Source organism: Pelobates fuscus, chromosome 9 (genome assembly GCF_036172605.1).
Source record: "Pelobates fuscus isolate aPelFus1 chromosome 9, aPelFus1.pri, whole genome shotgun sequence".
Taxonomy (NCBI): domain Eukaryota; kingdom Metazoa; phylum Chordata; class Amphibia; order Anura; family Pelobatidae; genus Pelobates; species Pelobates fuscus.
The window spans coordinates 24,726,980-24,862,674 of NC_086325.1; the positions used below are offsets into that span (position 1 = coordinate 24,726,980).

The 135,695-nt window shown below is 42.3% G+C and overlaps 5 protein-coding genes across 7 annotated transcripts; 3 read left to right on the forward strand and 2 right to left on the reverse strand.

Moving 5' to 3' along the window:
* Positions 1–8,535: 8,535 nt before the first annotated feature.
* Positions 8,536–28,424, forward strand: TAPBP (TAP binding protein). The gene is made up of 8 exons (XM_063431570.1): positions 8,536–8,817; positions 21,219–21,416; positions 21,645–21,872; positions 22,582–22,923; positions 23,512–23,835; positions 25,234–25,323; positions 26,516–26,550; positions 27,886–28,424. Exons 1-8 carry the CDS (start codon positions 8,772–8,774, stop codon positions 27,898–27,900), a joined length of 1,278 nt encoding a protein of 425 aa, XP_063287640.1. The 5' UTR covers positions 8,536–8,771; the 3' UTR covers positions 27,901–28,424.
* A 9,131-nt stretch (positions 28,425–37,555) lies between these two features.
* Positions 37,556–65,017, forward strand: RGL2 (ral guanine nucleotide dissociation stimulator like 2). Of its 3 annotated transcripts, XM_063431578.1 has the most exons (19): positions 37,556–37,617; positions 44,415–44,817; positions 46,022–46,111; positions 52,285–52,362; positions 52,857–53,020; positions 55,335–55,388; positions 56,046–56,313; positions 57,007–57,225; positions 58,400–58,503; positions 58,865–58,949; positions 59,326–59,391; positions 59,857–59,931; positions 60,288–60,320; positions 60,869–60,990; positions 61,188–61,280; positions 63,287–63,377; positions 63,509–63,772; positions 63,855–63,963; positions 64,380–65,017. In XM_063431578.1, the coding sequence occupies exons 3-19, from the start codon at positions 46,037–46,039 to the stop codon at positions 64,571–64,573; spliced, it is 2,094 nt and encodes a 697-aa protein (XP_063287648.1). In that variant the 5' UTR covers positions 37,556–37,617; positions 44,415–44,817; positions 46,022–46,036; the 3' UTR covers positions 64,574–65,017. The 3 variants fall into 3 exon arrangements, with proteins under 3 accessions (XP_063287648.1, XP_063287649.1, XP_063287647.1); XM_063431579.1 differs by lacking the exon at positions 37,556–37,617 and having other exon boundaries at positions 44,076–44,817; XM_063431577.1 differs by lacking the exons at positions 37,556–37,617; positions 44,415–44,817; positions 46,022–46,111 and adding an exon at positions 49,925–50,327.
* A 574-nt stretch (positions 65,018–65,591) lies between these two features.
* On the reverse strand, positions 65,592–82,364 carry PFDN6 (prefoldin subunit 6). The gene is made up of 5 exons (XM_063433288.1): positions 82,258–82,364; positions 73,778–73,841; positions 71,191–71,261; positions 66,340–66,464; positions 65,592–65,948 (listed from the first exon to the last, which is right to left on the reverse strand). Exons 2-5 carry the CDS (start codon positions 73,839–73,841, stop codon positions 65,828–65,830), a joined length of 381 nt encoding a protein of 126 aa, XP_063289358.1. The 5' UTR covers positions 82,258–82,364; the 3' UTR covers positions 65,592–65,827.
* Positions 82,365–82,463: 99 nt separating this feature from the next.
* On the forward strand, positions 82,464–91,359 carry B3GALT4 (beta-1,3-galactosyltransferase 4). Its single transcript, XM_063433289.1, has 2 exons — positions 82,464–82,510; positions 88,936–91,359. Exon 2 carries the CDS (start codon positions 89,256–89,258, stop codon positions 90,273–90,275), a length of 1,020 nt encoding a protein of 339 aa, XP_063289359.1. The 5' UTR covers positions 82,464–82,510; positions 88,936–89,255; the 3' UTR covers positions 90,276–91,359.
* A 3,613-nt stretch (positions 91,360–94,972) lies between these two features.
* Positions 94,973–107,232, reverse strand: WDR46 (WD repeat domain 46). The gene is made up of 16 exons (XM_063431571.1): positions 107,155–107,232; positions 104,334–104,495; positions 104,145–104,225; positions 103,803–103,915; positions 102,809–102,896; positions 102,494–102,555; positions 101,912–102,016; positions 101,170–101,320; positions 100,163–100,298; positions 98,108–98,207; positions 97,682–97,835; positions 97,449–97,596; positions 97,237–97,331; positions 97,022–97,117; positions 96,768–96,881; positions 94,973–95,573 (listed from the first exon to the last, which is right to left on the reverse strand). Exons 1-16 carry the CDS (start codon positions 107,194–107,196, stop codon positions 95,466–95,468), a joined length of 1,755 nt encoding a protein of 584 aa, XP_063287641.1. The 5' UTR covers positions 107,197–107,232; the 3' UTR covers positions 94,973–95,465.
* Between the last annotated feature and the right edge of the window lie 28,463 nt (positions 107,233–135,695).

Below are 135,695 nucleotides of genomic sequence, written 5' to 3' on the forward strand. Positions count from 1 at the left end.
CTGGAATAAAAGGGAATTGTGACATGTCACACATGTCATGTGTCCTTAAGGGGTTAACATGAATTGGCATTAATCAAAAAAGCATGTAAATATCTTTCTCACGTTTCTCATAAACCCCCCCCCCCCCCCCAAAAAAAAAAAACACAATTCAACGATTTTACAGGTATGTTTAACTTTCTATTTCAAGCTGCCCGTTAATTGATTAATTAGGCAGACAGCAACAATAACACCTCTCTTAAAAGCCACCTTCTTTTTGTTAAGTCCGGCACCAGATGAACACGCATTATAATTTTAAAAAAGCCCCCCACCCCTAGCTTTTACAAGAAAGGTAGGGCTGCCAAAAAACTATCTTAGCCTTTTTGACCCATGACATACTGATAGTGACACTAGATTAATAGATGCATGGATGAACCATTTTATTCTTTAAAACTTATTTGAAGATGACAGATCCACGTCTTGAGCAGGGTGTTGCTGGGAGACACAGGAAGAACCAAAGTATATTGAGTAACATAGTTTCACCCCCCCCCCCCCCAAGCCTGTCAGGTGGTTTATCCATGAACATTGCTGTGTCACATGACTCAGGCCTGGTAAATCCAAATCGGTCAATCTGTATAAATTATAAATATGTCGTTAAAAATGAATTAAAAAAAATACATTCTGGTTTTACAGGTGACTGGCTTTTTGCAATGTCAATGATGCATTAGTCACTTTTCTTATTTAAATATGTGCAGACAAAGTACAGTATTACTTTAACCTCTCTTAGAAAATGTCAGGCTGAAAGTTTATATTATGGACCAGATTCCAGTGACATAATATTCCTCCGAATTATGGGCCTGGACCAAAGTGCTTTTAGACAAATGTACAGCCAATTGCACAGCCTTGGAAAAATAGAATTAATGTACATATTTGCAAGTGATTTGGCAATCACAGTAAACGTAACTGCCTTAACTATAAGGGATTGAATCATCCATACATTTGATTCATTTTAATGAGTGGCGACTCAGCTTCTTTCTGTCATCATATAAATATATATGGTTCCATGTAATCATTTTTTTTTTTTTTATGTAAAAGTGTTTTAGGTTTATGGGCCCCCATTTTTATTTTAAAAGTAAAAAAAACAAAAACCATACATAATTCAGCTTACCATTATTTTAGCTTCGTGACAGGCTCCTCACTGCAGCCCAATCCTTCTACTGTGATGTCATCAAACTTGATGACGTTTGTCCTATGAAGAGCTTTTCATAAAGAAGAATTGTGGCCATACGGTACATGCGCAGCAAGCGTCCCAACCTGCCATTCTACTACTTCCCATAGAAAGGCATTGGGCACACCCCCAGCATCCTGGTGTTGACATACTTTGCCTGTTGACGTTGGACTTAAAATAAATTTAAATTATTGCAAAATGAAAACACTGTTATTTCTCATAAACAGCACTGTTTTCAGCTGTATAGCTTCAGAGCTGTGACCGTGCCCCATAATTATGATTTAATGCTTGGACTGTCCCTTTAATAATATGTGCAAATGCATACAAGATCCTGAGTTATGTTATCTATACACGTCTATATATTTACACACATTCACAATAGCCTTGTACACATACACTATATATATATATACTTAGTGCTGTATATGACACATTCTGATACTTAGAAGATAGTTGTAGATGTGCTTATTTGAGAATATGTATATATTTTTCATACATATTTGTATATAAACAGTGTCTAGCGTAGGCACAGTTATTTATAGGTTTATGATGGCCATATCATAAGCTCTATACAGTGCCCTAATATGTATACAGGCAGGCAATGTCAGGTGTGTGCGTGTGTTTGTGTGTATATGTGAATTCAGTATACAGTATACCTGTCTTCACACTGGGGGCAGCAAGCATCCATTTAAAATGCCTGGACATGATACATTGTAGGTAAGTGGAAATCAATCCGTTTAAAAGTTTTTCAGCTGAGCACTGCTCCTATATAAAACACTTCAATGTCTTCACATAGGAAGGTTTGAGGAAAACAAAAGGTAAGGAAATATCGTGCTGAACAGGTAAGTAAAATATGTAAAGAAAGTGAATATCTGGACAGTGAGCACCAAAATGGCCGCCACTTGTTTACAAATTTCATAGGTTACATGATATGGAAAAATTAATGAAAGGACACACTGTAATCAGTTACATTTTAAAGCAAGTCAATGCTGCATAATGTTTATATTAAATGTAATATAGCCAGTTGTCACAGTTTATTTCCAAGCAAGGTTCGGTAAGTTGGTAACAGTAACATCTAGAGCCAAGGGTGTAGCTTGTGAAGTCATGTTTGCGGGGGTCCACTCAGAGTAAGTCAAGTAATATAGACAGAGAGGACCACTCAGCCTTCTACTATACAAGGGCTTCAGGCTAGTTACTTTGGGCTATCTTCAGACAAAAGCGTACTCGGCCATACACATCACAATGCTATTTACATCATTCTGCTGTGTTCACCTTCTGTGTTTATTTGTATATATATATATTTTTTTTCTTTTTTTACTATGGTTTCCTTCACATGGTTTGATAGACCTAGTCAAGCTGTTAAAAATGAATAAACACTATAGAACGTTCAAAAAATGTATTGAAACTCAATAGGTAGTAGTCTAAGGAAGGAGTCAGCGTGTAGTGTCACTAATTGTCCTTAGAGGGCCACGTTTCCTAGTGACTCAAGGACAATACCCAGGTTTACAGTTTAGCATTTCACACACACAAAAAACAACACTGCCTAAAACACAGGAGCTCAGTGGGTTAAACACGGGCTCCTCAGGAACTCTTGATTGTTCTGACTGTAGGTTACTGTACTTACATTTCAACAATAGTTCAAAGACTATTGTTGGTGTAAATATTTGTAATGGAAGATAATAAAACCAATACTTAACTGTTACGGTATAGCCATTTGTTGTATGTATGAGTATTTTGTCACAGGTTTATCTATAAATGCATATATGTGTGTGTGTGTGTGGGGGGGTATAGATAGCATGAATATAGACTGCTGGTTCTTCGAAGACTGACATAAAGACTTGGGCAATATATGCAGACCTGCCTTTATAGGATATCTGTACACGTGTGTATATGGCATATATAATACACACACTTCCCCATCTTTTCTATGCTATAATTTATTGTAGTTGGAGGGCATGACCCTCGTTACGGTAACTAATTACTGTTGGCTCGTTAGAATAAAGTATGTTTTACCGGAAGGTTTGTGCGTTTCTGTAAAAATAAGAATTTGTAGAGATTTTTCATTTTCCGTTTAAACAGAATATGCACCACAACACAGTCCATGACCTTCTCAGCATTGTGTTATGTCTGTGTGCAGACATTGTGTACTTACACTGACAATGTGCCGTGTACAGCTTCCACCAACAATCTTGTATTATTCATTCTACAGCGAAGTAAAGAATTCTGGACGAAACATGTTTGATGTTCAGGAACAAGTGATGAGTCCTCCTGCTAAGAAGGCATGACAGTCTGGAACTGTTTTGAGTTCAGATTCATAACAAGCCATTATAAAATTCCATTTATTCAGGATATAGAGCCAGTACCTTGTGGGCTGCAGGTATTGTCCATTCGTCACTTGATGCCATGCAAATAGTGATATGGGGAAATTGCTATAGCTATACATGGGGTGTTTTTTTTTTTTTTTGCCGGTGGTGAGAGGGCACTGTTAAGTATAAAGAAATGAAAAGTGGAAAAGGAATTGTGTTTCAGACGGCTTCACAGCCCTATACTACAAAACATTACTTCGTTCTACTTCCCCATCTATGTGATGTATTTAATGCAACCCTGCAGAGCACTACATTACCCTTTGATATGCTATCTGCTAACATTTGCCTTATTCCCAAACCAGACAAGGGTCACGACAACCCAGGTAATTATCGTCTTATCCCCTTATTAAATGTGGACATAACATTAATGACCAAAGTACTAGTGAACAGATTAAATCCCTTTTGAGGCACCTTGATCCATGCGTACCAAGTAGGCTTTATCCCTGGGCACCAAGCAGCTGACATTACTAGACAATGCATCAACCTTATTTGGTTTGCTTTACACAAACACCTTTCTTCCTTGATGCAGAAAAGGTTTGCTGATCATTGTCCAAGAGCAGTTTGGCTTCCCCCGCAACTTTTTACACTTCTTCATAGCCCCATATAACATTCACCCACCCTTCTTTACTATAGCAAATGGCACCAGGCAGGGTTGCCCACTATCCCCTTAATTATTTGTCCTTTTCATGGACTGCCTTTAATAGATGATCCGGCTTAGCCAGAGAGTGCAAAGCATGAAGATATGGGGTTCGGAATTCATAGTTGCAGCGTATGCTGATGATGTTCTTTTAATGATCAGAAATCCTGACTCCTTTGAAGAGGCCCTCTCAGATATCCTATAGCAATACACTAACATATCCGACTACAAACTTAATCTCTCTAAGTCTGAAAAACTCCCTGTTAACATCATCGGGGACTCTCTCCCTTTCAGATGGCAGATTCCCATATCAAATAATTAGGGATTAATATCCCCATAGCTCTCTTCTTTTTACGACATCAACTACACTTCTCTTCTACAAGCAGCACACTGTGATATTCTCCAGTGGAGAAAGCTAGGGGTGTCCTGATTGGGATTGGTCATCTCAGTTAAGATTAACCTGCTTCCTAAGGTTCTTTTATGCCTTTCAGACACTCCCAATCCCTGTCAAACATTCGGATTTCAAACTGCCATAGATCATCTGGAGCTACAAACAACCTTGAATACACAGATCTACATTATATGTGCCCAAGTCGCATGGTGGACTTGGGTTACCGAATGTTAAACATTACTACCCAGCAGCTCAGTTGGCAGTCATTCAACAGTGGCATGTGCCACCAGGACAGAGGAGATGGGTAGGTTTAGAACACCACATTTTTGGCAAAGATCCCCCCTCTCTCTATATGTGGATACCGAAATATCATCGACTGCTGCCTCCCACCTCCCTTGCGATCACTCACTCTCTCGATATATAGGATAAAACAAAAGACAAATTCGAACTCACGTCCTTTATTTCCCCACTAACACCTATTTTAGGGAACAAAATAACCCCAAAGCTCTCTGCCTGTTTTGAAGACAACGATATTGTGCAATTCTGTCATCTTTATTCACTGTCTGCAATAATTCCTTACAAAGACTTACCTAACTCCTCCCGCTTATGACATTTGACTAATTTAGATATATTCAATTACGTAACCTGGCCTCTCTCCCAGCTGTCAAAGAAGTAGCTAATCCTACCCTGACCATCTTATGGAGGCACCGATCCTGAAAGGCCATGTGTCCACATTATACACAGCATTAGTGGCACTTTCCACGCAAATCACATTGCCCTATATTAACGCTTGGGATAGAGATTTAGGACCTTCGGAGGAGTCTAGCTATCAGATATATGGGAAGCTACATCTTCCATCACGGTATATGTTGGCCATAAAGAGCAAGCATGTAAGATGCTCTTCTGCTGGTATGTTACTCATCTCCCTACGAACCTGTGCTGGAAGGGCTGTGGGATCCTTTCTGCACTGCTGGTGGACATGCCCTAAACCAAGCATCAGTGAGTGTGGGTGTGTCTGTCCGTTTGTGTCTGTGAGTGTGTGTGTTGGTCAGTGTTGCATTGGCTGCGACTGGACAGTGGCGTACCTGGAGGTGCATGGAGGCACCCAACGCCACGTCACATATTCTGACGTGACATCAACATGCTCCACCTTCACAGGGTTTCAAGAAGTAACGGGAGGATCAGATTTGGCACAGGGTGCGGACGGCGCCATTTAGGGTATCCCAGAGGCCGGACTCTGGAGTTGCATACTGGCAGCAGCAATGTGAGTGGAGTCTGCTTGTTGGCTAGAAGAGGGTTTTAGTATATGGGGCAGGACTGGGATTTAGTATATGGGGGGACTGGGATTTAGTATATGGGCGGGACTGGGATTTAGTATATGGGCGGGACTGGGATTTAGTATATGGGGGGGACTGGGATTTAGTATATGGGGGGACTGGGATTTAGTATATGGGGGGACTGGGATTTAGTATATGGGGGGACTGGGATTTAGTATATGGGGGGGACTGGGATTTAGTAGAGGAGGGGACTGGGATTTAGTATATGGGGGGACTGGGATTTAGTAGAGGAGGGGACTGGGATTTAGTATAGGGGGGTTCTGTGGTTTAGTAGAGGAGGGGACTGGGATTTAGTATATGGGGGGGACTGGGATTTAGTATATGGGGGGACTGGGATTTAATATATGGGGGGACTGGGATTTAGTATATGGGGGGACTGGGATTTAGTAGAGGAGGGGACTGGGATTTAGTATATGGGGGGACTGGGATTTAGTAGAGGAGGGGACTGGGATTTAGTATAGGGGGGTTCTGTGGTTTAGTAGAGGAGGGGACTGGGATTTAGTATATGGGGGGACTGGGATTTAGTATATGGGGGGACTGGGATTTAGTAGAGGAGGGGACTGGGATTTAGTATATGGGGGGGACTGGGATTTAGTAGAGGTGGGGACTGGGATTTAGTATAGGGGGGTTCTGTGGTTTAGTAGAGGAGGGGACTGGGATTTAGTATATGGGGGGATTGGGATTTAGTATATGGGGGACTGGGATTTAGTATATGGGGGGACTGGGATTTAGTGTATGGGGGGATTGGGATTAAATGTATGGGGGGATTGGGATTTAGTAGAGGAGGGGACTGGGATTTAGTATAGGGGGGTTCTGTGGTTTAGTAGAGGAGGGGACTGGGATGTGGTATAGGGGGGTTCTGTGGTTTAGTAGAGGGGGATGCTGTTTTTTTTAATACTGTAATTTTCAAAATAAACCTATGTTTCTATGAAAATCTAAGGTTTGTTTTTTTTTGCGGCCCACATAAAGTTAAACCTTGTTTTGTGGCCCGTGCTAGACTTTGAGCTTGACATGCTTGCCCTAAACACACTCATTTGCCTCAACAATTTTGTATTCTTAGAACTATAGTTTCCCTTTAAACTGCAATAAATGTGTTTAGAAATCAGTCTGTGTAAATAAGATACATTGTCTTTGTTCTAAATTACATTTTAGTTGCATAAATTGCTATTAGTAAGTCACCTAAAAACTTCTCAGAACAGCCCCTCCCCTAAAATTAGTGCCCCTCTCTGTTTATTATGAAATACGCAAAAGTGATGTCACCGTGACAAAGCCGGTTTTAAAGGCATTTTCTGTGTATGTGCAGCATTTCATAGTGAAAAACTGCACATACAGACTCCAAGTACAATAACCACTTCAAAACACTGAAGTGGTGATGGTGTTTGGCGAAACCATTTAAATTCCAGGAATCAATATAGTGAGTATAACTGCACTGATAAAAACTGATCACAAAAAATATCACTTGCAAAAAATTGTGCGTTAAAAGAACACATTTCTATAAGGGTTATTTACTAAACACTGAATTTTAACCTAAACTGAAATATTCAGAATTAACTATCCATGCAGACTATACATTGTGTCCAAATATGTCAGCAGTTAATGGAACACACTCTGTGATTAAAGAAGCCATCCAGAAGGTAGCCCAAAAAAAAGGGGACACTATAGTCACCCAGACCACTTCAGCTCAATAAAGTGGTCTGAGTGCAATGTCCCTCACCAACTGCTATGTTTACATTTGGGGTTAATCCAGCCTCTAGTGGCTGTCTTCCGGACAGCCACTAGAGGCACATCTGCGACGCTGGATGCGAATTTCGCATCCATCGCGCAGAACGTCCATAGGAAAGCATTAAGAAATGCTTTCCTATGGACACTTTGAATGCGCGCGCGGCACTTGCGCATACGCATTCCGCTCCAGTAACGTCGGACAGGGGAGCTGACGTCGGCGGGGGAGGAGAAGTCACCAGCGCCGAGGGAGCCCGCCGCTGGATTAAAGTAAGTAACTGAAGGGGCACCCTCAGGGCACTATAGTGTCAGGAAAACCGCTTTGTTTTTCTGACACTATAGTGATCCTTTAATACTTCGCTTTTATTTAAACCAAATAAAAGCTCATTAACAGGAACAATCCATTGTAGTAGCTGTGACGTTAACCCTCTATAGTTTTTGCGTATTTTGCGATATCATCGCTTGGTGTATAACAGTCTGGAGATGTAGTGCAGGTGAGATATACTTACCTGATGCTGTCTCGCGGAGGAGCCCCGATCTTCTTTCATCAGCTACTGATGTTTCGTCTGCTAGGAGCCCACGTCAGTGCTGTACTCTCGCACATGCACCCTACCCACATAAGCTTACCATCTAAAAGATTATGCAGTTATGAAATGTGCTGACAGATTGCTATAGAATAATAAATTACTTCTTGTGCTAAATGCAAATAATCGTGTTATAGTTATAGTTAGTTTAATCGTGTAAGCATCTACTGAATTTTTGCCCCTTAGAGTACAATCCATTGTCTGTGTCCTCTTTAAATGTTTTCTTTTTATAAAGTTTAGAGCGTCTTGTAATCTGAAACAGACTGTCCTACATTGGCCAGATCTGAAATCCAGTAACACAAATGATCGTTAAGTAAATGCCCTCGAATCCTATCCAGTAGAACGAGACACATTGTCAGCCAGCTTTCTCTGAGCATGTCTGGGACAAAGTGAAAGTGAAAGAAGAACGTTGAGATCAGAGGAAGAAAAATAGAAAAAGAGTAAAGGACCAGACTCTGCAGTAATAAACAACACAACCCTCTAACAATCGAAGAAAGGACATTCTGCTGTCCGGAACCCTCGCACACCTTGCAATGCTGCCCTCCACTATTTATAAACTGCTTCTACTGACTCTCTTTGGTAAGTGCTCCCAGGGTATCTGTCCCGGGGTCTGCCACATGTCAATGTATAAACCTGTCTCTTGCTCTCTCCGAAATGGCCACACTCCACTCTCACCTCCAGTTCTGCTACTTCCCCACCTTGTTTGGTTGCTGTCCCCTCCGATGCCCTTCTCATTGTGTTTGTTATACCCCACCTCCTCTAGACTGCCAGCTCGTTTGAGCAGGGTCCTCATCAACCTATTGTTCCTGTAACATTTTGTAATTGTCTCATTTATTAATTGTTAAATTCCGCGCATTGTGGAATAAATTGGCGCTATAAAAATACCAATAATACTATTACTATTTAACCCCTTAAGGACCAAACTTCTGGAATAAAAGTGAATCATGACATGTCACACATGTCATGTGTCCTTAAGGGGTTAATCTAAACAATGACCCTCTCTTATGTCTGCACCCCAAGTTTCTGTCTTTAACCAATCTCCTGCTTTAACCCCTTAAAGACCATTACTATTTGATGCCGCCATCACAATCTGGTCTATGCAGACACTGCCAGTATACGATATCCTGGGTAGTTAGTGTTTGCTCCTATATACAGGCCTCCCTCGTTTTAAATGAGCACAATATTGTATTTTGCTATAACACCTTTTGGCTGGCTTGTTATGATGGAATTATGTCCTCGATTCTAAATTGCTCAACTTGGGTGATCAAACTGCTGATTATATCAAGGTGTTTTTAAAAAAAAATCCATAGTTCAGGGCTATGATGTGTCAATAATAATATAAATAATAATATATCAGCTTCTCATTTTGTTGTCACCCGGTCTGTATCATTTCACTGTATCAGTGACTGTATGTGTTCCAGAATTCAAGGTGTTAATGAACAGTCACTCGAGAGCTCGGGGGTTACTTGCAGATCAGGGCAGACTGGTACCAGGATTTAATTAGCAATGCACAGACCGTGGCGGCAATGTTTGTAATATGTTTCTGTGCAAATCTAAATTTAGCAGACTGGTAAAGCCGTTATAACAGGCATTCAAAGCCCATAAATACAGAACCTCAGCAGACTTTCACTACCATCAGGGAGTTATTAACTAAACTGTGAATTGACATTGTAAATGTAAGGCCAAAGTAGCAGAACTAGAATAATTCTCCTACTTAGCAGCTATGTTTTCAGCTCTGATATTTTGGCCTTAAGTTTGGAATTAATTTGTCAATTCCTGAATATTCACAGTTTAGTGAGTAAGCTTGTTTGGAATTACTAGCCATACTTACAATTTCACTAGCTAGCCAAAAAAAAAATCATCATTCATACTCCACTATACAACTGTGTTACTTGCCCCCTGGCTATTGGGCTAGTGGATATTCGCAGTTCTATGTGAATAGATATTTGTTTGTGCGTTTCTATGCATGGTGCACGATTGAACGTTAAACCATATCACTGAGAATTAATCTTACGGAGTTTAGGGACTTTCCTTTGCCCTGACTTTCATTTTCAGGTTTCTAGAATGTATCTTTCTGAGCTGAGCAGTTTATTTTCAGAACAAGGTTCGATCCCAGTAATCGTTGCCAAACCAAGGGAAGCTGAATTTATTTTTTTATCGTTTTATGATTAAAACATATAATAAATAAAACTGTTTATTCATAAAAAATATAAATGCCACCAAGCGAAAAAGGGGTGTCTGGGGGAGGCAAGGATTATGTTTCTCAGTTAATCCCATAAAATCAGGAAGTATTGCAACCGCGCACACAATACCTCCAGGGCCTGCGCCCTTAATAATAAACGACACGAGAGATATACATTAAAGGGGCGTTGTCATTCACAAGGTTATGAGAAGATCAGGTTCAGGCAGATATTGAAGAACAATACATACACAGTGCTGACAGAGCCTGGTGTATAGATTAAAAGATAGAGTGGCCATGTTATTAATTATGCCTTCAACAAAATGGTGGTTGGCCTATAGGATACAAAGAACAGCCACAGACGTGCTACTAAAACCAGATTTTAGCTAATTTAGCGAACACAACTTGATACATTAACTTGATGGGAGGTTAAAATGTAACTAGTTGGGGGGCGGAGCCAACGGCGCACCGAGGCAGTCGCCATTTCTGAGCGCTCTGCACAACGGGCATTAAAGACCCCAAAAAAACAAGCATACCCGACACCCATCGACCCAAACCACCGACGGGCACAGCATCTGGGCATCCTGCTGATCACGCAGATGCCTTTTTTTCAGCCGTCGGGCACGAAACGCCGGAGCAAGGGGCAAGGGGCCTATCGCACACGCGACCAGTACCTCACCAGGGAGCTGACAACGTGGCTTGAACAAAGCCCGCAACCCACAGAGGTAAACTCCCCGACAGCTGCTGACATGGGACGGAGGTCCAACAAACTGACAGCAAGCACCCCCACATCTAACAGGGACAGCAGCAGCATACTGCAGCATCATCCACCCGCACAGGCCCAGGCTCCCAAGGCAACCTCACCTAAAAGGTCTGACGATGAGGACTCCATTCACAGCGCTACTGAGACCACTGCAGGCACCTCAGATGCACAAGCCCATAGTGCAATAACCCCAGCGACAAAAATGGACATCCAGGCCATGTTACTGGGACTCCAAAGTAACCTGCAAATCATGTGGCAAGCAGACCTGAAGGGGCTGGCAGCAGAGGTACAGACACTGTCGACCCGAACACAGACCACGGAAAAAGAAGTAAAAGACCTGAGCCAAGCCCTGAACTCACTGACAGACAAAGTGGCCCAGTTACAAACATCACAAGCCTCTGTCGTCAGACAGGTAAACATCCTCGATGATAGGGGTAGGAGGAAAAATATTAAGATCAGGGGGGTCCCAGAGTCCATACCCTTGGACGAACTGCCTCACTTTGTAAGACGTTTGGTGGCCTCGCTCATCCCTAACAAGCAGGCGAAGCATTTTACGTTTGACGGGGTGTACCGCATTGCTAAACCCCAAAAGGCACCCAAGTCAGCCTCTCGGGACATAATCCTCCGCTGCCAATCCGTCACAGATAAAATAGCCCTAATAACGGCCATAAAAGGGAAAACGCCATATGACTTTGAGACTCATCAAATCACGTTTTTTCAGGACTTATGCAGAGATACACTTTCATGGCGTAAGAGTTTGCAGACCATAACCACCACTCTGCGCACAGCGGGCTTGCCTTACAGATGGGCAACCCCCAGAACGCTTTGGGTGACCAAAGGAGAGCAACACTACAGAATCACTAACGGGGAAGAAGGGCAGGCCTTGCTGCACACGCTGGGACTCTACAACAACACTACCGGTGACGACGACTCGTGCCCAGAACCAATTACCTGAAACATGAACTGCTCAAAGACCAGGCCTTCAGTTCCTGTTAATGTTCAAGTTTTTCTATGCTCTACTCTCCTGTTTAATGCACCACACTGAGTTATGTTTAACCTGTATACTGTCAGCTCCCTTTCTCTAACGACGTTAGGTTGTAACTGACCGGGTGCCCGTAAGGCAACGCGGCAGCGGATTGCCGTCGACCCCCCCCCCCTAATGTCTCAGGGTTAAGAGGCGTAGCGACCGTTGTAACACATTACGCCTGAATGGTACAAGCTTCCACTCACACAGACCTCCATTGCCATCTTCGAGAACCCCTCCTCAACACGGCTCAAACACAAATATCTTGGGTTATAGACAACCCACACATAGACGATACTTAAACTCCTAGTTCCTACACTAGTATATTCACCTATGCCTCTCCACGACTGAAGGGGACAGGTGTCTTCATAGCGCAACCCCCGTACCAGTACCATCTCGTTATAGGTGCAACACCCTAATTTCACACTAGACATGCTGCGCGTAGTTTACACTGGTACTGAGACCATGTCGTTATAACTGTTTAGTCATGTATGAAAAAATGTGCACGAACACTCTAGCCCCAATGGCAATATATATTGATTGTTGACACGTTCTGTAAGACTGCTGTTGTGGCATATTTCAAACTTGTAATATTGAACCGGCACTGAAAAATAAAGATTTACAAAAAAAAAAATGTAACTAGTTATGGTGCTCGGAATGTACCTTGCTTTCATTTTACTCCTGCAGAGTGTGAATGCTACATACTGCCAGTAACCCTTTTTACGCACAGGCCCACAGCATTGCCAATATCCGTTTTATCCAAAATGGATTGTAATGATTGGTTGATTAGCGGGTTAGCACAGCGCAGACCAGATTGGACAGAATTGGCACTGACGAAGGATACATTTTGCGTTATCCATGAGGCTAAAGAAGAGACACTCTAAAAAATATAATTACAGCACTAAGCCATAATAATACTTCAAGCTGTAATAATAATCTGAACAGTTATAATATACCGAGCCATAATAATACTCCAAGCTGTAATAATAACATAAACAGTAATAATATACTGAACCATAATAATACTACGAGCTATAATAATAATCCAAACCGTAATAATATACCGAGCCATACTAATACTACGATGAGCTATAATAATAATCCAAACTGTAATAATATACCAAGCCATAATAATAATCCGAACCGTAATAATATACCGAGCCATAATAATACTACGAACTATAATAATAATCCAAACTGTAATAATATACTGAGCCATAATAATACTCCGAGCTGTAATAATAATCCAAACCATAATAATAAACTGAGCCATAATACTCCGAGCTGTGATAATAATCCAAACCGTAATAATATGCTGAGCCATAATAATACTCCGAGCTGTGATAATAATTCAAACTATAATAAAATACCGAGCTGTGATAATAATCCAAACCGTAATAATATACCGAGCTGTAATAATAATAATCTGAAGTGTAATAATATACCGAGCTATAATAATATTCTGAGCTGTGATAATAATCCAAACCATAATAATATACCAAGCTGTAATAATACTCCGAGTCTCCGAGCTGTAATAATAATCTGAACTGGAATAATATACCGCATTATAATAATACTTTGATCTGTAAATATATTTTTAACTATAATATACCGAGCCATAATAATACTCCGAGCTGTCATAACGATCCAAACCGTAATAATATATCAAGACTTAATAATACTCCAAATTGTAATAATGCATCGCCATCAAGCCATAATAATAATCTGAGCTGCAATAATAATGCTAACCATAAAAATACACCGAGTCATAATACTACTTGAAACCTTAATAATACATCGAGCCATGATAAAACTTTTTTTTTTTTTTTTGCAGTGCATAGAAATGGTACATGAAGGCTCGAAGTGCCCCAAAAGCATTCCTCAAGCATTTCCCTCGCGTAACATGCGGGGCATTTGATTATCAGGCACAATTTTATAATAACATAAGCAGGTTTAACAGTGTAGCTTCGACTGTAAGTATGTATTTATGCTGTGAACAAGCTTGGTCAGAGCGTGGGTTAAGTTAGTAGCTCATGGTTAATACAGGTATACATTGCTAGTGTCATGCCTTAACTATGGTATCCTCTTACTTCCTGGTTCCACGGAGTTTAGCCACACCCCTTTATGACACGGTCTCCCTATTTAATCCGACCGCACCAGCTGATCGACGCTGGATTATTGAACTACGTTCCGTACTCACGAACCGGCTACAACATCGTTGTGAAAGCCCTCTGTTACCGGACCGGACTAGAAGACTTCAAGTTCCCTTCACCTCTCCTCTTCCACGACTAAAGCTGAACTCTCTCCTTCCAGGATAACCGCCTCTGAGGAGATCTCGGGAACCAGTGTTCTATGTGCCGGAAGCTAAGTAAAACCTCTGTGATAAGCGTTGCATTTCAAAGCTGTTATTTCTTCAAAGTCCTTCGATAAAACAAAACCGCTACAGCTAACTTCAACTCCTACTTTATCTCAGTTAGCTGCATCTGTATCGCTTCAGTTAAAGTCTATGGAACAGCTATTGTAACTTCTTATCACCTAATTCATTAATACTACTAAGAGACTCTTTCTGATTCAGTGTCTGCTAATTACTACCGTTTACTACTTAAAGCTACAGTGCCTGTAATTGTGGACTTCAGTTATCGTTTACTACTTAAAGCTACAGTGCCTGTAATTGTGGACTTCAGTTATCGTTTACTACTTAAAGCTACAGTGCCTGTAATTGTGGACTTCAGTTATCGTTTATTAATTAAAGCTACAGTACCTGTAATTGGACTTAAAGTCAATACCTTTTACTTTTGATAATAAATATTCAAACTATAAGAAATCTGCAGTTGTGTTCCTTCATAACAAATGTTTAGACGTGACAGAATAATCCAGCCATTGTAATGGATCCAGCAGATTTCGATTCTACGATAACTACGCTGAATCAAAGAGTTAATACACTAGCCCAAGGCAGTGGTGTATCCTGGTTTTGTGCTGCCCTAGGCAGGACAAAACTCAGGCGCCCCCCCTCCCCCCGCGCCACCCCCACCCAACCTTTCCCCCCGCCCCGCATTCTAAATACACACACATTCACTGACAGATACGCATACACTAGCTAACAGAAACACACACACACTAAGACTCACTCACACTCAGTAACAGACAAACACACTCACTAGCAGACACACACTCACTAACATACACACACACTCACAGGCAAACACACACTAACAGACACACACACACTAACAGACACAAACACTAACAGACACACACACTGGCACACACACTAACAGACACAAACACTAGCAGACACACACACTGAAACACACACACTAACATACACAAACACTAACAGACACACACACTGACACACACACACTAACAGACACACACACACTAACAGACACACACACTAACAGACACAGACACACACTCACCCACATTAACACATTTTTTTTAATTTATTTTTAACACATTTGTTTTTTTTTTTTTTAACACGTTTTTTTTTATTTATAACACATTTTTTTAAATTTATTTTTAACACATTTTTAACACATTTTTTTAAATTTATTTTTAACACATTTTTTTTTACCACTTTTTTTTATTTATTTAACACCCCCCCCCCCCCCCCCCAGCCTCCTTACCTTTGGGAATGCTGGGGAGGGGGGGGGGTCTCTTCCTCCCTGGTGGTCCAGTGGCTGCTGGGTGATCGGGTGGCCGGCTGGCGAGGGAGCACTTCCCCTGAGCTGTCTGCTCAGCTCCCTCGCGCGCCTCAGAGTGAGGCTGGGAGCCGGAATATGACGTCATATTCCGGCTCCGCCTCCCAGCCTCACTCTGCGGCGCGCGAGGGAGCTGAGCAGACAGCTCAGGGGAAGTGCTCCCTCGCCAGCCGGCCGGCCGGCCGCCCGCCCGCCAGGCAGTGCCGCCCAGCAGCCCATCAATCCATCCGGCATGTCTGTTAGCCGCAAGGCTAACAAGACATTTGCCTTGGGCATTTGGGGGGCGGCTTTTTTTGCCGCCCCCTGGAAAATGCCGCCCAAGGCAAATGCCTTGTTTGCCTCGCGGCTAATACGTCCCTGGCCCAAGGTGTGCAAGACCTGCAAGTTACTAACGAAAGAATTCTCACTTATGTCAAAGACTTACAGACACATCCTCCTCATACTGTTCTGCACTCACTTAGCGATCCTGCTGTATGTAACCCTGAAAAATTCTATGGTGATCGTTCCAAATATAAGGAGTTTTTTTATTCCTGCAAATTATTGATTGCTTTAAAACCTAGATCTTATCCTACAGAAAGATCTAAGGTTTATTCAGTTATCTCATTTCTTAGAGGTGAACCTATGTCCTGGGCCCATTCCTTCTTGGACAATGATGACCCCATCTTAGATTCACTGGAGGAATTCCTTAAAGCCATGTCTCTTCTCTATGAAGATCCATACAAACAAAATACAGCTGATTTAACAATCAGAACACTACAGCAAAGAAATAGACCCGTTGAAGATTACATTGCTGAATTTAAAAGATGGGCTATAGAAACGCAATGGAATGACATCACATTGCGCAACCAGTTTCGAATCGGCTTATCTGAAGCTGTTAAAGATGAACTATCCAGAATAGAACTCCCTACTACTTTGAATGCTCTGATTCATCTATCGATCAGCATTGACAGAAGGCTTAGAGAAAGAAAGACCGAAAAGGCTCTCTCAACTTCTACTGGGAAAAAATCATTTCATCCTCCAAAGCCTCCTGACAACCCATCTGAACCAATCGAACCTATGGAAATAGGGATAATAAGAAGTCCCCTCACTCCTGAAGAGAAAAATCGAAGACGTATATTAAACCTCTGCATGTATTGTGCCTCTCAAGTTCATTTAGTCTCTGATTGTCCTTTATTGAAACGGATAAAAGGCAGTAGGCAGTCTCATGCCTCTTCCATCCTAAGTGTACTTCCCTCTACAGCAAATACTCAAATGTCCCCTATCGTTCTTGTATTACAGTGGGACAATAAAAGAATTATAACCAAGGCTGTTATCGATTCCGGTGCAAATGGAGTATTCATCGACTCAGCCTTTGTAACAAAGAATAAAATTCCTTGTGTTCGTAAAAGAACTTCTGTGCCTGTTAAAGTGATTGACGGGTCCCTCATTTCATCGGGACCAATACTTCATGAATCCATCCCTCTAAAAGTAACCATCAATCCTACTCATACTGAAAGTCTTATATTTGATGTTATCTCATCACCATTTTTTCCTATTATATTAGGGATCAACTGGTTAAGGAACCACAACCCTCAAATTTCTTGGTCTCCTTTCTCTCTCACCTTTAACTCACATTATTGTAAAGAAACATGTTTACAGCAAATTCCAATTCTTCAGTCTACTAAAGAACCAGCTAAAACCTCATGTTGTTCTGACACCGAACTGGAGTTTCCTCCTCCTACAGTCATTGGAATCTTATCTTCTCTTATTGACGACATTAAAGATCTCAGTGAAGATGCTCTTGAACTTCCTAAATCAATGAAATTATCCAAGAAAAACGGTCTCTACTATTTTAAAGACCGGATTTATGTATCTCCCTCTTTCAGAATTAAAGTACTTGAATGTATTCATGATTCTCCTCTGGCAGGTCATCCAGGTATGAAAAAGACCCTTGAATTGTCTAAGAGATACTATTGGTGGCCTCGTCAAGACCGAACTATTGAATCTTATGTCAAATCTTGTTCTGTATGCCAAAGATCCAATCATATGTCCTCTTTATTCAAGAAATTACATGAAAATCTAGAATTGGCCTCCTCCAATCAAAAGAAGTTTTTTGATACAAAAAGACAACCTTCACCCTCTTATAAAATCGGTGATCTTGTCTGGCTTTCCTCAAAGAACATCTCTACAAACCGTCCATCAAAGAAGTTAAGTTCCCTTTTTCTTGGTCCTTTTCCAATACTATCGGTTATCAACCGTAATGTTGTTAAATTGAAACTTCCACCTACTTTAAAGCTACATCCTGTTTTTCATGTGTCCTTACTAAAGCCTCATCATCCTGACCCTTTCCAAAGAAATGTCACTACTTCTCCTGATCCCATATTGGTCCAGGGCGAAGAAGAATACGAAATTCAAAGTATACTGGATTCAAGGATCCGTCGTGGCTCTTTACAATACCTCATCAGATGGAAAGGATATGGAATTGATGAAGATACTTGGGAATACTCCTCTGTCGTTCATGCTGACAAATTGATTTCCAATTTCCACAAGCGTTACCCTTCTAAACCAAGTCAATAGCACCCAGAGGTTGCTCATTAAGGAGGGGGTACTGTCATGCCTTAACTATGGTATCCTCTTACTTCCTGGTTCCACGGAGTTTAGCCACACCCCTTTATGACACGGTCTCCCTATTTAATCCAACCGCACCAGCTGATCGACGCTGGATTATTGAACTACGTTCCGTACTCACGAACCGGCTACAACATCGTTGTGAAAGCCCTCTGTTACCGGACCGGACTAGAAGACTTCAAGTTCCCTTCACCTCTCCTCTTCCACGACTAAAGCTGAACTCTCTCCTTCCAGGATAACCGCCTCTGAGGAGATCTCGGGAACCAGTGTTCTATGTGCCGGAAGCTAAGTAAAACCTCTGTGATAAGCGTTGCATTTCAAAGCTGTTATTTCTTCAAAGTCCTTCGATAAAACAAAACCGTTACAGCTAACTTCAACTCATACTTTATCTCAGTTAGCTGCATCTGTATCGCTTCAGTTAAAGTCTATGGAACAGCTATTGTAACTTCTTATCACCTAATTCATTAATACTACTAAGAGACTCTTTCTGATTCAGTGTCTGCTAATTACTACCGTTTACAACTTAAAGCTACAGTGCCTGTAATTGTGGACTTCAGTTATCGTTTACTACTTAAAGCTACAGTGCCTGTAATTGTGGACTTCAGTTATCGTTTACTACTTAAAGCTACAGTGCCTGTAATTGTGGACTTCAGTTATCGTTTATTAATTAAAGCTACAGTACCTGTAATTGGACTTAAAGTCAATACCTTTTACTTTTGATAATAAATATTCAAACTATAAGAAATCTGCAGTTGTGTTCCTTCATAACAAATGTTTAGACGTGACAGCTAGGCAGGTAGATTTTGCACATTTTTATGGTTAATATGCTCGGCTAGTGTGATGTGGTGATACTCATATTAGACACTGAAGTGTAGGATCTACATATAACAAGCTGGTGGAGCGTCAGCGTGTATGATAAGATTAACTCACAGTCCCGAGCTATAGAAGAGAGAATTTTCGTTGCTAGCTATAGTGTGAGTAAGCCTCTGTGTACAACGGGCTAGTTACATTTAGCAGTGTCCATGTGGGGTTGTCAGGGCTCAGACCGTTGTCAGGCTTCAGGAGGTGGGCTGATGAATGTGTTGTCCGCCTTCCTCAGCCTATGCCCCGTGCTTACCTCAGTGGAGAGTCTGTTTCCAGGTCTGTTTTACCAGTGCCTCTTTCCGGTATGCGGGAACGTGGGTTGCCCTGCTCGCGTTGCAATCGCTGTGTGCAGCATGACAGGTCTCTGTCTCTTCGGCTCCGGGCTTTGTAGGGAGCTATGCGGTCCCAGAAGGCTTGGCAAATAGCCTCAAAACGGGCTTCAAAGGCCTCTCTCCAGCTTTGGTCCATCTGGCTTTCAGGGCTGTGCTGGGATTGCGCTGTGGCGGCCATCTTGAGGGTGCCTCGTGACTCACCCAGGTTTCCCGGTCAGGCCCTGTGGCAGTAGCTTGTGGTGTGTGCTTCAGTCGCTTAGTGCGGACCGGGATGTCCCCCACCGGTCCAAAGGGGGGAGGGGGGTAGGAGTTAGGAGGTATGCTGAGCCTGTGTTCTAGTTCTCTAGCGAGGAAAGCGGCCGCCTCTCCTCGGTTCGATCCCCAGTAGGCCTTAGCAGGTTTTTAGGGTTCCCGGCTATTGTTAGGCGAGATTCGGGTGTCAGGCGGTTCCCCCGGGTGTCCCCTCCTTGTTTATCGTCCTCCAGATAGTAGACGTGCCGGTTTTTGGGGGTTTCTACCCTGAAATTAGCAGTTTTGGTCAGGAGCTTGGTTCCTGCACGTCTGATCAGCCTGGGAGCTAGGCTCTGCCTCCCCCCATGATAAAACTTTGATCTGTAATAATAATCCAAACCCTATTAATACATCGAGCCATAATAATACTCTAAACTGAGAATATACCAAGCCATAATAATACACTAAGCCGTAGTTACTATTATTATTATTGCCATTTATGTAGCGCCAACAGATTCCATAGTGCTTTACAATATTATAAGTAGGGAGGATTTATCTATAAATAGGACAATTACAAGAAAACTTACAGGACCGATAGGTTGAAGAGGACCCTACTCTGACGAGCTTACAGTCTATAGGAGGTGGGGTGTAAGACACAAAAATACTGTGAGCTCAGATAATACACCGATCTGTAAAAAACTTTTTTTGGTGTTGGTTATGGTGCTTAGAGTTCCCTTTTACGTAAAATACTTTAATTGCAAAAATGAAACATATAAGTTAAGAAAATATAGGTTGAAAATACAGTATATTTAGCATCGGGAATCATAAAGTCAGTATTCTTTAATTTGAACACACAGGCAGTCTGCAGCAGACATTTTAATGGCACTATAACAAAATCGGGAGGGGGCAGAGAGAGTCATCATACCAAAACTGAGGGTCATTCACTAAACCTGGCATTTCTGGCAATTTCCCAAGGAAACTGTAAATGTTTAGCCACAATACCTGAATTGGAAATATTTGTCAACTCAGCTGTATCCAGCTATTTCAGCCTTAAATCTGCAATTTCTGTGAATGCCTGACCGTGTGCTCTCTTTATGAACAAACTTTAAACATTTTTTGTTAAAATTCATGTTATCACTTTCATTTTCAATGGTTCTCAAGGGCTGAAAACACCCAGTACATTTTTACGTGTATTAATTTACCAATATCTGCTCGTACAGTTCTTCCCACTTCCTGAAACCCGGAATAAAGTAATCATATTGAACGTTTCTTGCAGGAGCTGTGTCTCTGGAGCTGTTCAATGGAGCAGACGCTACTTCTATTTCTTGCTGGTTGGTTGAGGAAGTCAGTGGAGCAAACAAGCCTCGCAGCATCCAGAGGACTGCTGTCCATTTAGAGATGACCGACCCCTCCAGCCTTACTATCAAGCCACCAGTGGAACTGGAAAAAGACACCCTACTCTACTATGTGACTGGTGAGCAAAGAGGACATGGGAGTTAGAGGTGGTTGGCAAGAGGTTCGATTGAACATACAGATAACATACAGAAATATGTGATTATTTATTTAGATAAATAAATAAAAAAATCCTCTTGCGTTTCTCAGTTTCTCAAATTATTCCCTGACTTCATTATCTTTCTTGTCTGTCGAGTCCACCTCTTGTTCTCCAAATCATTCCTCTTCCTGCTTCTTATTATTGCTTTAGATACCTCTGGAAAGTTGATGTCTATCAAGTCCTCCTACTGTGAGATGACTGAGCTCCTGCCACAGGAGGTGCCTTTGGAATGGGTACAATCCCTCACTGATGAAAAGCGCAGCCCCCTGTCTCTTGGTGGGTCTTGGTTCATATTATCTGTCAAGGATAAGACCGAGGATGAGAACAGTCTGAGCGTTGTACTTGGGCCTCTACTTGGTAAAAAGGACCACCTAACAGGTAAATTCTCTCAGTGCATCATCTACATCTATAACTTAAAAAGGATAATAACTATTAAAAAAAAAAGCCTATAATTATGTTTAACTCTCCTTCTCAAACCCCAGAAAAATGCATTGTTTAATTTCATATCTCCTGTAGATAAATGTAATTAGTTTTTTTTAATTATTAATTATAACCCATACCTGTCTTTTCCAATTCTCAGGAGCAGGTCAGAACCAAAATCCCAGAATGACCTCTTACACTCAGTTTTTATCTGATTTACTTAATTCTTAATGTCTCCCTAGGTCTAAAACTGTAGTCCAGGTGTGTTCTCCTTGCCTTGACGTTTATCTGCCATTCCCCACTGACGATATCCAAGAAAGCCAAAAGGATAGTCTGAAGCTGTTGTATCCCACAACACAGGGGACCTGCCAGGCATTTTCTTTCAGTACCCTGTTGGTGGGACCATTCCAATATCCCGATGATACAGGTTTCCCCTGTAATATTGCAGAATTTATTTGAGACATCCTGAGTTGCAATATCTCATAGGGAATATTTGGTCTAATCTTGATGTGTGTATCATACACCCACTATTTGAAATATTTATTCAACCCTCTCCAATAGTCTCATCCTTTGGACTCTTTTGATCCAGTATCACATATTTATACCTTTTTTTTGTCTTGCCTCCTACTTCCTAACTTTGCTTACATGCCCTTTATTTTCCCAACAGTCTCCCTGGCCGTGTATTCCTCTTCTAAGACTATGTATGCCACTCTTGGTAAGCCTGCATCTGTGCCATGTTACATCTGGCGGGGACAGCAGTCCCGCTTTGCTGTGGAGTGGCGCCACCGAGCACTTGGAGACGGAAAGGTCATGTACGCATACGATGGCCATCAAGACCGTGTAGTTGAGGAATTTCCAGGGTGTCAGTTGAACTTCTCTGCATTATACTCCCACGGAGATGCATCTCTCATCCTGGATAAAGTGGAAGTGTCACACCAGGGCACCTTCCTCTGTACCAGCTTCCTGCCCTATGTGCGAGGACAAAGAGATATCCAGCTGCAAGTGACAGGTGAGTAGTACTCGTGATGAGAGAGAAGGTAAAGAATAAAACGAGATAGTGGGGAAAGTTCATAATAAGTGGCTAATGGGAGAGTGGAGAGCACCGAGAAGAACTCTGCTTTACTCAGAACATAAACTAATTACTGCATGCTGTTCTAGAATTTTAGGATGTTTATCTTTTATGAAGAAAGAGAAAAGAGGGTTTGAAGAATAAAGAAGACAAATGTGACGTAAGACAAGGGATGATAAAAGGGGTCAGTGAAAAATAAATACTAGAATCAAACTGGATGTGTAAGAAAAGGTGTTTGGGTGAAGGAGAAGAATGAGAGGTCGATAGGGACATGTAAGCGGGACAGGGTGATTGTGTTAATGAAAGCAAATTGAAAATACAGTATGGGGAGAGATGGGGAAAAATAAAAGTGAAATACTGCTAAGCCAACCCCAAACACCAGTAGGTAAAATAAAGGGAAGAGTGTAATTGGGAAAGAAAAGATTGAGCAGTCCCAATGTATAGAGAGAAAGGAAATGGTGAGAGAAGAGAAGTGTTTGAATTAGGTTTTGTGACAAGTCTTTTTCTCATCCATCCTTTTACTCGCAGCCCTTCCGCGGGTTACTCTCAAACCAGACCCCCTCTTCACCCGTCCTGGTGAAGAGCTGACTCTTTCCTGTGAGATCTCTCACTTCCATCCCCTGGAAATAACGGTGGAATATCTGGTGCAGCTTCCTGGGGAAAATCATTCTTCTCCTGTTCCTGGGATGTCCCTGTCCCCTCACACCCAGAACCAGGATGGAACCTTCAGCATGACTGCATTCCTGCATATTACGGCCAATGCTGAACACCATGGAGCCCGCTATTCCTGCCGCATCCGTCATGTTAGCTCTCCAAAGGCACTTACACACTCACAGACCCTCAAAATTGCAGGTACGCAAAGTCCTCATTAACTTTTAACTTGATATTGATAATAGAATTAACAGCAAAAATAAAATGTCTATGGTACTGAGTTATAATTTTTTTTTTACCATAGGATTATAGAGCACTTTATTTGTACTGGGCTTTTCCTAACATAATTAGTTGGTAGTCTCGGTTGAAAAAACTTCATCAAATTCCGCTTTTAAAACACATCTTTTTACCCTGTTGATCCATAAAAAAGCAAAAACACAATTTGAAGCAATGGCCAAAAGTGGAATATAATCCTTCTTAAGACTATAACGGTGATCAGATTTATCCTTGGATCAACCCACATTAATGTTAATTATATCTTTGAATATTCTGTTTTTTTTTTTTTTTTGTTTATAAAAACACCCAGGACATTTTAAAGAAACATTTACAGAATTCGATAAGACAGCTTTTTTTGGGGTAGGGATTTCCACATGTTTATTGTTCGTACTATACTTAATTTCCTCTGCTGTAAGTGAAAACTCATTTTTTCCATTCTCAATGGGTGACCTCTTGACAATTATTATATTCCTGCTAATGAACAGGTTAGTGGTTTGTATTGACTTGTATATATTTGTATAGTGTTATCATATCACCTCAGACACTCGTTTTTTTTCTAAAGAAAACAAATGCAGTTGCCACGGCTTTCTTCATAGCTAATGTTTTCCATCCCCTTTATTAATTTTGTAGCTCACCTCTGCAATTTTTATTTTAGTTCTGCAATATACTAATAATGCCCCGCTCTCCTTTTAAATGGCTACTTTGGGATATGTGCACATCACTATCAAGATTATTATAACAAAAACAAAACAATTATTCTTTACTGAGCTTATTTGATATGAAATATTACACTATAATATGTTCTCTATATTATAAATTATAATACTTACCTGTAATGCACATTTTTGCTGCAGAAAATCTTCAAGATTTTATAGAAAGCAGAGTTTATAGAAATATTGAGAACAGAAAGACAAAAGATAAAAACAGACTGCATCGTAATCAAAGCTGTGTTCTGACTGGTTGGTTGGTATATCTGGCAAAGTTAGAATAAATCTAGTATAGAAGACACATATTGGGACACTCATGACAAGTAACCAAAAAATGTACAGACAAGAATGAATAAATTACTAATCAAGTGAAATTTATCAAATGAACATTTACCATATTTATCATGTATTAAATTAAGTAGCATTTTGTTCAAATTCACGGCATTTTGTTTGTAAGATAACACTTAAATAGAGGTTCCACCAGTAACTGTTTGGAACCCTATAATCTGCCTATCAGTGTCTGTCTGAATTCCTGGGGATATGATATGGTCTTTAAAACATGCATAGCTACGTCATGCAGGGTGCTGGATGTAAAAGTCTGTCTTTCTCCGTACAGGTGTATCAGGACCGTCTTTGGAAGATGGGATGTGTCTGTTTGTCGTAGCACTCTTTCTATATGGAGCCCTGAGCTACCTCACCAACAAAGGTAAGAATGGCAGGTGGTGTGGACTGTGGAAGGATTGAAAGTAAGAGTTTAGTACACTGGGAGTTGCATGGGGTCTATTAAACTTCGGTGGGAATTACACTAGCAAATTAAACCCTGAACATTAAACTGTTAGCTTATTTTTTTACGTGAAGCTCCATTTTCTTTAAAATATATATTAATAATTTAGCAATTAACATCAGAATCCAGTTCAGTTCAGGCACAACCGTGGCACACATTGCATTGGTGGAGGAGAAGTTACATTGTTTCTTCACCTCTCTGTGCGTTCTCTATGCTGACTGACAGGTGAAAAGGACAGAGCCCCCCGGTTGCACGATAAAGAGGTGTGGAATTCTCTATTCCATTTTCTTTTTCAATCCTCGCAAACACATATTTGTTTAATATTTGTTTAATATATGGCATAAGTAAACATAATATTAAAAAGCCTGGCAAGTAACAGTTCTCCTTTAACCCCTTAAGGACCAAACTTCTGGAATAAAAGGGAATTGTGACGTGTCAGACATGTCATGTGTCCTTAAGGGGTTAAAGAGTTGGAAGGAGAGATAAAATGTCGTCTTGGAAGGAGGTAGGGTGAGGGTCTCTTGCTTCAGAAAGTGGTGTAGATCATCTACATTATTATCATTTATTCACTGGTCCAAAGTTTTGGCTCCTATGTAGGATAGTTAATTCTAAAGGTTTTGTGACCATAACCTTGGATGAACTCAGCAGATGCACCTCAAAAAATTATTTTTCAATTGTCATTTCAAAGACAATTTCATCTAAGCTAAATCCTGAATTAAAAGAACTCTATGGCTTTATTTTGATTCCTCAGTTCTCCTAACAGTGAACTCAGCAGGATCCAAGTTGCAGTGGGATAGTTTGCTGGAACCAATAGGGATTTTGCCAAGCTCACTTTACTACCATCCTTGGGAGTGATTTCATTTGAGGAACATCATTTTATAATAAGGAGAAAGGCAAAACGAGTGTGAGATAATTGGAGATACATTTAGAGTATGAGATCAGTAACAAATATATATTGTTTTTTCTTTGCAAGAATTAAAGTGTATGACATGATGTAAAAAATGGACATATATAGACGTACTTAAGGTGGAAGCATACCAGGGGTCAGAGGGCGTTATGATGGGCCGGTTCACATCTTTCTCTCTGTCTTACTAACCGTGTCTCTCTCTTTCAGTTAAGTCCTTCTTCAGAGTTTCAGAAGATAAAAAGGTAACTAGTAACTGTTATAGTACGAGGCCATTAAGTGTGTAATATCTGTTATATTATGGGGTACAGTGGGCTGTCACTGCATTCAGAGGGTAATATTTGTTATATTATGGGGTACAGTGGGCTGTCAGTGCATTCAGAGGGTAATATCTGTTATATTATGGGGTGCAGTGGGCTGTCAGTGCATTCAGAGGGTAATATCTGTTATATTATGGGGTACAGTGGGCTGTCAGTGCATTCAGAGGGTATTATCTGTTATATTATGTGGTACAGTGGGCTGTCAGTGCATTCAGAGGGTAATATCTGTTATATTATGGGGTACAGTGGGCTGTCAGTGCATTCAGAGGGTAATATCTGTTATATTATGGGGTACAGTGGGCTGTCAGTGCATTCAGAGGGTATTATCTGTTATATTATGTGGTACAGTGGACTGTCAGTGCATTCAGAGGGTAATATCTGTTATATTATGGGGTACAGTGGGCTGTCAGTGCATTCAGAGGGTAATATCTGTTATATTATGGGGTACAGTGGGCTGTCAGTGCATTCAGAGGGTATTATCTGTTATATTATGTGGTACAGTGGACTGTCAGTGCATTCAGAGGGTAATATCTGTTATATTATGGGGTACAGTGGGCTGGCAGTGCATTCAGAGGGTAATATATGTTATATTATGGGGTACAGTGGGCTGTCAGTGCATTCAGAGGGTAATATCTGTTATATTATGTGGTACAGTGGGCTGTCAGTGCATTCAGAGGGTAATATCTGTTATATTATGGGGTACAGTGGGCTGTCAGTGCATTCAGAGGGTATTATCTGTTATATTATGGGGTACAGTGGGCTGTCAGTGCATTCAGAGGGTAATATCTGTTATATTATGGGGTACAGTGGGCTGTCAGTGCATTCAGGGGGTAATATCTGTTATATTATGGGGTACAGTGGGCTGTCAGTGCATTCAGAGGGTAATATCTGTTATATTATGGGGTACAGTGGGCTGTCAGTGCATTCAGAGGGTAATATATGTTATATTATGTGGTACAGTGGGCTGTCAGTGCATTCAGAGGGTAATATATGTTATATTATGTGGTACAGTGGGCTGTCAGTGCATTCAGAGGGTATTATCTGTTATATTATGGGGTACAGTGGGCTGTCAGTGCATTCAGAGGGTATTATCTGTTATATTATGGGGTACAGTGGGCTGTCAGTGCATTCAGAGGGTAATATCTGTTATATTATGGGGTACAGTGGGCTGTCAGTGCATTCAGAGGGTAATATCTGTAACACATAGCACTGTGTTTTGGTAAGCCCCATCGTAACTGCTAATCATTTTTCCTTTTTCAGGCCAAATCTGAGTAAACAATAAGGAAAACCTGAGGACCACATGGAAACAGTGATGTTAAACATTGGACATTATTCACTCCAAGTGAAATTTTCCAAATTATTCTGCAGCCCTTGTGGAATCATGTAGAAGAAACACTGGGGTTTTTCACTAAGAGGAGAATTCTCGGGACTGCATCGTAAATTCATAGTGAATTTTAAAATTGAGGCCAAATAGCTGATTTAGAAAAAAAATGTTCAGGACAATTCTGTGTACTTTGCTATTTTGGCCTTAAGTTTGAAACTCACTTTTAATTCGAAGAAATCTCACTTAAGTAAATAGCCCTAACAATCATTCTACCACTGCAAGCGAAATCCCATCTCGGAGAGTCTGTGTGGTCCCTAGTGGATGTGTTTGAATGTCTAGGATGGGTGTGAGTGATAGTGTTACATTAGATGAAACAGTTGTAATAGTATCTCAATGATTTGTGTGTTTTTGTTTTATTTTTGTTTCTAGGATACCGCTAGGATAATACCAAAATCTTCTGGGTTACCCTTCAGAACTTATTTAAAAACCTTTCATATACTAATAGAATTGCCACAATTCACATGACCGGTGTATAGTCGCCATATGGGCTGGCGGAACCTTGGACAAAAAAACCCCCACATACCTAACCCAATAACACACTGACACCTGGTATATGGGAAAATTTGTCCACAGCTTTATTAAATAATTTATAATATATATAACGATAATATTGCTTTAAATAAGTTAACATATAAACATGGGTCATTGCCCCCACCTTCCGCCCCTCTCATCCGTATCCTTCTTTTTAATAGAGGGCAATGACCCCCAACATAACAAATACAAATATGTAACGACATTTTCCAACCTCGCCAACTTGAACCGAACAAGTGCCAACCATAAGTAACCATGGCAGGGGTATACCCGGATACCCCTGCCCCACCAGGTTCTGAGCCACCTCCAGGACTCGAAACCACCATTGACCATAATTCCAATTTTTTCCATGTTCCTCACGTTCCTCATAGGGAGCCTATGTCCTCTCTCTCAGCTCCCTATCCCGCCGCTGTGAAAAAACGGGAAACCCTTATCTAAACATAAATATATAGGGAGGGTGGGCGGGACAAACTGAACCGGGTAGGAAATTAGAAGTGAACCTTACAAAATGGCTCCTCCCTTAAATAGCCAAACCCACATATCCCATAACCCACCTGTCCTGTCTGTTCCTCCTGGGCCCGCCTCCTAACCCCTGTCAAGGCCCTGTTCCGCTTAAGCTGCGCTTTGGCTACATGGGGCTACATTATTTGAGTGTGGGTAACACACAGCTGGGAATTTTAGGATTAGATGGTGTATATTAAAAATATACTTGGAATCGACTGTCATTAACTGATTTAGACAGTATAATGTAGTATAAAATGTCGGTGAGGGGGTGGGGGGGGGGGGGGGCGCAATCTTGCAAACAGGTGAACTAGTGACGAACAGATAGAATGTATCCGCTGCTCTTAAATGCTTACGCTAAGCTTGCTATCTACAAAGTGGAACATAATTCAAAATGGTGGCAAAACTATGGGAAGGTACATAAAATGGCGACTGATGCATCTAGTCATTCCATTTCTTAAAATTACAGGTTTTATTCTTCATTTGGTTTCTCCCTTGGGGCTGCAGAGTGCTTAAATCTAAACCTTTAGATTAATTCTAAAAATTAATCTCTGACAAAATTCCCCAAATCCCCATGTATTATATTTCCCAATGTGCATGTAAATGCAAGGTTGATCTGTCGATGTACTTAAAAATGCATTTCACAGATTACTGCGTTAAACAATGGTTTTCCAAGAAATATGAACTGTGAAACCCATTACATTTCACTTCTGGGCTAAGCCATCACATGTTACTGCCACACTCTACTAATTAAAGTGTGACTTGTCATGGGTCCAAAGATGATTTAAAATTTTAGGCCACCCTAGTCAAGCGGTAAACATTCTCCAGGTTATCTATATTTTGGCCTTAAATTTGAAATTCCCTTTGAATTTCTGACAATTCACAATTACGTGAATAACACTGTGTGACCGTGAACATATCATATTCTGTGTTTGTCCCCAGATGTTTCAGGTTCGAATTTGTATTAATTTTTTCCAAGGCTCTTTCTTATGCATTTAAAATTGTTAAAAAAAGAAAAAAGAAACACCAAATTTGATAGCTTGTAAACAGAAACTATCTAGACATGTTCAAACTGTAAATATATATATATATATTTTTAACGTTAGAGTGTTGCTTTAATGGCTTAGATTCAGATCCCTTAAAAAAAAAAAAAAAAAAAAACATAAAATATGCCATAAAACTTAGCTCTAATCTAGCATCGTGATAGGCTCAGCAGCTGCTCCGCCTTCAATTAGATCATTTTCTTTTATGATCTCTGTCCAATCCAATGCTTCTAATATAGAAGCAATGGCGACACAGGGTGCATATTTGGTAATCAATCTGCTCTCAGTTTTAAAGAGAAAGACTGAATCTGGATTTTTTTGAAGGCCTTAAGGAAAACGGCTTCTTTGGGCTGTGTTAAATTGTCAAAGAAAAGGGATAGGGCTTAACGCATCAAAGTGTTTTAACAAATATGCCTATTTCTTGTGACCCAAGACATGATTTGCACTATTATGCGCTTCGCAATCTCCATGGCACTTAATCAGTAATTGATGTGAGTAATTTATAAAAATAATAATAAAAAAATAAAGTATTAGTGTGTACCTGTCAGGAAATGTTTTCCTATTTTATTGATTTACCCACTTCCCACTGGGAGATTTAAATAAAGCTGTAAGTCATATTGTAATCATTGAGACATTTTGTATTTTTCTTTATAAAAGTAAAAAAAAAATGTAAAAGTGGAATTAAAATATTTTCTGGCAGACAGTTATACACAGAGACCAGCACTGCTACATGTGTATTGAGAAAATATAATAAGTAACTTAAGGTTGTGTTTAATTGTTTTTTGTCGGGTAGGGGGAAGTATTTTTTCTTCACACTCTTGACTTCCTGTTGCAGAAGCTCGGTTGGCCATTTAACGATAGATACTTGGGAAATCTTGAGGGTTTTGAATAGAAGCTTTTCTATTTGCACCGTTAAAAATATCTCTTTTTAAAGCAGCATAGCGTCCACCATTGTTGCCTAGATTCTCTGCTCACTCCCCGGATTTTGTGAACCTTGTGGGCCTACCTTCAGATACAAGGGTAAAGTTCACCTAGAATGTCCGTTACCGTGCCGTGTAAGTCCTTCTTTCTATTGTATCAATCACTACATCCCTTAGTCCATTCCAATATTGTCATATTCTTCCAGTGCATTCCACAATGTCCTTTCAACTAATTCACCTCATCTCAGCAATTAGTCCAAAAATATTTCCCTAATTTATCTCCATCAACAATATTCTCCCAGTGTATCGCTTTATCTCTTCCTCAGTCACCCTCCTTAGTTCCAAACCCGCACCAAAACTAAACCTTGTGCTTTTGGAATTAGTGGCCATTTATTGTTCACTTAACAGCAAGCGGAAAAGTTTCGACCCTGCTTGAAGAAGACATTGCCAAGGTGAAAACGTTGCCTGTTCGGCATCACGGCACATTAGCGAGCACCATTTATAAAGTTGTTGTTTTTCTTCAAGGTACGGCCAGTGATGTGGATTAGGTCGGGGTCCCACTCTTTACGGAAGATATTCTCGATTTAGGAAGGCCCGCCGTCTTATTTCTTTGAAAGCTGTGCAGATTTCACTGTAACTGTAAGAAGTACGCAATTTCTTGTTCACCATGTTTCACACTCTGTGCCTGCTTGGCACACTGGCTTTCAACAACGGTTCTGTGCAACATGCTGGTTCTTTACCATGAAAATATAAAATAGCCAGTAGATGGAGCACAAATGCAGACTATTACTTGGTGAGTTTTACTCCAGATGCCCCCGTTGGCCACACATGAAACTTAAAAAAACAAAAACCTGCTGATTTAATTAGGCTCCGAAACATTCCAGAAGGGTAATGTCTCTCCTCCTTCCCTGGTTTCTCCTCTACATTACTCTAATTCCTTAATAACGTGACAGTTCTGGAAAGTCATTGCCCAGAAATGGGTTCATATGTATACCTTGGAGTAGAACACGCTTTGAGCAGTTTTTCAGTGGAAGTAGTAAGGATAAAGAAAACACTAAAAGAGTAGTAGATACCTGGAGTGTCCTTCCAGTGACTTTTAACCCCTTAAGGACCAAACTTCTGGAGTAAAAGGGAATCATGACATGTCACACATGTCATGTGTCCTTAAGGGGTTAAAGGCGATAAAGAAAAAAAAAAAGTTGGTACCCAGGATGGTTCTCCAATGGTTGTGTTTAAGAAACACTACAGCTTTAGGAATACAAACCTTAGTTCTGAGTCCCTCCATTGTAGTAAAAACCCGGTACTTGTCTTTCCTCCAGTGCTGAGACTCCCTCGGCGCTGCCATGTGCTCCTCTTCCCGTGATGTAATCCGGCTCTTGAGCTGATGGTCCTATCCAATGGCGAACAATGCATACGTATCCAAATGCTTCTCATAGAAAAGCCATGAATTCAATGTTCTCATGGGAGCTGCAAATTTACATGAACTTTACTTAGTCGTAGAGGAAACGCATCAGAAAAGCAGGCAGTAGAGGTGTGTTTAATCCTGCCATGAAAGAACTGCGATACCTTACATTGCAAGGTTAATACTACAGGGTCACTCCACCATGACCACATCACTGATACTGAGTGTTCTGGGTGACTTTAGTGGTCCTTTAAATTCAATTAATAAAGAAAGAGTAGTAGATACCTGGAATTGTCTTCCAGTGCATACAGTAAAGTCTGCGTGATATAGAAAAGAAGTGGATCCATGGAATAGTCTTCCAGTGGAAGAAATAAAAGCTAGCAGCGATATAGAAATGGTAGCAGATTACTGGAATAGCTGTCCAGTGAAACAGCAGGAGAGAACTGATATGGAGAGGGTAGTTGATACCTGGCATAGCCTTCCAGCTGATGTGGTAAATGCTAACACAGTAAAGGAATCGAACAATGCACGTGTAATGTTTAAGGCTAACATGAAGAAGTAATGAGCTAAATCAGTCCGGGATTTCACAATAAAAACGTGAGTCGAATTAGGCCGTTGGGTTCTTATCTGTTGTAATATGTGTAATATCTGCTGTGTTATGTGGTCAGAGTGCGGACAGATAAGACTCACAAGCCGCCAATCTGTGTGTGACGTTTTCTATCACAGATTCCATTAAATAAATTAAGGCAAGCAGCAGGCGGCCAATCTGGCTAATGCAGGACATGCGCTCAGAAGTCCTAATTTCATGGAGACCTGGCCAGGTTCCCAACTCGTCCTGTAATAAGTCTCTCCTTAAAGGGAAGGTATCACCTTACCCAGCGTGTAATCAAATAGTCACTGGATACAAAGTCTCATATTCTGAGTGTATAAAGAGAGATCCTGCGTTTTTTGGTCTCTCATTCTGGTAGCTCTGCATCTGGCACTGAAAAGGAAATCTCCAATGAGCAGCAGCTCAGAAAAGCAGAAAGAAGGGGAGGAAGATGGGGAGGTATTTTTGTATTTAAGATTTTCCCAGCGGTTCCTATTATATTAACATCCTGCACTGGTTTCCTATTACAATTGACAATGAGAAGCTCACAGCTCTACTAATTCTCCTACTGCCCTATACTAGTTCACAGATTTAGCAGTCACACATAGGGGACTGACAACTGGGGTGGATTACAACCCCCCATCACGACCAGCCATAATTTCAAAGTTTGTCAATAGACGGGAAATTTCTCAAACAGCAGCTACTTTTCAGCTCAAAACGCTTCATCTCAGCAGCTGCCGGCTGTGTAAGATGAGAGTTGTAGTCCATAGCAGCCCAGTTATGTTTTACCCACAAGCTACTTGTAATTTAATAAATTCTCTTTTGTGATAAATCATTGCCCTCTGGCCTCCTCCATGCTCTAAGCTTTTTCCAGTTAACTTCCCGTTACTCCGTTATTAAAGAGAGTCCATGGTAGCGAAATAGTCTAATAATCTCAGTTTACTGTCTCCTAAATTCCCCATAATCAGATTTAGGACCAATTTACAAAGCTTGCATGTCTGGAGGTCCAATGAGCTAGCCTATGACCAATCTCTGCAATGGAGCGTAGGCCTCACGATCACATTCAACCATCTAATGAGCCAGACCTCTTTTTAGTCTCCCTGCCCAGGGAAGAGCGGGTTAAGAGAAGCTTTGCATATTGCTTAGGACAAATACGGTTTATAGATACATTTTTATATTATTACTGTAAATGAAGTCTGTGGTTTCGTCCAACGTGAATAAAGCAAATACTGTGATCATGGACAGCAGCACAAACATTACTGAAAAGATTTATTGCTCCATTTTCCTTAATTATATTCTGCTTCACTTTTTTGATGTTCTTCCAACATTTGAAAGCTTTCCAGTTGCTGGGCTGTCTGCAGAGTCATCCGCCACATCAACTACATCTAACGTATAGGAGTGAACGCCTGAACGAGCAAAATGTGTCAGGCCTTTTTTTTTTCCGTCTGCATTTCTCTCTGTTTATCTGTTGAAGACGCATTGATGCTTTCCATAGTGCAATAATCATTGATTCCTTATCCTGGTTTTGACTTACTTTTCACAGCGGGGGGCAGTGCCAAGCATCGTCGCGAATCAGGTAAGTCTCTCTGCAGTGGGTATTTGCATTTCATGATTCATCAATTGCTTTACCGTGAACCCATCATTCATAAACATGTGTTTATATGTAAATTATAAAATATTACTGCTGACTGTGCATGTGTGTGGCTGGGCCTTGCCTCTCCACTGAATGAACAAGTTGTACAGATCATACATGGCGAAGGAGGAAGTAAAATTCTCTCTTTGTTGTCTGCGAGCAAGGGGGCCGGCTTATACACACAGTGATTTTTACAATCTGCTGCATTAATTAGCCACTTTCTGCAGCAAGGTTGCATGCATAGTAATTATCGCAATGATGCAAAGTTGTTATGGTGCTTAGAATGGCCACTTAAGCTGGTGCAGTGAAGCCACAAACTGAAATGTTAAAGTTAAAATAACTTTTTTATATATACACTTGCTAGCAATTTGATATGGTATACTATTTTAAGTGCCACATTCCTGTAATAGGGAAGTTTAATATTTTTCTTTATTTAAATAGCATGCATGTATGTAAACCGTGTAAAGATCCACATGTCTGCGTTATGGCTCACAAGAAGCAATGTTTGCCAAGCAGGCAGAAACATGTCAATTTTGACACAAGATCGACATTCCACGATTGACATTCCTTTCTGGGTTTACCCCTGCTGCTTTATACGCAGCTCTTTAAAAATGGCGGAGCACAGATATAATATCACACCTTGTTTAAACCTTTAAGATCAGAATGGGGCTGCCATTTTATTAACTCTGTGAATTAGGCAGTGAAGTAACTGAATACTATCTACTGCACTATTTACAGACAGACGTAGGAGCATTTCTGGGGGCCCACCTAGACTAAAGCTCAGAGTGAGGTCGTGGAAAATCCCAGGCCTGCTTTAGGGTCTCTATCACTGTTATTCCTACATCCCTGTAGGGGAGAAAATAATACCCACAATTACTTAATTTGTGACAGTGGTATTTAAATGCTTATAATGTGGGATTAATTATACATCACAGTGTGTGTGTGTGTGGGGGGAGGGGGGGATTGCAGTGGGTGCAGGTTTAACGTTGCATGTTTAGGGCTAACGCTGCATGTTTAAGGTTAATGCTGCATGTTTAGGGCAAACGCGGCATGTTTAGGGTTAACGCTGCAGTGCAGAATTATTACAGCATGGTGTATACTTGTTAGGGTTTAAGGGAGGGAGTAGGATGTGTTACAGGATGGGGTATTGAGGGGGGGGGGGTCAGTATATATGGTAATAACTTGATGACCTACAGGGGCAACATTCTCAGATGTACTGATACCATAATATTATGCACTGGGTTATTATTTACCCTGATATGAATGGGCCTCATTTCACACTGCCTTGGGAATAGATGATTCACTCTCATAATGAATGTGTTCATTCTCTTCCCTGAAATCCTGCATATTCCACGCTATACCGTACCCTTAACATTCTTTCATGTGTTCACTGCTTTTACGCAACTAAAACCAATAAAACCGAGATTTACAAAAATTAACCCTCCAGATCTCTTTCAGTGGCTGCAGGGAGTTATGGGAGATGTAGTCCAGCAACAGTTGGTGGACAAAGGCTAAATTCTCCTAATGTTCAGGTCAGATCCGGTTGCCTGCGGCAAGCCTAACCCTGCAATGTTTTAAAAACAACTTATACAACATAGGTTGAGAAATGCAAGGTATGTCACTCATGAAGGTCTTTATTGTATGTAGGTTAAAGGGACACAATTTAAGTGAAAAGTGTAGGAAAGGTTACATTTGGCTAAACTGGGTAAGTTTTTCTTTCTTTATTTTTTATTAATAGTAATAATTTCGCTCCATAAACCCACACTCTCTTTCACTCCCTCCTAATCTGAAGTGTTTCTCATTTCCGCTATTAATACTCCTTTATATGACGCACAGCAAAGATTTCTTGCAGGCAGCCAAACTACATTTCCCACAAACCACTGCTTAGCTCGTAAGCCACTCCTGTAAAGGAATTTGATGGATTATTATTATTTTTTTATTTATATAGCGCCATCACATTCCATAGCGCTGTACAATGGGGATAATCTCCGCTCTACCATAGAAATTTAAAGGCGGGTCATTACCGACTACTACCCTACCTGGACCTTTGCAGCAAATACAGTAAATTCATACATGAGTCAAGAAACCTATCAGCAATTTATATAACTTTTTTTTAATATATAAAAGTTTTGGTTTTTTTTTTGTTTTTAGATTGTGTCAGTTTTTATTTTTTTTTATAAATGTGTATATAAAATGATCTCTATAAATTTCCTCAATGACCATTTCATTTTTCCAGACAGTGTTGGCATTTTATTTGATCACCAGTCGGAAGTGATGATCATTTTCCTTTGCCCGGCCTGAAGTGCGTTGGTGTTGAGATAATGCCAGCAGTCATCACCTGGTACTTGCGCGCTATTTGCACAGTTTGAAGCCAGGTTGATTTGCGCTGAGACGTGAGCGCGTTGAAATAATCACAAAGCGTATCCTGGTTGGGAAACCCTGTATCCGACAAGTGTTCACGTAATATGTCAACTCTGCAGCAGCGTGGGTAAATATTAAATGTTCGCTGGGTAAAATGGTAGGAAACCTGTGTATATACGCTTTAAAAAGTAACAACTCAATCAAACAAAAAGAAAAAAACCCAAAAACCAACAACTGTAAAAATATATGAAGGTAAAAAAAAAAATACAGGTTCTATTCTGGAGAAAGTGCTAAATAAGGGGCAATCACCATGGAAACAAGCAGAATTGCTCTCAACATTTAGCAGTTTGCACCAGTTTTCCCTTGGTAAATCTCCCCTAACATATTTTACTTGGGGGGGGGGGGGGAATAAAATGTATATATGAATGACAGTTTTCCTTTAAGTACTGACTCAGCCAGAACCCAGTGAGTGCAAAGCAGAGAATTTTATATCTTGCAGCTCCTCAAATAGACAGGGAGGGACAGGCTGCTCCAGGGGGTGTGAATGCAGGTGTGGCTGGAGGGTGGGACATTATGGAGACTGTTTTGGGAGACTTCCACACCGGTTGGTATCAGTCCATATGATTGGGTAAGTCATTTAGAAAAAACACCAAAAGTATCTGACTTCTAAAAACTAATTCTGCTAGTTAACCTGTCCATGTCAGGGGTCCAGTCCTGTAACTTTGTAATGATATGACATGGGGTTAATCATGACACTGCAGTGAGTTTTATTGCTGTGGAATTCTGTGAATCACACAGTAAGCACTGCCTGCTTTTAGACTGTGTCCCTGATAAAGAGGGTTACTAGGAGGAATGGCTGAAGTTAATGGAGATTGTGACCCCCCCATAGACCCTCCTATGTTATTGTTTTTGAGGTACTTATTCTGAGGGCAGTAACAGTTCCATGAACATAAGGTGCTGGTTCCTATATTCCTCTGATCCGATCTGCCCAAGGTAAGTAAAATGATTTAATTTACATCACCAGCCATGTATGGGTTAAGGATGTATTCACTGAACGGCAACTGAAACAGAACTGCACAATTTAGTCTTTTTAGGAAAAAAACAAATTCCAACTTGGCTAGTCACAGCTTGCCTATATATATATATATATATATATATATATATATATATATATTTAAAATTAAATTATAACTAGCAGGCACGCATATTTTATCTACTGCTAAAGTAAGCTGATATGTTTACATTCTGTAGCTAAGTAAAAGTGTGTGTGTGTGTGTGTGTGTGTGTATATATATATATATATATATATATATATATATATATATATATATATATATATATATATATATATATATAAATAATATATTCTTCTCGTACCTGCTCCTGTAAGTAGAATTTATCTGTATAAACACTGACTCATAGTGACTGGTGACAGGCACGTATATACGATGTAAATGATGCTTTAAATACAGAACACGCACTCATACTCACTTTTTTGCTTTGAATTACCCGTGTGTTCCTTAGACACTATACCACCGGAGTTCTGATGTACTGAACAAGCTAGCGGTGACCCAATTCACTCTATTTACAAAGTTATCACCCAGTGGACTCAGATTGGTTTCTGTCCGAATTTGGGGCGAATTAGTGATTGGTCGAATTCACAAACTCTGAGCTGAAATGTACCTGTTATCATAACCCAACCATTTTCTTTTTTACGTCTATTACCCAGGTCTTCCACAATTGTCATTATTACTCTTAAAGGAACACTACAGGGTCACGACCACAAACATGCATTCCTGACCCTATAGTGTTAAAACCACCATTTAGGTGGCTTGTCACCTTTAAACCCCCCCTTAAAATGTAATTCAACTTACTTTATTTCCAACGCTGCGCAGATTTGCTGGCTCTGGCATCATCAGAACTTATGAGTTTTATCCAATCCAGTGCTTTCCCATAGAGAATTGTATTGGCTAAACCGACAAGGGGGCAGGGCCAAACCGCCGGCTTGAATCAATGCATCTTTATAAGGAAAATTCAGCAGAGACGCTGGACGGCAGTTCCTTTCTCTGAAAAGGCCGTGTTTACATGAAAATGCCTACCGGTAATGAATATACTCCCCAGAACAACTACATTAAGCTGTATTTGTTCTGGTGACTATAGTGGTCCTTTAAGCTGTATTTGTTCTGGTGACTATAGTGGTCCTTTAAGCTGTATTTGTTCTGGTGACTATAGTGGTCCTTTAAGCTGTATTTGTTCTGGTGACTATAGTGGTCCTTTAAGCTGTATTTGTTCTGGTGACTATAGTGGTCCTTTAAGCTGTATTTGTTCTGGTGACTATAGTGGTCCTTTAAGCTGTATTTGTTCTGGTGACTATAGTGGTCCTTTAAGCTGTATTTGTTCTGGTGACTATAGTGGTCCTTTAAGCTGTATTTGTTCTGGTGACTATAGTGGTCCTTTAAGCTGTATTTGTTCTGGTGACTATAGTGGTCCTTTAAGCTGTATTTGTTCTGGTGACTATAGTGGTCCTTTAAGCTGTATTTGTTCTGGTGACTATAGTGGTCCTTTAAGCTGTATTTGTTCTGGTGACTATAGTGGTCCTTTAAGCTGTATTTGTTCTGGTGACTATAGTGGTCCTTTTAAATAGTAAAATATTATTAATTTTTTTTATTACAATGAGTTTAAAAATGGCATATTTCATTAAAGAGATGCTGCAGTGATGATTTAATATTATTACGCAGCATTGTTACATTGCCTGTTATGGTGGTGGTTTTGTATAGCACAGGTTTAGTAGGGTATCTATTACTGTAATCCCTACATCTTTAAAGAGCCGTGGTATGGAGGTGTACCCTCTAACGCTAGAGGTTGCTGTAACTCCCATCACTCTGTCATGGAGCAGGTGTACCCTCCAAACAGAGTGTATAGTCCTCACATTCTCTCTCGCTGTGTGCATGAGTTAGTGGGTACACTTACTACCCGCCCATTGACCCCAATCTTATCTTGTTATTGCACACCGTGCTATAATCACACCATGTTTGACTATAGCATCATTACATCTGGACTATTTTGACTTTTGAATGGTTTAAAGGCTCTCTTTTGACATTGTGAATTTTAAAGGATAAAGTGTAATTGTCTTTATCCTGGTACATAATCCAATATGGCTTAACAATATGATTCCATAATAACTAGCTGTTAAATATGAGGCCAGATCTGGTGTCTGGAGGCCTGTCTCTTGGTTCCAGGCTGTTTGGGGAATCAAACAGAATCCCTTACAATGTTGGTTTAATAAGGAATATATATATTTTTTGTAGGAACCAAAGTTACCAACAGCAGGAGTGCCAAGGGTTAGCCATTACAGTGGCATGGAGGGTGGCTAATTAACGCAATACCTGAAGACATCGGGTTTGTTGATCAGTCAACAGAAATGTGTCAATAATGTGTTAAAAATCGCACCAACATTCAACTATCAGAATTCTGTGAATGTTGCTGTAGCTGGTCAGGGACCCAGGGTTAGTTTTGCTGGGTCTGCGTGAAAAACAGTTCAACATTTAGTTTGACAGTCACAAACTACAGCCATAACACTGACTGTAAAAAAATCATGGATCGTACAATGACCGCAGTAACAATGGCATTCACATTTTTTGCATGAATAGGAACATACAAACAAAACAAATCAGTGGTTGGCACAGGGAACAGTCATTGAGGGCAAAACCAGAGTATCGAGTATCTATAACCGTGTCCTGTCACAAAAAGATGTATGGTGAGACGTCACTCAGTTGTCAGAGATACAAAACGTTTAACAGCAATTAAGGAGACCATGGAGTGTAGGCCTATCCCAAGATTGTTTAAAGGCCTTAGCAGGAAAGGATGGACTGAGAGATTGAACAAAATTTTAAAAACAGTTAAACTAAACGTAACTAAGCTAGGTGACAGTTCGCCGCCCAATCCCCCAACTCTCACTACTGAGATGCCTAAAGCACCCGCCAGCACCTCCGCCGAGAACCATGCCGTGTACTCCAATGTGGCTCTCACCTTAGATTTAAAATAATTTTCAATGGGTATTTTTACTGAGATAATAAATCCTGGTATGTGCGTCCCAGTTACTCTGAAAGTCAGACGCTCATAGAGAACTCTCGATTTACACGTAGTTGCTATCACTATGTGACTACTTTTTATTTATTGGACTCACTAATTAACACAGAGCAACAAAGTGATCAAAGTGCAGTAAAAAAAACAAACGATAAAAATCTAATGTTGACTTAAGGTCTCATTAAATTTAATAGAAACCTGTTCCTTGACAGAGTAGTAATATCAAATTACTTTTATTATTTGTAGATGTATTATAGACTGTAAGCTCGTTTGAGCAGGGTCCTCTTCAACCTATCGTTACTGTAAGTTTTCTTGTAATTGTCCTATTTATAGTTACATCCCCCCTCTCAAAATATTGTAAAGCGCTACGGAATCTGTTGGCGCTATATAAATGGCAATAATAATAATAATAATAATAATATTAGATTAATATTTCTAGGGGTATAAATCCGGTGTTCAAATTTTGACAAATCGTTTACCTCCTCCAGTTTTCCCCGTCTCACCTTGTACAACTAGTCTGTCCAGTCTGCTATAAACCTTTCATCTCACTATTTGACAACTTCCACATTTCATTTAGTTATGTAAATATTCGACATTGTTGGTGCACCCAGCAACCATTCATCTCTTCTGAACACATTGCACCTCTACCAATTATACCACACTCCCATTATACGCTAAGCTCTTTTGTGGCATGTTGGTAATTGATAAATAATAATACTAATCGGTCACCTGGTCGCAAATGTTTTGGCATTAGGCGTAACATGTTCCAGCCCTAACTGCTTGTTTGCTGTTCCTTAATGATACCAAGGGTAACTGTGATAATAATTAAAGGGACACTATAGTCACCAAAACAAATTTTGCTTAATGGAGCAGTTTTAGTGTATAGATTATGCCTCTGAAGTCTTACTGCTCAATTCTCTGCCATTTAGGAGTTAAAGGGACTCTCCAGTGCCAGGAAAACATATCGGTTTTCCTGGCGTTGCAGGACTCTGCAGTGCCCCCTCCCTCCCACCTCCCATACCATGTTGCTGAAGGGGTTAAAACCCCTTCAGTCACTTACCTGAATCCAGCGCGGATGTCCCTCTGTGCTGGGTTAGCCCCAGTTCTGCTCAGAGTAGCAGTTTCTGGGACTTAGTTCAATTAACCGCTTTCAAATGACAAACCCTATAACTTAAAGGGACACTATAGGCACTCAGACCGCTTTATCTCATTGAAGTGGTCTGGGTGCAGTGTCCCTGCCCTTCTTAGTCCTGCAATGTAAAACAGTGCAGTGTTTGAGAAACTGTAATGTAAACGTTGTGTTCCTAACACCATAGAATCCCTTTAACACCCAAACATGTTTGATTTGCTTCCTGTTGACATTTACAACTGTGCAAAGTGTTACTGAACACTGCTGGCTAGTGGGAGGGAACGTAAGAAAACTGTACACATGTTCAGGAACCAGCTAGGAGGAAGCCTAGGATGGGGGAGTGGGGACACACGAGACAGGGTAAGGATGCAAAATGCTGGCAAATTTTTATTTATAAACTAAATGTATAATTAAACAAAAAAAGTACAGATAATTATTTTATTAAAAAAAAAAGATATAAAATGCATTAGAGTTGTGTTGGTGCCTGGAGTGTACTTAAACAGCCATCTTTATGCACCTTTATTACAATAGTCCGTTAACCCCTTATATGCTGTCATATGCTCGCTATTTAGCAGCTATATTGTTTCTTTTCAAAACGGCGCTCTCTTACTGCCTGCAGAGATGGACAGCTGCAAAGTAGTGAGATTAAATCAGACACTTTTTATTTTTTAATTTTTTTTTTAATTAGACGAACATGATACTGAATACATGTTTTTGGAGAATTATCCTTTCTTCCTCCAGTTTGAAGCAATACGATAGTTTAACACTAAAAATTACTGTTGTTAGAGAAGGGGAGGTCGGTCAGTCCTTAAGGTAATTAAAACAGCAGAGAAAGGCATACAGATGTACATGTACGTACGTACGTACGTACGTGTGTGTGTGTATAAATTGCTCAAATATAAGTAAAGTGAGAGTGATTTATATAAGGTTTTGGTAGTGTGTGAGAAAGCCAGAATCTACATTAAGTCCTTCATTTATGGTGCTGAAATGTGTGATCATTGTAATTTTAAATGCCTTCCTTTCGTATTCTGACCCTGAGGATTTGGATGGAGTGATCAGTCTGGGTGAAGTGATGACCAACTGGGGTACAATACTCGTTTTCCTTGTGATTCTTGTGCCATTCTGTGGGAGCTGCTGTTCTGCTTTCAGTTTGCTGTAAACCAAGCTTTGTCTCGGGTTAGGTGGTTGTTTGAATGCTAGTATGGGGGGCTCAGGAAATAGTTCGTCCTCTGAGATTAATGGCTCTAGGTTTTTTAATAATTTTTACACACTTCTTCTAGAGTTGGGTTGTAAGTAACTACCAGCGGGATTCTTTTTGTGTGTTTAGGGATAGATTTTATTTATTTATTTTTAGCTATTTTTTTCCTTGTATCTCTTTTGCCGAAACGACCCTGACTGTGTACTCAGGTGTTTATCTCTGCCCCCAGTGTCTGAACAAATGCGGTGATATCTGATAGCCTGGCTGTAGATGATACCTTGTTTGGTGTGATTGGGATGGGACCTGGAATTGTGCACTGTACCTGTCTGTGTGTGTGTTCTGGACACAGATTGATGAAGAATGCCTAGTGTGACGGTTAAAGGAAGCTCACACTATGTTTTTAGAGGTTCAGTTTGAGATTTATTGATGGGTGGCAAATTGAATAATTTCTGGAAGTCTATAAGGCTTTCTTCTCCTTCGTTCCATATTTATGACACCCCACTCACCCTCTCCCCTTCTCTAACATCAGATGTTTTAAATGTTGAATTCTATCACTGATCACTATCGCAAAGGGAGTAAAGCTCTTGAAAGCTTGTCTTTTTTTAGTGTTCCGTTAGTCTAATAAAAAAGGTATCATTGCATACTGCAATACGCTGGTATTTTGTCAATATATAAATACATCAGTCTGCGTATGTCCAGCCTTTCCCTAGTACTATTATCCTGTTGACCTATTACCTGAAAGTTACATTTGTAGGACTGCTGTAGATCTTTATTTGTTCTTCTCTTATAAAGTAGGGCAATGTTTAGAAGCGCCCACTCCATTGATCAGGTACGTATATTAATTTAGTAACGCACACGGTAATAACAATATACTTTGTTAATGTATACCGAGCTGTCTAATAACACTGGTCCTGCTATGCGTGTCTGTCTGTTTGAGTACAAAGGCTGTAATAAAATACGTAATGCCAAATGTCACAATGTAGCCCAACTGAAAATGACGTCTTCGTTCCAGTGGCGAAGAGTTACTGTGCATTCTCGCGATGCAGGAAGCGCATTCTTGCAGATTTCCTGACTCTCTTCCTGCTGCCCAGGATGTGACGCAAGTCTCAGGATAAGGTGAGGCTTAAAGAACTCTGTAGATGTGAGGCATTCCCCCTGCCAGCTGTGAGACATCTCTACCCATTGCGAGACATTCCACAACCGCTGGCTGATACGTCCAACAGACTGAAAAAGATAACACTGTTGACAAACCACCACTGCACAGAGCTGAAGGAAACACACTGGACCACAAAGAGTAGACCTTCCTGGAATCCGAGATCTGTCTCCTGGAGACATCCCAAACACTTGAAATGAGGAGAAGTTAAGGTGGCCAGTCCTGATGCCTCTGCCCTACCTTGTTGACACCAGTTAACCTCGTGAGTGTGGTTTGCATTGTGTGATTTCTGTTTGTAATGACTTTCAAAGATGCAGATATGTATAAAGAGCAACTCTGGGGAAAGTACTGAAGTGGTCAACCAAGGGTTTGTTGTTATCCATAGCACCACTTCTAGGGAGGCATGCAATACAGGAACACGCAAAGTACCATAACCATTACAGCCCACAATGCCCTGGCTCCTTCCTGGTATAATTTGGGCAAATTCTATTGGAAAGGATTGACAGGTTACCTGGGTCTCAATGGACGCCTGCGGCCGCATGCCTTACTTCCAGATTCTCCTTTTCGGAGCGGCGCCTGAGTATCAGCCGTGTTTACTGAACAAAGAGACATCTGATTTCTTCTGCAGGAAATGACCAAATGGTGCTTTGGTGCCCAGGGGACCCAGGTAAATTGTTAAACTGGCACAGAACGGTTTGACAAATTGCACTGAGATGGCATCAGGCTGTAGTGGTTATGGTGCTTAAAGTGTCTCTTTTACAAACGAAAGAAATCGGCATTACAAAAAACAACCTATAACGGCGATTGTTCATTGTAATTGCATATTAACAAGAAAACATGTTGCAGCTAATTTAATAGTGCTGTTGATGACTGTAACCCCCCCCCCCACCTCCACCAAAAACTTTTAAACTATTATTATAAGGACAATGTATATCAATGATTTAGTTGCAGTAATGTGTGTCCAGATATCAAGTACAGAAAAATAATATAAACAAAGGATATCTATTGTTGAATTTTAAAATATAAATAAATGCGCATCAAAAGAACAAAATATTACAAAGAAAGCACATACGCCCTATTTTGTGGGTCTATTTCCCCCAATGAATTGACATTTCTCTCCAAAATTACTTGTTGCTAAATGTTACAAAGTCGCATTTGTTGCCCTTAGTGCAATGAGGACAGGTTTACTAAACATTTTTCCCATCCTGTCTGAAAATGTTTCTGCTTTTTCCAAATCTCCCTATCTTTTTATGTTTTGTATATTTAATATAACTTACTTACCGTACTATGTGCCATATTTTCTTTAAAACCATTATTAGATATAACCGGTTATGTTCTTGAGAATCAGTCATTGTTGAGTGAACACTTCTGATGGTGTCTGTGTTCCATACGCCTTGCCAGTGACTTTGCACTGAGTTATTATGTCTGTTAACGTCCGGCCTGTCTGTTTGTCTTGTTATGTTTAGTGTGTGCTTACACACATGATCCCACGCACACTAAGGAGAGCACTGGAGGAAGTGAGGCGGGAACACAAAGCGCGAGAGGCCCTGACAGAGGTGAGGCTCCCATTGACTTTATAATGTGTTTAGCAGATTGGGATTGGGAGAAGGACAGCAAGACGTCCAGGACAGGTGGAAAAATCTGTTTTTGTTTTATTTTTTATTACATTCAGTTCTATCCTCATATATTCCTGTGTATACTGTAAGCTAATCTTAATATATAACGTGTAACATTGTAATTGTAGGTAAAGTGTTATAATCACTGGTTACACATAAACAAAAAACAAACTCCATGCCTCGCAATGCTGCACTGTCTCTGTCACTCACACTCTGTCTGTGCTGCACTGTCTGTCACTCACACTCTGTCTGTGTCACTCACACTCTCTGTCTGTGCTGCACTGTCTGTGTCACTCACACTCTCTGTCTGTGCTGCACTGTCTGTGTCACTCACACTCTCTGTCTGTGCTGCACTGTCTCTGTCACTCACACTCTTTGTCTGTGCTGCACTGTCTCTGTCACTCACACTCTCTGTCTGTGCTGCACTGTCTGTGTCACTCACACTCTCCGTCTGTGCTGCACTGTCTCTGTCACTCACACTCTTTGTCTGTGCTGCACTGTCTCTGTCACTCACACTCTGTCTGTGCTGCACTGTCTCTGTCACTCACACTCTGTCTGTGCTGCACCGTCTCTGTCACTCACACTCTGTCTGTGCTGCACTGTCTCTGTCACTCACACTCTGTCTGTGCTGCACTGTCTCTGTCACTCACACTCTGTCTGTGCTGCACTGTCTCTGTCACTCACACTCTGTCTGTGCTGCACTGTCTCTGTCACTCACACTCTGTCTGTGCTGCACTGTCTCTGTCACTCACACTCTGTCTGTGCTGCACTGTCTCTGTCACTCACACTCTGTCTGTGCTGCACCATCTCTGTCACTCACACTCTGTCTGTGCTGCACTGTCTCTGTCACTCACACTCTGTCTGTGCTGCACTGTCTCTGTCACTCACACTCTGTCTGTGCTGCACCATCTCTGTCACTCACACTCTGTGCTGCACTGTCTCTGTCACTCACACTCTTTGTCTGTGCTGCACTGTCTCTGTCACTCACACTCTCTGTCTGTGCTGCACTGTCTGTGTCACTCACACTCTCCGTCTGTGCTGCACTGTCTCTGTCACTCACACTCTTTGTCTGTGCTGCACTGTCTCTGTCACTCACACTCTGTCTGTGCTGCACTGTCTCTGTCACTCACACTCTGTCTGTGCTGCACCGTCTCTGTCACTCACACTCTGTCTGTGCTGCACTGTCTCTGTCACTCACACTCTGTCTGTGCTGCACTGTCTCTGTCACTCACACTCTGTCTGTGCTGCACTGTCTCTGTCACTCACACTCTGTCTGTGCTGCACTGTCTCTGTCACTCACACTCTGTCTGTGCTGCACTGTCTCTGTCACTCACACTCTGTCTGTGCTGCACTGTCTCTGTCACTCACACTCTGTCTGTGCTGCACCATCTCTGTCACTCACACTCTGTCTGTGCTGCACTGTCTCTGTCACTCACACTCTGTCTGTGCTGCACTGTCTCTGTCACTCACACTCTGTCTGTGCTGCACCATCTCTGTCACTCACACTCTGTGCTGCACTGTCTCTGTCACTCACACTCTGTCTGTGCTGCACTGTCTCTGTCACTCACACTCTGTCTGTGCTGCACTGTCTCTGTCACTCACACTCTGTCTGTGCTGCACCGTCTCTGTCACTCACACTCTGTCTGTGCTGCACCATCTCTGTCACTCACACTCTGTCTGTGCTGCACCGTCTCTGTCACTCACACTCTCTGTCTGTGCTGCACTGTCTCTGTCACTCACACTCTCTGTCTGTGCTGCACTGTCTCTGTCACTCACACTCTCTGTCTGTGCTGCACTGTCTCTGTCACTCACACTCTCTGTCTGTGCTGCACTGTCTCTGTCACTCACACTCTCTGTCTGTGCTGCACCGTCTCTGTCACTCACACTCTCTGTCTGTGCTGCACCGTCTCTGTCACTCACACACTCTGTCTGTGCTGCACTGTCTCTGTCACTCACACTCTGTGCTGCACTGTCTCTGTCACTCACACTCTGTCTGTGCTGCACTGTCTCTCACTCACTCTCTGTCTGTGCTGCACTGCCTCTGTCTCTCACACTCTGTGCTGAAATGTCTGTTACTCACTCTCTGTGCTGCACTGTCTCTGTTACTCACACACTGTTACTCACTCTCTGTGCTGCACTGTGTGTTACTCGCTCTCTGTAACCTTGCCGGTTATTTACTGGCACAGCCGGTATTTATGGCAGTCTGGCTGCTGCCTGTATTGCAAAACACGGATGGTATTTTTCTCTGACAGGACTCAGTGAGAATGGTGTGAGAAATGGGGACAGAATATCCACCTCTATTAAACATGTCATCCACACACCGCTGTATACACACAATGACAGACACAGGAGATACCCCACACATTCTCAGTATACAGACACTGACACACACACTTGGACAAAGTATCCACACAAAGACATACCACAGTCGGACAACAGTAGTACACACATTGGAAGTAGTCTATTGGTTTTTTTTTCTGAGATGTTGGGTAATATCCGTATAGGTCGAAACGTTGTAATAAATCTGCCTGGAACCAATTACAGTGATTGCCTGAGATCTTTTTCATTACTACGTATTTCTTGGAGTTGGCTGAGCCTTGCTCAGTAGCACCCTGTGTTGGTATATTGCGACTGAGTGCTACCTTACCTTTTGTTTACTACATATTTTTAAATAGTCATGAAAATTAGCATTGACTGTGTATATATATTTTTTTCTAAAAAAGGTGGCAATTCTAGCTGTAACACAAGGTTGTCCAAAGCCGGCCCTCCATCTGTATGGCAATAAATACTGAACCACCTCTGACTGAACACCCCTATTACAGAGCTCGTACTGTCTAAAGATGTGTCAACCTTTTTGGCAATTATAGTATTAACTTACCGGTGTAGCAGTCGTTGGCATTTTTCCCTGTGGTAACACAGGCTCTCGTTTGTATTGATGCCCTTATCGTGCGGCTATAATTCACATAGTTGGCAGCATTAGAACAGAGCAGGAACTTCCTTTGTTATTGTTCATTCTCTTCAACAGTCATGCAGGGTACGTGGGGGCCATCTTGTGTTTTTATAAATGGCCAGTCTATCCAACTGCCTTTAAAATAAGAGGAGACTGGTATTAACCTGTATACGCGTATTGGTAATATCACTGCTTTTAAACCCTTTGCTAATAACCAGAGGCATAATTGCCACTGGACTGTCTTTTTCGGGTATAATAAGACAAAAAGCAGCCAGTGTTTAATTGTACAAACCGAGCCAAGCCTCCTTTAACCCCTTTATGACACAGGGTCATCCTAATATAATTGTGTTTACCTGACCTTTTGGCAAGGAAGGGACGTGAAAACCCCAAAACTTTGTCCAAACATCAAAAACACTAACCAGACAGAGGAGCAAATCACTGCCCTCAACAAGCATCGATTAACTATGGAAGTGCTGAAACATAACCTGATAGTGGCTGGAATTCCTGGCCCCGCAATGAGTATGTGATGACTAAAAACTAGGGATTGTCTCTGGGTGTTGGTGACGTATAGCAGGGATTCCCAATAAGCATTTTACACCTTTTGTTGTCCCTGTTCTAATTTGATTTTGGGAGGGACACAGGAGCTATTTCTGAATGAGGTGCAAATCTGATCCTGAGATATTTGTGTGTGTGTGAAGTGCATGCTTTGTATAGGAGTTCAGTCTGCGCGTGTAAATTATATATGCACATAGATAAACCTCCTTGAATAAACCGGTTCTGCAGGGTGTGTTTGACTCTCCATGTGGAAGCGTGTTATTCAGGAAGTTACAAATGCAGACACCCAGGAAACTGGAGTCTCTCAGAGCGTCCGTCTGTCTGTCCCCCTCGTCTTTCTTTCTTTCTTTCTTTCCACCCTTTACCCACTGTAGTTCCACTTCCTCTGTCTCTCACCATCTTTTATAGTCTCTTCTTAAATCTGCCAATTCTTTTCCTGTGTCACCTATTCTGCATTCATGGAAACCCTACCTGCTGTCCCCCTTAAACCTGTTCCGCATCCCCCTTAGTGTTCTCTTCCCTCACCTCTCCCCTCTTCTCCTGGTAGAATTCTCTCCCTTTCATTATCCGTCTATGAATTTGGGTTTGTGCGTTTCACGGGGTGTCCCCAGTGTCACTTCCAGGACGAAGTGGTACTGTCTGCCGGGTAAGGTAAGCGATGTCATGCTGCTTACTGTTCATTCATAAGAATTATCAGGAATTCAAAATAAATTGAAAGTAAATTTCAAATGTAAGGCCAAAAAAAGCCATAGTGGAAAAATTCTCCATCAGCTATGCTTTTGGATCGGCGACTTTGACCTTAGCTTTGAAATTCCAAAATGAAATTACTTTCAAATGAAGTAAACTATGCAGAACTTAGTCAAAGTCCCTGAGAGCTGGACACGTGTATAACCTATGACCCCAACATTTTGGCACCTGAAAATGTGCCGGTCTCAAGGCACAGCAAGGTTTAGTTTGACCACATGCAGATAACATATTTAATCAACGGGTCCCATGTTTTATGGAAAGAGAGGAGCTGTTTGATGTACAATGGCTAATTTCTATATTGGCATTTAGTTATTCTATATCATTTTTTCATATTAAAATAAATCTATACCTATAAGTAGAAAAGACCAGAAGTCCATACATTTCCAAAACAGCTGTATTGCGATTTTTTTCTTAAAATTGGGTCCATTTTAAGGCAAATCAGACACATAATATTTGGGACAAAGGCCAACCAACCTCCAGCATGAGATGTATTTTGTTTTGTTCTTTTTATGCTTGTTATTATTATTTAGATTTTTTTAAATTTCTTATGAAATCCAGCGCCATTAAAGAGTATTTGATATGACAGTGTCTCTGTTGTAACTCATATGGACAGAGGAGGGTTTATGGTTGACGAGCAGTGAAGGTATCCCCTTTAAGGATTAACAATTGTCTTAAAGTGGTCCTCCCTGTAACAGCCCCCTTATTGAAGCACCTAATATGCTAAGGAAGAAATACTCACCTTGCTAACTTGTATCTTCTGCCAATTATTGGGCTTCGCTTTTGGCCCCATTTAGAGTCCTTAAACATGCAGACACCTGGGAAAGTTAATGTTATCATTCTTTCTTCGAGTTGCGAGTCAGCTGAGTAATTCATTGTTTCTTAATCCAAAGTTTGAGACCCAAAATTAGATTCTCATTTGTTTGTGCGGACTTAACTTGTTCATCTAGCACTGAACTGCATTGGGGCAGTGTGACAGAGTCTAATTATGGATTACTGGAATACTGGAATATAAATCGCTAACAAAGCTGTTCACTAAAGTAAGAATTTTCAGAAGTTCAAAATAAATTTTACAATCTATAATGTTAGAATACAAAACTGTATTCCTAACACTATAGTGCCCTCTGCCCCCAGCTCCCCCGCACTCCCCCCTACACTTACCCGATTTTAGCCCCCATATCCCTTATTATTGGGTCACGCTCCAACTCTGCGTTAGCTGAGGAGGGTATTTAGAATATTTATGAAATACTCCTTTTGACTGTGTTGGAACTTCACTGAAATTCCAGCCCAGTCAAGAGATCTACAGAGACAAAGTAGGGACTACTTTGCTTCTGCATTTCTCCTCCGCCTGACTTTCTTAGATTTAAGGTGGAATCTAAGATCAATCCCGACAACCATCTGCAATGGCTGTGTCTGTGGAGGATCCACCATAGACCTGAATGCTGTACTCTCACGCATGCAGCGTGAGTAAGTTGGCGGCACCCACAAGGGACAGATTCAGGTAAGTTATCTCACCTCTACCTGCCCCCCTAGGCCACCGGACCACCAGCGGCGATGTCACCGTTGGGGGATTTTGTGAATTTGGCAAAAGCCTCACACAATGACAGTGACGCTTTAAGGTCAAAATTGACGTGAAAATTGAAACGTACTCTAAGGCAGCTATGCCTTCAACTTGGCTACACTGACCTTAAATGTGAAATTCACTTTGTAAATGACAAAATAACCTCATAGTGTGTGCTTTTAATATTGTATAATGCAGAGTGGCACGCTAAATAATGTGGGTGTGTGGCTAAATCAGTGTGCTGCACTCTGTACTAGAAATGGTTGTTTCATTTTCTATTTAATGCTGTTTTTGTTTTTTTAGAATTTGCACCATGAGGGAGAGGAGGAGCACGAAGGAGTTGTGTACAGTGTGTATCTGCGCTCCACAAACTCTCACCAGGTAACACACATTTTCCTAGCTAGGAAGTACACCTGGTTTATATCTTCATGTGTGAAACCATCCATTGTACAGCATTCCTCAAAATCACCTCTGTGTCAAGAGTTTAATCTAGACTTTCACCATAGTAAAACAGGGCTCAGCTGGATGAGGTTGATTCAATCTTTATTGGATAACCTTCCAAGTCATTACTATATTCCTCTTACTGTATTTGTGCTTTGTTGCTGGTGATTTTGTAGGGTAGACCTATGTCTTGGTGTGTGTATTTTTCATGGTTTACAGGTGTCAGGGGATGTGTTAATTTTTATGTATGTGCATATCTAATTTTACATTTCTTTTCTTTTTTTTTTTTTGTTGTTACGTTTTTTTTGTTTTTTTTTACATTTTATTTTTAAATGGTTATAATGGAAGTGTATGGTATGCACTTTTCCATTTTTTTAATTTAATTTTATTTTTGTGTGTGATTTTAAAGAATAATTTTATTCCTATCTGCCTAGGCTCCGGTTAGAGTTAAGCTGCTTCGGGCTGGCACTCTTGTAAGACTTGTATTGCACCTCCTGGATGCCCGTGCCTTGGGGGACAGTACATATATCCCAGCATTCCTTGCAACGTACCGTGCCTTCACCAGTACTACCGAAGTGCTGAGTATACTACTAGACAGGTGTATGTCGTTATAAACAATAAATACGCTCTTAAGCTAAGCACTCCTAAGTAACCCCTTAATGACATTGGGCTTAAATACCTGTAGGATGGCATGGAACACAAGCAGCTCTTTAAATACCTCTTAGGAGAGGCCACACTTTTTCTGAGCTGTAGACTGCTTTGGGGAGACCCTTCACAATCTGAATAGACCCTGGCAGAGTTTCCCAGCTTGTCCCCATAGTCCCTGTATAATCGTTTGGGAACCAGGCTCATTCAGAATGACAGTGTAATTATGAAAATGGCAAGTAGATGGTGGTCACAGACCATGATCTGTGGTGTTCAAATATTATAAAACACATTTCTAATATCCGAATTGACGTTAGCAGGGTTAGAGTTAGTATTAGCGTTTCTAATATCCGAATTGACGTTAGCAGGGTTAGAGTTAGTATTGGCGTTTCTAATACCCGAATTGACGTTAGCAGGGTTAGAGTTAGTATTAGCGTTTCTAATATCCGAATTGACGTTAGCAGGGTTAGAGTTAGTATTAGCGTTTCTAATATCCGAATTGACGTTAGCAGGGTTAGAGTTAGTATTAGCGTTTCTAATATCCGAATTGACGTTAGCAGGGTTAGAGTTAGTATTAGCGTTTCGAATATCCGAATTGACGTTAGCAGGGTTAGAGTTAGTATTAGCGTTTCTAATATCCGAATTGACGTTAGCAGGGTTAGAGTTAGTATTAGCGTTTCTAATATCCGAATTGACGTTAGCAGGGTTAGAGTTAGTATTAGCGTTTCTAATATCCGAATTGACGTTAGCAGGGTTAGAGTTAGTATTGGCGTTTCTAATATCCGAATTGACGTTAGCAGGGTTAGAGTTAGTATTAGCGTTTCTAATATCCGAATTGACGTTAGCAGGGTTAGAGTTAGTATTAGCGTTTCTAATATCCGAATTGACGTTAGCAGGGTTAGAGTTAGTATTAGCGTTTCTAATATCCGAATTGACGTTAGCAGGGTTAGAGTTAGTATTAGCGTTTCTAATATCCGAATTGACGTTAGCAGGGTTAGAGTTAGTATTGGCGTTTATAATATCCGAATTGACGTTAGCAGGGTTAGAGTTAGTATTGGCGTTTCTAATATCCGAATTGACGTTAGCAGGGTTAGAGTTAGTATTAGCGTTTCTAATATCCGAATTGACGTTAGCAGGGTTAGAGTTAGTATTAGCGTTTCTAATATCCGAATTGACGTTAGCAGGGTTAGAGTTAGTATTAGCGTTTCTAATATCCGAATTGACGTTAGCGGGGTTAGAGTTAGTATTAGCGTTTCTAATATCCGAATTGACGTTAGCAGGGTTAGAGTTAGTATTGGCGTTTCTAATATCCGAATTGACGTTAGCAGGGTTAGAGTTAGTATTAGCGTTTCTAATATCCGAATTGACGTTAGCGGGGTTAGAGTTAGTATTAGCGTTTCTAATATCCGAATTGACGTTAGCAGGGTTAGAGTTAGTATTAGCGTTTCTAATATCCGAATTGACGTTAGCAGGGTTAGAGTTAGTATTAGCGTTTCTAATATCCGAATTGACGTTAGCAGGGTTAGAGTTAGTATTGGCGTTTCTAATATCCGAATTGACGTTAGCAGGGTTAGAGTTAGTATTAGCGTTGGGTAAGGGGTTTAGTTTGTGTATGTCTAGACATATTGGGCATTTAACAATCAGGGCTGATATGTGAACTTCTTTTGAGTTCTTCTTAATAACTAGCAATGGATATGTAAGAATTATTATAAGCAAAAATATGGAAAACAAAATAGTCCCCCCCCCTCCCAAACCCCCCTATTTTATTTACATGTAAAGTTGTGTTAGGTATACATATCTGATATTAATTGAAAGCCCTTTCTTTCCTTTTAAAATGATATTTAGTGTGTATAGGGACACTTAAATTAACGTGGAACAAACCTAGAGCTCAAATTCAGGGTTTTGTTTTGGTTCAGAACGGGGATAATTGCTCCCATCCTTAAGGGGTTAATGAAGGAAGGTCCTACCCTCTGAGTTAGTCACGCTCTCGCTCCTACTAATTAAATTGCCAGCTCATTCTTCCCAAACTAATTTACACGTTTTTAGACATCTGGTGCGATGGCTCAGCTTTCTTACTGCTGCCGTTTAATCTTCTGGTTTCTTAATTCCAAGATATAAAAGTTCTATTTATATTTCAATCTATCTTTAGTTCACACTGTGCTTACTTTCCCTGTCCATTGCCTTTCTTTTATTCTTTTTCACCCCATCCATTTCATCGTTGTCTTTATTTTTTTGTATTTGAACTTCTTTGCCTCTGATGTTTGCAGGTTAGAGAGTGAAATTCACAAACCCAGGACAGATAATGGAGGGAGAGATGATGAGTAAGTATCACTCCTGTATGTTCGGTTCTGTGTTCACCGATGCTGTCTCGTGGCACCTCCATTTAGTTTCCTGTCTGTCAGACTTTTCCTGATGGCTCTCTCATCCTGCTAGAAGTGATCAGCATTTGTCCCTCTCTGTCACTTATTGATGAAGTAAATTACATTAAAAATGCTCCCATCGTTATTTTATCCGATGTAAACAAGCATTGGAATTCCAGATGATTCATCGGTAATGTCAGAGACTGCCTATGTCTATTCAGAATTGATAACAACCAGTTCTAAAGCTTTGGGCACCTGTCTAGGAGTGAGCTGGTCTTATTGTGTCAAAGATGCCATATATTTACTAGTTAGATTTCTTGATAATCTGTCAAAGGGTCATAAGTTCTATTCCCGGTGGGATGAACTCTGCTTTTTATACTTTCAAGGGACACGATGAGTTGTGATAACGTCTCTCTGTGAACTGCCGATTTAGTTAAGTCAAGGAGCTCTGGAACCCCATTGGGGGAGAAAGCACTGCATAAAAAATAATTTATTATTTATTCCCTGTATTCTTATATAGAATATGAGAGTTAAACTACTTCTTGGACATTGGTAAATTTATCTTGGTTACATTTCCTGATCCTCACTTATATTCTTATTGATAAACTATATTTACAGTGTCAGCAGCCTCTTCTATGCCTGGATGTCTCAATACCCTGATGATTTTACATCACTTGACCCTGAGAAGAGAAAGCGTCTGTCGCTGTGCCTCTCTAGGCTGTTAAAATCCAACTTGGTGGCAAGACTTCAGGAACTGAGTGTGGAACAAGTGGATGACCAAGAGCCTCTTACCCCAGTGGAAGAAGAAACAAGTGCCTCAGACCCTTTAGATATCCTTATCTACCAGGCTGGATATGTGGCGGAGCAACTTACCTCACTGGAAGCTGTGAGCACATGGAGAACAACTTATTGTCTTTGTGCTGGCCTATGTCACTATATAAAAAAAAAGTATTTTAGATTTTTAGAGCTCCTATCCAATTCTTCTTTTCATGGGGACCGTTCCTATTTCGTTTTATTGCTAAACTATAGCCTGTGTCAGAATAACTAATGTTTTATGTAGATCTGATGTTTAGTATGTCTCATTATTGGCATGTAGGAGAACTTAACGTGTGTTCCAAAACCTAGAACTAAACCCACCTAGAAATGACACAGAGGACTGACTGGCAGTTATATCTCCCTGGCTGTCCCTCAGACAGTCAAAGAGATTTTCTTCCACATCCGACTGGCTTCACAGAGTTAATGAAAGTGGAAAGTGCTCACTTCTCATTGAGCTGTACTACATCAAGACGCACAGGAAAGCCGCGATCACGTGCATGCGCATGCTCACGGCTCTAGCACAGCGGCTTCTCCGTGAGAAGCTTCTGGTTGGAGTATTCAATGGCACAGACTAAAAGTATGTGCTGGGAATAAAGGGGAGGGCTTGTAAAGGCTGCAGACAAGAGATTTCAGATTTTGCAAGCAGTTTTTAGATATACCCCAATAATAAAATACAGATATTTTTTTTTTAAATTTTTTTATTTATTATGTTTTTGCAATGGAGTATTCCTTTAAATACTCCTGTTTTGTTTTCACTCTGCAGTCACTCTTCTTGCGAGTTGTCCCCCTTGAATGCCTGGGATCAGTGTGGTCTCGGAGAGACAGAGGAGGAGAGCAATGTGACCGCTGCCACAGTGTCAGAGAAACCGTTCGTCACTTCAACCGTTTGTCTGGGGCTGTGACCTCATCATGTGTCAGGGACCCCCATCTTCGACCACAGCAGAGAGCTCGAATCCTCGAGAAGTGGGTGAAGGTGGCAGAGGTAAGAAGGCTATTGCAGTTATCACTTTTTGGTGTGCCAGGGCTGTCTACCCGCAGGTCTATCTTTAATACCATTTTGGCCTTATAATTCAAAGTGATAGAGTGCTTATTTTTATAGTTGCACTGGGCTCTGCACTAATTTTTACTTACTGATATTATGTTAAGATGCTCATACAAAAATTTTATTTTATTAACTTAATACTCTATTGCATGATGCTCTTTTTCATTAGTTCTCTGTTGCATGATGCTCTCTTTTTTAAAAAAATTTTTATTAATTCTTTATTGCATGATTCTCTGTTTCATTAGTACTTTGTTGTATGATGCTTTTATAATTGACCATATGTTGGATAATTCTATTTTATCCAACAGTCTTAAAACTACTCTCATTCTCTCAAATTATCATATGTCCACCTCGCATTTTCTGTTATATCCTCAATACTGATGGTGTCTCTTTTATTAATGTCCCTGTGTCAGAGCTTCCCTTTCTCTCATCAATGCACTGTTCTTTGTGTGTCTTGGAAATCAAAGTGAAGTTCACATTTTACGACCGAAATCGCTGTATTGAAGCATCGCTGAATTATTTTCCCAGTTCATGCTATTTTGGCCTTAAATTTTAAATTCTGAATTCCAGACTCGTGTGTGCGTGTGTGTGTGTGTGTCTCTCTCTCTCGTTGGCTATTTTGACCTTAAATTTAAAGTTTGCTTAGTATACTTTGTCTCTCTTATTTGTGTAATTTGTTCTCTCTTCCTTTCCCCTCTGTGTTGCTTGGGGCAATGAGGAAACATTATACTGAGCAGCAATGGGTGGCTGTGGTTGGCTGATAGTGTCAGCTGACTGCGTTCAGCTTATCACAGCACTCATTCCAGGTATGAATCGATACAGCCTAAAGAAAGTGTGTAATCTCTGCCTTGGCCATACCTCCAGGGCCAGGCTGTGGGTAAAATGTCTTCGTACTGTCCCTCCATTCAATGTTACAGTACAACCAATGCAATGAGATGGAATAGTTAGAGTGCTTGCAGTGTCGGTGTCCTTTTCTTTGTATATATCTTTTATTAATGTCCTTTTTTCGTCTGTCTCGCTCAATAATGTCCTTTCCTCTTTGTGTGTGCGCGCGCGTCTGTCTCCCCCTCTCATATTAATGTCCTTTTCTTTTTCTCCTTGAAACTTCTCCTAGGAATGTTGGAGTCTCAGGAACTTCTCGTCTGTCTATGCCATTTTCTCAGCTCTGCAGAGCACTGCTGTTCACCGTCTAAAGAGAGTGTGGGCTGAGACATCCAGGTAACCAGACTGCAGGTACTAAGTATCTGTCTAAATGTAGCACTGGGCAAACATTATCACAACTCCGAGTGGGAAATAATGTAAAGTGCCCCAAAGGAGATCGGTGTATTTTTTATTTTATTTTTTTACTTGTACATTTGATTGACAAATATTGACATTGGGGTCCAGTGAAATATTTTTTTAAAATGAGCTCTTCATCCGTCAACTACTTTCTATTTTGCTCCTATATAATAATTGTCAAACAAATCTTGTATAGAACATTGTTTATCGGTGACAATGCCTTTATAATCTGTAAGTCAAGCCGTCCTATTCCTACTGCAGTGTTATTGCTCTTATTTAATCGCATGGTCATGTCACGCAGGGAAATCCAGCGTAGTTACCAGGAAATAAGTGACGTTTTCTCTGAGAGGGACAATTATGCCCGAATGAGGGAGCTGCTTTTCCAGGTGAGCAATCCACGCCACCTACCTTGTCTGTCTGTCTCATTTTCTCCATTTCACACTCTCTCAAAATGTGGTATATATTGAAACATGGCTGTTAAGGGGCAAATGAAGCAGAGGGAGGGAGAAGACAAATTTTAATAAATGGCACCAAATATTCACTGAAATTTAGACGTGAAAGTGTTGTCATTGTATCTCTTTACTGTTATTGTGTCATTAATAATTCTGTGTGCATCTGGAAAGAAACAAACCAGGTGTGGGGTTGGAAGGTTTCTCTATTGCATAATGCACCTTTACTCCCAACTGCTTCAACGTAAGCTGAACATGATCATTTACATAACATTGCTCACAATAATTTCCCTTCCAAATCTTCTCTCTGCAGTCTCAGGACACATCCGATGTAAACTCGAGGAGACACCCTGTTCGCTCTAAAGACCCACGAGCAGCGGTTAGAAAATGACATTTATTTTTTATTTTCTCACATTTAGTTTACACCGTTGATCATTAACCCTGATCTCTCTTTTGATTGTATCCTCTATCCCTTCTTTCTTGTCGCAGTCTACATCCCCTTCTGTTTGTAATGTATTTGCTAAATTTAAGTATTGCCTTATTACAAATGGCTGTGAGCCTTGAAATGAAAGGAAGTCCCCATATTGCCATAATTCTGAGGTCACTGCCCTGAATAACTGCTTCCTGTTTCCATCGGTTGCAGTGTGCAACAAGTTATATTTAAAGTGCATGCTGATTGGCTGTATAATTGCTAAAGTCTTCTCCAACTTTCTTGCACTATGTCAATGTGATCGTCCTCCCACACATACGTATATAGTTCCTTTCATAACCATTTATCATGTTACATTTTCCATCGATGTCTTTCTCTATGTCCTTTTTTAAAGTTACATTTTCTTTATCTCAGGGTGTCATTCCGTACCTTGGAGTTTTCCTTACAGACCTGGTCATGTTGGACTCCGCTATCAGGGATCATCTGGAGGTAACACTACTAGAAGGAAAAACTCTGTATGCCTTCTGGGTTGGTCTATTGGTGGATCTATAGCCCAGGGTTGGGTCACAGAGAGCTATATGACACAAGAAGAAGCATTGAATAGGTTTAACCAGTGACATATGGCACAGAGGCAAAGAAAGAATTTTAAAAAATTGGAACATTTTGAGGAAATCCACACAATTTCTTGCCCTCATTCACCTGATGTGCATTGGGCTGACGGCTAGATCCTGGTTATCAGGGGTTCTTGGTGACTAGTGCATTATTATATGCTAAACGGACGTCATTTGAAGTGGAACTCCTTATTCAGTCCAAAGTTTTTAATGTAATGTCTTTTTGATTTTCAGAATGGCTATCTAAACTTTGAGAAGAGAAGAAAGGTAAGATTGTTATATTTTATTTATAATTCTAAATGGCCGTACATTTACTGATACTTAATTTTTTTTTTACTGATTTTTGCACATCTGCCAACAGTCCTGAATCTTGAACTGTTCCTCTGCTTTATAATGTGTCCCAGTGTTTGGCTTTGCTGATGCCATTCCACCTGCTTTTTATCTGCCCTCTGTGAGCTCAAACAAGCTTCTAATGCTATCCATGTACTGGTCTAAAAGTTGTTTAGGAGGAAACGGTCCTGACTACACTCCCCAGTTCCCACAGCTTTGCACATCCTGTGATCCCAATTTTTCTTAATGGTCTGCTGTAGATGGCTGGTTGGTTGGTCACCATCTTGGAACCTCTGCAGTCAATGGGAGATGATATTAAACCAACCCCTCATTAACCTTGGGAAGCCAGTCATGCCTTTTCTGCAACTTCACATGGAAGCCCTGACTTTTCAGAACTCCCAAAGACAGAGGCAAATATGTAACCTTTTTCCTGATGTGACCCTTGCTTAGTGTCCATCTTAGAAAATCTCTTTTCCTTTTGTTAGGAGTTCGAGTCCCTCTCTCAGATTCGCCTCCTACAATCAGTCTGTCTTGGTTATCGAATTGACACCGACCCGCAATTTGTCAGCTGGTTTCGAAGACTCCCGACAATCAGTGAGAGCGAGAGGTGAGCATCGAACATCTGTATAGATGTATGTTATGCGAATATGTACAGAAAAAATATCCAGTATATATCAAATATATTTGGACAGAAAGCATTAATAAGACTGCTAAATAACAAAAGGTGTGAATGCGGATTCCCTAACAGTAAATATGTTAATATATCTCTAGTGTGCATAGGTAACTCGAATCTTTTGTTTGCAGTTATCACCTGTCATGTGAGATTGAGCCAACGCAGGATGCAGTCACTACCACTACAACAGTCAAACCGACTGTGATCATTACACATTGCACAGAGTGAGTACAGAAACCTTGATCAGCCTGACACAATACCAGTGATCCTGTACCATGGGTCATTTTGACTCATTAACCACTACTATGTCCGAGGATTGAATGCTGGAGGCTTTGTAAAAGCAGATGTATCCGGATGACTTCTACTAGCTCTTATCTACATGCTGGCAAAGAAGCAAATGCTCTCCTTGTTCTGACTTGTAAAGATTACTCATATGTATTTGCTCATCCTTGCAACCATGATCAAAATGCATGCTTGAACACAGGATTCTGGGTTTATATGTAACAGATGGGAGGGAGAGACGGGGTTAATGATGATCAGAGTGGAAAAGAGAAGCGGGATTAGAGGAAGTGTGTTTAGATGTAGTGGCAGAAAAAGGGGAAGAGATGGTGCATAGGGAGAGAAATAATCAGAGTGAAGTTTGTGTGTAATATAAAAATATCATCTTACGGTGGCCCTGCTAGCAGGCTGCAAGTCACCACGGCTCCTGAGGAATTCAGCTAATTTTGGGCAAATACCCACTTAATTCAGCCTGAAACACACTAGAAACTTGTTGAACAAGATCTCGGAGTGTCCTGGTGCAGCTAGAGCACCTGAAATCTGTTGACTCTGGGTCCCAGTGAGATGCTCTGGGGCTTGGAGTGGAGCGGAGGGCCGCTGCCTCGCTTTCCACCCTGACTAAAGAGACCCACAACGCGGCTGGAGCCCTCCTGGCCCCGTTCACCCCCCCTTTGGACCGGTGGGGGTTATCCCAGTCCCCACCAGGCAAGCAAACACCTTCAAGGCGCTCCTAGGCGGCTCAACGCTGACCGCCACCACCCTAACAAAATGGCCAAAAGCAATGTAACTACCTTGCAGATGGCGGCTGGGGGTGAGTCAGACCATGCAGCCGAATCCTTGCACATCCCTCGACAGCAAAGGTGGTAAAGAGGGGAAGACGGCAATCCACAAACCTACTGCCCATTCACGCGACAAGCCCAATATATGCCCCACTTGAACGCCTTATCTCAGCCTCCTGCCACCAAGTCTGCAGACCCTCACTAGGGGAAGGCCCGGAAAAGTGATCCACTCATAAAAGCACAACAATACCGCTACCCACACCCGGATAATGAGGTCTGCGCAACACAACACTCATACTCACCCCATGACCGAGTAATATGACCACACCGACCCCCGGACACTATGCCCTGTAGCGGGCCGTTGGGACCCAGCGGACCCTGGGTGACTTGCAGGGTATATCCCCATGTCCAAGAAGAGCATGCCCAGTAACAGCATCCACAACACAAGTCCTTTCACGTGTATATATATATATAAAGCACAGGTATGCATCTATATCCAAACCAATAGTATATACATTCCTGGCAATTTTAATAACTTGCATAAAAATAAATTTAAAGGGACACTACAGTCACCAGAACAACTATAGCTTAATGTAATTGTTCTGGTGAGCATGCATGAAAATGCCTGAAGGCAATGATTAAACACTGCCTTTTCATTGCCCCCAGGAACACATCCAAGTGGCCACTGGAGGTGCTTCTTGGCTCAGTGCCGTTCAGCATCTCCACGCTCTGCATGGGGACACTGAATTTTCCTCATAGAGATGCAGTGATTCAATGCATCTCTATGAGGTGCTGTTTGGCCAAAACTGCATTTGGCCCTGCTCCTTCCCGATTTCAGCCAGTCCAATGCTTTCCCATGCTTGGCTAAAAATCAGCAATTCTGATACGCAAAGCCACCCAAATGGCGGGTTTAACACTATAGGATCAGGAATACATGGTTGTGATCCGGACCCTATAGTGTTCCTTTAATGTATTTCAGATATTTGGTTTTCTTTCAGTTATGCAGCATGTGTGTTTTTGTATTTTGCGGGGCAAAGTAGATTTGTGTCTGACTCCATATATTTGTAAGTAGCATGAGATCTGTTTATGGCAATACATAACTGTACACAGAATCAAAAGTGACCTTACAGTGTGTAATAAGACCCTGTTCGATTTCCTCTCTAATCCCGCAGTCTCCTGGCATCCATTGCTGCTCCATTTGGACCCAGTATGCACCTGGTGTCCTGGGACACACCCTGCGACCGACTGATGCCACTAGGCCAGGTATTGGCATATATACTTTAACTGACTGGGACCCAGCTCTCTGTGTATGACTTCACTACATCATGAGATTTGCCCTGCTCATATGTACCATCCCATGGTCTTTTACATTGCCTCTTTCTTTCACTCAACAGCAGCAGAAGAGCCCATCAGTGCCTGCTCTCAACAAGCAGGATTCTCCCATGCAAACTCCCAAAGGGATTCTGGCTGTCCCAGTACGCACTCACAGACGTTCCGCCTCCTGCGGCAGTACTATAAATACTGCCGCACCTAATGGTGCCTCTACAACCTCAAGCAACCTAGATCTCCACACTTCGCAGGATTCTACAGGAGATCAGCGTATTATCCGTGCGCGGGTAGAGCCAGCAGAGGTAAACAGCGTATACAAGAGTGTGCGGGTAAGTATGCAACATAGCTCTGTCCACAGTTTGTCAAAAATACAATAACTGTATGGGTAACGGCTAATATTTTGTGCCATAGATCAGCAGCCAGGAAAAAGCCCCAGCGGTTATTGACAGAATCCTCAGGAAACATCACATAAATCCCCAGGGGCGACATGAGCTGGTCCAACTACTGCCAGGAGGCAAAGGTTAGATTCCTGCTTACAGTTCTATAGACAATCTTCTTGGTCTCTATATGCAAATTTAACCCCTTAAGGACACATGACATGTGTGACATGTCATGATTCCCTTTTATTCCAGAAGTTTGGTCCTTAAGGGGTTAAAAGCTTATGATTCAGTACTGCGTGGCGCTTTGGATGCACCTGCAAGAAGCCCCAGATCTTCCTGACTGTTGTATGGATTGGTTTCTAAGAATTTTTAAATAGAAACTTTGTGCATTTACAAAACACAAAAGTGAAAAAATCTAAATGTACCATCATTTCTCGTATTATATTTGTATGTTTTCCAAGTCATGCACACTCATGTAAAGTATTGTACTGTGTTCATTTGCCCAAACATGCTTTGATTTCTGGTTTTCATGGTTTGATATGACATTGTATTGCAGAGCTGGTGATCCCAGGAACTGCCAATGTGTTCTATGCCATGAGCTCAGCCAGCCTAGATTTCTTGCTCCGTCCTTACCATGCCAACCAACCAGCACTGTCTCCAGGTCCTCTGTCTGCCACCCGCATGCAGATCAGTGCCACTTTTCCCAAAATGAAGGCAAAGGCAGGAGACCTGGCAAGAGCACTCTTCTGAGTTACATTTTCATCTTTTCTACATGTGATGCCTGGAAGGATATATGCTTCCTGGGAATAGTGGCCGTGGACAATGGCATTCAATGTTCCTGAAGACATTACATTATGAAGGGTATCAGTTCCTCAGGTTGGATTTTCTAATCTGCAATCATTGTGACACAAGTTGATACGGAAAGTTACATGGAGGGGAAATATGCCTTGAGCTTCGGAACAAAACCCGATCGTTCTGATCCTAGACAAGCATGCACAAGGTCAAAGATACACAGTCGACTTGAACAGACATTGGTGCTAGTGCATTTAAAAAGGAACTATTGTTTTCCAACCCAGGACGGGACTGGATGTTGCTGCTGCTTTCTATACACTATCAATAAAACACTATATATTGTATGTAATTAAGCGGAATATAAAATGTATTTTTAATTTTGTGCATAATAAACATGAATGAGTAAATATGCACAAATATATGGCAATTTGCTCTTTTTTTTACATCTATTCTTAGTATTGTAGCGTTTAAACTGATTTTGAAAGCAGTTTCCTTTTTATTCTAAAACTGATCAGGACTGGGGAACAGAGTTGCCAAATTAACCATGTGACAAAGCAGACTCGTGAAGGTTAAGGAGGCATTGTAGGAACTAGGGGCAGAATAAAAGGCACGTTCAGAGCATTGTAGAGGAGTGACACAGATCCAAAGACCTAGAAATAGTATTAAGGAGATAGCAGAGGAGGTTGAGCCAAGGCCAACTAGGTATAGCAAGATAAGAGATGCTCAATTGACACACATCGCTTACTGGAACACTAACCAATTAAACTAATAGCAAACATTACATGTTCACCATCGTAAAAGCTTGATTGACATGCGTACAAATCACCAGCAAATGTTGACAAATACAAATAATCTGTATATATGAGAGCACACGTATTTTGCTGTATGCAAGTGTATTGTCCATCTGCCAAGTAGATATTCACACGGCATAGGCTCCATGAAGTAACACAAGTACAAGTACAAGTAAACAACTGGATGTAGACACAAAGCTGGAGTGGCCATTTTATTGGGTTTTTCCATTCTGGTACATTTATCTACAATAACTGCACCCAGTCTCTGCCCTGACAATGGGGCAAAATGGCTCCCAGTTGGTTTTATAAAGGACAGGTCCAGTGCTCCTTGATGAAGATAATTAAAGTTTAATAGCAAGGCCTGTCTCCTCCAGGACACAATAGGTCTGACAGAAAGTGGGGCTTGGTTAATTGTGGTTCCTCAAGCTTTTACAGGGGCCTTGCCTTGCGCTCGTTGGTATTCCTGCTGAAGCTTAGTAAGAGTAGCTCTGTGCTGCTCTGAGCGCTGCTCCATGTCCTTCATTAGAGTCTCGTGTCTCTTTCTAGAACAGAGGAAGAGATGAACAGTTATTAAGTTCTCATCAAAGACCTACTGTACACACACACACACCACTGAGGGAGAGAGCAGCCACACATATCTACGCCGTAATATACACATATATTACACACATTTCGTAGATATGCTGTAGATAGACAGGGTTATTCACTAGAGTAGAGTGGTAGGGGAAAGTTAATTTCATATTTTTAGCTAAAATAGCTGAACTGGAGAATTCTCACAATTGTGTCCTAAAATTTGAAATCCATCTTGAATTCCAAACAACTCACACCTTAGTGAATATGTTTGATATATTTAACTGTGGCCACACACACACCTTACATATTCCCCAACTTCATATACTCTTTACACTCCTAAGTTTATACAAATGTACTCACATCTCTCCATTTATATACTGCAGTCTCTTAGTCACAGTGGATTTTGCTTCTTCCCGATCCTGCTTAACCAATACTGGTCCAATAAGTTTATAGATGGTATTACTGTCATCCAACAGAGCCAGCTCCTATAGGGATAAACAAGTTATCTGTGTTTATTAATGTGTATTTAAAGCTGATTTCTACATTACTGCATTACCAATGTAAATACACAATACTTTAAACATAGGTCCCTTGCTAAAGCAAAAAAGAGAGAGCAGCAGTCTGCATAACAATTCTGTAGAAAGGCACTTATGTTTCTTATATAGGAACGTTTCTATACTACAACAATGACTTTGTATTGTAATCAAGTCACACTTGGTTCATTGAAACTTTGCCAGGTCCACTTGTTGAAAGCTTGGCTAAATCATATCTCCACTGACGCTAAATGAATGGATCTCTTCCATTAAAGAAATAAATAGAATTTTACTCCCCTTTTATCCAGTGTTCTGTCTGACAGCTGCTCATCCTCTTCTAAGGTCACCCATCTAGGTGGTTTCTGGTCCAATACTATGCTTCTCGTAGATAAACAAGGGGGAGTAACCAGGCATGTGCAGCATTTACCCATCCCCATTGTAAGGAGTTAAATGGTTTGGCTTCTTACTAAAGGCCTGCCAGGCGTCGCTCCCTGCCTCCACTACTAATACATGACAGATGAAGTTCCTAAGCAGGAGCTTCCGTTAACTATCTTATCATCTAATGCTGATCACTGTCAACAGCCTTTTAACAGGTTCATAAAATGAGTACCATTGAGTTGAGTAATGGTTACATCTATAACAAGAACAGACTCTAAAATGCTTGCTTATTATTAATACTAAGGTGGGCAGGCCCAGCGGGGGCTAAACTTGAAACTGTGAAACCACAACTGTGCCGCATTAGGATTATAAAATCTACTTAAAGGACCACTCTAGGCACCCAGACCACTTCAGCTTAATGAGGTGGTCTGGGTGCCAGGTCCCTCTAGGATTAACCCTTTTTTTTTTTATAAACATAGCAGTTTCAGAGAAACTGCTATGTTTATACTGAGGGTTAATCCAGCCTCCTAAACCTCTAGTGGCTGTCTCACTGACAGCCGCTAGAGGCGCTTGCGTGCTTCTCACTGTGAAAATCACAGTGAGAGCACGCAAGCGTCCATAGGAAAGCATTGTAAATGCTTTCCTATGCGACCGGCTGAATGCGAGCGCGGCTCCTGCCGCGCATGCGCATTCAGCCGATGAAGAAGGAGAGGAGGAGGAAAGCTCCCCACCCGGCGCTGGAGAAAGAGGTAAGTTTAACCCCTTCCTCCCCCCAAAGCCCGGCGGGAGTGGGTCCCTGAGGGTGGAGGCACCCTCAGGGCACTCTAGTGGTCCTTTAATGGGTACATAACAGGTAAGTATATTTAGAAGACAATAATGAGGATCAGTACGTAGGGAGTGTTGGGACACTCATCAAGAGTCTTGAGACCAATATAAGTACCATGGATCCTGCAGAAATGAAAACTCGGCTGTTTAAGCTTACCTCAGCACAAATTAAATTCCTGAGGCAGAGGAGCTAAAAAAAAAATGGTTAAACTTTATCATCCTCTGAACGTACAGGCACTCGTACCATTCATAATAGCGGTGACTGCAGAGACTTTTTGGTTTGCCATTGAAGCCATTCATTGATCTAGAGGCAAGAAAACTGCTAGATTTGGGCCAAAATAGTAGAATTGAGAGCATTCCTGAACTATTCTTGAAGTATGACTATTTTGGACCAAAGTTTGCAATTCATTTATCAATTCGTCAATAACCCTGGGAAAAAGTCCCATAAGAGCTTCTACCCGTGGCTTGCCATGGAAGATCAACATGAAGCCATGCAGGGTCTGAACGGCTGAAGAGAACACGTAAAAACCCTGTATTATGATATTTCAGTAAAAATAAGATTAGAAATTGTATTCTAGTATAAGGGCAGATTGCTCTTAGGAATACAAATATGTGCCATCCAGAAAGAAATCTTATATCAGGACCCAATATTGATTCTCCATATTATCGCAGTGGGTCCCTAGTGGTTGAAACAGATATATTATAACCAGACGCAAGGCAACTTTCTGCAGTACATGTGTAACTGTAGAAGCAGTGTCTTTCATAGTGCTGTAGAGACCCCTCTGACTGTGGGACGAGATTAATGAAAGGTGTTGCGAAAAATGTATTTTCTATTACATCACAGTTGATGAATGAATGGGGTTTCCAAGCCAATGTCATAAAAGTCATTACTTTCATAATTATCAGTCTAGTCCTTAGCGGAAAAAAAAAAAGCCCCGAAATAGCATAGGTGCCTCTATGGTAGACTTATAGCTCGGATACAATAAATATACAAACACGATGAAAGAGTCTGTAATGGTTGTGGGGTAATTAGGGCATAACCCAACATAGAAATCAATAAGAAGATTAGTACAGACTAGTGAAAGACAAGCCCAATACCAATCCTATTACCCTTATTAAAGTACCAGTCCAACATTGGAATGAGAACCTTTAAAATGTATCATTCACAACTTTATTAAATCCCTATAAGGATGATAAAAAAAAAAAAAAAACTCTGCTAGAAAAAAGTGATAAAATGAAAACATAGAAAATAAATAAAATTGGACAAGCCGATGGATCCTATATAGTCAGAATGATCTCCCAGCTTGGAAATAGACTAGAAAGCAGGTGAACGTAACCCGATACCATGTTGCAAAAATGCCTACAAATTGAAAGCACCCAGTCTTATGAGCTGCTAGGTAGGGGCTAGGAAGGTCTGATATAGTATCTAATATATAACAATAAATGTAGATACAGAATAGCAGACTGATCCTAAGGCAGCGTAATGGATCATAGGCATACATTGTAGAGTAAAGAAGGCTCTGTATGGTCGTTAACCAGTGACTCTCTTATTAATCAGCTTAACTAATCGTTAAGAAACCATAGAAAGAAAAGGAAATTGGAATATATGGGGTAATCCAAACAGTAAACCCCAGGCTGAGAAACCATAACAATTGAATATGAAATTGCCCCTAGTATAACATCCCATTGCCCCTAGTATAATATCCCTTGTGGTCAAGTGCTGAGAGCCAATATAATAATATATAGATGGTAGACAAGTATGCAGACCTAAATTGGTCCACTCAAAGTAATGGAACAAGTAGTCCCATATCTGCTTCAAGGCATCCTATCATCTACCTAAAATAGCCGATCCGAACTCATCGACTACTGCCTATTTGCAAGAAAAAAAGGCGCATATAAAAGTGCCAAAATGCGCATCGAGCAGATGCTCCCCTGGTAGTTTTTAATACTTGGACAGCTTTTGCATGCCTTAGTAACTTGCTATTACTATAAATCTTAACGATCTCCCTGGGCAAATAGGCAGTTTCTATTTTTAGGCAGTAGTAGATGAGTTAGTATCGGCTATTTTAGCTAGATGATGGGCTGCCTTGAAGCAGCAGTGTTTAGCTTATTTCACACTGGCTATATCTAGTTTATGAGGGGTTACCCTGAAGCAGTTATTTACAGATTTTCTTTTGCTATCTTTTCTATACTATTGGCTAATCTCTGTATCTTCGGGGTGGATCCTATATGGGACTACCTGTTCCTTCACTTGAGTGGACCAATTTAGGTCTGCATACTTTTCTATCATCTATATATTATAATATTGTCTCTCAGCACTTGACCACAAGGGATATTATACTAGGGGCAATTTCATATTGAATTGTTGGTTTCCCGTCTGTTACTGCTTTGGATTACCCCATATATTCCAATTTCCTTTTCATGGTTTCATAATGATTAGATAAGCTGATTAATAAGAGAGTCACTGGGTAATACCATACAGTGCCTTCTTTACGCTACAATGTCTACCTATGATCCATTACACTGCCTTAGGATCAGTCTGCTATTCTTTATTCTTTATAGCTTGGAGGAAAGACGAGACAGGGGGGATATGATAGAAACATTTAAATACATAAAGGGAATCAACACAGTAAAGGAAGAGACTATATTTAAAAGAAGAAAAACTACCACAACAAGAGGACATAGTCTTAAATAGGAGGGGCAAAGGTTTAAAAATAATATCAGGAAGTATTACTTTACTGAGAGGGTAGTGGATGCGTGGAATAGCCCTCCAGCTGAAGTGGTAGAGGTTAACACAGTGAGGGAGTTTAAGCATGCGTGGGATAGGCATAAGGCTATCCTAACTATAAGATAAGGCCAGGGACTAATGAAAGTATTGTTCTTATCTGCCGTCACATTCTATATGTTACTAGGTTTATCTACAATTATTGTTAAATATTAGATATTATATCAGACTTTCCTAGCAGCTTTCAAATTGTTGGCATTTTTGCAACATGGTATCAGGTTACGTTCACCTGCTTTCTAGTCTATTTCCAAGCTGGGAGATCATTGTGACTATCTATATAGGATCCATCTGCATGTCCAGTTTTATTTATTTTTTCACTTTATCACATTTTTCTGGCACTGTGTTTTTTTTTACATGTGTTTTTGTTTCATCCTTATAGGGATTTAATAATGTTGTGAATGATACATTTTTAAGGTTCTCATTCCAATGTTGGACTGGTACTTTAATAAGGGTAATAGGATTGGTATTGGGTTGTTTCGTACTAGTCTGTACTAATCTTATTTATAGCTCGGATATATCCCACATACTTGTTTATAAAGTACATGCTTATATCTGAGTGAAGCCTTGATTACACAGCATGACATAAATAGTGCATCTGTGACATCTGAAGGATTTCAGTAAATGGGAAACCAGCACTGGCACAGAAACCGGTCTCCAATATGCATCTTATTGCACTTTCGTTACACTAACCTCATTCACAATATTGTTCTCAGTAAGTTGTGCTTCCAGCTTCTGCCTGGTTGCCATACTGCTACTGATATCTGGAAACAGAGTGAGAAAGCATCGGTCAGCTTACCGGACAGATATTAATAAAGATGGTGAATTCTGAAATTATTCTCATTTTTAACTTTAGAAACGAAAGGGTAGTAGGAGGGTTGATGGATGGATTCCATTGAATGTAACTGCTTTTTCCAGCTGCTTTAACGTGATTTCTAATAGCTGCAGCAATCAAAGTGTTAGAAATGAAATGTTAAAGGTGAACATTCACAGGGTGATTGACCAATCAGTGTGTAGATATTAACAGATAATGTGAGGATGATGTATGATCTACACATTGGCAAAAAGGATATTAAGTTAAGCAATGTGAGGACGGTCACCGCAAAGCTTCAGTAATCCTTGTGGACTCTGCAAAAGCCACACAGGCCACAAAAGCTGTTAAGATCAGTGATGGAGTGGGAAGTTCAGTGCTTTAACAAGCGTTTAGTATTTTGGGTTTCCTTAAAGTGAACTAACATGTATTATTATTATTACTCAATAGATCACATAATAGAATTAATAAGGCACATATATAAGCAAGTGGTTCTTTTCAGTGTGTGTCTCCTGTCTCACTGTTGATCCATGGGAGCAGCTACCTTTAGGTCCTCTGTTTGTCCATGCAGGTAACTAAGAGCATATTCATGAATCTTATCATCTGCTGGGCATGTGAGTGATGCATTCTGGGCCACGTTCAGGTGTTTAAATTGTGCATGGTCTTAAAAAATGGGTGGTGTTTCTGACCAAAGAGGAATAGCGATAAAGCCCATTTGGAGCAAAAGTAAGTAAAAACGGGCATTATAAAATGAAACACACAAAATGGCATACAATAAAATGTACTTTAAATGATAACATTTCACCATATGTATAGTGCCCTCCACTAATATTGGCACCCTTGGTAAAGAAAGGCGACTGTGAAAAATTGTCTTTATTGTTTAACTTTTTGATCTTTTTTTAAAAACAATACACAAAAATATTCTGCTCTCGTGGATATCAAACAATTTATATATAAAAAAATCTTTGTTAACTATATATTGGCACCACTATGAATTCTTATGAGAAAATATATTTGAAGTATATTCCAATTGGTATTTACATTTTTATTACACCTGGGAGACTAAAGGAATTAGTTCAATCCTGACTTCCTGTTTCACAGGTGTATAAATATGAGGTAACATCAAATTCTTTTAGTCCTTCATCACAATGCGCAAGTCCAAGGAATATAGCTGTGATGTGTGTCAAAAAGTTTTTTTAACCTCTGAATTTACTGACGACTGTCACGTCATCCATATACAATTAATCTGTAATGTGACAAATGCGCATCAAATGTAGATGACAATGGTCACTTTGGTTCTCTTTACACCCGTATACTGCTCTATTTGTCTCAATTTCTGTAACTTTTCACATGAAATTTGAACATAACTAAAGAATGTTTAAAAAAAAAAAAAACCCTTTAAAACAATGGAAAGTTGCTATAAGAAAATTAAAGAATGGCAAATGCCAATTTCCACCATCAGGGCAAAAATTAAGAAGTTGCAGTCAACTAAAAATGTTATAAGTCAACCTGGAAGAGGATGTGTCTATATTGTCTAAACCCACTGTGAAGAGGATGGTTCAATTGGCCAACAAAATCTCCAAGGATCACAGCTGGAGAATTGCAGAAGTTAATTGTGTCTTGTGGTCAAAAAGCCTCCAAAACTACAATCTTACGTCTCCTCCAGTAGAATCTGAGGCTTTGCCAGACACTACTGGAACTACTACGGATTGGGTTCTTCGGTCAGAGGTTGATTTGGAGCACACAGAGAGGTAGAGCCATATGGAAAAGTACCTAAAACCCACAGTGGTGGCTCTTTAATGTTCTGGAAATGTTTTTCTGCCAGTGGACCTGGACAATTTATTAGGATACGTGACATCATGGACTATCAAAAACCAACAGATATTAAATGAAAACCTGTCTGCCTCTGCCCGAAAGCTTAAAATGGGCCATAGTTGGATCTTCCAGCTGGACAATGATCCGAAACGTACATCAAAATTATCACAGAAATGATTTACTGATCCCAAAATCAAGGAACCCCATAGAAAACCTAGGGGTGAACTGAGGAGGAATCAACTAGCATCAACCTTGAAAAATGAAGGATCTGGAGAGATACAGTATGAAGGAATGGTCTCAGATCCCTTGCTATGTATCCTACAACCTCATCAGGTATTATAGAAGAAGACTCACAGCCGTTATCTTGGAAAAGAGAGGCAGCACAAAGTATTGACTAAAAGGGTGCCAATAATTTTGCCACAAATAACAATTATATATATATATATTTTTTAAAACTTGTGTTGTGTTTTCATTTGACTGAGCAGAAGACAATATTTTACAGCCATGTTTGCTCATATTTACCAAGGGTGCCAATATTAGTGAAGGGCACAGTCCATGTACAAAACGGGATATATTGATAGCTAAAGGTTTACAGATGGCCAATAAAGAATAATTCAAGTAGTTATGACAGCGGAAGGTAGTATTATAAAGTACCTTTTTGTAGCTGCTGGTATTTTGTGACCTCAGCCTGTAACTTTTCTTGTAGTTGTTCTGCCATCTGCACGTAAAGATAAAATTGTTCAGTCAACAGAAAAGAAAACAACAACAACCGCTCCCACCACCATTGTTATCCATTTTGGTGCTGATGTATGCCAGTAATGTTATTTTGTTAAAGTAACACCCCTACCCCCATAACAAAAAAAACAACTTGTTGTTATAGGGGAATGAAGGCCTGGGCAAGGTTTTAGGTGTTAAGCCATTTCCAAATGGTTTAACTCCAAAGTTGGTCCCCCAGCACCTGACAGCTCTGCCTCCTCTCTTTGTCCCTCTGATTGTCACAGCCGTTGAGAGGACTAGAAAAGACAGATCTAGAGGAGCTTTGTGGACTCAGAGCATTGAGATTTGCTGCAAATTAGTAACTTTAAGAACAAAGAATTTTTATTACATAATTTCAAGACTAAGCTTGCTGAAAAGCTTTATGTATTAAGAGTGTGTCCTCATTTTCATTTTACAAAAGTAGAGATTTCAATAGAATTCTACACTTCTATAAATTAACCTAGTTAGCCCCCCACCTGTCAATCAGACAACAGGTCGTGTTACTTCCTGGTTTATTTAGCTTAGTGGAGCCAAACTCAAGAGGCAGCAATAGCTCAGAGCACCTGCCTTGTAAAGACTACTCATTGAGCTGCATTGGGAAGTCTGGGATTGGACAGCCACAGAAATCTGGGAAAAGTTAGAAGGGAAGAGCTTGCAAAGGCAGCAGAAAGGAGATTTGCAGCTATTGCAAGCTGGTTTTCGATAATGCATGGAACAGAAATGCAGAATTAAAATGTATGTATTGAATGTCCCTCATTGAGTCAATGTTTTCCAACGGGGAAGCGCCTAATACACACTTGCTCATTAAGTTCCCCTAACAGCTGGCGTCGCAGTGGGATACATGTATTTCATATACTATAGTGTTCCTGTAATGGCATACATGGTGGTGCATGTACCATATACTGCTTTAAGTCAGATTTCACTTAGTAGTGCTAAAGCTCAAATTACATTTTACAACTTATATTCAAATATATCTTAATACATGTGAGCAAAAAGTAGGAATGATTTTTTTTTTCGAAAAAAGTAGATGAAAGAGAAATGGCAGCTTATCAGTGCCTTATTTCACTTATAAGATTGGGTGTAACAATTGTATAAAGTCCTTGTTTGGAAAGTTGCTGGTGACAGGGTGTGCCTGTTTATATATACTCAAAGAATGTTCTGTGACAGACTGACTACACTGACAGAGCACTCCAGATCAACACTGCAAATGTAGGAGACTAGTATTAGTTTTATTTAGCACGTTAACGGACAAAACAATTACCATTACAGTTTAAAAAAAACACACACATTGTGAACTGTCTGATCTAAATTTAATTAAACAGATATGTGATATTGTTTTGCCAGTTAGATACATTCACTACTTATGCTATGCCAGGGCTCTGCACGTTCGCCAATGCACCATAACTGCTTCAGAAAAAGACAGTGCTTCTGCAGTTGCACATGGTAGGAAAAAAAAATGGTTTTACTACCTTGAAATTATTAATAACATCTCACTTTTATTTCAAAGGAAATAGCTTCTTTTTTTAGCACAAATGTGTTGCATGTGTAAAACACTATTTCATTGTTAAACTCCGTTAAAGATGTTGCAAAACAGCACAAGGAGACATTGATCACTGGGACATTAATTAAAGCAGCACTGACACACCTCCCTCCACCCCACCAAAACAAAAACATTATAAGAATTTCATAAAGATAGAATATTTATGAAATACTCGTTTTGAGTATTGTAGTGTTGGAATTTCACTGCTGGATCAAGATGGTCACGACCACAACGGACAAGTTCAGGTAAGTACATTTCAGCCTTCCCTGTCCCGCCCGGTCACTGGACCTTTAGCGGTGATGTCACCGTCGGGTATCTTTGCAAATTCAGCAAATTCCCTGGATGGTGAAAGTGGCGCTTTAAAAGACTGGATCAAAGCATACAGTTGCATGAGCTCTGCATTTTCTTCGATCCAGCATGAAAAATACAATTTGATTCAGCATGGTCTTAAATATCTGGAAGAGTAATTTCTGACCCAGAGGAATAGTGAATGTTACACGGCAGTGTTTGATACCTGCAAACCATAACCATAAAATGAACAGTCAGTGAAGGAGTTGATCCTGCAAAGGCTGTTGACCATTGGATTTTTAATTCTAAAAATTCAAGGCATGTTCATGGCCACAAAAAGCCAAGTGAAAAAAAAAAACCTGATACATGGCATAAACCATCTGTTGTGTCATGGCAAAATATATCTTTATGTGTAAATTTAAAGGGACACTAGTGTCTGTGTTGCCTATGTCAACCACATGTTGTGAGAGGGTTCAGCTTAAAGGGAAACTATAGTCACAACTACAGCTTATTGTATTTGTTCTGGTGAGTATAATCATTCCCTTCAGGCTTTTTGCTGTAAACACTGTATTTTCAAAGAAAAGGCAGTGTTTACATTACAGCCTAGGGCAGGGGTAGGCAACCTACGGCACTAGTGCCATGCACGGCACTCGAGGTGTCTTTCCACGGCACTCAAGGCTGCTAGAGCCAAACAGGGTCTGGCCTATCAGGAGTCTCAGTGAAACTTCAGATATCTGCTAATACAAAGAGGTAGTGAAGGACAATCCTCAATTTATGCATTGCAGCACATAGAGGTAGTAATCTCAGATCAGTTCCTCCCAGCACTTGTGAATAGGAATCCACACTGTAGTAGAGCAGCCCACACTGATGTTGCAGCTCCTGTCCTTGACTTGTACCTGCCCAGGCTGGTCCCCACTGGAACCCAGGGAAGCCACCCACACTGCTAGATATACACAGACCTGCAGAATAAGCCTCCCCTCATACAAATAATACGAACAGCCCCCACACAAACATACACACAATCCCCACAAACGCAACACCACTAACAATCTACATACATGCACACAATCCCACATGCAGCCTCTCACATGCAAACCCCCAAACAGCCCCCATACACTACCTAACACACAATGTGACATATCCATCTACACACAATTCCACAAGCAGCCCTCATACACAGCCCACATTCATATGTATCATACACGATACCATAAACTACTAATGAACATATACAATATAATAGCTCATATACGCGCAAGTACAGTATAAATAACACAAGCAGAATACGGCAGCATACACACCTCAATTTAAAAAAATAGGATCGGCAGGGCCGTTTGAAGGAATATGGGGGCCCCAAGCAAAATGGACATGGTGCCCTGCCTCCCCCCCCCCCCACGCAAAGCCTACAGGAACCACAGCATAGCCATACAGTTTAAGGTCACCCACACTTTATATAAATAAAAAAGGTTTACAGTGCAAATACTGCTGTTGCATATAATGTGCATAAAACTTGAACATTTTCAACAATTGAAAATTCCCTGTGTTCTCCTCATCTCCCCTTCTCCTCACCTCCCCTTCTCCACCCTCCTCCCTGTGTTCTCCTCTTCTCCTCACCCCCGTGTTCTCATCTCCCCTTTTCCTCACCCCCCCTGTGTTCTCCTCATCTCCCCTTCTCCTCACCCCCTCTCCCTGTGTTCTCCTCATCTCCCCTTCTCCTCACCCCCCCTGTGTTCTCATAATCTCCCCTTCTCCTCACCCCCCCCTGTGTTCTCATAATCTCCCCTTCTCCTCACCCCCCCTGTGTTCTCCTCATCTCCCCTTCTCACCCCCCTCCCTGTGTTCTCCTCATCTCCCCTTCTCACCCCCCTCCCTGTGTTCTCCTCATCTCCTCACCCCCCGTGTTCTCCTCATCTCCCCTTCTCCTCACCCCCTCCCTGTGTTCTCCTAATCTCCCCTTCTCCTCACCCCCTCCCTGTGTTCTCTTAATCTCCCCTTCTCCTCACCATCCCCCTCCCTGTGTTCTCCTAATCTCCCCTTCTCCTCACCTCCCCCTCCCTGTGTTCTCCTTATCTCCTCACCCCCGTGTTCTTCTTACTCCTTCCCCCCTCCCTATGTTCTTCTTTCTGTCCCCATGTTCTTCTTACTCCTCCCCCCTCCCCATGTTCTTCTTACTACTCCCCCCATGTTCTTCTTACTACTTCTTACTTACTCCCCTCCCACCCTCCCTGTGTCCTTCTTATTCCCCTCCCCCTGTGTCCTTCTTATTCCCCTCCCCCTGTGTCCTTCTTATTCCCCTCCCCCTGTGTCCTTCTTATTCCCCTCCCCCTGTGTCCTTCTTACTCCCCTCCCCGTGTCCTTTTTACTCCCCTCCCCGTGTCCTTTTTACTCCCCTCCCCGTGTCCTTCTTACTCCCCTCCCCGTGTCCTTCTTACTCCCCTCCCCCGTGTCCTTCTTACTCCCCTCCCCCGTGTCCTTCTTACTCCCCTCCCCCGTGTCCTTCTTACTCCCCTCCCCCGTGTCCTTCTTACTCCCCCGCCTATGTTCTTTTTACTCCCCCCCTCTCCCTCCGTTCTTCTCACCTCCCCTTCCCTGTAGCGTGGCCGAGCTCAGGGTGCACTTCCTGTCAGTCCGGCCGGGAACAGGAAACTGAATCTCCTGTACCGCGTGGTACCTGACAGGAGGAAGAGGAGCTCGGCCACGCTACAGGGAAGGGGAGGTGACGAGAGAGGCAGTGCTGCAGCCGCCTGAGGCTCTCTATAGAGCGCTCAGGTGGCTGCAGCCTTATAGGAAGCGCCGGCCCTGCTTGGGGGCCCAGGCCAGCTCAGGACCCAAAGCAATTGCTTGGTTAGCTTGCCTGGTAGCGACGAGCCTGAGGATCGGCACGCTACGGGACATCACAATCCTATATCGGCACAGTGCTGCTAGAAGGTTGCCTACCCCTGGCCTAGGGAGAACTCCACTGGCCACTCCTCAGATGGCTACTAGATGCGCTTCCTGGGGCAGTGCTGCACACTGAGCAGCACTGCCATTCAGTGTCTCCACCCTCTGCATGCAGACACTGAACTTTCCTCATATAGATGCATTGATTCAGTTCCCATCTATAAGGAGATGCTGATTGGCCAGGGCTGTGTTTGATTTGTGCTGGCTCTGCCTCCTTGACAATCTCAGTCAATCCTATGGGGAAGCATTGTGATTGGCTCAGACCACCACCTCTGATGAGGTGAGCACACAGCAGGCAGGTCAGGGGCAGAGCCAGCAGCTGAAGATCTTAATACAAGTAGGATTTTATTTATTTAGGGAGGCAAGTTGGCGTCAGGGGGGCTAGATGGTGGTTTTAACAACATAGGGTCAGAAATACAGGTTTGTGTTCCTGACCCTATATTGTTCCTTTAAGATGTGTTATTTATGTTGTTGAATATAAAGCTTTGTTAGTTTAAAAAAAAATTTTTTTTTAAAAGCTCCTAACTTTGTTTTCATATTTGTGCTATGGGAACAAAACCTTCCAATCAATTCCTGTTACTTGTGTCAAGTGGTTAAAGCGGCACTGTCATGCCGAATCCCGTTCTTTTTTTTTTTAACCCCCCTCCCGCCTCCACTACATCCAATTGACCCCCTAGTCACCCCCAAATACCCCTAAGCCCCCCAGATTACCCATTTATTAATCTTTATCTTCTGCCCCGATCTATATTCAGGGCGCCGCCATCTTTGTGTGGGTAGGTGAAGTCCCTGTGGGACACGTCATCTGCCCACACTAGATAGCACTGAGATTCCCGCACATGCCCAGTGAAACACCTGGACATGCGAACGGGAATTTCAATAGAAAAATCAGACGAACAAACAAACACTGTATCAGTGTTCGTTTGTTCGTTCAGTTTATTACAAGGAGGGAGCTACCGGCACGCAGCTCCCTCCTTGTAATATAAAAAAAATAGAAGTGTCAGGGAGCAGTGCTCCCCACCACTTCATAAGCCCCCCAGGTCCCCCTCACTCTATGGGGGTCAATATGACCCCCATGATAGCACAAGGGAGATTAAAATATCCCGAATGCCCCTACTCGCTATACCGCGAGTAGGGGCATGTCTACTAAACAGTGAGCAGCCTGTGGCTGCTCACTGTAGAAAAAAAAATTACATAAATTACAATAAGGGGGGGAGGCGGACCTATTGTCCTCCCCCCCCTCCCCCACCCTGAGCGTCGGGTGGGGGCCATGAAGATGTGTGTGGTATAACCGGCCCCTATAGGGCTAGGCAGGGCTCACACTGGGCCATGAGGAGTTATTTACCACATACAGGGTGTGTGGGGTATAAACGGCCCCTATAGGGCCAGGCAGAGCTCACACCGGGCCATGAGGAGTTATTTACCATATACAGGGTGTGTGTGGGGTATAACCGGCCCCTATAGAGACAGGCAGAGCTCACACTGGGCCATGAGGAGTTATTTACCATATACAGGGTGTGTGGGGGGTATAACTGGCCCCTATAGGGACAGGCAGGGCTCACACTGGGCCATGAGGAGTTATTTACCATATACAGGGTGTGTGGGGTATAACCGGCCCCTATAGGGCCAGGCAGGGCTCACACTGGGCCATGAGGAGTTATTTACCATATACAGGGTGTGTGGGGTATAACCAGCCCCTATAGGGCCAGGCAGAGCTCACAACGGGCCATGAGGAGTTATTTACCATATACAGGGTGTGTGGGGGGTATAACCGGCCCCTATAGGGCCAGGCAGGGCTCACACTGGGCCATGAGGAGTTATTTACCATATACAGTGTGTGGGGGGTATAACCGGCCCCTATATAAACAGGCAGAGCTCACACTGGGCCATGAGGAGTTATTTACCATATACAGGGTGTGTGGGGGGTATAACTGGCCCCTATAGGGACAGGCAGAACTCACACTGGGCCATGAGGAGTTATTTACCATATACAGGGTGTGTGTGGGGTATAACCGGCCCCTATAGGGCCAGGCAGGGCTCACACTGGGCCATGAGGAGTTATTTACCATATACAGTGTGTGGGGGGTATAACCGGCCCCTATATAAACAGGCAGAGCTCACACTGGGCCATGAGGAGTTATTTACCATATACAGGGTGTGTGGGGGGTATAACTGGCCCCTATAGGGACAGGCAGGGCTCACACTGGGCCATGAGGAGTTATTTACCATATACAGGGTGTGTGGGGTATAACCGGCCCCTATAGGGCCAGGCAGGGCTCACACTGGGCCATGAGGAGTTATTTACCATATACAGGGTGTGTGGGGTATAACCAGCCCCTATAGTGCCAGGCAGAGCTCACAACGGGCCATGAGGAGTTATTTACCATATACAGGGTGTGTGGGTATAACCGGCCCCTATAGGGCCAGGCAGGGCTCACACTGGGCCATGAGGAGTTATTTACCATATACAGGGTGTGTGGGGTATAACCAGCCCCTATAGGGCCAGGCAGAGCTCACAACGGGCCATGAGGAGTTATTTACCATATACAGGGTGTGTGGGGGGTATAACCGGCCCCTATAGGGCCAGGCAGGGCTCACACTGGGCCATGAGGAGTTATTTACCATATACAGTGTGTGGGGGGTATAACCGGCCCCTATATAAACAGGCAGAGCTCACACTGGGCCATGAGGAGTTATTTACCATATACAGGGTGTGTGGGGGGTATAACTGGCCCCTATAGGGACAGGCAGGGCTCACAGTGGGCCATGAGGAGTTATTTACCATATACAGGGTGTGTGTGGGGTATAACCGGCCCCTATAGGGCCAGGCAGGGCTCACACTGGGCCATGAGGAGTTATTTACCATATACAGGGTGTGTGGGGTATAACCAGCCCCTATAGTGCCAGGCAGAGCTCACAATGGGCCATGAGGAGTTATTTACCATATACAGGGTGTGTGGGTATAACCAGCCCCTATAGGGCCAGGCAGAGCTCACACTGGGCCATGAGGAGTTATTTACCATATACAGGGTGTGTGGGGGGTATAACCGGCCCCTATAGGGCCAGGCAGGGCTCACACTGGGCCATGAGGAGTTATTTACCATATACAGGGTGTGTGTGGGGTATAACCGGCCCCTATAGGGCCAGGCAGGGCTCACACTGGGCCATGAGGAGTTATTTACCATATACAGGGTGTGTGGGGTATAACCAGCCCCTATAGGGCCAGGCAGGGCTCACACTGGGCCATGAGGAGTTATTTACCATATACAGGGTGTGTGGGGTATAACCAGCCCCTATAGGGACAGGCAGGGCTCACACTGGGCCATGAGGAGTTATTTACCATATACAGGGTGTGGGGGGGGGGTATAACCGGCCCCTATAGGGCCAGGCAGGGCTCACACTGGGTCATGAGGAGTTATTTACCATATACAGGGTGTGTGTGGGGTATAACCGGTCCCTATAGGGCCAGGCAGGGCTCACACTGGGCCTCACTGGCTGTGTATGGGTGTAATACCCCCCCAGGGCTGCCCTCAGTACACAGTGTACCCGCGGGTGTAAAGGGGCCCCTCCGGAGCGCGTACTGGGGGCCACGGTCACTGACATCACTAATTACCGTTCAGACTGCAGCACAAAGCGTGTAGACCGCTGACCTTCCACACCGGAAACACTCACAACCTCCCCACACGGCACTTCCGCCTCCAGCGAAGAGGATGCTGCGGTTTCCTTGGAGACCATACATCTGCCTCCTTTCAATACGGTTTATTTTTTTTAAATTGAAGCAACTTTATTGATACGGAACGGCCTAACAAAATTCAATGCCAAAAGCTGAGGAGCGCAGTGCAGCGGGCGGATTCCGAGCTCTCAGGGTAAGATAATGAATTATATCATATTTACCGTATTGTGCCCGAGGCCTCCATTACTGTCTTACCTTCTCACTGCCCTTTATAAGGGCTCAGGGGTGATATCAGTTTAATCCATTGTACAGCGCTACGGAATCTGATGGCGCTATACTAAGAAATAATAATCATACCGCCCAAGTGTCCCTGTTTAGGTGGAACAGTCCCTCTCAGACCCAAATCCCTCCTTTCTAACAGCTCCAGTACTGTGTCTTTAAATGACAATGGGCTTGGCATGTGGCAAAGAGATTGACTTAATAAATGGGATTTAGACTGGCATGATGGGGACTGGCACAATAAAGGGGGACTGGCATGATAGGGACTGGCATATGTGATTTGGACTGGTATGATGGATTTGATGTGATTTGGACTGGCACGATGGAAACTGGCATAATAAAGGGGGACTGGCATGATAGAGACAAACAGGATGCCCAGGGATTAGCATTGGAGGCAGATGATAGATGTGCATTAAGGATATATTCATGATGAACAAAGTTTTCATAGGTGTTTTTAGAGTAAAATAAAGGGGGATATGCTAAAACTGCGTGGGTCAAATAGGAAGGATTTATGCAGGAAGCAGACAAAGTACTTGTTATACACACCCATAGGTAAAAGGTATGCTGATCTGACACACCCTGCCTACACAGAGAAATGTTGATAAATGGAGAGACAATGGTTGATATTTCAGATGAGGATGTAAATATACACTTTTTTTAAATGCCCCATTTTTCCCCTATTCAATCCAGTTTGCTTCTCCTATTAACTCTTCTCTCACAGGGAGTGGAGTGTATGTGTGTAGGGGATGTTTTATGTGTTATTGTAGAGGATGTAATGTGTGTGTGTTCTTACAGAATGTAGTGTATAGGGATACCAATTTGTGTAAGGGATGTAGTGTGTGTGTGTGTGTGTGTGTGTGTGTGTGTGTGTGTGTGTGTGTGTATAGGGGATGCAGTGTGTGTTTCTGTGTGTGTGTGTGTGTGTGTGTGTGTGTGTGTGTAAGGGATGCATGATGTGTTTCTGTGTATGTAATTGAATGCAGTGTGCGTCTGTAAGGGGTGCATTGTGTGTGTAAGAGATGCATTTTGTTTCTGTGTGTAAGAGAATGAGTGTGTGTTTCAGGTGTGTCTGTGTGTGAGTAGGGATGCATTGTATGTTTCTGTGTGGGGGGGTGCATTGTGTGTAGTGTAAAAGAGAGGGTTTGTGGGGTAGGATAGGGACTGAGAGGGGAGCAACTCTTTATTTTAAAACAATGTCATAGTGCTCCTCCTGTCAATTAGTGATTTCCCCTTCCCTCCTGTCCCTCAGTGTTCTCCCCTTCTGTCCCTTAGTGCTCTCCCTTGGCTCCCTGTCCCTCTGCAGTCTTCTCACTCCCCCCTTAGTGGTCCTCCCTCCCTCCCCATAGTGGTCCTCCCTCCCCATAGTGGTCCTCCCTCCCCATAGTGGTCTTCCCTCTCTCAAACCCCTTAGCGGTCCTCCCTCTCCCAAACCCCTTATTGGTCCTTGCCCTCCTCCCCCCCTTAGTGGTCCTACCCCTTTCTCCCTCTCAGTGGTCTTTACCATCTTTCCCCCCTCAGTGTTCCTTACCCTCTCCCCCCCCCCCCCCCCCTTAGTGGTCCTTCACCTCCTTTACCCCCCTTTGGTGGTCCTTCCTCTCTCCCCCCCCCCCCACCCCCCCAGTGGTCCTTTCCCTCTTAGTGGTCTTTCCCCTCCTCCCTTCTCCTTAGTGGTCCTTCCCCTCCTTTGGTGGTCCTTATCCCCCCCTTAGTGCTTCTCCCTCTCCCAAACCCCTTAGTAGACCATCCCCTCCTCCCCCCACCCCCCTTAGTGGTCCTTACCCTCCTCCCCTCTCCTTAGTGTCCTCCCTCCTTACCCCCCTTTGGTGGTCCTTCCCCCCCTTAGTGGTCCTCCCTCTCCCAAACCCCTTAGTGGACCTCCCTCCCCCCCCTTTGGTGGTCCTTCCCCCCCCCTTAGTGGTCCTCCCTCTGCCAAATCCCTTAGTGGACCTTTCCCCCCCTCCCTCAGTGGACCTTCCCCCTCCCTCAGTGGACCTTCCCCCTCCCTCAGTGGACCTTTCCCCCCTCAGTGGACCTTCCCCCCCCCTCTCCCTCAGTGGACCTTCCCTCCCCCCTCTCCCTCAGTGGACCTTCCCCCCCCCTCTCCCTCAGTGGACCTTCCCCCCCCCTCTCCCTCAGTGGACCTTCCCCCCCCCTCTCCCTCAGTGGACCTTCCCCCCCCTCCCTCAGTGGACCTTCCCCCCCCCCTCAGTGGACCTTCCCCCCCTCCCTCAGTGGACCTTCCCCCCCTCCCTCAGTGGACCTTCCCCCCCCTCCTCTCAGTGGACCTTCCCCCCCCCCTCAGTGGACCTCCCCCCCCCTCCCTCAGTGGACCTCCCCCCCCCCTCCCTCAGTGGACCTTACTCCCCCCCTCCCTATGTGGTCCTACTACCCCCCCCTCCCTCAGTGGACCTTCCCCCCCTCCCTCAGTGGACCTTCCCCCCCAGTGGTCCTTACTCCCCCCTCCCTCTCCTCCCCAAGTGGTCCTTACTCCCCCCTCCCTCTCCTCCCCCAGTGGTCCTTACTCCACTCGCTCTCTCAGTGGCCCTTACTCCCCCCCCTCCCTCTCCCTCAGTGGTCCTTACTCCCCCCACCCTCTCCCAGTGGACCTTCTTCTTCCTCTCCCTCAGTGGTCCTTACTCCCCCCTCCCTCTCCCTCAGTGGTCCTTACTCTCCCCTTCCTCCTGTCCCGCGTTCCGTACCGCCCGGCCACGCTACATTCAGAGACCGGCAGGAGGGAGCGTTTCCCTCCTACCGGTCACTCAAATCTGGCCGCCCTTCATACAGCAGTGCTGCGCCGCCTGAGGCTTGCAAGAGCGCTCAGGCGGCGCAGCATGAGGAGCCGCACCGGTGATTCTGGGCGCAGGGCTCCGGCGCTCCCTGCTTCAGACAGTTTTTTGGGGAAAAAACAACACGGGTAAAGAGGATTGTTGTGGGTTTTTCCATCAACACCTGACTCAGCGCGTCGACTTCGACAATATAGGGCAGCATCGGGTCAGGGTGTCGCAAAACAGGGGCTGATGTAAATGCTTCTTTAAGTGTTTCAAAAGCCTCAGAGCTCCAAACACGGGATTAACCCTTTTTTTGCTCATCTTGGTTATTGGGGCTACTACAGAGGAGAAATTCTTTATGATTTTTCTGTAGCAGTTCGCAAACCTTTTGTATGGCTTTAAGACCCTGTGGAAGCGACCAAGTTTTGATGGCTTCCAGTTTCTTAGGGTCCATACTGAAACCCTCTCAGATATGATGTACCCCAAGAACTGCACAGAGGTTTGATCGAAGAAGCACTACTCTAGCTTAAAATACAGACCATTTTCCGGCAGTTTTTTAGTACTGATCTGACATGTTTATGGTGGGTTTCTAGATCAGGGGAGTATACCAATATGTCGGTAAGATACACTATAGCACATACGTGCAAGTAATCTCGGAGGACATCATTAATAAAGTCCTGGAAGACAGCAGGGGCGTTACACAGGCTGAAGACAAAGCCAAATATCCGTAACCAGGAAATCCAAATAACAACAAGTGCAATGCTCAATGGTAAACCAAAGACCACAACAGGGCACTAAGGTAAGAGGAAAGTTTGCACAGGGCTCAACAAATCCCAGGTCGCCATGGCGACTGAATATTTTGTCCTGGCGTCTGGGATTGGTCAGCCTGCTCCCTCCTCTTTCTGTCTCAATCCCCATGCAGGGGAATTGCAAGCTAACCTGGCAGGATACCAGGTAAACATGGCTGTGCTCCCCACCCTCCTCCCGACCCCATACTCGACCCTGCTACCCGCCCACATGCTGCCCCCATGCCGCATACCCGACCCTGCTCCCCGCCCCCTGCAACAAAGCCGATGGAACACCGACAGACCTCAGCGCCGGGAGGAAGTTATTACAGTTTCCTTCACTTTCTCCCGGCACACAGAGAGAGCTGCTGAGACAGGGGGGAGGATGGGAAAGGAGGGAGTCTGGAACAGTGGCTGCCTACTCTCATCAGCCGCAGTCAGCCCCACTAACCTGTCACTTGCTGCTGCCACCTTATCTCACTAGACACCAGGGAAGCCAACGTCCTGAGCCCAAAAGGTAGGAAACAGGAGGGTGACTAAAAAATATGTTGTTGTTTTTTGTTTGTTTTTTAATGTGTATTTGTCTGTGTATGTATGAATGTGTGTGTGTGTGTGTGTATATATTTGAGTGTATTAATAGTACTTTGTGAGTGTCTATCTGACTGTCTCTGTCCGTGTGTGTCTGACTGTCTCTGTCAGTGTGTGTGTGTGACTGTCTGCCAGTTTGTGTGTGTGTGTGCGTTCCTGACTATCTCTTTCTGTGTGTGTGTGTACGCGTGTCTGACTGTCTCTTTCACTGTGCGTGTGTGTCTGACCATCTCTCAGTGTGTGTGTGTCCATCCGGTTGTCTGTCAATTAATGTGTATGTTTAGGTAAGCAGCCCCCTCCAATCGCATGGGAATGATGCTTTTACTCATCTTTTTACCAGCGCCGTGCCGGTCTCGCCAGACCTGGCCCGCCTCCATAACTGGGATCATCAATTGCTCCTCAAGTCCTATATGCCCGGATAGCCTGGATCTGAGTGCCCAACATATCCCAAAAGCAGACCTGCCCAGAATAGTTCCATAGAATTAGGCCAGGCTACTTTGGGGGTACGAAACACACAAAATATACGCATGAAACTGTTCGTACGTGCTCTCAATCTGTGTTCCTTGTTCGGGAGCTTGTTCCCACCAAACTCCGCTATTCTCATACGAACCCATTCGAACATACGGAGAGATGGAAGTCCCAGTGGTGTTCGCGCCGTTGAGTGTCCGATTATAGTTCCATGCACTCGACGACCAAATACCGCTGTCTGTGTTCACGGCTAAAGATGGCCGCCGCCACGTGTTCTTACATACGAACGGCAACACCACCCAGCCGACCGCTTAGAACGTTGTGGTAATTGCAGTTACCGAGGTGAGAAAAAGGGTCAATGAGCAACACACGACTTCTCTGGGTGGTCTGGCCGTTCGGTAGCTTATTCGGTATTCGAACTCCATAGGTCTCAGGTGTTAGGTGAATCCCATATACCGAACCAACCAGTGTAACAAATAAGTAAAAATAAGGAGGATGACAATCCAGATATAGGGGAATCTGTCACACAGAGATATTTTTAATTGTGTGCCGGAAGCAAGTTGCACCCCCTGGCACTTGTGACTAAGGCAGACCAGAACTGCCTAATGTATATTCTGTGCATAAAACATGTCTGTGCCAGCACGCATCGGTCCAGATTGCGCACCTGCACTCTGAGCTAGCGAACATGTCCAATCACAGACATCTCTCTGAGCAGCCGTGATTGGACCTGGCACAGTCCTTGTGATGTCACAAAGAGTTGTGAAAAGCAACGCTGGGAGCTTTGCCCACCGCTGGATTTCAGGTGAATAATAACTTAATTTTATTCGTTTATTTTTAATTTAAGGAGATGGGGGACCTAAAGTACAATGCCCAAAAGCTATATTCACAGATGTTCTAGAACTGCAACTCCCACGATGCTCTGCATGACTTTATAATGACAAATTATCATGAAAGCTGTAGTTTAAAAACCTTTTGGGCACCCCTGCAGTACGGCATTATACTTTAAAAACTCAAAGCATGAAAAAGGATTGGAGTAATCCTTTGATTGCAGTACAGCCTGTATTTGCATTCATTTTATGTGGATCTATTTATGTGGTACAGCCATGTAGAAATAGAAAAAAGAGGGGAAAAAGAACATTCATCATACAAAATACGGTCTTAATTTAAAAACAAATAACCACAAAGTGGTTTAACCGGGAAATAGAAAATCATTAAATAAATAAAAAGGTGTGTCTGTTTAACTAATATTGCCTTCAATAGGTTTATACTAATCTTCTTAAATCAACTTCATACTTAGCAGCAAGCCTGCATTGAGGACACGATAATTTAGTAGCCGGTAGGCACACAACAGATAGAAACTCAATGAAGTTTTAAAACCATGCTCTCCTCTTATTGAATTACAGTGCTTGGAGTTCCTTGGTGCTATCCCTGCATACAGTTTTAAACTATTTCAACACTATATTAGGGTCCCTGGACCCCATTCGACATACCAATTCATACCAGCAATGGATGGTTCAGATAAGCTGACACTCTCAGCCAATCACTGGCGCCCGTTGCTGCTCCAGCGAATAGACTTGTGTACAAATACAGAATTAGCTTCTCATTCCTCAGTAGCCCAAGTAAGCTAGAGGGGGATGTTTATATCAGATTGGTTAAGCCTGTGATAACCTGCATACTTATATTGGCCTGTGGTTCCTAATTTTGCTGTGTATGTGTTTGTTTTCTTCCAGCTTTTGATGTTAGTAACGTAAAGAATACTTCTCCTCGCTGCAGAGATTTCTCCCGTGGTGTCTCCATCTCATGATGTTCTTCCAGGCAATTCTCGTTCTTACGTGCAGATATATGAATACAGATAACGTATTCCAAGATGTTTCTTCCAAGATTGTATAAAGGACAATCTCACCTGTGTATTTGGACTTTGCGTCAGCTATTCTAGTTGGAGTACTTGCATTAGCTCCATCAAGGACAATTGGAAAGTCCAGTTTGGGATGCATGCAAACAAGTCATGTTGAGTGCATGTACAAACCAAGTAGATTGATACTTTGTCGTCATGTTACTTTATCCTAAAGCTTGTCTGCACTTCCTCCGTCTAGCTTGTAGACGCTGGTCTAGACTTTTGCTAATTATCACTCTTGTTTGTCCTTGTTTTCTTATCTTCTTATTCTCAGGGAAGCTAGAAGAAGGCTTCTCATATTTTCTTCCACTTCTCATTTCCAGTCCATCCCACCCGTCTTCCACTGTTGCCCTACCTCATCCACTCCCACCTTTGCTCATTTCACCCTCTAATGCTTGCTCAAACTCTCCCTTCTTTCTCATCCTGGTCACCAGCACTCCCTCCCACCTAAATCGACGAGATGTCATCCGGCAATCTTGGGGAAGACTCTCCACCTCGCTCACACTTTTTCTTATGGGAGTTCCTGAATCACAAGATGAAAAGGCTGCCCTTGTACAAGAGGCAGGGTTTCATGGAGACATCATCCAGGCAGCATTTGCCGACACGTACCGCAACCTGACATTAAAGACATTGGTGGGACTTACATGGGCGGTGGAGACTTGTAAAAATGCAAAATTCCTGCTGAAAACCGATGATGATGTCTTTGTCAATACACCATCCTTATCAGATTTTTTAAGAGTGAAAAAAGGACCCCTCTATTTGGGTCGAGTGCACTGGCATGTAAGTCCTACAAGGGAAACATATAACCGCCATTATACCTCAAAGGATGAATACGCAGGTGATTATTTCCCTCCATATTGCAGCGGTACTGGCTACATCTTGTCTCAGGAAGCAGCTGTACTCATCTTACAGGAACAGGGACGGGTTCCATTGCTTTCTCTGGAGGATGTATATGTTGGAATACTGGCAAGTTATGCAGGCATATATCCCCAACACAGTGCAAGGATTGCAGGTTCCATGACGATACCACATCAGGAATGCTGCTACAGAACCATGTACACCTCACACCATGTTACCCCTCAGGGGATGTCAGAGGCATGGGCTATGCTAAGCAAGACAGAGAAAGAATGGTGCTTAGTAGCTCTGCTTCGTTGCAGGATTTTAGGCACGTGGTAGGATGCTGAGCAGATGGGGGTGATCATCTTGGACAGCAGAACATAAGGGATGGTAGTCTGTGGAATCAAGAAGAGCATACATATCCAGGACTCTGCAGGCAGTGGCTGGTCTTATGCACTCAACAAGGGTATTGACTTCCGTCCGGATAGAAATAATGCACAATAATGTAAATCTGTTACTGTTGGTGCTAAGAATAGTGCAGTGATGACTAACCCACATGTTGGAGAACTGCCGGTCCCACGATGGTCAGACACTTTTTTGGCCTTGGCGTCATGGGAAATATAGTTCACCACACTTCGCAATGGCTGGAATAGCAAAATGTTTAATGGATTGTTAGAAAACACCCAGGCTCCTTAGCAAGCTGCTGGCATGGATTTACTGGAGTTCTTTAACAAAGGCTGAAACACTGCACATTATCTGAACTTCAGCAGACATTTTACATTTGGGTTTATTCACTGGACAGTGAATGGTGGTGATCTGTAAATAAACTTTATGCCAATATAAGCTTTGAAACATACTCAAACCTAGGGGGCCATTTGTGTCCTTAATTTATTTTGATATTAAGTTTGCAATTAGCCAGTTAAATAATAAGCCCCTTAAACATTATTTATATAGTGCCATCAAATATCCGCAGCGCTTTACAATGGGTGGACGAACAGACATGTAGATGTAACCAGACAAGTTGGGCACACAGGAACAGAGGGGTTGAGGGCCCTGCTCAATGAGCTTACATGCTAGAGGGAGTGCGGTAAAATAACACAAAAAGCTAAGGCTAGTAAAAAAGGGACACTCCAGACTCCCATTGGAGTGGTCTGGGTGCCAACTCCCACTTCTCTTAACCCTGCAACTGTAATTATTGCAGTTTTCATAAACTGCAATATTTAACTTGCAAGGTTAACTACTCCTCTAGTGGCTGTCTACTAAACAGCCACTAGAGGGCACTTCCTGCTTCATCGCACAGGTCTTCTGTGCTAGAGTGTTGCTGGACATCCTCACGCTATGTTCCCCATAGAAAAGCATTGAAAAGCATTTTCATAGCTTACCTATGGAGAGCTCTAATGCGCATGCGCATTAGGTCTCCCCAGCCGGCTGATGTAATGAAGGGGAGGAGCGGCGGCGACCCGAAACCACTGCCAAGGGACATTGGCGGGGGTCTCAGGTAAGTCACTGAAGGGGTTTTCACCCCTTCAGCAACCGGGGATGGGTGGTGGGAAGGAGAGGGGACCTGCAGTGCCCGGAAAACGGATTGATTGTTTTCCTGGCAATGGAGAGTCCCTTTAACACTTTTAGAACAAAGGTATATGCTAATCCCATAATCCATGACATCAGCAGTGTGTTATGAACTAAGCATTTTACCTTCACATGACAGAGGAGAGGTTGACTTGAATATAAATAACATTTATATTTAATTTGACCATTTTCTTTAACTGGACCATTTCTCGAGCTCCCTTGTCAATCCACAAATTAAAAAGTTGCAACATGGAAGTGTTAACCCATTCTCACCGGATGACAGACCCGGTCCGTCATGGCTGGGAAACCGTTAATGCCGAATGACAGCCTGGGTCCCTCATGCGGTAAAGTTAACCCCAGATCGCGGGGTTAACGCTCCTCCTGTATTAGAGGCAGACCGGGAGCACCCGATCGCGCTGCCCCTGCAGCAGTGATCGCTCTGACAGGCTGTCAGAGTGAGCACATGTGCTGCAGGGACTCACGATCCGCCTCCTGGTCAGTGTGAAGTGCAGGGAGACGGATCACTGCTGATCTTCTCCCTGTGTAAAATAAATGAAAAAAATTAACCCCTTCCCTGCCAGTTGATCACTACCTACATTATACTGTGATCCGATTTAAAAAAAAAAAATAAAAAAATTTAAACCCCTTAGGGTTAACTTTTCTATTATTTTTTTTTTTAACCCTCAGGAGTTTAATTTATTTAAAGGATCACTATAGTGTCAGGAAAACAAAGCAGTTTTCCTGACACTATAGTGCCCCTAAGGGTGCCCCCACCCTCAGGGTCCCCCTCCCATGGCTCTGAAGGGGTTAAAACCCCTTCAGTTACTTACTTTTATCCAGCGCCGGGCTCCCTCTGCGCTGGTGACCTCTCCTCCCCCGCTGACGTCAGGTTTTATGGACTCTCTGCTCAATGGATGTGAAATTCGCATCCAGCGTCGCAGATGCACCTCTAGCGGCTGTCGGAAAGACAGCCACTAGAGGTTAGCTTAACCCCTGAACTTGTCACGTCTCTTTTACAGCACTGTAACTTCACAAAATAGTGTCTAGGTTATACATTGGGCATATTGTTTTACGCAGAAGAGGTAACTGAGCATAATTTGGGGGGTTTTATGATAGTGGTACAGATAAAGTGTAAGAAATACTCAGGGAAAATGCAATATATGTAAAAATGCCATTCCCCCCCACCACAAACATTGACATAAATTGGTGAAAAAATGGTGACAAGTTAAGGCACAATATACACCATGTAAGATACCCTGGGGTGTCTGCTTTATCAAATGAAAGCCCTTTGTGGGGTTATTTGAACAGTCACACTGCTATAATACCCTAAAATATGACATCCATCTAAGAAAATTATAACTATAGAAACTGAAATAGCCTTGTCTCTTATATGGCATTGTAACTTAGCTTTACAGAATAGTGCCAAAGGCATGCAATGGGGGTATCGTTATACTCAGCAGATGTAGCTGAACAGAATATGGGGTTCTGTGCAGGAATAGCACATACCAGCTTTACAAAATACACATTACAAAAACCTTGTTATGTGTATATGCCAAAATAAAAAAAAAAAACACAATTTTACTCCAATATTTAGCAGAGGTTGGCGATGAAATGGCTACGCTAAAAGTGTCAAACTAACCTTAGGTAAATAGCCTGTGAGGTCTACTTTATATGAATATATACTTTTGTGTGGCATTTTTTCATTCTGTGATGGCAACTAAAACCTTAAATCGTTATACTAGTCCATTCACTGTAAATTATGTCATTTACACTTATACTAAATAAATACATTTTATTTATATGGAAACCCAAGCTTGACTTTCATCTTGTATTTCTTTTTCCGTAAAACTTGAGATGAATGCATAAGAAAATGTTTCAATGTGTGAGACAAACTGCCTTTTACAGAGAAAGTATTGAAGTAATTCGGCTTGGAGTGGCGCCACGGTTTTCTATACACTGCTTCAGTATTTGGTCGCTGAGATGGTGTGCTTTGCTGATGACTAAGGGACTTGGAAAGGTGAAGAAGAGTCACATCAGCGAGCATGGTCGTTTCTACATTTACTTGATATTCCATCTTAAAATTGCATTTCTAAGATAAAAATGAATAATAGTGTGCGGTTATAAACTTAGTGCCATGTCCTTTATAGAAACTCAATGCGGTGGATATTGGTAAATATTTGAATCAATGGTGGCCAACGTTACAGCTTGCTATGTATTATGGGAACTGCAGTACACAGCAGCTGCAGGCCATCACTGGTGTAAACAGACCCTCTTATATAAACATGTATAAACTGACCAGGTGGATAAACATTCCAGTATATTGATAGTTTCCTTCCACCATATTAACACAACCCACAGCTTTTTGGTAGAGGTGATCTTACAGGTCACTAAACCTTCATTAATAACAAACAGAGAGTGATAGAAAGTTGATGGCTAAGTGTGAGATCAAAGTCACAGAGTGGCAGGTTCCCTAATGTTCTGGTGTATGGCGTAGAGACTGTACTGAGACGTTGAATGGCTTTTCCATAAGATGACCCAAACATTGAGTTAGTTTGGAAGTATCAGGAAGGAATAGTGACCAGTAATTGGTGGAACATGGAACTAGATCTTCTGAATGTACTTTTATTTGAGCTTACAATTGTATTCTTAGGTACTGAAGGAATAGATATGCAGAGTTAATCAATATTTAATTTAAATAGATGCAGGTTAACGTCTTCCAGCAGAGGTGGTATTCAAGAATAGAAAGGAAAGGATTGCAACAGCTTGGGATAGATTCAGCAGTATTGTAAAATCTAAGCCTAGAGATCGGACATGAGTGAGCATGGTACTGGCCATAGATCCCCATGTAGCAGGAATTCAATTTGAAAAAAGAAATTCAGGCTAAAATAGTAGAATTAAAAAAATTATTTGGAACGGATGTTCAATCTGTTCCTATTCTCTTCCTCACTATAGATCTGTTTTTCCACTCTTCTTTTTCTACTAAAATTCATAAACCTAAGTAGGGACTACCTATCCTTATGTATTTTTGTTCTGCTTGACAAAAGGCTACATATCTGTCAAGTTTTGTCACTTCTACCAATGGGTGGGAGAATCAGGCAATGACTCACTCATTATGAGACAATATCTATGATGGCTCTTATGGCCTTGCGGCATCCCCAATAGACATTAGTGCTGTACTCTCGCACATGTGCAGGAGTACAGCACTGACGTGGCCTCCTGGTGGATAAAGCACCAGGAGCTGAAGGAAAAAAAGATGGTGAAGCTCATGGGAGACATCAAGTAAGTATACTCCTCTCCATTGCACAACACTATCACCATCGGGGGTCTTTGGAAGATATGCAAAGACCCCAGAAGGTGACAGTTACTTTAAGTCAACGGTTTTCAGATTGGCCTTAGACTTTAAGTTCACTTTGAATCCCTGGAAATTCTCACATTAGTGATTAACCTCGTCAACACACAAGACGACAAAGGTTTGAAGATATTTATTATGAAACATATTTACACAGTAAGAAGTGACAGGATAGAGCCCCAATACAGTCTATTAGATAGCGGTTTATTCATTATACAATAGTAAATGGAAAACCAACATGCAGAATGTGGCTGAAATGGCAGGTTTGAGTGGATAAAAAGTCTTCAACAATCTTGCCTGTTTTAGCCAGAATGTTGCAATTCAGTTTTCAGTTCACCTTGATTCTCTCCTCCGTAAACAAGCTCCAGAATGATTTATGGCTGGCTGGCCCTCTAAGATTCACATGATGTTGATCCAGATGATTATCCCCTCTGACATTGGAGAAGTTAAAACAAAGTAATATAAAATCTAAGATGGCAATCAACACATCTGGCCTCTGAGACTTTAATAAAATAAATCCTGAATTTGACACTCACTGAGTGTTTAAAAGTGAGGGACCCGTACTGGCACATTCTTTGACCAGAGGCTGCAGGGAGGTTACTTGGCTCTTTTCACTTCTTAAACCTGTCCAGGGTTGTCCTGTGACTCTGAGGAGCTTTGCTGTCATTCGTATTGTGTTCTTTGGCCTTCTGGTCTTCTAAGCTCATCCGAATCTGTTCCTGTTGGTACAAAGGAGTGGGGAAAACCTCAGATAAATTTGTGATCAGCAGAGGACCAAATTATATAGGAGCAAGAGCCAGATCATACATTTACTGATGTCCAGCAGTCGAAAATGAACCTGGCCCATCGGGGTACTTGAAGCTCTAAGCTGCGTGAGACCAACCATAATTTACTTGAGTGCTGGTACAGACCACCACAGCCTTTACACCGCATACCAGAAACCAACCCAGGAGAAAGCTGCCAGTGTGGGCAATTGATACTGGTAGCGTCTTGGTACATTCCAATATTACAAACATAATGGGCTAAGGGCTTCCATTTTAACCTGATGCAAGGCTACAATCTCCTATTGCTGAACAAAATAAAGAAATGCAGCCAAGGCTCTAATCTCAGTCCTCTGAATGCAGCATTACTTAACAGTGTTTCTGTAGCAGTTAGCTAGCACAGAGGGTACCTGCAGCATGGAAACCTTAATGGCGCACTATGCGACATTTAGCTGGATTATGGCTCCAGATATGATGCCTAAAACCCTTGCAGTGGAGACAGGTATGCCTCCGTCAGCATGGATTTGAGGGATCTCTGACTCAGACCTTGTAATTCTACATTTGTAGCTCAGGCTGCCTCTCCCAATCCCCCCTTTTCCAGACGTTTGCAACTGAGCAAAACTTAGCTAAATTCAAAATATAGACTTTGAATTGTGACACATACTCCACTGACTTTACATGCCCATGCAGTCTCACTGCTTAATTCTGCCATTTAGGAGTTAAATGTATTTTTCTGTATTTAATGAAAAAATTCCTGTTAAATAGTCATGGCTGTTGCCGGAAACTTTTGCTGAACTCTAGATGTCACTATCTGAGCGTAGAAGTGAAAGTGAAAATCCGGGCACTGTAACCACTTCATCGTATTGACGTGGTTAGAGAGTCTGAAGTCCATAGGCACCTGAGCAGCAATGGGCTTTCAGCCTATCAGAGCTGCCACCTCCAGGTCCAGCCCCCACACACTAGAACTGCTAAAATGGTTTATCAATGAATGGAGGGACAGCACCAGGAGATGAGGCACTACAACCATATTCACTGAAGTGAAATGGTTAGTCCCTGTAATGTTTTATCTATTATTCTGCTCACCAGCCTATACGTCATAGTCCAGCCACTAACTGTACACTACCAATTTTGCACTAATGCCCACACACTCACCCTCTGCCGTTCATGCGCCACCTTCTTTTTGCGTTTGAGCAGATTGGCCGATGAACTTTTACCCTTTAATTTACGTCGGGGAACAAAACGCGTCTTCTCGTGGGGATCAAATCCCTGGGAAAGTAAGAAAGGCAGTTAGCAGGATGGAACGTTGGAGAATATGCAGAATATGGACAGATATAAACAGAGAGGGGGCAACATGCGTTTTATTTGGAAAAGGGGCTCCATGTTGCTAGAAAGGTGTCGAGTCTCACCAGTCTTTCCACTTGCTCTTTATGTTTCTCCTCCATTGTTGCAGCATCAACTTCTCCAAGCTGAGTGGGGTCCAGAGTGATTAATTCTGATGGAATCTAAGGAACAGAAGATCAGACAGTGAATGAATATTATGATCGAAACCCTAAGCAGCTACTGTAAAATGTATAATTTCCCTTTAATTATAAAGTACACAAAATACTCTTCTTGGTCTTACCTTCTCCAGTAAAGCTTTCACCTCCCATTCCCGTTGCTGTTTTTTGTTTTCATATGGATTGCACTCCAAAGCGTCAAAGTTAGCCTCTCCCGCGCCTGTTAAAAGTAACAAGACAAAAAGCAGAATTTTAGTTTTGGTTATGCACAACGCAAGAGAAATAGGAAGGGAAATGGAAGCGATCGGTAAGTTAATTTTACTGTATCTGGGCTAACCTGGAACAATCATACTGGTGAAACCTCCTCCATGTCCGATGCCCAAGACATCTTCAAAAGGACAGAACTGAAGCCCATGAATTGGTCCCTTTACAGATAAACATAGATACGGGACCTGAGGTGGGCCGAGGTGAGTATCTTTATATACCTGAATAAAAAACAGATTGTTAAATGCCACGGCAATATTAAATGTACGTCACTGGCAGTTTGCTCATATTCTAACGCCTAATCACCTGTACAATGTTACCGGTTCCAGCAGCCAAGAGCCCCTTCTGGCTGTGACACAAGGCTCCTGCTCCTAATGGCAGAACACTAGCGTGAAGGGGGCGGAAAGTGCGGATATCGAATATTTTCAGCTTCCTGTCCAGACCAGAGGACGCCATATACCTATAAAAGACAGAAAAGCCAATAAATTGGACTTCTTTAGGCACGGTGGAGGCTTACCTTGGCAACACAAATTTGTCTAACCTACTTTTGCCATGGTGCGTACTAACAACATCATGGGCAGTGTAGTTTGGTAATATTTGGTAACATTGGTGTACTAAGGTAAGAGATCATTTCTCTAAAGGAATGAAAATTGGTTGGCGTGTGTGATGACAAAAACGAACATGAAAAGTAAGGTATACAGCGACAAAGTTCGAAACAGTAAATACACTTACATCCCTGTCTTATCGACACTCAGTGATCGAACAGCTCCATGGTGACACAACATCTTCACTAGCGGCTCCTTCATAGAAGGGCTCCAGAGAGTGACGGTGCCTGTCACAGAGAAACAAAATATGTTTATCAAGCTTCCAGCGCTACTCCCATAGTCAGGTGGTGCTTTAAGAAAATTACAAATACATGGCTATGTTTTTAGTAATGTGTACCATTATTAAAGGACAACTCACCAGAATATTTGTATTATTATTATTTTAAGAATCCTTGCCGCATGTAATGAAAAGATATGGCATTTTTAAAAATGAGGTACATGTAAAAACACCTGAAAAACTTTCACAGAACACTAGACCCCCCTCTGCCATATTCATACACACTCGGTCAGCCCGAGGTAGAATCTGACCGTAAGGCTCCTATTTCACTGCCTGCACAGAGCGATGATGTCATCAGCCATCGCCCTGTGTGGTTTGCCTGGTCTAGTGTTCTGTGATAGTAGGAGCCATATATTTTCATTACATGCTGCAAAGATTGTTATAATGAAAAAAAAAAAATCTGGGGACATTTGTTTTTTAAACGTTATTAATTGGGTAAACATAGAACTACTTTATCTTGACAGCTTGTTAAGTAGATTATTGTCTGCCCTCCTGTATCATTTCAGTTTGAGAACAATAATATTGCAAGGGTATAATGGTAAAGATAGTTTGATACAACAATAAGTTTTAAATAAAACAACATATGTAGCCCGATTAAAAATTAACAAATAAATAAAAACACGACAAACACTAAGCAGCACAAGTTACTAAGGACCAGATTTACATGGTAGGTGTGTAGGCACAAACTTATAGTGATATGATATCATTGCTAATAATGGCCTGGCCTTAGTTTGTGACCAAGTGGTTGCTAAAAGAGACTGGACATGCCCCATACCCTGGGTTTTCTACTTTTACAAATTATATGCCAGGATTGTTTAAAATTTCCTTCCTGGGCTACCAAATTTCAATGTGTAAAAACTGGAATGGGCACGCTCATTATATCACGCTATAACTCCCGTAAAAAAACTGTACATAGATCGCATTGTTGTACTCGTGGGACACCACAGCATACAAATATGTGCATTACATCGCAGTAAATGCCATTCACCGTTAAAATGCCATGCAGAACTTGGAAAATAACATTTCTTGCTTTCCCAAACCTTGTTAGGCTTTATTCATATTAAATTATGTTTCATATATAAATATTTGATGTGTAATGAAAGCCCCGTTTCTCCTGAACAAAATGATATATTATAAGTGTGGATTCACTTAATATAAAATAGGTGAATTATGGTTGAGCAAACAAATAGCTCAATTTCTAGGTTTTGTTTTTGTCAGAACTTGGACAATTGCCTCCATCCTTAAGGGTTTAAATAAATAATTCAAAAACTTTTAGAATTCTCTATTGAGTCTTTGGTAAGAGCACCTTTAAAGGATGACTATAGGGTTATGAACACAAACATGTATTCCTGACCCTGTAGTGTTAAAACCACCATCTAGCCTCCCTGGGCTCCTCATGCCTCCATAAATATAGCAAAATCTTACTGTATTCAAGCCTGAAGCTGTAACTCTGCATGCTGTTTGTCCTTGAGACTGACAAGGAGGCAGATCAGGGGCAGAGCCAGCATGATTCAAACACAGCCCTGGCCAATCAGCATCTCCTCATAGAGATGAATTGAATCAATGAATCTCTATGAGGAAAGTTCAGTGTCTGCATGCAGAGGGAGGAGATACTGAATGTCAGACACACTGTGCTGTACTGCCTCAGGAAGGATCTCTAACAGCCATCTGAGGAGTGGAGTTATCTCTAGGCTGTAATGTAAATTTTCTCTGAAAAGACAGTGTTTACAGCAAAAAGCCTGAAGGTAATGATTCTACTCACCAGAACAAATTCAATAAGCTGTAGTTGTTCTGGTGACTACAGTGTCCCTTTAAGTTGAAGTTATAGTTTGCCTTCACCGTATATCCAGGTTTTAATAATTTGTTTAGCAAACAGACTAAAAGAGACTTTGTGTATTTACTGACCATTGGAATGTCCCAAATGTATCACTGCATTGTAGGGGTTCTGACACATGACACCAAGTCTCCCCGACTTCACATTCGTAGCTACTATTTCCTTCCCAATGGAGACATCCAAATATTGCAGGAATCCTGTTGCGCTCTAAAGAAACACATGATGTGTGGGAATCAGTTGGATAGACAGAGTTTTGCGAGAAACCAGCAAGGTAGGAGGGAGTACAGAGGTGAGAGAGAAAAGACACAAATAGAAGTTAAGTGAAATGAGTTTCCATGACAGATACGAAGGTCATTCCTCAGATATATTATCAGATACCCTGGAGGCCAGTCCACACAGTTTGACTGTAGACTTACAGAACATAAGAGCAGTCTATAGACTAGCTGTCACATATAGGTAAACTCATTTTTTTTTTATACAAGTTAGAATTTTCTTTATGAAGTGCCAATTTAAAATAAATAATAAAAATGTATCAAGCATTACAATAAATAAAAAACAAAATTAAATATATTATTAGCAGTTACACAGCGTTAACTTATTCTGCAGTGATTTACATTTATAGAAAGGGAATATTTAAAGGTGAAGACGACCTTGGCCAAACAAGCTTACAATCTATGAGGATTTGACGTAGGGCTACATACCCTCAGGTGTATTGACTGAGGGCATTTACTGATGTAAATTCTAACCTGGGTATCTGGGTTCTAAGGCAGTGATGTTACCACTGCTCTACGTAAATGTTTAGCCATGCTATAACCAGCCAATATGTATAATGGCTTGTTAGAGCGTGCCAAAAAAGATTTGGTTAGACTTGAGCACAGCAAAAAAAAAAAAAATCGAGTTCATCCAAATTTTAAAAAAAATTTAATCGTTTTTGGAAAAACTATTCGGACAAATCAGAATAGTGTGACAGAATGAAAGATTAGAATGCTGCCAATAAAATGCACTAAGTCAGAAAATAAAGTGCAGTCCTGTGGCTGGGTCGTAAATGATCCCATCATACTCCTTGTAATATACTCACGCTGGTCGCCAGCAAAAAGTGGTATCGCAGGAATTCCATACGCAGTACGTCATTGAACTTCTTTATACAGTGAAGTTCCATTCCAGTAGAATCGTAAATATGCAGCCAGCGCAGCTGAGCCACAGCGTACATGTTATTTGTGTGCAGCCACCTGCAGATAGAAAGAGACGAGTGTCTGTTACTAGAGAAGAATTGGCTGCAGGATAACTGGCGATTTCTAAATACAAAGGAAGGTTTCATCAGACGTGAGCGCACCGTGATTCTAATCAGGGGTATTTAATAAAGTGAAAATTCTAAGTTAATTTCACATTTAAGGCCACATGGTCTGAGCAGAGAGCATAGCTAACTTTGAGAATTTTAAAATTTTGCCTATTTTGACCTCAATTACACTTTGTAGCCTCACTTTAGTGATTAACCCTATAATGAGGTTTCACGGTTTAATCTGTTTGTTGCAATAAATTAGAAATCTGCTTACACTCTGCATAAAACATTGATGATTTGGCTGCTTCTCTTTTACAAATCTCATGTTTGTTAAATTTATTATGCAGAGACGCACTCGGTGTTGCACAAGGTTTCCTTAATTACGCCACCTGACGTGCAATGTCTGAGATTTTCCAACTCTTTGCGAAGATTACGTCACACTAGTGTTAAAACACACAAGCTTTAGGTTTACAAGCTGGAGAACAGCAGACATTTCCTGTTTATGGGTAAACCACTGCTTCTTCTGAAGAAGACAACTCACCTTACATCATTGATTGTCTCCATCACATTCATCTCACTGTTCAGGTTCTTAGACTGCCAGTCTATAGCCGCAACATGCCCTCGGTGACCAGCCAAGAGAAGGTTCCTAAGTAACACGTAGAGAGAGGAGTGTTTGAAATAAAAAGAGAACCAGGGTCAAGAGTAACATTGACAGTATACAAGCGGAGGAATGGGGGAGAACATTGAGTGGGAAGAAGTAGATGAACATCCCTTAGCAACAGAGTCAGACAGTAAACAGCGAAAAGTGCAAGATGGAGAGGGAACCAATGCATGGACAAACCTGAATGCAATCTTGGAGCAGAAGACTGAACAATTAAGACACAGAGTAGAAAGAGGCATGAAACAGGTAAAGGAAAGCAGTTAGAGAGACACACATTTGGGCTATAATAAAGAAAGCCAGCAATCTGACAAGAGAGCAGGAGGAAGAGATATAATAGAGATAACTAAAGAACTCGGTCAAGTAGGGAATCTGGCACCTCAGACAACCCAAGAAACAAAACCACTAAATTCCACAAAAACAAAGCCTAAACACAAGGTCCATCGTACAAAATGGGACACGTACCTTCCGTTTCCTGAATAGTTGATTCTGTATGGGCCAAACTGATTCAGAACCAGTTTAAAATGCTGCAAAAAAAAAAAAAAAAAAGAGAAGTGCAAACCTGCATGAAACAAGATGTTTAAAAGTACAAAGAAATCACAGGATATAAGAGAGTGGGGTTTAAAGGGACACTATAGTCACCAGAACCACTACAGCTTAATGTAGAGGTTCTGGTGTCTATAGCCTGTCCCTGCAGTCTTAGCACTGTAAACACTTGTGAAGACCCTTGTGGAATGGAAAGGGAAGACAAGGCCGATTATCTGGAAATCAGGTGCTTACCTTGGACCCACTAGTGATATCAACAGCTTCTGCAATGTCCTCCTGAGATATTGTACACGTGTCCTGCCCTTCATCCGCCTCAAGATACCTGAAAGCCATAATTAAAGATAAGTGGTTTGCACTACGAGGGAATACGAAGCAAACTAAGTTCAGAATACAGAAAAATATATTCACAGGTTTTTTTTTTTAGATTTTCCTTAATGTAGGTTCTGGTCTAAGGTTTTCAGGTTCTGGTGCTGCAGTTTTTCCATATGGTACTGCAACCTTGGAGATGGTGCTGAACCAGTGGAAGAGTTGTGTCTCTTCTGAAAAAGTAAAATCCAGCACCCATTCCTTTATAAAGTTTGTGAGATCCTGGCTCAGATGCCAATTACCCCAAACCCTGTGTATGAATTCATCCTGTGAACACCTGGTTTGAGGGTGTCCTGGCTTGTCTTGTACGTCTTGGTTCTGGGGTTTGTTCAGTTCCCTTATTGTTTAGTTCACAGTAGTTTCCTTATTTATCTTTGTTCTTTCCCTGAATGGTTCTGGTTCTCGGTCTTCTTCTCCGTCTAAGCTAGGACCAAGTAAATCCACAGTAGTACTACTAGGCCCCTGTTGCTAGAAACTGTTGCCGTGTATTTATAGCAGCGTTCTGTTAGGAGAACCACTGTGTAATGTAAAACCATGCATTCAAAACTACAACCCAAGTGGCATATTCTTTACTCAGAAGTATACCAAAAAACATTGGTATAACATTGTCACGCGGGGCACATCCACATCTCGGGAGTGAGTGTACCAATGAACACTATACAATCTATTAGTATACTGCCAAATGTTGCACATCTTTTGTTCATGGGGTATGCATGGCATGTCCTGTGCTCTGGCGCTACTATACCACCATGTGGAATGTTGTGTACACATAGATGTCCTTGTGTTTGGGGTAGGTATTGCTTCTTGGCCACTGATTTCTAGAGAGAGTCCACCATCAAATAAGACTTATGGCTGTTCTTACCCTTCTTCCTCTGGCAGGAGTACATCATGCCTTGCTGATAGACCCACCGCTAGCTGTACCTTCTCCTCATGGGCTTTAAACTGCTGCTTAGCACGATACATATATGTTTTGTCCTAAAACAAAGGAGAGGATAATGGATATATTAAAAAACATTCATAGGGAGCAACAGACTGTCCCCTGTGTGTGTAATGCAAACTTTAATAACCATTCTTTCCAGTCCACGGGGAGATGACTGTGACCCCAACGAACTCAGGAGAGGAAGAGATATCTACAACAACTAGTGGTGAAAATGCATGTTATAAAGCTTGAGTACATCATCTGCCACCTTGAAAGGGCTCTTACCAATGTTGATTTTCTCGGTCGATCATATTTTGATAGTTGTTTTTTATGAATTGGAGCGGATCCAGGAAAGGGATCTGTCGCCTGCAATCAGACATTGAGGGTTAGTCATGAATTGTACAGGTTGGCCATACCACCCTGATTCAGTAATACACACAGAGATCAGGAGTAAATGGCTGAACATGTTCTTACCCCTGATATTTGCTTATTATTTTGGGGTTTCTGGATTCTGTTTGAGTTTGTTTCATTGCGGTTTTCCAGATTATCTTCGAGTGTCTTGTCGGTTTCTGGAGCAGCCTTGGGAGGCTCAGACTCGTTTGTATCATCCTTCTCCTCATAATAACGCTTCATTTTCTGTAAAAAAGGAATACTAATTATCTGCTCATTTAAGGAAATCACACAGCTCTCTACTAATGGGACAATCCAGGGAATCACATATTAGATGCAATCTGCAGTATACGTTCGTTTAGCTATGTTTAAAGGTTATTTTTGTAGAGAATTTATAAGGTGGTGTCTGAACCTCTTGCCAAATCTTGGCTCTGACATGAGAAAGAAAATTGTATCGTCATGAAAAACCTAAGAAATAATAGTGCAGCTCTTAATGGACACAGTAGGCACCAGATCCACTAGACTAGAGCTTAGAAGTAGAGATTCCAGGCAGAGAGCCAGTTCCTGCAGGCTCACAAATGAAAGCACCACCTCTTTTTTTTTTTTTTTTATATATAGTTTTTCTTAATAAAGCAACTCTTTTGCCTCCGTATCCTTTTCTGCTTCAATAATAGAGCTTAATATACACACACAAGCAGTCATGGGAAAAAGAATGTACACCCCATTTGAATCATATGGTTTTATAGATCAGGGCATAATTATTATGTTACTTAACAGGTCTTAAAATTAGGTGCATACAACTTTAGATTCTTACCAACACATGGCATATTACAAAGAATCATGATTTAACAAACATAAAGCAATGAGTGAAAACTAAGTACACCCTTACTGCATCCATAGGAATTAAGAGGCTAAGTAGCAGACATATGCTGCTAATCAAATGACCTTGATTGGTTGATCATTAGCAAGTGTAACCACCTCTATAAATTTGCTGGAGCATTCAGGTGTGTGTTAACACAATTCCAAGAAAGAAAGACACTGGTCAAGCTGGTAAGGGGTTATAAGGCAATTTCCAAACAATTTAAAGTCCATCGTTCTATAGTGAGAACGGTTATCCAAAAGTGGAAAACATTCAAGACAGTTGGCAAGCTTCATAGGACTGAATGTCCCAGCAAAACATGATCTGTCTGACGGCTAAAGCTTGGCTGAAATTGGGTCATGCAAGAGGACAATGTTCCCAAGCACACCAGGGAATCTAACAGAATGGCAGGCTGAAAAAGAAAAGAATCAAGATATTGCAATGACCCAAGGTCCAGTCTTTTTTGGGATGCTGTGGCGGGACATGAGAGCTGTGCACAAACAAATGCCAGCAAACCTCAATGACTGAAACAGTGTTGTAAAGAGTGGGCCAAAATTCATCAACACATGAAGTTTGAAACTGCTTAATCTTAAACACAGGCAGAGTTTTTGTGCACGTTAAATATAATGGTTGGTAAAGGCACGAACTGTGCAGATTCTACTCTGGGAAAGAAAGGCTTTTCTTATTTGTGCATATTGTATCTCAATAACGCACAAACAAGATGGATGGAATTGAAACCACAAAGGATGAAGTGCTTATTCTTTCGCTATATCTGAGCTGGAGGAGAGAAGCTGTTAGCTGTGTTAAAGGAGGAGACTATATTTAAAAGAAGAAAAACTACCACAACAAGAGGACAGTCTTAAATTAGAGGGGCAAAGGTTTAAAAATAATATCTGGAAGTATTACTTTACTGAGAGGGTAGTGGATGCATGGGATAGCCTTCCATCTGAAGTGGTAGAGGTTAACATAGTAAAGGAGTTTAAGCATGCGTGGGATAGGCATAAGGCTATCCTAACTATAAGATAAGGCCAGAGACTAATGAAAGTATTTAAAAAAATTGGGCAGACTAGATGGGCCGAATCGTTCTTATCTGCCGTCACATTCTATGTGTTAATTAGTAGAGTCACTTTCTGGTCTGGGCAAAGTGAGCAAATTCACATTTCTTAATATTTATAACTTTGCATAATTACAACTTTAATGTAAATGCCGGTCTCTCAAAATCCCTTCTAGTTTTCAGTGTACCCTCGTGCATGGTCAACAGGGATTCTGCCAAATGAAGCACTAGGAGCTGAAGAGTATCTGGAGGAAGATGACAGCGGCTTAGGGACAGTTTAAGGCAAGTAAAACCTTCCTTCGCCTGCACCCACACCAGATCTAATACTTTCAGGGATCTTTGGGAAAAATGTAAAGTGCCAGATCCACTTTCAATGCTCACAGCAGAAGGGAGCCTTATACACAAAACTAGCAAGTGTATAGAGGATAAAGCATTGTTTGCAGGAATGGGAAAAAAAAAAAACTTTCCATGCAACACTTAAATCAAATCTAGTAAAACATATATGTTCCCTTTAGAGACTGCCAGGCCTAATAACTACAGTGTGAATTTAAAGTTAAATGTTAGACCAAAATAGTCAGGAAGGAAACTTTCCCAAGTCAGTGATGTTTCTGGACAGGGTTATTGTAACCAACAGCTTGACTCTAACCCCAGCAATAGCTTGCTCCAATGTCCTCCTGCTTCCCATGGGAGACACACATCCCAGCAATTCACTTTCTATGAATTGTTAGTGACCTGGCAAACAGTACCACAACACAAGCTTCGACACAAAGACTTCCCAGGCAAAGCTGGTATCCCATAATGGCCATTACCAAACATTAAGCTCTAATTCCTATAGCTGTGTATGTGAAATAATGGGGGAGAGCCCATTATCCCAACATTAAGGGCCAGCAGCCCATACAGATAGGGAATTAGAGGCTGGAACCCGCACCCAGACCTATAGCCAGCTGCTAACACCAGCAGTTACAGGAGTCTAATCACCCCACGTGTCTAACCTTCTTTTGGGGCTTGCTGGTCGCCATGCTGGATGTAATCATGTTACCGGAAGTTGTGTCAATAAAGTTTTACCCACCTACGTAGTATAGGCAGTGTACGTGAACAATAAAGCGGAAACACGTGTCGGCCATCTTGTGTGAGGGCAACCAGCACCTGACCTGCTGCCATCTTTACTGAGGGAAATTCTCAGCAGCCCTCCTGTTATTATAGATTCTAATCATGGGCAGGAGCGCTGTCAGCAATCAGTACTCTCACCTACTGGGAGCCACTAGGGGGTGTAATGTAGGTTGTGTATATATTCAATAAAGTTATTTATTATTTTTATTTCGACCACTCTATTAACCCCTTCAGGACCGGCCTGTTTTTGCGATGTTTGTACGTTAAGGACCAGAGCAGTTTTAACACTTTTGTGGTGTTTGTGTTTAGCTGTAATTTTCCGCTCTCTCATTTACGGTTCCCATACTGATACCGGAGAAACTGACGGAAGCCAAGCACAGAGAGATGGACACAGGTTTCTTCAGGAAGGAAGAGATTCTTTATTGGATCACCGATCGGGACTCAGAGGGACTAATGTCACCAAAATACAGCAAGTTCTGAGCCCCGGACAATAGTGCAGGCTCCTTATATAGGCACATAACTCCTCCCATATTAAGCTCCACCCGCACATTCTCTTAACCAATCAACACAAATAAGAATTAACTTCCTGTTTGACCGCATGGCTTGTCCAGCACAATGGAGGAGGGGGAATACTACATCCTGTATTCTTGCACATGCTCCGTACACTACTGATCGTATCTTGCCTCGTGCAACCAACTGATCGATAAGTCAGCATATGCACGTACACATGCCACGTGGTAATCTCTGCCTACTAAATTTATTTTTACCGAGATTCCACCACATTCCCCCCTTTGATATTTTACAATTACTTGAGGCATCACTTAACCTTAGTTTGCTTACACCGCAAGTTACCTTGAACCAGACCAGACTTATCTTATGATGTGAATCTTCAACACTCATCTTCCTGCATTGGTTCTCCCTGATCTAAAGCCTTATACTTATAAATCGCCATTATCTGTGCAGCAGCCTTCCTCTCTGCTATACTTCCTATCAGGCTTTGCACAGACCTAACTACTAGGGGTATAAGACACGGCAGGAGTAGACACAACATTAAAATCAGTAGGACTCCACCTACCACTGCCTTAAGCCCTCCAAACCACTCATACCAGCTACCAAACCAACTACTTGGATTATACCCTTTCCATACCTGAGTAGGCACATGCGCTAGTTTAACCATATGGCTAGTAAGCTCAGCTATTGCTTGCCCTTCGTCATCTATTTGAAGACAGCAATTGCTCAGGTTAAACTTCCCACATACACCTCCCTCTACTGCCAAAAGGTAATCCAAGGCTAATCTATTTTGGTAGACTGCTGTCCTCATCCTGGTGTTATGCTTCGCTAGAAGATTGAGCGCTTGTGATGTCTCATTTGTGATAATCTCAACCACCGCCTGTAATCTTATAATACGGTTGAGCATATAAATAGGGGTTCTGTAACCAAAGGTACCATCCTCAGCCCACGTGGCTGGCCCATAATAATCTATGATACGCTGGGGAGGCCATTCATTATCTTCCCAGGTGCCTATCTCTATGGGTCCCCTTTTCTTCCTATGATTCACATCATACACTTTAACACCTAAAGTCTCACCTGTTTCAATTGGTAACAAGAAGAAGGATGGTTTGAGCATACCCAACACACATGCCCCTTCCCAGTCCTGTGGCAACTCCGAATAGGCTTTCTTACCACAGATCCAGTACAAATTTGCTGGGGCTCTCCAGGTAGATGTGATGGATAAATCAAACCACACATCCTTTAAATTGGCGTATCTAGCAAACGGGTTAGATGGTTCTGAGACATTTGAAGCCGACCACCAAGTTGTATTCTTTGTATCATCATCATAAGCTTTTTGCCCTAGACAAGATAATTCTCCTACAGAAGTGTTATACATTATTCCTTTCCTTGCTATGCAAACATAACCTATGATGGAGGTCTTTAATCTCCACTCAGATTTACCTCTAACACTCATATGATAATCGGCTTGTGTAGATATTAGTTGGTCAACTGCCTCAGAACCGGACATTACCTCCTTTGCTTCCCAAGGCCATTGGTCTCCCATGTTAGTACCTCCACACACATAGCAGTTGGTAACATTAAGACTACCGGCAATACTTTCGGCTAAATCGATGAACAGGTTTTTAGCATTATGGGGGATCTTATTATCTATACTCATCTCTTCATAAAAGGAATGGTATACTTGATGAGTTTGGGAGGATACCGTATCAGTCTCTATCCCTATAAACAATAATGTCCCAGGATCTAAACCCGTCCCGTATATCTGAAACCCAAATAAATTGCCATATTTGTCTAAGAACTTATCGGGGTTATTTATAAGTATATGGATGGGATTACATTCCATAGACTTACAATATGGGCTAGTCGGCAACTTAGTCACTATCATGTCTTTATCTACTGTCTGTCCCCAAGTCGCCCACCCCACACAAGACCAATATGGACAAAAGTTATAGTCTTTATTTGGGCATCTAGGACTTACATATTTATTTTTACTACTGGGACAAATATATTTATCATTAGACCCATACGTCCTCTCCCATCTAAGATCCCCACATACATTCCACGGCTTTCTACCACTCGATATCGCTTTACACGCATCAAATAGCAGAACACCCGAAGAATGTACGGATTCTAACACCGTCTTATTAATTAGGGTCCCCTGAGGATCTCCATTCCTGAGAGTCAACCAAATTGTACGAGGTTGATACTCCGGACTGAAGCACTTAGGTTCTCCTACTCCTAAATGGCACACACTATAGTCTATATTTAAGTATCTACATCTCGATACATCTCCTTTACACTCGTATTGTGAATGCCAAATTAGGGTTTGGGAAATATGGTTACCTGTTCTCGTAGTCTTAATGCATACCTCACAGCTAGGAGTGTCGGTACCTCTACCTTCCTGAATATAAAAACACATATAAATAAACACTATCAAAAGCACATCTTTCGCCGTCATCCTCAGTCTTCGTCCGTGCGATGGCGCCTCAGCTTCCAGGATGTGAGGGCTGCAGGGAATGGAGTTCTGCTCGTCTTCACAGGTGTCCCTTCGAGACTTTCCTGGCTTATACACTATGTGTTGGTAAGAGGACAGGCTTTATTATGGCCTTCTCACTCATGCACCAAATCCCAAAAATAATAAAATTTGTAATCCACAATAGTTCCTCGTTACTCCGACTGAGTAGTGCGTTTTAACCGGATCTTGCAGGGATTCTCTGGATCTGCTGTAACTTGCCAAGAATCGACTGCTGCTGGCTTAACCCTGGAGTGATGTATCCACGGAGTCACTTCGGCTACTTTTATCGCTGTAGGGGTAGACAAAAGAACAACATAAGGACCTCTCCACTTGGGCCCTAACGGTACATTATTCCACTCTTTAATCCATACTTGATCTCCTGGATGATAACTATGAACAGGGGGATAAATATTCACAGGTAATCTATCTTGTACCCATTTCTGTACCTCCTCCATAGTCTTACCCAACTCTACAACCTGCTGCCGGGTAATTCCTTCTCCCAACTGACTCAAATCCCCCCTTAAGTTACCAAGTACGGGAGGTGGTCGCCCATACATAATTTCAAAAGGAGAGAGGCCCATCCTTCTGGTAGGGGTACTGCGGATTCGCAATAGGGCTATGGGTAAGAGAACGTTCCACTTAAGTTGGGTTTCCTGACACATTTTAGCCAACTGGTTCTTAATAGTTCTATTCATTCTCTCTACCTTACCAGAACTCTGGGGTCTATATGCAGTATGAAGCCTCCACTTTATACCAAGCATATGAGTCAGTTGTTGTAGGCACTGATGAACAAAAGCTGGACCATTGTCCGATCCTATAGAACAGGGTAGTCCATATCGGGGTATTATTTCTCGTAGCAGGAATCTTACAACTTCTCCTGCTTTCTCTGTACGAGTAGGACATGCTTCTACCCAGCCTGAATAGGTGCACACAATTACCAGCAGGTAACGATGTCCACCCGATTTAGGCATCACTGTAAAGTCTATTTGTAGATCGGACATGGGGAGTCCCCCCATAAACTGGACTCCTGGTGGCTTTACTGGTCCTTGTCTTGCATTATTTTTAGCACACGTTACACATCTTCGTACAATGGCCTGAGTCAAGTTGGACAATCTTGGTATGTAGAAATGTTTTCTGAGAGATTCTTCAGTACTGTCTCTCCCAGAATGTGTCCCGTTGTGATAATTTTGGACAATTTCTACCGCTAGTGATGCTGGTATGACTATTCTTCCATCTTCTAGCTGATACCACTTGTTCTCCAGATACTTTCCCGGTTCAGTCTTTAACCACTCCTCTTCTTGAGCTGTATAAACTGGAGTCCATTGGGACAGTGGAGTTGGTATAAGAGCAGCTATATGCCCCACATACTCCTGTCTTCCTGATTCAGCAGCACGCTTAGCTGCACTATCTGCCATCCGATTTCCCTTGGTTACATCACCATCTCCTCTCAGATGCGCTCGACAATGTATGATACCGACTTCTTTCGGCTCCCACACTGCTTCCAATAGTTGTAGGATTTCAGCTGCGTACTTGATTTCTTTTCCTTCTGAATTCAGTAGTCCTCTTTCTTTATACAAAGCTCCGTGGGCATGAGTGGTTAAAAACGCATACTTAGAGTCCGTATAGATATTCACTCTTAAACCTTCAGCCAATTGTAACGCTCGTGTTAGTGCTATTAATTCTGCCTTTTGTGCTGATGTTCCTTTCGCCAGTGGCCGAGCTTCTATCACCTTGTCTATTGTTGTTACTGCATATCCTGCATAGCGGATCCCTTCTTTCACATAACTACTGCCGTCGGTATAATATTGAACATCGGGGTTCTGAATGGGAAAATCACGAAGATCTGGTCTACTTGAGAATACTTCATCCATTACTTCCAAACAATCATGTTGACTTTCAGTAGGTTGTGGCAAAAGGGTAGCTGGATTTAAGGTGTTTACAGTCTCTAAATGCACTCTTGGGTTTTCACACAACATTGCTTGATACTTGGTCATACGGCTGTTACTAAACCAATGATTTCCTTTGTAATCCAACAACGTCTGTACTGCATGTGGGACTCGTACATAAAGTTCTTGACCCAGAGTGAGTTTATCGGCTTCAGCTACTAGCAGGGCGGCTGCAGCTACGGCTCTTAGACAAGGTGGAAGTCCGCTGGCCACTGCATCCAATTGCTTAGACATGTAGGCAACAGGTCTTTGCCATGATCCCAAGTACTGTGTCAATACTCCCACAGCCATTCTTCTTTGCTCGTGTACATATAAGTAGAATGGTCGTGTGTGATCAGGTAGACCTAATGCTGGGGCACTCATCAAAGCCTTCTTCACATCTTCAAATGCCGTTTGCTGTTCTTGGGTCCATAAGAAGGGGTCGCGCTCTGTACCTTTGATAGCTGCGTACAGAGGTTTTGCTAGTATCGCATAGCTGGGAATCCATATCCTACAGAAGCCTGCTGCCCCCAAGAATTCTCGCACTTGTCTTCTATTCTTGGGTATTGGTATTTGGCAGACAGCTTCTTTTCTCTCTGGCCCCATAATTCTTTGACCTTCAGAGATATGGAATCCCAGATACTTGACAGTTGGCAAACACAACTGAGCCTTCTTTCTAGACACCTTGTATCCTGCCTTCCAGAGAATGTGCAGTAGATCGTGCGTTGCTTGCTGACAGATTTCTTTTGTAACTGCTGCTATCAACAAGTCATCTACATATTGTAACAAGACACACTCTCCTGGGATGGACTCGAAATCCAGTAGATCTTGACTTAAGGCTGAACCAAATAGGGTGGGTGAAGTTTTAAACCCTTGGGGTAGTCTTGTCCAAGTCATTTGGCGTTTTGAGCCCGTTACAGCGTTCTCCCATTGGAAAGCGAAAATACATTGACTTTCTGCGGCAATTCGGAGGCAAAAGAAGGCATCTTTGAGGTCTAAGACTGTAAAGTAGGTAGCCCCGCCCGGAATTAAAGCAAGCAGGTTATATGGATTGGGTACAACTGGATGTATACTAACAACCGCATCATTGACTGCTCTCAAGTCCTGCACAGGTCGATACTCATCTGTACCGGGCTTTTGAACAGGCAGCAATGGGGTGTTCCAGGGGGAAGTACAGAATTTTAGGATACCATACCGTATGAACTTATCCAGATAGGATTGAATGTTCTTCTTAGCCTTCTGCGGGATGTGGTATTGTCTTAGGCTCACTGGATAAACCCCAAGTTTCAGTTCAATTTTTATAGGTGGAATATTGCGGGCCAGTCCTGGTGGGTTGTTCTCTGCCCAAACTCCTGGTATGTTAAACAATGTCTCATCACTCCTAGGGTTTTGGCTAGTCAACGCTGTATAAAGTCGCCACTCTTCTTCCTTTGGTACAGATAATGTCATAATACCTGAAGGTCCATTAAACTTTAAAGATGTTGTTCCATTTGGTAGGAACGTAATCTGCGCTTGTAATTTTGATAGCATATCACGTCCCAGCAATTGGACTGGACATTCAGGCATATAAAGGAATTGATGTTTTATTACGTGGCCTCCCAATGTACAGAGTCGACTTTTAAGAACTGTTTTTTCAGCACTTCTTCCAGTTGCTCCTATCACAGTAATAGTCCTTCCAGATGGAGGAGCAACTAGATTAGTCACCACTGAATGTTCAGCACCAGTGTCGATCATGAACGCACTCCTTTTTCCCCCTATTGATACATCGACCATAGGCTCCGCTCGACCAAGGGGGATGGAGCCCGGTCGGTATCAATAGTCCTCCATGACCGTGTCAGCCAATCCTACAAAGTCCCTACCTTCTCTATCGCGGGACCTTTGCGCTGCTGGAATATACCTGTCTTCCCTAACACTTCCTCTGTTCCCATTACTCCCTCTATAACCATTACTCCCTCCGGGGCCTCCTCTACCTCTCGCTCTGCCTCTAAAGTTTACATAACCTGTCCTAGGTCTGTCTCTCTCAGACTGTTCTCTTCGCGGACACTCATTTCTCCAATGCCCTTCTTCCTTACAGTAAGCGCACTGATTTCTACTTAGAGGTTCCTCATTCCATCTACTATCGCCTCTATCTGGGCCCCGTCTATCTACGCCTGCGATCGCTACCGCTAGCATATCAGCCTTTTTACGCATCTTGCGCTCTTCCTCCTTCTTGCTTTCTGTTTCCCTATTCATATAAACCTTATTCGCTACCTCCATTAGTTGGGTGATTGACATACCTGCGAACCCTTCTAACTTTTGTAGCTTGCGCTTAATATCTCCGTAAGCTTGGCTGACAAAGGCGGAGTTCACCATTCGGGAATTATCTGCGTCTTCCGGATTAAAGGGGGTATACAAGCGGTATGCCTCCAATAATCGGTCATAAAAGACACTGGGCGCTTCATCGCTTTTCTGAATCACCTCAACTGTCTTCGACATGTTAATAGCTTTCTTTCCTCCGGCTTTCATGCCAGCAATTATAGCGTCTCTATAGGCTCTGAGTTGAACCATATCAGCACCATTTACGTTCCAATCGGGATCGGTGTTGGGATAATGTGTTGCGGCCCATGCTGATGGATTGGCTTGGTTTAAAGTACGGGCTTTATCTTCTAATGCTTTAATGGCTGCTTGATTTATTCTTGTCCTTTCCTCATTGTTAAATAAAGTCATTAATAACTGCTGGCAATCAGCCCATGTCGGGTTATGTGTCTGTACTATTGAGGTGAACAGATCAGTCATAGCTTGTGGTTTCTCAGTATACGAGGAATTGTGGGTCTTCCAGTTTAAAAGATCGGTTGTAGTAAATGGGACATATACGAAGACAGGGTCAGCGTGTGCCATTTGACCTGCGGCATCGATATAGGCTGACCCGGGATTCAGACGAAGAGGCATCTGATAGTGCTTTAATTGTTGGGCACCGGTCAACTGTCGGGTCTGTATGGGGCTACGTGGAGGGGCATCAGTCATGGGTTCCAGTCGGGGAGAAATAGGGTATGGGGATGTGGGAGCTTGGTTTTGGGAAAAGGTTGTAAATAGAACGCTTCGAGTCGAGCTAGATGAAGCTTGACCGGAAGTCTGAAGTGGCGCCAAATCAGGATATTCGTTTTTAATGGGGGTTGGTTCTGATTCCAGAAGGGGAGATTTAGTACGAGGGGGGGTGGATCCTGTACTGGAGGAAGAAGCGGAAGTGGATGGGGGTAATGAGGGGAGGGCTGCAGGTCTTCCTGCATTTGCGTCACTTCCTCTTAACGGAAAGTAAGGGGGCGGCATAGGGATCTCGGACTCAGGGGGCGTGTCCAAAATGGGCCTAACACCAGTCCTAGTGGACGAACAAGTCCTAGCTACCATGAGGCGACATTGCTCCTCGTGGCATGTCCGGAGCCATTTTGGCGAGTCATTTACGGCCTGTCTCCAACAATCAACATAAGGAAACTGGCCGTAAAGTTCAGGCCTACCTGATACAGCCACGTGTAAGCTCTGTACCAGAGTTGGATCCAAACTGCCACGTGGCGGCCATGCCGCAACCAAAGTAGGCCACTCCCTAGTACACAAAGTGACCAAACGTACAGGAGACATTTTAACCCCAAAATCACAAGTTTTAAATCCCTTTTTAAAATTCTTCACCATACAACCTAAGGGATCCGGAATCGTTGACTGCGACGCACCCATACTTAACAATGGAACGTCGTCGACAACGAATACTATACACGCGTACTTATTCAACAGTCACACCCGTTTCCTCTGGCAACAGCACCACGTGGTACGGTTACCAAGTGAAACGTACACAATAACAATAAACACTCAGGGAATTCCCGTACACACACAGCTGCTACACCAGTCACTATATAATCAATATTATGCCCTTTGGCGTAACTATACAGTCACCCACACTATAATTCTCTATATACGAATTACCCGTCTATAACACACCCCAGTAACATCGTCTTTTACAAATAGCGGTTACAGTACGGTTAGCATAGGTCAAAGCACAAGTTAAGGTCACAATACAATTATTAGTGGTTATGGTGTTAAACATGCAATGGACGACAATGATTAGTACTTATATACAGTGTCAGTAAATATACAGGGTTATGGTACCGTGCACTATAATACAGCAACACACTATGAACACTCTCGCTAGACGGCTGAGCTCGCGCTATCTAACAAGATATACACTTTACTAAACAATCGTTAACACATTTACAATTCCCAACTAAACTATTGGCCAGTACCTTGATGGACTACCTAAAAACAATCTACATACGTTTTGGTTAGCCACACTGCCCAATCACCACATATATAGCGAGCTAGAGGACCGAATTTACACAGACGCCTCTTAGTCGCACTATCAAAAGTCTAGTGGGTTCCAAATTTACACGCCTTCCCACTTAGCCCAGATAGGATGAGAACTAGCGAACCGAATTTACACAGACGCCGCTTAGTCTCCCGGTCCCTCCGACCTAGCGAACAAAATGTACACCCTAGAACGCTAGTCTAGACAAGACACCGGTGTCCGGCTAGGGCTATTTACACCAGAGCCCCGCCTGACTAACAGAATCAAACGGTCTGACTAAAGAGCGTTCGATCGAGCGGTGCGCCTTCGCTCCTTCCCTCCGACAGAGGGGGCAGATACACAGATTCAAAACCCCTTTGGGCCTACCGCACAATCGGTATACCCCTAGTGGGTCCTGCCGTCTAAAACAGCAGTTGTCTTACCTCCTCGTTCCTGAACCTGAGTTCACACTCATCGACGGGGACACCCCAGCACTTCTCACGTAGAGGCCGATGATCTCCTGGACAACAGACCAGTGGCGCCGAGACGAAGGGAGGTCCACGCAGAAGTTCAGGGGTGCAGCCGTAGAGAACGTGGGCAAAGATAGACCGTCTCACGCCTCTGCCTCTCAGCTACCGTTGAACGATGAGCTTCCCGGCCAATGCACCAAATGATACCGGAGAAACTGACGGAAGCCAAGCACAGAGAGATGGACACAGGTTTCTTCAGGAAGGAAGAGATTCTTTATTGGATCACCGATCGGGACTCAGAGGGACTAATGTCACCAAAATACAGCAAGTTCTGAGCCCCGGACAATAGTGCAGGCTCCTTATATAGGCACATAACTCCTCCCATATTAAGCTCCACCCGCACATTCTCTTAACCAATCAACACAAATAAGAATTAACTTACTGTTTGACCGCATGGCTTGTCCAGCACAATGGAGGAGGGGGAATACTACATCCTGTATTCTTGCACATGCTCCGTACACTACTGATCGTATCTTGCCTCGTGCAACCAACTGATCGATACGTCAGCATATGCACGTACACATGCCACGTGGTAATCTCGGCCTACTAAATTTATTTTTACCGAGATTCCACCACAATACAAGTTATATATTGTTTTTTTCACGACAAGAAGGGCTTTCTTTACATACCAGTATTTATATTATGTCATATATTGTATTTAAAAAAAAATAATAAAATATGGTGAAAAAAAAAAAAAACGTTTTTGGACTTTTACTTGAAAAATCTTTTACTTATCTACAAAAGCTAATGAAAAAAACTGCTAAATAGATTCAAAATTTTGTCCCGAGTTTAAAAACACCCAGTGTTTACATGCTTTATTGCTTTTTTTTGCAAGTTATAGGCCTATAAATACAAGTAGGAAATTGCTGTTTCAATATATATATATATTTTAAATGTATCAATAGTGACATTGTTACACCGTTATCTGTCATAAATCCCCGAAACACACCTAACATGTACATATTTTTTAAAGTAGACAACCCAGGGTATTTAAAATGGGGTATGTCCAGTCTTTTTTAGTAGCCACCTAGTCACAAACACTGGCCAAAGTTAGCATTTATATTTGTTTGTGTGTTAAAAATGCAAAAAACGCTAACTTTGGCCGGTGTTTGTGACTAAGTGGCTACTAAAAAAGGCTGAACATACCCCATTTGCAATACCTTGGGTTGTCTTCTTTTGCAAATGGTATGCCATCATGGGGCTAATTCTCATTCCTTGGCTACCATACGCTCTCAAAGGCAACCTAACCAATCTGACAAATTTCAATAAAAAAAAAAAAAAGTAAAATCAAGCCTTATATTTGACCCTGTAACTTTCACAAACACTATAAAACCTCTACATGTGGGGTACTGTTATACTCAGGAGACTTCGCTGAACACAAATATTAGTGTATCAGAACAGTAAAATATATCACAGCAATAATATCCTCAGTGAAAGAGCTGTTTGTGTGTGAAAAATGCAAAAAACTTCACTTTCACTGACAATATCATCGCTGTGATATGTTTTACTGTTTTGAAACACTAATATTTGTGTTCAGCGAAGTCTCCCGAGTAAAACAGTACCCCCATGTACAGGATTTAGGGTGTCATAGAAAGTTACAGGGTTAAGCACAGTGCTAGCAAATTAAATTATCTGGACTTTTGGCCTGGGTTGGCAGGCAGGTCCCTCAAATTGCAATCATTAAAATTACTTAATTAGGTAAAAATATTACATAAATATGCACGTAGAATTTTAATATATATACATATTTATATATTTGACGTCTACGTGTATATTTATGAAATTATTAATGTAATTTTGTATGTGGACATATGTATATTTCGTATTATTTGTATTTATTTATTTATACATAGATATATATATCATTACATTCTAAGTGTATTTTGATATAAATATATATATATCAATATCAAAACTGTTAGAATAAAATTGAATATATATATATTTTTTTTAATTATTAAAAATTATTTTTATTTTTTGTTATTTATTTTTATTAACATATTATTTGTATTTTATAATAATATATATATACCATATATATATATAGTTATTATATATATTGTATATATTCGTGTGTAATTTAAATATAAGTGTATTTTTATATTAATATACGTATATATAAATATAAAAATACACTTAGTGTGACATTATATATATGATATATATACATATATTATATATAGGTATATATAGATATACATGTGTATATATAGCATATATATATATATATATACACATATTATTATTTTTTACACTGATTGTTTTTTTTTTACTTTATTTTATGATTTTTTACTTGCAGGGAGACTGCCTGTCAGCACAGACAGTCCCCCTGCAGGCAGATACAAAGACCCCTATTGCAGTCATGTGATCGAGTGATCACATGGCCGTGGGGTCCTGATCTGCCGAGGGGGGACTGCCCGGGCAGACAGGCAGTCCCCCTGGACCGGGAGGAGAGCTGATCGCCGCCGTGGGACCGACGGCGATCAGGTAAGTTGCCCAAAACCGTTATGACGGTTCAGGACCGTCAGCGGTCCAAACGCACGTTTTGCCGCTGACGGTCCTGAACCGTCAGCGGTCCTTAAGGGGTTAACAGATATCCAAGTTATGATCTTGGGTCTATGTGTTAGAACCCTCGATCATTATTTCTTTCTTTTTCAAGTTTATTAGGATATCTGGTAGTCATCACACAGTACCCCTTTCGGGAAGCTGTGACTTTCTATGTTTTTGCTTATTTGTTTAGCAATATCTCTAACTTGTTAAAAGCCTCCCCCCATAATTCCTTTACCATTTCGCAATCCCACCAAATGTGTACAAAAGATCCAAGATACTTATTACATCTCCAACATATAGGGGAGTAAATGCTATACATTTTAGGCAGCCTAGGCACCATCTATTCATTACTCTGTATAACACCTTGACTAAATTTAAACAATAAATATATTTACACGCATTAGGAAGAACAGAGCTGCATTCCTCTGTCATAAAGTTTGTCTTTAAATCTTTTATCCATTATTCAGATACCGGACTGGTCCTTGGAGCTTTTATTTCCAGCATTTTTCCTCTAAATTTTGCGGCTTCTTTGACTTGTTCGTTGTTAAACAAGGAGTATGTGTCTGTCTCAATTTGTGGAAGTAGAAATATTTTGTGTTAGGAAACTCATTATTCTAATATGTATGCAGGTCCTTATTAGGTTAATTAAATTCTTGAACTATTTGTACGAATGGCTTTGGTTTCTTTTCCCCACTATTAATTGCTCCACTCGCATAATAACTTTTTGAATCTATTTGTTTAGTGAACAATATTTTAATATTCTGCAGGAACTTATCTGTTCCGACGTTCAAATAGAGAATCTAAAATAACACTAGATTTTTTGGGGGCAGAAATTATCAGGGTGGGGTCAGTTCTCCCGAAGCATAGGAGAGTGTATAACTCAACAGCTCTCCCTTTCCAAATAGTACCAACCTTCCTTGGTGACCTTTTGTTGAGTCAGATGTGAAAAAGAGTAAATTGGAGAAATATGTAAACTCTGTGTTGGGAAAACCTCGACTCCCCTTACTAACTTTGTGGACACAGGTTAGTGAATAATCATTTGAATACATTTTCCAGCTCTTTGGCATATTAGTCCAACAGCCCTATGAATAGGTCAGCCTCCAGCCATAAAATGTGCCCTCCTATGAGGCTCTAGAGCAGGGATAGGCAACCTTTGGCACTGCATATGTTTTGGACTACACCTTCCATGATGCTTTGCCAACATTATGGCTGTAAAAGCATTGTGGGAGATGTAGTCCAAAACACCTGGAGTGCCCAATGTTGCCTATCCCTGCTCTAGAGCCTCATAGGAGGCCACATTTTATGCCTGGATGCTGACCTATTCCTAGGACTGTTAGAGGTTGTTTAGCTGTGGTTGAGTTGATATGTTTGCTCAAACATGCCATTTTCTGGTCAACTTTACTTGTTTCAAGCTGTCAACTGCATAGTGATGACCTCACCAGTGTCCTTTCCTGGCTAATCATGGCAGCATCACTTATGGGTAGCTCCTCCCTTAGCAGTCACAGGACAGGAATTAATTAGACTGATAGGTATAAAGAATCCCTCCTCCCCTTACACCTCAGTCTTTTTTCCTGTCCTTAGCAAGTTCTACAGGGCTTTTTAAAAAATTATTTTTTATGGCCACCTTCCTGCGTTTGTCATGGGTTCGTTCCAAATTAAGTTCAGCCTTTATTCATTTGAAGGACCCAATAAACAGCCTGCATGAGCAGGACTAACTGGGTCAGGTTCAGTATAAGTACTGAACTGCTGCATGAGATTTGGTGTTCTGAGGGAAACACGGCTACAGGTAATCTGAGACTATGGGGTTGGTCCTCCTTAAAAATTCCCCGGGGGCGGAGCCTAACCGCTGAAACGAACGGACGCACACTGCAGAAGCTCCGATCGACAATAGAGAAAAAACCCTCTAAAAGCGGAATATTTAACTCCTAAAGACAACCACACAACCAGGGGAACTATCCTGTCCTCATGGGACGAAAAAATAAAAAACCAGGGGCGGACAAACCTGCTCCAGGGCTGACGATAGGAGACATGTGGAGGCAAGCACGCAACACGGGAGAATCCAATATGGCGGCCCTCCACGGAGGCTGCTCGGATTTCTACTCAGACGACTACTCTGAAGGCGCAGAGGAGGATTTCCTCCCACCACCAGCCCCTAAACAGCCGGCGAAACCTAATAAACCCACAGCGGACAAAGATGCTGACCTAGTTACTACCGGCGTACTGAAGGCACTGCTAGCCGACCTACAGAGGAATATCCTCACGGACGTCACCGCACTGAGGGGAGAGCTGCAGGGCCTGACAGGCCGCATAACAACACTGGAGGCCTCCTCCCAAAATCACCAGCAGCATATATCCTCCCTCCAGATGGCCGTACAAGACCTACAACGCCAAAACTTATCATATGAAAGGCGCTTTGCTGCCCAAGAGGATAGCAGAAAGGAGCTGTAATCTAAAGGTCAGAGGGGTCCCAGATGACGTGCCAGAGACGGAGTTACCTCAAACGTTGAAAAAAATGCGGCCATACAACCCGCCAGCCAGGCCAAACCCATCACTCCCACAGACTTTTTCAGAGTCCCCAAACCTTCCGGGGCCCCGGCCACATCCACCAAAGATACCATCCTCACCTTCCGAAACAGGAAGGACAAAACGGCGATCCTCGCCACACTCCGAGGCAAGACCCCACTACAGTTTGAAGGCATGAGCCTGACATTCTACGCCGACCTGTCCGGGGCAACACTGGCATGGCGCAGGTCACTCCGTCCCTTCACAACCTTGCTTCAGCGCAATAATATAAGGTACCGCTGGCGACCCTCCCAAACACTCCTCGTTCAACAAGGGGACAAAACACACCAAATCCACGACGCTCAAGAAGCAGCCAACCTCCTACAAACCCTGGGCCTACCACAGGTTACACATACCCAGGTGAGTTCCCAAGAGCCTACCTCCCCAAACCGCAACTGGGACCCGGCACGAATCCCCGCATTTGTGCCGAGAAATAATACACCAGACGCCTACGCCTCGATCACCACTTGAATGGAGAGGCATAGGCTATCCCACTCGCCTGCATAGAACAGTGAACTACCTTCCAGAGCTCAATACTCTCGGACGCACCACTTGTCCAATATCCAATTGCGGAGACCTGATCCTCTGTCCACCGACCTACAAGCAACACCTTTTTTATGTGGGCATCGGCCTCCGCGGAACAACGCAGCTTACCCGAAAACCAGTGAACTCCAACTCCACGGACAGTTTTCCCTTATCCCCTGACAGCGACAACTCGGAAGCGCACTATGCACACAGATCGACTGCTCCTGCTCCTGACAACGTTCGCCTGCAACGACGTCCCGACATCAGATTGGCATACTAGACCACCGAGGAAGGCATTGGCCGACGGCGGGGTGCACTCGAAGGGACTTACGCTACCCACCGATGTTCTGGCCGCACTATCTAAACGCGCAACCCCGGGACATCGTCTCTGAGTTGGACTTTTATTAGGACTGCTAATGTTAAGGACATGTCTTCAGGTCTCCTCAGTTATTACTGGTCAAGCAATAGCCAGGCTGGTACCCCAAACCGCTGCCATGCGAGAGAGTTGTTCAGCTACATAAGTTAAGTTCTGTTTTGTTGTGTTTTTGATTTGTTTCGAGCCACTACTGTGACACTGACATGCATTGGGGGAATTCGGCCAATCCGGCACTAGAGCAGATGCGTTAACATAGTTTACCACATGGCGCAAAGCAAGCTTATTTCTATGCTTCGCGTTAAAATTACCCTACACATAGTAAGTCACGCTTTCCGTTTGACTTCCAGTTACACCCACGCTAAGACATCTATTGGCTAATACACTACACCTTATACCATTAATTGACTGCCCTGGCAATTCACCTTAGCAACACCACCAATCACTTGAGAAAGTCAGCCTAGTTACGGACGCCCTGGGCCCCCTGGGATGGGTGCCCTGAACCTGGCAGGATACGCTTCTACACACCCTGAGCAGGCAATCGCTAATTTCATGTGCGTCAGTCTTCTGGCCCACTCAGCATGCTACCTAGCCGGACTCAGGCTAGCTAGAGACACCAGCTATCACCTGTAGACGGCACTAGGACCACTCAGACGGTTTTAGTCTCTTGGTTTAACGCTTATACTTCTGTATTGACTGTCTAGATCCGCTCTTAGGCTAGCTAAGCGTTCTGTGCCTTATGTAGACACGACCTAACAACATGTAGTATCTAACACTAATTCACTAAGCAAGCTATAATACCGACAGTATACACTTTCATTTTGTGACCCATTCTTGTTTATTTTCTCAGGCCAGCCCTGACCTGTAATGCTCAGTCCGACTGTAATTATATAACGGCGGGACGCACATAGCTACTTGGTTTAGGCAACTTACACCAACCTGTAAATTGGCCCCGACTTACATTGTTTTAGGCAGCAGGTATAACTTGAATGGTGCTATATGGGCATGCCTGTCTCTGCTCACACCTGAAGGTTCCTCTCATGCCATGCTTGTTAAGCTAACCAACTGCGTTACTCGTTCCTAGTTCGGAACCCTGCACAGCCTCACCTGCATAACTTTTTGCTTCTGTGTTCTCAAGTATACTCTTTACACACAGTTCTGCTTTGAAGGTGCAGAAGGTAGCTCTGCGGATACAGAGCAGAGCATTAGGGATGCAAGGAGTAGCTTTATTTCACATACCGTCTCCACAATGCTCTAACTAGCCCTAGCATAAAAGCGACACACGTCCTTCTTAGTAACCGGACGTTCGTGAAACTTGTATAGCACTCAGTCAGCTGTTATGTCTATTTCCTAAATCATATGTCAAACATACACATTGCCAGATAGTCTCATTTCTAAGGCTCACCCTCAAATAGTCAGCCAGCATGGCCCTTGCTTAATCATTTCGCAACACACCACTAGCGTCCACATAGCAGCAGGACTTAACGTAGCACACGTACTTAACACAGCGAGACACTACACTACCATAACTAACAGGGCAGCACACCTAACCATGCCACCAAGTGAGAACGTTTTTGCTATGTGCACATATAACCTGGCGTATCTATTGCAATGGCAGATGTCCCATAGCCTGTTTACTCTTAGTTATTATCAAGTTAAAACAAAAACTAGGCTCTTCACCCAGACCCAGCAGGAATACTTTATAATGTACGTTTATGCTTTTTATTCCTCTGCAGCACTCCGTAGGCATGTGGACAGATCGCCTGTTCCCATTTAATCTTACTTGAACTAACATGTTTGCCTAATATTTTATTCGTTTTTTGTCTCTTATGTTACTTTAATTTGTTAGCTTGCTACCTACCCATGTGTCACCAGATGGCGGATTATCATAATTTAGCAAGTTACCAACAGGATCTTATGGTCCATAACTTGTGTTATCTACGAAAGTTTAACGACAAAACAAAAATTTTTAAAAAATGAGGCATCGCAACTCTGGAAATGTAATTTAATTTTGCGTATGTATGTATCAACCCTATACTGTAATTCACTCAAACGTTTCCTCCAATTTCTCTTCTGTACCCCGTATTACATGCCTTTAATAAAAGAAAGATTGACGAAAAAAATTTCCCCTTGTTGTTTGTCTTACCCCTAGCAACTGGGGTCTAAAAATTCCCTCCCCTAGCATTGGTGGCAGTGTTTGGGATCCATACTATGGGGGTCCTCCTGTGGGGGGACCATGTTTACTTACTGGATGTGCTGAGTGAGCCATTATTATTTTTTTTTTCTATGGGGGGGTTGTTAAAAGAGTGCCAAACTAAGCCTGTAATATATGTTATATATGGCTTTATTTCAGCCCCAGCAAGCATCTGGATTCCCCAGCAAGGAAATCAAGGGAAAAGTCCAATAAATGCATTAATTGTTCATCACCTGCTCCCCATGGAAGGAACCTCTGCAGGGAATGCTTATTGGAAGCGGCAGATGCCCCCAGTGGGGGTTCCCCACAGGATGACCTTAAACGCTGGATTTCCCAAGCTATTGCTGAGGGCTTTAAATCTACCACGGTGTCTAGTGGTCCGAGTAAGAGACGCAGAGCGGAACCCTGATGTGTGGGAGGTCTCAGATGATGGTGAGGAGGAAGTTGAATATACCTCCAGGTCTCTCGACACGAAGTCTATTGATAGACTTATTACCCTTCTCAGAGACACTCTTAGCCTCACGGAAGAAAAGTCTGTAGTGAGAGAGGCTGACAGGTTCTTTGAGGACCTAAAACCGAATAGACCTACCTTCCCGGTGCATTCCTCGATCAAGGACATGATCCTTCAAGAATGGAATAAGCCAGAAAGGAAATCCACCGTGAAAAATAAATTCACGAGGATTTATCCTTTCTCTGCCGTGGACTGCTAAATTCGGTTCCTAAGATTGACGCCGCGGTGATTCATATGGCAAAGAAAACTATGCTTCCTATTGACTCCATGGCATATCTCAGAGAGCCTATGGAAAAGCGTATGGATGGAGATTTGATTAAAGCCTACTTGGCCCTGGGCTCCGCCCTTCATCCGGCAGTGGCTCTGACCACTCTCTCCAGGGCCTTAAGAGTGTGGCTCGCTAATTTGGAGGAGGACATTGACCGGGGTGTCCGTAGGGAACATCTTTTGGAGAGCCTCAAGGACTTTAGCCTTGTCACGGAATTCTGTTCAGAAGCCTCCCTAGACATCACTCGCATGATTGCCAAGAGTATGGCCCTGTCTGTGGCTTCTAGAAGGGCCTCGTGGGGAGCGGACTATGCCTCTAAGGCGTCCTTGTATGGCCTTCCATTCCAGGGGGATCTCCTATTTGGAGGATGCTATTCAAAAAGCTGCTGATGGGAAAAACATAAATTTTACTTACCGTAAATTTCTTTTTCCTGAAGATTAGAGGCAGTGCTTATACCAATGGGATTTCATCTAGGAGGGATAAAAAACAGGCAGGCAATCTCCAAAACTTTTCAAGGACCTCCCCCAATTAACCTTTGGCCTTATAAATAGCTTCCTATCCAAGACATCCCCAGAAAATACAAAAGCCGACCAACCGTACCACTCAGACTATGAACAAATATGGGGGGGAAGTAAGCACTGCCTCTAATCTTCAGGAAAAAGAAATTTACGGTAAGTAAAATTTATGTTTTTCCCTTCAGATTAGAGGCAGTGCTTATACCAATGGGATATACTAAAGCAATCCCTTAGGGCGGGACTCAAGTCTCACTGCAAAAAAATCTGCAATCAAAGTTGCATCTACCAAGAACAACAGACCAAAGTGAGTGAAGAAAACACCTCGTGGCTGTTATGAGAACGAGAGAACGTATAGCAGAAAACCTCAGGCAACCGATCTGAACAAAACTGATCGAAGGAGCTTCAAAGGTGTTAGATGAAAAAACTCTAACGAATGCAGACAATTAAGGCAACTTAGACGAAAACTAAACGCCCAGGTAGTGGAATTAGATTTCCAAGACCCTAGAACGCTGTTGGGAAAAGTTAGAAAAATAGTGTTAGATGGAAGATAGAGAAAAATTAACGAATCCAATTTAACTCCACTTTCTCCTGCTGAAAACAGAAACTTGAAGTCCTTTTCAAAATAATTTGGGCAACTACCCCCAAAGACCTAGACTGAAGACTCCAATCAGCAGAGTAACACACCCCAAAAGAAGATCCCTTGTGGAAAAGATTCCCTGAAGACAGGAACAAACCACAAAGAGCCTAGCAGATACTGGTGATCTGGAGACCAACCTCTGAAAGTCAACTGATAACCGAAATTTGACCTTGAGGGGCTCTGGCTTTAAACCATACGCAAAGTCCATCCGAAGAATAAAGAAGAGGTTAAAACTTTGAAGCGGACGCCTGTTTTTCTAAGGACCAATATCTTAAAAAACAACACCTTCCCTACTTGGAATACATTTTGGAACAAGATCCATTTATAGTAAAAAGAACTTGTCAATAATATCCTGAGACAAAACCTTATCCTTCAGTATCTGGTATACATAAACCAGGTAGTCAGATTGAATTACAACAATTTTGAGAAGCGGTAACCTTGAGAATTCCAGGATGACTATTTACAGTTACGGTCCCCAAAAATACCTGTGGAACATTTTAGATGAATGGTGAAACAGCTACTTGCCACCAAGGGAGGAAGACTATCATTCTCACCTTTCCCATCCTATAGGATCTCGGGGAATAGGGAACCAGGAGGAAACTATAGGTTAGACTGGAATACCCAAAAAAGAAAAGGAAACCAAAGCATACGGCTCTGTCCAACGAAACAATTCATGCTGTTTGATCTAGAAGTCCCAGTTCCATAACTGGAAAATCAAATTCTTACTATCGTTAGAGTGAAGATTAAGGAGTCTGAACCAATCTGCTTGGTATTAACTGTTGACTACTTAATGATACCGCTAAACAGAGGAATATTAAGTTCAATGCATAAGTGAACAGATCTAAGAAAAACTAATCCAAGCAAATCCAGGAACAAGATTTTTCAAACAAGATGACCTTGTATGTACATAATTGCTAACGAATGTGGAACTATCTGACCAGATCCGGATAAGAAAATACCTGGTCTTTATCTGAAAGGCAAAGAGCTATCCAGCTAGCCTTCAGTCCTATGTAGTCGGATAAGATTTTACAAATTATCTCAGCTAGATTCCCTTTTACTGCAAAATCTTATTAGTAACCAGAACCGTACACTTCATGAAAGGGGAATTATTTATCAGAAGATTGATTAGCATCCACCTGTATGCTGTCGAAACACCCTAACCTTTAGGGGCTGGTGTACAAAATTTCATTAGATGCCCCTGAGGAAGCAGAATTGTAGAGATTCAACAAATTTATGGATGGCAATATTTTACATAGTGAGAGCATCTCAAGCGGCAATTGCCATAAGCATTTTCTTAAAAAACTGAAAAATGCAGATAAACCTAGGCAGAAAACCAACTCAGTCATATCGTATCTATTTGCAGGGAACAAATTGAAACTGGTGGAATTTACTTACGGCACCTGAGGTTCCTAGTTAGTCTACCATACAAGTACTAACCAGGCCCAAGCCTGGATGGCTTCTGAGATCTGACCAAATCAGGCATTTACAGACTGGTATGGTCGTAGACTACCCATGATCCATAGGTTTGCAGTCGTACTAGAATTTTCTTCAAACCCAGAAACATGAGGAAGAAATAAAAATGCTTATGAAGACTAGTTCATACAGGTTACCATCTTTAATGGCGGAAGCGAGACTGATTACATAGATATCCAGTCAGAATAAGACAATACCCCTGATTTAACACAGTAAAGGAATGTAAGCATGCGTGGGATAGGCATAAGGCTATCCTAACTATAAGATAAGGTATTTAGAAAACTGAGCAGACTAGATGGGCCGAATGGTTCTCATCTGCCGTCACATTCTATGTTTCTATCCAGGCTTTCCTTAGCCGTAATTGGGAAACAGAGGCTAGAACAGAACAAATATCTGCAAACCGCACTACAACCTGTTTGATGCAGGCTCTGCAGGAATCAATAGCAGAAGAAGAACTTTAAATTTGGAATACCAAACAGCCTTACCTGCTATAGGCTTTCATTAGCCGCATTTGGGGAGCAGAGTCTAGAGCAGACAGAATATCTGCAACTGCATAACAAAACCTGTTTGATGCAGACCCCGCTGGAATCAATATCGGAAGTAATTCTTAAATTGCAATTCCAACCAGCAGCCTTACCTGATAGAGGCTTTCCTTAGCCGTATTTGTGGAGCAGAGGCTAGAGCAGATAGAATAGCTGCAACTGTATTACAAAACCTGTTTGCTGCAAACCCTGCAGTAACCACAATTAGGAAGCCTTTTCTTGAATTTCCCATTCCAACAGTCATATAGCTGAAACCTATCAAACTTGGAATTGAAAAAACAAAAACATAAAATGTGCAACCCTGGAGTGAAGCACAGGAAACGTTCTGCCTCAGCTGAAAAACAGACTGCCTTGTAGAAACTGATATCAGGTGAAACTAGTTGAGGTGGAGAGAATGCTAATTGCACAGAGCTTTGTCTACAGCAATTGCTAAAAACCTACTGCATGTTTAACCCCATAAGGACCTATGACATGTTTGACATGTCAAGATTCCCTTTTATTCCAGCAATTTGGTCCTTAAGGGGTTAAGCAAATAAATACTGTAGCTAGGATTCTGGCATTTAAAGAATCCATCTGCTATAACAGAAAATTAATGTAACCAGATTTTAAATATCAGCCTCCTAAGCATAACCTAGTGAGGATAATCCTCCAATAGTCATACGGGTCCTGCTCTTGTGAATGTATACCACTTCACTTTAATTGCTGACCCTGTTGCAGAAATGAGTGATTATTGAAACCCATAATAACTAATCACCGAGCAGCAGCTAATTTTAACCAGAAAGGAAACTTAAAGTTTCCCTATAGAATAAAAAAAAATATCTGCTAATATCCTTTATAGGATTTACTCAAAGAAAAATCTATTTGGACCCAATCTACTAAGTGCGCTATGTAATTGAAGACTTTAGTAATAATCCTTAACCCCTTAAGGACACCTGACATGTATGACATATCATGATTCCCCTTTTATTCCAGAAGTTTGGACCTTAAGGGGTTAAAAGAAGAGAAGTTTAAAAACTCTCCTACTTAGAAACATTATCTACCTTACAGCACAGATAATTAACTTATTCAGGCTAGAGTCATTTAAGATAAAGCAAAAAGTCTTACCTTAAATGTCCTCAGAGTGTGTTGGAGGTTGGTGAGAACACACTTGCAACAAATTCTGAGTGCACCTGGCAAACAGTTAGTTGCTGCTGGGTAAACAGCCTCTCTAAGTCCTGGAAACCAATATCTTGACCCCGGAGAGAAAAAAACAAAGATATTGGCGCCTGAATTTTAAAATTGCATTCCGCGATTCTACGGTGGAAATAAACATAACCTGTACGAGTCTTCCACCGCCAGGACTACCCAGCCAGTGCCCAAAAGTGCACCATCGTCTGCCCGGCACCTGGCTCGGTATAGACGGAATTAATACGACCCGGGGGCTACAGCCGTCTGGAGTGTTAACCCTGGCTGATCTCTGAAAAATTTATTTGAAAGAAGTAGAGCCTCCAAAGCCTCAGCCCTCTCACCATACTTCTAGGGAGAAACCTGACCTGACACCCTCCCCTGCCGGAGGCAGGCAAAGAACTGGGGATGTCTTGGATAGGAAGCTATTTATAAGGCCAAAGGTTAATTGGGGGAGGTCCTTGAAAAGTTTTGGAGATTGCCTGCCTGTTTTTTATCCCTCTAGATGAAATCCCATTGGTATAAGCACTGCCTCTAATCTGAAGGGAAAAAAGCATTTTTGCCTCAGGTGAGCAGAAAGAGCTTTCCCTCCTCCTGGAAGAATAAGCGCTTCAAGGATCGGTCCTTTCGGGACAGCAGGAGCTATAAACCGGGAAGAAAGTATTCCAGAAATTCTTCATGGAAATCCTTCTCACACTCTTCTTCCAATAAGGCCTCCAGAGGAAGAGGAGCCAGAATCTCTGGGAAGAACTTCTGAAGGTCTTCAGGCCCGTTCGGGGACTGTGGGAGGAAGACTGAAGTTCTTCTACCCCGTGTGGGCCAAAAATATTTCGGACGTGTGGGTCACTTCCATCATAAAGGAGGGTTACAGGATAGAATTTTCCTCTCGCCCAAAATCCGCTTTTTTCAAAAAATCCAGGGTGTTGGTAGGCACCAAACGAAGGGCCATGAGGACCCGCATTTCTACTCTTCTGGAACAAAAAGTGGTGGAAGAAGTTCCAAGACAGGAAAGGTTCCTTGGGGTTTGCTCCACAGTGTTCTTGGCCCAAAAACCCCAGGGAAAGTGGCGTCTCATCTTGAACTTGAAAGGGGTAAACTCCATGCTCGACGTAAGAACATTCAAAATGGAATCGTTACAGACCATGTTGAAGAGCGTCAAAAGAGGAGACTGGATGACCTCCATAGATTTAAGGGACGCCTACTACCAAATCCCCATAAACCAAGATCATATGCAGTTTCTCAGGTTCTGGGCGCTAGGAAGGCACTTTTTAGTTCCGGGGACTACCGTTTGGCGCCAAGAACGTTCTCGAAAGTTCTTGTCACTTTGATAGCCTTCATAAGGGAGAAAGGAATTGAGATCTTCCATTACCTGGACGACATTCTTATCATAGGTCCATCTCAAAGGATGGTAGCTCATCATACGTTGGTGCCGATGAATATTCTTCAAGACCACGGTTGGCTTCTGAACGTAGAGAAAAACTCCCTGATTCCTTCTCAGACTATCATATTCCTCGGAGCAGTGATAAACATTGTATCTGCCCACGTTTTCCTGTCTCCAGAAAGGGTCACGAAAATCAGAGACAAAGTAGGGAAGCTACAAGGTCTCGAGACTGCCTCTGCAAGAGAAGTCATGAGTCTCCTGGGTTCTTTGACATCAACTTTCTTTGACAGAATTGCTTCCTTCTCCAGTTCGACAGAGTGGGGACAGATTGGGAGCAAAGGATCTCTCTACCCCTGCCCGTGAGGAAAGGGTTGAACTGGTCGAAGAACAAGAAGAATTTGTCAACAGGCTTCCCGTTGGAAGAACCTCCTTCCAACGGGAAGCCTGTTGCCAAATTCTTCTTCTTCTTCGACCAGTTCAACCCTTTCCTCACGGGCAGGGGTTGAGATGCCAGTTCTTTTGGATGGGGTGCCCACTTCAATTCCACTTGGACTCAAGGGAAGTGGACCCGAGAAGAGAGTCAGCTACACTCAAATCTGAGAGAACTGAGAGCTGTTACCAAGGCCATCTTGGTGTTCCTACCACGGATCTTAAATTCTTGGGTGCTAATCAAAACAGACAACAGAGCGGTTGCTTCATATGTGAACAACCAAGGGGGCACAAGAAGCAGATTGCTCTTGAAGGAACTGGCTCCCTTGATGACAATCGCCATGACCAATCTACAGGGTCTGAAGGCGATCTATCTTCCAGGTTCAGAGAACGTGACTGCGGACTTCCTCAGCAAAAAGGAAATTCTTCCGGGAGAATGGAAACTTCACACGGCAGTCTTTGCATGGATTGCCCATCGGTGGGGCATGCCCCAGATCGACCTGATGGCGTCCTTCCAGAATCATCAGGTGGAGAATTACTTCTCTCTCCGCCCGGACAGTCAGGCAATGGGCCAGGATGCGCTCTCTCTTCCTTGGTCATTCGATCTGGGGTATGCGTTCCCTCCCCTACCCATGATACCCAGGTTCCTGCGGAAGGTTTGGTTGGAAGGAAAGAAGGTTATTGCCATAATTCCGATTTGGCCTCGGAGGCCGTGGTTCCCCCTATTGTCTATGATGAGCCAGGAACAACCTTGGCCTCTTCCTGTTATGGAAGATCTGCTAACGCAGGGCCCAATATTCCATCCTCAACCGGAACGCCTCAAATTGGGGGTATAGGTCTTGAAAAAGAGAGACTTCAACGACCTAGGTCTCTCAGAAGCAGTGGTCAATAGCCTTTTGCAATCAAGGAAAGCTTCTACTTCCTCATGCTACCATAGGATCTGGGATGTGTTCCGGGAATGGGCTTCGGCCAAAACGTTGCCTTCCTGTATCCTCTCAATACTGAATCTTGGAGTTCCTGCAAGTGGGTCTGGATAAGGGCCTTAGCCTCAGCACTCTTTCAGCTTTATGCAACATCTCACGGACTTCAGATCCTTTGATCTCCAGGTTCTTTAAGGCAGCTTTCAGGTTGAGACCTACTTCCAGATCTGCTACCCCTCCTTGGGACCTTCCTCTGGTGCTCAATTACCTAACTGAGGATCTGTTCGTTCCTCTTGAGAGTTTGGATGCTACCTTCCTGACGTATAAAAAAATCGATCTCCTCCAATGAAGATAAGAACTCATTCTACCAGAGCATTGTCGACCTCATGGGCTAATTGGGCAGAGGTTCCATACGATATTTGTAGGGCAGCCACCTGGTCTTCCCCGATGACATTCTAGAAACACAAGTTGGATGTGGATACTCCTTCCACTTCCTTTGGGAAGGGTGTCCTATCTACGGTTTCCTTATCCCATTGATATTACATTTCTTTGCGGCATTGAGACTGTTTAGTGTCTTTTCTCGAGTATTATATTCCCACCCTATAATAAAGTGAGCTTGGGTATAACCCATAAGTGATGCTGCCATGATTAGCCAGGAATAGAGAAAATTTATGACTAACTTACCGTAATTTTCTTTTCCTGGCTATTTCTCATGGCAGCATCAGGGTTCCTGCCCATTTTCTTATTTTTTCAGCTTTATAATTGGATTGAGGTGTAAGGGGAGGAGGGACTCTTTATACCTATCAGTCTAATTAATCTAATTCCTGTCCTGTGACTGCTAAGGGAGGAGCTACCCATAAGTGATGCTGCCATGAGAAATAGCCAGGAAAAGAAAATTACAGTAAGTTTGTCATAAATTCTCTATTCCAGGCACTTGAAGGGATATCAAAGGATTCAGTTCTAAAACAAGTGCTCCCAAGGGCGTGGACCACATCACTGGACTACTTTTTAAGGGTTTACAATTTTTAGAACTAGTCACTGAGAAATCACCCCCCCAGAGTGTATAGGTTTTATTATAAAACTTACCTTTGATCCAGCTTTCTGTACCATTCAAAACCCTCTCAATACAAATTTTAGATATCACCGTGAAAATGCCTTGTAAATCCTTGCAGCAACTTTATTTACAGTGCCATTTAACCGCTCATGTCAGAGTATTACAATAGAATACTTCTGATGCCAGTGTTTAACATCATTGCAATAAGAGTACAACTTTATTGTATGGTGTCTTGGATTGCAATGTCTTCTGGACAAGCCTGAGAATGTCAAGGCAGAGCTCCACTGTCAATGTTTGTCCAATCCCAGCAACCATCACAAGTCCCACCTGTAGGACTGCAGCATTGGCTTGCTTTCTCTGAAGCAATCTATGGAGACTCAAACCAGGATCCTCCACTGAGCTCAGTATTGTACAGCACTGATGTAGATCTTGGCAGTTGAAGCACCAGGAGCTCAAGAGCATCCCTGTAGCTGTGTAGGCTACAAGTGACAGCCTCAAGCAGGTTTACACACTTTTCACTCCAGGCCATGACCCTAAGTAGAGATGTCCCCTTTGGGAGTCTTAAATATGCAAACCCACATTAAAGTGACAGATCTGCTTTGAGAAATGTCATATGTGCTTTAACAAAATGCAGAACTGCAAATAAATTCTATTTTAGCACACAAGTCCACAAGATTGTGATCCTTAAGAGGGGGGGGGTAAACCCAAACAAAAACTCAGCCCTGTCATCACCTGGGGACTGTTAAATTTACAAAGTTGTACCAAGAGAAATCAAGCAGAGATGAAATACAGAGACAAAAGTAGTTCCTTCTTTGTCTCTCTCTTGCCTGGGCTGGTAATACAGTGAAACTACAACAGCTATAACGAGTATTATTAAAACTAAGTTTTAACAATTAACACATAACTACCAATACAGACTTCATAACACACAGTGTACAATACAGTGCCTACTTGTATGGTACTCTATAAATACAGTGGAATGGCAGAGGGTATTCTTATAGTACTAGTAGTATATGCTTGTCACTTCTCCGTACAGCACTGTGATTTTAGTCACATGGCTAACAGATGGACTTCCTAGGGGATTCGTTGTTTCCTGGCACTATAGCACCCCTATCTGCGTCATCACTGAACATGAATATTAGTGTTTCAAAACAAAACTTATCACTGCAATGATAGTCACTGAAAGTGCAGTTTGTGTGACAAGTTAAAAAATAAAATAAAAAAAACTTTCATCATTTATACATTTTACGGTTTTGAAACAATATTCATGTTTAGCAAAGTCTCGAGTATAAGTGCCCCCCATGTACAGGTTTTATGGTGTCTTTGAAAGTTACAGGGTTAAATATGGCACTTCCAACTGACATTTTCTGGACTTTCTGCCTGGTTTATTAGGCATGTCCTTGAAGTTATAATTAAATAGAAACTATAGGGTCCAAGCTGAAGTCCCTCTGCATTGACTCAGGTCCACCTAATGACCCGGAAGTCCCTCTAATGTCTACTAGACAACCACTAGAGGGCACTTCCTGACTCATA

Coding starts and splice junctions, on each gene's coding strand:
- TAPBP (XM_063431570.1), top strand. CDS start 8,772: ATGCTGCCCTCCACTATTTATAAACTGCTTCTACTGACTCTCTTTG. Junction 21,873..22,581: donor TAAAAAGGACCACCTAACAG/GTAAATTCTCTC, acceptor TTTTCCCAACAG/TCTCCCTGGCCGTGTATTCC. Junction 23,836..25,233: donor ACAGACCCTCAAAATTGCAG/GTACGCAAAGTC, acceptor TTCTCCGTACAG/GTGTATCAGGACCGTCTTTG.
- RGL2 (XM_063431577.1), top strand. CDS start 50,250: ATGAATTTGGGTTTGTGCGTTTCACGGGGTGTCCCCAGTGTCACTTCC. Junction 53,021..55,334: donor CTGAGTATACTACTAGACAG/GTGTATGTCGTT, acceptor TGATGTTTGCAG/GTTAGAGAGTGAAATTCACA. Junction 63,964..64,379: donor ACTACTGCCAGGAGGCAAAG/GTTAGATTCCTG, acceptor ATTGTATTGCAG/AGCTGGTGATCCCAGGAACT.
- PFDN6 (XM_063433288.1), bottom strand. CDS start 73,841: ATGGCAGAACAACTACAAGAAAAGTTACAGGCTGAGGTCACAAAATAC. Junction 71,262..73,777: donor ATACCAGCAGCTACAAAAAG/GTACTTTATAAT, acceptor CTCTGTTTCCAG/ATATCAGTAGCAGTATGGCA. Junction 65,949..66,339: donor CAGTATATAAATGGAGAGAT/GTGAGTACATTT, acceptor CCTCTGTTCTAG/AAAGAGACACGAGACTCTAA.
- B3GALT4 (XM_063433289.1), top strand. CDS start 89,256: ATGTTACTTTATCCTAAAGCTTGTCTGCACTTCCTCCGTCTAGCTTGT.
- WDR46 (XM_063431571.1), bottom strand. CDS start 107,196: ATGATTACATCCAGCATGGCGACCAGCAAGCCCCAAAAGAAG. Junction 103,916..104,144: donor GACCGAGAAAATCAACATTG/GTAAGAGCCCTT, acceptor CCTTTGTTTTAG/GACAAAACATATATGTATCG. Junction 102,017..102,493: donor AACTATTCAGGAAACGGAAG/GTACGTGTCCCA, acceptor CGTGTTACTTAG/GAACCTTCTCTTGGCTGGTC.